The sequence below is a fragment of the Sapajus apella genome, unplaced genomic scaffold (assembly GCF_009761245.1).
Source record: "Sapajus apella isolate SASKATOON/1434 unplaced genomic scaffold, GSC_monkey_1.0 scaffold30, whole genome shotgun sequence".
Classification (NCBI taxonomy): domain Eukaryota; kingdom Metazoa; phylum Chordata; class Mammalia; order Primates; family Cebidae; genus Sapajus; species Sapajus apella.
In genome coordinates this window covers 19,238,136-19,382,314 of record NW_022436970.1, presented here as the reverse complement: position 1 = coordinate 19,382,314, position 144,179 = coordinate 19,238,136, and the positions used below count along the sequence as shown (strand labels likewise).

General features: G+C 41.9%; 2 protein-coding genes across 5 annotated transcripts; one reads left to right on the top strand and one right to left on the bottom strand.

The window, feature by feature from the left end:
• Positions 1 to 38,956: 38,956 nt before the first annotated feature.
• On the bottom strand, positions 38,957 to 48,608 carry TIMM21 (translocase of inner mitochondrial membrane 21). 4 transcript variants are annotated; one of them, XM_032293744.1, is made up of 7 exons: positions 48,446 to 48,608; positions 42,218 to 42,280; positions 42,022 to 42,119; positions 41,538 to 41,621; positions 39,723 to 39,796; positions 39,534 to 39,639; positions 38,957 to 39,434 (listed from the first exon to the last, which is right to left on the bottom strand). In XM_032293744.1, the coding sequence occupies exons 1-7, from the start codon at positions 48,591 to 48,593 to the stop codon at positions 39,330 to 39,332; spliced, it is 678 nt and encodes a 225-aa protein (XP_032149635.1). In that variant the 5' UTR covers positions 48,594 to 48,608; the 3' UTR covers positions 38,957 to 39,329. The 4 variants fall into 4 exon arrangements, with proteins under 4 accessions (XP_032149635.1, XP_032149632.1, XP_032149633.1 ...); XM_032293741.1 differs by having other exon boundaries at positions 47,911 to 48,529; XM_032293742.1 differs by having other exon boundaries at positions 38,957 to 39,639; positions 47,911 to 48,533.
• A 51-nt stretch (positions 48,609 to 48,659) lies between these two features.
• FBXO15 (F-box protein 15) lies at positions 48,660 to 124,373 on the top strand. The gene is made up of 10 exons (XM_032293740.1): positions 48,660 to 49,350; positions 56,262 to 56,372; positions 61,244 to 61,348; positions 66,135 to 66,377; positions 67,225 to 67,434; positions 70,761 to 70,887; positions 73,950 to 74,032; positions 74,964 to 75,106; positions 114,747 to 114,871; positions 124,006 to 124,373. Exons 1-10 carry the CDS (start codon positions 49,214 to 49,216, stop codon positions 124,273 to 124,275), a joined length of 1,554 nt encoding a protein of 517 aa, XP_032149631.1. The 5' UTR covers positions 48,660 to 49,213; the 3' UTR covers positions 124,276 to 124,373.
• Positions 124,374 to 144,179: the final 19,806 nt, after the last annotated feature.

Genomic DNA, 144,179 nt, shown 5'->3' with positions numbered 1-144,179 from the left:
CTGGGCGCCCCAAAGTTCTGGGGTTACAGGTGTGAGCCACGACAACCAGCCTAATTTATGAATGGCCCCCAACATATCGCTGGCACGACTCTTCCCTCTTTCCCAGGGAGAAGGTGATGACAATAACAGTCGCTAACTTTGGTGAGCTCTGTGCCAGGCACCACTCTGAGTGCTGTGTACCCGCTACCCCATTTTTATCCTTGAAAAAAGATTTTAAGGAATGGAGTGTGCGTATCCTTCTTTCACAAACGAGAAAACAGAGCTGCAAAGAGATTCAGTGAATTGTTTAAAGTCTCACAGTTAATAAGGACTCCAGGCTTTAAGCGCCCCACCTCCCCGAGGCTGCTGATGTGGCAGACTTCCCTGTTTGTCTTATCCTTATCACCCAGGTGAAATCATCACAAATGAACTTTTAGAAGGTGTCTACAGTCTTGGGGTTTCCAGTAGTTTCCAGCATGGCTTGTCAACCCGCTGGCCACCGCCCATAACCTCCCCACCCCGATCTGGGTTTTGAAAGCATTTTCTTCCTCCTTTGCCCTGTGGCCTGAGAAGGCTCCCTCCAGCAAGTCACCTGGACCATGGGTCCATCCTGTCCCCACCCCCACCTCCTTGTCAGAGCGCTGCTAAGTCCTGGGCCTGTCGCCATCTCACAGGCAGCCTGAGTACTTCACAGAGGCCCTGTCCCCTCTCAGCAGGGTCCAGGAGCCACTTCCTGCCAGGCCAGCCACGGTGGCTGAATCTGCTCTCCCCTGAGCCACCAGGGCACCTGAGCAACATCCAGACACCTGAGGCCTCGGGGCACCACAGCTGTGCTGGGTGCAGTGCGTCTGTGCCACCTCTGTTGTCTGAGCTCTGAGGGGCCCAGGGCATAGCCCATCTGTGTGGACGTGCTGCTCTCTAGGACCTAGGATTTGGATGTAAGGACCAGGACCTGGAGGTGGCTCTTGGAGCTGGCCATGTCATCCGTGTGGACCCTCCTTTGGGGACACCCTCATTCCCTGTTTCCTCTCTCTTCCTGCTCATCCTCTTCTAGCTCCGAGTCCCATAAACAGCTCCTGTTCCAACCTCATGCGCTTCTGCCTGAAGCCTGAGCAGTGGACCCAGGCCCCATCGTGGCCTGACCTGCAGGCTCTGGCATTGTCCCAGCACACTGTCAGGGAGCTCGACGTCCCACACCAGGCGAGGCCCCAGTGGCTGAGCATGGGCCTGTCCCCACTCACCACCTGATTCCTCTCCTTCCCTCTGCCTGAGCCTGGGCAGTCCAGGAAACAGGGGGACTGCACCACTGCCCCCGCTCTGGCCGAGCCTCCTCAGCCTCCTGGCTCTGACTGTTGCAGGCAAAACTAGGACGCGTGTCGTCCAGGATTTCCAGGTCATTCTCTGCCTCCCACTGACTTATGCCGCTGGCTGACAATCCCAGGAAGTTCCTGGGGGTCATGGTGCTGAGCCTAGGCCGCGGGCTCAGGAAAGCTGGGTTAATCTCCTGTGAGCTCCATGCCCAGGGCACAGGGAATTGGCACAGAGGGCAGCCTCTGGATCATTGGCCTGGCAGGGATTTCCGGGTTCATGTTCTACCCTCTGTTTAATGTCCCCTTCAGCTCCTTGTTATGCAAAACAGAGGAGCCATACCCCCCTTCACAGAAACAGGAGGTCACAGGTATGCAGCAGGCAGCTTCCCGCTGTACCAGCTTCTCCAAGCGGGAGGGGAGGAGCGTTGCCGGGACCAGGGCACACAACACGGCTCTTGGAGAAAATGCATTTAAAAAACTCTTTCTCAAATTAAAATATATCTTTCAAAGGGTTTTTTAAAAAAATTGAGTTTCTTATGGGGGAAAAACATCATGGGAATGTTTCATAGTCTGTTTTAGATTTCTAACGCACTTAGGTCTTGGAGATTTTGTGCTCACTTTGTTTTTGCTTTTTTCTCTGATAAATCCAGTGGTGAACAAAATATTTTTTTTTTGGAGAGTGTGGGAATGATTTCAAACTTCCAACATTTCAAGTAATAACCACTTTAAGAATATATCGATTGCTTCACTTTTCCTATTAAATGCATGTTACTTTACACACTGGCCATATCCCTTTTGTGTAAAATGTCACATAAGTTTAGCTGGATTCCCTCCATCTCCAAAGAGTGAACTCTCCCTTCCCCATGCTGCCTGTCCCTGTGCAAAGGTCGGCTCTGACACTCATAGTTAATTAATTGTGCTTCCCGTTCATCTATTCTTGAGTCCAAGGATTGAGTCTTTTTTCAGTTCTGTGGTCTCATTATCTAGCACAAAGGCTTATGGAATGCAAACTGTAATATTTAAATATTTATTGACTACCTGGGGGCTTTGCACAATTTTTTTTTAATTGAACTTACTAGGGGATATCGAAATGTAGATAAATACTATATAAAATAAATCTTAAAGAGACAAATGTCTTTAAAAAGATATTCTAAAGAAACAATGGTCTTAAAAGCATGCCTTTATAGTGTAAATAAGGATGAACTTGGTAAATACCCTGAATCTGAGTGGGCCAATTCGTTACGGTGGTGTCGGTGGCCCTCTAGTGGCCGTGAAGGGATAAGCGGTCGTTTAGGCTCAGAAGACCCTAAATTTCTGTTAGGGTGGCTGAGAACCAGGAAGGAGGCTTCTCACCCACCCAGCAGCGGGAACTCGTTTGGAGATAGAACAAAATGACAAAAGACGAACAGAATCAACGCAGCGATACCTGGTTCTTTCATATGTAATCCTTAATATTCTTCCTCTATTTACGAAAACAAACGAAAGAGCCAAAGCCTCAGGTGCAGGCAAATGAAGGCTAGGGCTCCCTCCTTTGATGAAACACGTTGACCTAACATTCTGAGCATGTTTGCGGCCGTTTACTGAAAAGCTAAACACATGGCAGGAAGGAATAGAGTAAGTTCTGTCTTCTTTATTTTCGTTACTCATCTTTCCTTTGGATCAATGGAAGTCGTAAAGATGTATTACGCTGTATGTTTCAGAATACCATGAACATTTTTGATACCATTCCCCATTTTTGATATTGTGGAATGACTTTGCTATTCTAAGCAGCATATAAACCTGGATTTGGGAAAGTTGTTTGTATACCTGGATTCCCTTACAGGGTACTACTCAGCAATGAGTCATTTTCTCTCAGGGCCGTGGGACTGAGGGACGCAAGAGAGGGACTCACTTTTGGCACCCAGTTTAAAGGAGGTGACAGAAACTCAGTCATCAAGATAAATTACACACACACACACGTGTATATATGTGTTTTGAGACAGTCTTGCTCTGTTGCCCAGACTGGGTGCAGTGGTGTAATCTCAGCTCACTGCAACCTGTCTCCTAGAGCTCAAGATAGTCTCCTGACTCAGCCTCCTGAGTAGCTGGAATGACAGGCATGCACCACTACACCTGGCTAATTTTTGTGTTCTTAGTAGTGACAGGGTTTCACCACGTTGGCCAGGCTAGTCTCGAACCCCTGACCTTAAGTGATCCACTTGCGTTGGCCTCCCAAAATGCTGGAATTACAGGCGTGAGCCACTGTACTTGGCCTAGATAAATAATATTTTAAAGAAATAGTTAAAAAAATCAAAATCCACGCAAAATATCCAGGATTAACAAAATGTCAATACTTCTAGTAAAGATAGGATCAGAGGTGCTGGTTTTTCCCTTTGCTCCAGTCTCCACTGTGGTCTGGCAGGACACTGTTTTCTCTGCCCAAAATGAGCTTGTTAAGAGAGCAGTGTCAGGCAGGCATGGTTGCTCACACCTGTGATCCCAGCACTTTGAGAAGCTGGGGTGAGAGGATTGCTTGAGACCAGGAGTTTAAGACCAGCCTGAGCAACAGAGTGAGACCCCACCTCTACAAAAAAAAAAAAACAAAAACCCCAAAACATAACAAAACAGAACAAAAAAACTAGCTGGGCGTGGTAGTACATACTAGTAGTCCAGCTACTTGGGAGGCTGGGAGATCGAGGCATCAGTGAGCTGAGATGGCACCACTGCACTCCAACCCAAGCGACAGAGCAAGACCCTGTCTCAAGAAAGAAAAAAAAGAGAGAGAGAGAGAGAGAGAGAGAGCGGTGCTACTGCATGGGTCAGAGCCTCCGTGGCTAGGGCACCTGGATTTCTAGCAGTGCCTCTGTGTGGGTCAGAGCCTCTGTAGCTAGGGCACCTGAATTTCTAGGAGTGCCTCTGTGTGGGTCAGGGCCCAGCCTCTGTAGCTGGGGAAGCTGGATTTCTAGCTGTACCTTTGCATGCTCTGCGTGATTCAGAGCCTAGCCTCTGTAGCTGGGGCACCTGAATTTTGGAACAGATGCTACTGTTGCTTACTCAGGAACCTGATTCTTGGAAAAGTTCATACCTTGTCTCATCATCATTGTGAATCCTTAGAAGAAGAGAGTCGTTCCTGGCTGGGTCAGGCAGATGAGATGAAAGGAGGAGGAGGGATTCTCAGTGTGAAAGACTCAACCCCCTACTATTAGCCTTGAAGATGGAGGAAGGAGACCATGAGCCCAGAAGTTGGCAGCCTATAGAAGTTGGGAATGGCTCCAGATGACAACCAGTGAGAAAGCAGCGACATCAGTCCTACAACCTCGAGGAACTGCATTCACCTGTAACCCAAATGAGCAAGGAAACAGATCCTTCCCCAGAGCCTGCAGAGGGCTTCTGGGCCCCATGGACACCTCGATTCCTTTCCTTTTTGATCTTCTCCTCTTCTCATTCTACCATCTTCCTCAGTAGTCCCAGCCACTCCCCAGGCGTTAATATTGATATGCCACTTCCAAATCTTTTTGAAAGAAAAGATTTTCCAAGTCTTTGTCTAATCTATGTATTGATCTTAATTCCAAATCTTTTTGAGAGAAAAGATTTTCCAAGTCTTTGTCCAATGTACATATTGTTCTTAATTCAACATTTCCGTCTCAATATTCCACAAGTGTCTCAATATATCCAAAGTAGAATGCATTATAGAATGAGGGCTACTGCTAAAAATCTACATCAGCACAAATATAGGATTATAATTACCCTATATGAAAAGGGTAACAAATAATTAACAACTTGAGGTGGGAGGTGGAACCCAACTCTGGAGGTGGGGCTTAGACATCTGACCAAATTAAGGACTAGCTGAAACAGAGACGGGAGAAACAGCTCTCCATAAGACACACCCACCAGTGTGCCATGTCAGTCTGACATTGCCATGCCACACCCAGAAGTTACCACCCCTTTCCACAGCAATGACCCAACAACTAGAAAGTTGTCACCCTTTTCCCAGAAATTTCTGTATAAGCTGCTCCTTAATTTGCATATAATTAAAAGTGGGTATACATGTGATTGCAGGCCCGCCCCTGACCTTCTGCTCTGGACACCTTGCCTATGGGATCACCCTGCTCTGCAGGAGCAGGACCTCTGCTGCTGCTGTGCACGCCACTTCAGTAAACATTGCTGTCTGACACCACAGGCTTGCCCTTGAATTCTTTCCCCGGTGAAGACTAGAACCCTCCTGGGGTAATCCCCAGTTTTGGGCTCGCCTACCCTGTATCAAATGACTAAACTGATAAAAGTGAAGAAAAATATTAAATAACTATATAATAAAGGAAGAGATGAAACAATTAAAATAATCATTGCAATACAAAAGTATGAATTGTCATCAAAGTAGTTTTCCTGGAAGTATGCATATTCCAGTATTTGAATTTATTCGTATACAATAGGAGAGTTGCCAGTCCAAATTTATTATTAGATTCCTGAAATAAGAACTCTGTGAACACTAGCACTGTTCTACTTTTAGTTTCTAAATTCTTGGTTTTAGTAACCTTTAATAACTCACATAGTGCTCCATAACACTGAACTCTTTAGAATATCACGTTACATACTCATAAGAAATGAGGATGAAGGTTGCATTGTTAGGTCATTGAAAGGTCTCAAAGCCGAGAGCTCTTGGCCCATAACAGATGATGGATTCCACTGTGAGGATTAATGACCTTCTATAAATAAATCTAATTGTGTATTTCCTCTGTTAACAACTTCTTGTCTCCCAGAGGGGAAATCTGAACCCCTGCCTTAACACTAAGATGTGTAAGAACGTTCGCCTTCGCCACGGTCTTCAACCCACCCCCTGCCAGGCCCGTCTGGCACTCTCTCTCTCATGCCTGACTGAATTTCAAGCCATGTCTCTGAAACTCTGGGGACTGACTGTGTTCATGAGACAAGTGTGTCCCTGAAGTAGAACTCTTATTCTAGTCACAGAGGACTCTGTCTATTTTCATTCCTAATTTGTTACAGTACAGATCCCTGTCATGTGGGACCGCGAGGCACTTCTATGAAAAATGATATTCTTGAGACCCGCCCCCTTTTTCCTCTCTTACTGCATTCTCTGTGTGTTTCTCTGTTCTTTGCGTCTCGGTCTGGTTTTGCTCCTTTGGTCTGCAGGTGTGGGAAGGGTCATGGGCTTCACTAGATCTTATCCCACAGGAAATTGCTTCCAGGTCAGACCCGCCTGATGAGCTCCCATTGTTGGGCAGAAATACAGATTCTCTGCCATGGAGACTGTGTTAGCTAGCCATCAGCTATCCCTTTAGATGCAGAAAACAAAGATGGTAGAAGAGCCAGAGGAATATCCTGTGATGTTAGTCCTACAACCTTGAGGAACTGAATTCACCAAAACCCAACTGAGCAAGGAAACAGATCCTTCCCAAGAGCCTGCAGAGGGTTTCTCAGCCCTGTGGACACCTTGATTCCATTCCTTTTTGATCTTCTCCTCTGCTCATTCTACCACCACCCTCAGTAGTCACAGCCACTCCCCAGATGTTGATATTGGTATGCCACTTCCAAATCTTTTTGAAAGAAAAGGTTTTCCAAGTCTTTGTTCATCTACAATAAGAAAATTCAGTAAGGAATGAATTTTTTACCATGTGAAGAACATTATTATTTCTTACTATAATATTTCTTTTTTTCCTCAAAATAATTCTGATTTTAGGTGAGAGGTTTTCCACTACAATGAAGAGGCAGGGGAGGACATACTGTCTTTAAAATCTCTCCAGGGATTTTCAGTGCCAAGCTGGCAGAACAGAGGGTGGTGATGCTGCCTCCTCCTCTCGAGGACTCCTCGGTCTGTGCCAAGGAGTAGGGAGTAGACAGTGGAGCAAGAGAGCCAGGGCCTGGAGGAAACACCTGCTGGTGGGTGGCATCGGGAACAGAGCCTTGGCACAGCGCGCAGCCTCGCCGTCTGCAGAGAAATCAAAGCTGAAACAACCAATACTTCGTTCAAACAGCAAAAGGCTGGCAAAGACCTCTGATAGGGACCAGGATATGTGTTTAGACAAAGCACCACGAGGCAGCTGGTGACGGGAATGGGACGGCTTCTACGGAGCAATCTCCAGTAACAATCCAAAGAAAAGAGCAAGGGGCAAGGAGGGGGTGCAGTAAAGAAGGAGAAAGGAAGCCTTCTTGCTTGCCTTTGCATAGACGCCTCCTGGAGGAGAGAAAGTGCTGATGGAAGCCATCCACGTGGAGAGGGGTGGTGGCGGGGGCAGCAGTGAGTGTGCCTTCCTCGTCTCTGCGCCTCCCGGGGCAACCTCTGCACACTGATGCTGTTGCTGTGCTCAGTCTGAGAACCCTTGTCCTAGATTCTCCTGTATTCTTTACACATCAGCCAAGGCAGTGGGAGATTTTATGTTGCTGAGAAACAGCTTTCAAAATTCTACCTTCTACATTTCTTCATATTTATTACATACTAATTTGGCATAGAATACTACACCTGATGTGAATGTAGAACATGCATTGAATGAACAGCTGTTGCTTTGCTTTTACGATCCCCATGTGTTAATGTTTTTTTCTTGTGAAAAGCTAAAGAAAATAAAGCATTTAATTTATGTGCCTGTTAAAAACCAAAATAATAGTAGTATGTATGCTTTGAAGCCTATGGTAATTGCAACCTTTCTAGTATTTCATGCAGCTCGTCAAATTGTAGCAGGCAAGGAAGTAGATGGTAGTAAATTCAACACTGTGTGTCCCTGGCGTGCTGACTACTGCATTCCAGGGACACCTAATGTAATAACCTACCCTGGGCTAGCATAACTGACTCCATTTTAGCTGTAAACTCCAACCTGGCTTCCCCCTCCTTACCACAGCCCCTTTGGGTGCATAACTGGGTCGTGCTGCACTTAGAAGCATTGAAGTGTACTGTTGTTTTTTTTTTTAATTTATTTTATTGCATTTTAGGTTTTGGGGCACATGGGAAGAACACTTGTAACCATTGTAACCTCATCCTGCTTCGCATACCTCCCCCCTGCTATTGTAAGAAAAAAGTTTCTCTTTGATCGTTGTGTAGAAGGAGCCTGATCACCCTCTTCTTGGTAATTGCATGGAAGCCACCTGTACCCACAGCCCCTTCCTCTAACCTGCTTTTCTGCTTCTGTAAAATTCCACTTCAGTTAGGCACTCCCCTCCCCTAGCTAAATCAAGGTATAAAAGATAATTAGGCCCCTTCCTCGGGGGCCGAGAGAATTTTGAGCGTTAGCTGTCTCTTGGTAGCTGGCTAATTAATAAAGGACTCTCAATTTGGAACTCAGAGCTGGCGTGTTCCTTCTGACTCGCTCGCTTACAACACTGCTGGCTTTAAATATGTTCCCTTTTTCTGACATTTTATTTATCTCCAAGAAGTTATTCAATAATACATTTTTTCCCTCATTTTCTTCTCTAACAACTTTCAGTTTTTTATTTTCTGATTCTAAGTTTTATTTTCTGACATCTGAAATGTATTTTGTCTTAGAAATAGTGACATAAAAATAGGCAAGAAGTGTCTAAATTTTAACAGCATCTAATTATCATTTTGATGAAAATTATACAATTATAAACAATTGCTACTTTTTTGCATTATTATGTAATACATCAAACTTATTTATATGCAATTCTTATATTGTGGGTTGTCATGGCAAACAAATATATTATTGCACAGTAGTAATAAACATAGTGAAAGAAATAGAAGGCTTAAATTGTCATCTCAGCAATACCATTCTGGTAATAAATACCTGTGAAGAGCACAATGGCAAACATTATCCAGTGATCTAATAGCAATAGGAGTTCCTTTTTATTTTTTATTTTTGTTTTTGAGAGACGGAGTCTTGCTCTGTTGCTCAGACTGGAGTGCAGTGGCATGATCTCAGCTCACTGCAACTTGTGCCTCCCAGGTTCAAGTGATTCTCCTGTCTCAGCTTCTGAAGTAGCTGGGATTACAGGCGTGTGCCACCACATCCAGCTAATTATTGTATTTTTTGGTAGAGATGGAGGTTTCATTATGTGTTGGCCAGGCTGGTCTGGAACTCCTGACCTCAGGTAATCCGCCCACCTCAGCCTCCCAAAGTGCTGAGATTACAGGCATGAGCCACTGTGCCCAGCCAGGGGTTCCTTTTTAAATTTTAAAATGTTTGCTGATCACTACATCAGCTAGAATAGCAGCTCTTGTTTAGAAACATAGGCTATTTTAGATTTCGTGATATCAATAAAACATTTTGATGATCATTACAATATTTTGCTCATCAAATCTTTTGATTTGCAAAAGTTCTCTTTTGTGACTTGAAGTAGAATTTCTCTCTTTTTATATATGTATATATTGTATACCAACCCTTTTAGAATAATATACTTTGTTTCCGTCATCAGAAAGTTGTCAGAATACATTAATTTTTGTTAGAAAAACACATTTTACTGCCGTCTGCCAGACAACTGTTATAAATATTTTTAAATGTCCATCTTTGGGGTTAAGAAAATTATAATACAAATATTAAAAATCATCATAATGACAAAGTGGCATGTAAGGGGAATGGTGCCTCCAGCTGTGGCACCTGAGCGCACACAGGGAGGTCACACGCCCTGCAGCCTGTGCTGCCACACTGCATGCCTGGCTCCAGCTCCCCTCCAGCAGCCTTTGAACCGGCTGCAGCTCCCACCTGAAATGTCCCCTTCCTGCCCACTCACATCACACCGGCTTGTTCTTTCAGGCGCAGCTTGGCTACCGCACCCTCTCTGTGTTTCTTCACCCTGGGGGATGTTCCACGCTCAGCGGTAACTGCCATGTGCTCCAACGTTGTCCCCGTTGTAATTCACAGTTTCCTCCATGACAGACACTGGCTCTTTCTATCCCCTGGGCTTAACTGGAAGCCTGGTGTGAAGCAGAAACTCCAAGTTTGTGGAACGAAGGAGGGAAGGAAATTTTAGTCTGCGGCATCACTAGAAAGAGCTTTGCTCCTTATTGATGAATGGCTCATTATTATTTTCACCATTTATTGAGGATGTTGGTGTTCAGCCTCTTAGGCTTCTCAAATTGTGAAGTGTTTTTCATTTTGATTGCTAGAATTGCAACTATATGTTTTTAAAAGTCACTGAAGGGAGATATTTTTGCTCTATGCCCTGTGCATGTACTCTCTTAAAAAACTGAACCATCCATCGAGTGAGGAAGAGCATGGACTGGGGGGTCAGCAAATCTGCCCTAGCAGTGAGAGCCTGAATTAGTGGAAAAGCTCTGGTTGGTATTTCTGTTGCTCCTTCTCTATTACGATGATGAGTTAAATAGTATAGAACGATGACTTTGTAATTATTTCCACATCAAGAATTCTATAATCTTGGAAATAGAAGCATTATGTTTTCCTCCCATGACCCCAGTTTTGGATGATTTTCAATTCACTCTTTGGGGTAGAGCATGTGTGTTTGTCTTAGATATTATTAGAGATGTGTGTGCGTGCATGTGTGTGTGCATGACAGAGACACAGACGGAGACAGGCATCTTTGCAGGTATGCATGCTAACATTGTTGCTGGAGCATCAGAAGAGTCCTGACAGGAGAGGTCATCCAGGGAAGGCACTTTTGAAACAGATTTGAAAGTTGGAATGATTTTTATGTTTAAAATTCGAAGGGGGTGATCAGTCTGGCTGGAGGTCTGGTGTTCTGGGGTGGAGAGAGCACTCACCTGCAGGGTGAGAGATAGCGCCTGAACGTGCTGGCTGGGTCGTGGCTGGCTCCGAGACAGAGTATTGTAGGAAACAGACAAGCACGTGGGGGAGAAGGAGTTAGAGAATGCTAGAAGCTTGAGATAAAGGGCTGTAATTTGACTTCGAGAGGAAATTGGTACCACAGCATACTTCTGAGCAGGGTAATAACGTACTCAAAAGGAAAAGAAGCAAGTTGTTTGTATTGTGGGAGCCACCGGAAAATGCTTCAATGAAGTTTATAGATTCAATTCTAACCATACTAAACACGTTCAGCTCCTTAGGCTCAACAAATAATGGCTGTTTGAACCTCAGAGTAACCCTCAAAGGTAACTCCTTTTGTGGGAAATACTTTGTTTTGTTGCATTCTCAGAAGTAGGTTGAACAGTGGAAAATAACACACTGCAGAGAAGCCAGTGGAACACGAAACAAAATGCTTGTCTTGCCAGAGGCTGCATCACAAATCAGAACTGCAACTTAATTTTTACCTAACAAGAACCAATTAGGGACTCCTCACAGACAATAAGGAGGCAAACTGTGAATTTGCAAAGGAGGCTCTTGGACAAGTAGCTGGGCTGGTAATTAGGATGCTTTGCTGTTCCTCTGAGTCACTACCCAGGGGAGTCTGCCCAGGGATTTTTAAATTTTTCCCAGACGTGCAGCAGAGGGGCAGGCAGACTGCAATTTCTTTGGTAGCTTCTGTCTGACTTCATGGTTTTAAGTGGGGAATGATGGTCTAATTTACACTTTAAAAGCATCCCTTCCAATGCTGTTTGGAGGACAGAGAGAGAGGGGAAAGAGAGGAGGCAGGACCAGGCAGGCAGGACCAGAGGTGCTCCCTCACTGCAGGCAAAGGGTGTTGGTGGTTTGGCCCAGAGGGGTCACAGTGATGTCAGAGGCATGTGGACCAGAGCAACGCCATCTTGGAGCTTGGTAAAATGACGCTGAAACCTACTGGGCTGCCCTCCCAGACAGTTAAGGCATTCTAAGTCACAGGATGAGATAGGAGGTCAGCACAAAATACAGATCATAAAGACCTTGCTGATAAAACAGGTTGCAGTAAAGGAGCCAGCCAAAACCCACTAAAACCAAGATGGCCACGGGAGTGACCTCTGGTCGTCCTCACTGCTACGCTCCCACCACAGCTGTGAGAGTTTACAAACGCCATGGCAGCATCAGGAAGTCACCCTACGTGGTCTAAAAGGGGGAGGCGTGAATAACCCACCCCTTGTTTGGCGTATCATCAAGAAATAACCATAAAAATGAGCAACCAGCAGCCCTTGGGGCTGCTCTGTCTGTGGAGTGGCCGTTCTTTCATTCCTTTACTTTCCTAATAATCTTGCTTTCACTTTGCACTGTGGACTCACCCTGAATTCTTTCCTGCGTGAGATCCAAGAACCCTCTCTTGGGTTCTGGATTGGGACCTTTTTCCTGTCACAGAGCTAATGAGAGAGGAAGAGATTTGGAAGGTACAGCTGGTAAAACTTGTTGAAATGTTAGATCTGAAGTAGGAACAGGGAGATTGGTGGTACCACTTATCAAGGTGGGAAAGCCGGAGGGGAAGCTGAAAGCTTGCACAGGTGAATGCTGGCAGCTGTGCCAATAGGAGAAGGCTACCTGGGGGCCAGGTGTGTTCAACAAGGAGGCTCCATCTTCCCTTTATCAACCATGTGTACAATAAGGAACAGACAACATGGTGCCAGCCAGGTAGAGAACTCATCTGCATAATAAAAGATTAAGGTGGGCTGGCCAGCTTCTTTGCATATTATGTAAATAGCACACCTGGTCCAGCCAATCTTTGGGCCCTATCTAAATCAGACACCACCTCTTCAAGCCAGTCTATAAACCACCACCCCTGCTGCATTTTGACGGGGATCAGAAGTCCGACTTGGGAGCCCCTCTCTCTGCAAGAGAGAGCTATTTCTCTTTTCTTTTTCTTTCGCCTATTAAACCTCTGCTGTTAAACTCATTTCTTGTGTGTCCATGTCCTTGATTCTCTTGGTGTGAAACAAGGAACTTCTGGTATTTACCCCAGACAATGACGCTGCTTCACTAGGTGCCCGAGGCCAACCCTAAAAAATTCCAGATTACTTACCTTCACTGTCCTACACAGGAAGGCATGCATTTTTCACCTTTCCCACCCCATCCTGGTTCTCATGGGCCTGAAAGGGACCCTAAACTATATCCCCCTTCAAGATCCTTAGAGAGTTTTCCAATGCATTTGGCAAAGGAGGGAGAGCAGCTGCTATTTCCACCTGGGATACCAGTCAAACCTGCATTTTCCACCGTTTGTGTTACCGGAACTTTAAAAATACCATGGCTCTGTATGATTATTAATACTGTTCTAGAATATATAAATCATAACTAAATGTAGTGAAGCGTCTTTTTTTTTGCACTTTTTTTTCCATTTATTTTATTGCATTTTAGGTTTTGGGGTACATGTGAAGAACATGCACGATTGTTGCATAGGTACACACGTGGCAGTGTGATTTGCTGCCTTCCTCCCCATCACCTACATCTGGCATCTCTCCCCTTGCTATCTCTCCCCAGCTCCCCACCCCCCACCATCCCTCCCCTATTTCCCCCCAACTGACCCCAGTGTGTAGTGCTCCCCTCCCTGTGTCCATGTGTTCTCATTGTTCAACACCCGCCTATGAGTGAAGGAAACTGGGATGAATCTTTGTGAATAGAGGGATCCTCCTGTGTTGCAAATCTTTTCTCCCTAATTGGCACATTTGTATTTCTTCAGAGAAGAATAGTGAATAAAAGAGGTAAATAAAGGAAAGTAAATTGCCCTTTTCAAGTCTGCCAGCTGTCAATACCCCACAAGAGCATTTTCCTCTTGTTCTAAGAATCCAGGCTCATAGGTATGTGCTAAAGAGTAATGAGGCAAATTAAGAAGGTCTTCCGAAATACTGCTGGTGAAATGTAGCCCATGATTGTTACTAAAGACTGACAAAAACTTAAAGCCATTTCCCCTCATTAAAATACAGGAGCAGTGTGAAATCTCCTACATTGGCTTTCTGGAAACCAAAGGAAAGGACATTGCGAGATTTCTGTAAGACAAGCAAGACCTTGTGGATTGACCTTATCAAGTCAGATGGCAGCTTTAGGGGGTGAGCCTGGAATCTTTCTCTGAAGTGGTGGTGGTGGGCAGAGTGATAAAGGGAAAAGGAAAAGTACTAGCCCCCCAAAACCTCCCTCCCCACTGCCTTGTGCCTTATAGATCACATTCTAAGTTCCTGTACTTTGGTTGAAGATCTGAACTTCCCAAATGCACACACTATGGGCTTCTTAAATGGAACTCTCAATCAACTGCAACAGAAATATGGCTAATGAGTAAGGTGGAACTTATTAAAGAGAAAGAGGCCTAATTACAGTTTGAAGACAGGTTTAAAAATTAAAGCAGATAAGTTGCAGTGGAAATAAAATAGAAATTTTAAATATTTTAATTACATTGTTTAAATTAAATTACTTAATTTCCATTTTAATTAACTTTAATTCACATAATGTGACATTATGTTTTATGCTTTAAAAGGAATGTTTTTCCCTGATTTCCTCGGGAAACATGGCCTAAGGAGAACAGCGGCCCTGCCTCCCTGGGTCCTGCGCTCCCCCTGCCTGGGTCATAATTCTCCCCAGCACCATTCTCCACCCCTCTGGACAGCGCTCTCAGAGGGAACGCATCCCATATATCGGGGCTCTTGATGGTATCACAACAAAGGGACAGGCAAAGAAATTTCTGATGGGCTCATCGCAGTAACTTGAGCTTAAAAAGGAAATGACAACTTTAGTTTAGGTAAGGTCAGTTTTTGCAGGCCTGTGAATTTGTAAGGATGCTTGGGAAAGAAAATCTAATCTCAAATGTACCGAAAAGCAGTGTGACTGTATTAGGGCATGCCTCATTTTTATTGGTGTTAAAAAGTAGAGAAACGTTAGTGTATGCATGTGTTCATTCTTTTAAGTTCATGTCCATTATGAAGCACAAATGTGCTCCTGTTTCCTCTGTGCAAGATGAGGGCAGGGAGTAGAAGGGACTGAATTGCCCAGTGGAAGGAGAATCTGTGTGTAGAACAGGAAGGGCTGCTGGGCACGTGGAGGGGAGAGGCGAGGGAGAGGAGGGGAGAGGTTGGGGAGGGGGCAGATCGGGGAGAGGAGGGGAGAGGATGGGGAGGGGGTGAGGAGTGGTGGAGGACACCTGGGGAAGATGCAGGGGAGGAGGGGGAGAGTTGGAGGGAGCTGGTGCAGGAGGGAAGGTGCAGCCCCCACGAGCTTGGGCACTCAGGATGCAGCACAGAGGCTCCAGCTGAGCCTTCTGGTTGATGGACCAGCTGATTGTCTTAAGCAGAAAGTCACCATGCAGACCGTCTCCTTGGAAAAAGTCTAAGTTACCATATTAATTGTAATGAGATGTGAATCAGGCACAGGTTGAGATGTGAGTGCAGCTGAACCAAGCTCAGGAGCAAATCTTTCCTGGAAGAAAGCTCCAGATGCATAAGCTAACCCTCATGTACAGCAGCCGCTGTCCCAGGCCCTGGGGCTGGCGGGTCCTGAAGAAACCCTGCAAGGTGCCCCCTGGAGAGCCCAGCCCGGCCCTGGGGAGGACAGCTTGGAAGCAGGTGCCAGGGCTTCTTCCCGTGGCCCCCAGCTGAGGCTCAGCAGCCCGAAGGCCTCTCCTGCTTTCCCACCCTGGGTCGCCTTCCTCTCCTTTCCTGTCTTGCTTCTCAGCTCTTCCTGGTGTTTGCTGGGATCACCTCCCTAGTGACCTAAGCGTCCACTTCTGGAGAAGCACACATGGAGGGCTGTGGTGACTGACAGGTAATATTGAAGGGCAGGAAGATGTCTGGTTCGGTCTTGAAGGGCATTGGCCAGCCCATGTGCTTGGAAGCACTGCCCGAGGTGAACCTACAAGGCCCCAAGCACAGCTGCTGTGTGCTGGTGGGGTCTGCTGAAGACTGAGCCTGTGACAATCATGGTGGCATGATTAGGTCAGATGGACCCGAAGAAAATGAAAGACAGAAGGCCTTCAAGTGAAGCAGCAGGCAGCTCCTTGCCCAGAGCCCGTGAGGAAGACGGTGATGGAGGGGCGCTCGCAAAGCTCCTCATGAGGTCAGCCCTCCTGCAGGGGACAGAGGCTGCAACAACCATGCCACCCCTGTTCAGTGGCCGCAGCGATGACAGTTTGCAGTGAGGCATTTTCCCTGGGCAAGGGTCATGCGCTGGGGACAGAAAGGAGATTTATATGAAATTAAGAAGAGGAATGGACAGAGCCCGGTGGACTGAGGCTGCCGTGTTGCTACAAGTCCTTCATCTGAAGAGCGTGAAAACGCTGGCCCCGCAGGGAACCGCCGCTCTCTGATGGGCATCGTGCTCCACTTCCCGCCTTCTCATTTTTCAGTCCTTTTATGACTTTCTGCCATCTGGTCTCAAAAGCTGAAGAACATTTGTGTACAGATGAGAATTTTCCTCAAGCGAGGCAGAACAGACAGCAGGCTGTATATATTTTATACCTTCCAGGATCATTTTCTTTCCGAATATTAAGAATTCATGCCAACATTTGATAATGGATCGCGGGAGGAATTCCGTGCTGAGTGGAATGCTTGCCATGGACTAAGATCGAGAGAAAGAGCTTGAATAAACTCAGAGCGCAGATTTCGCAGGTAAACTCAGAGCTGGGGTTTCACAGGGCTGCCACAGCCTTTCAATAAACGTGCTTGACTCACCTACCCAGTCACACACATTTTAAATGCCCCACATTGATTGCTTTTTTTTAAAAAAAAAAAAACAATGTTTTAAAAACAATCTCCAACTTAAAATTGCAAGTGCAGTATAAAAACTCTTTTTTCCTACATCACCTGGAAATAAACTGCTGATATGATGCCACGTTACTTCCACATCCGCTAGTGTGTACTTTCTACAGATGAGGACACTCCCCAACTTTATGAGCTGAATTGTGCCTCCTCTGTGAAATTTATTAGTTGAATGCTGAAGTTCTCCTCTCTAGTACCTCAGAATGTGACTGTATTTATAGATAGTACCTTAAGGAAGAAATTAAGGAAAAATGAGATCATTAGGATGCGCCTTAATCTAATCTGATGGGTATCCTTAAAGTAAAGAGCTTAGAACACAGTCATGCAGAGAGGGCTGACCACGTGAGGACACAGTAAGAAGACAGTTTTGATTTTATAACAACCAAATGTATGGTACAGTAGAAAAGTGTAAATTGATCTTTGCTCCACGGATATAACCATCTTAGCTGACAATTCTATGAGTTTTACAATTCTTAGAGCAAGTATGTGTGACTTTTTTGCTGCCTTCAAGTATAACAAGGTCTTGTTATCTTCAGGTCCTTTTCTTGGCTCTCCCAACCACTCCTGGGGTCTGTCCTGTGGTTTCTCCTGTTGGTTGCCTAACTTGCTGGAAGGTGGTCTTCTGCTGACGTGGACTTCCGCCCACCATCCCTCATGACTTTGCTCTCTCTGCTCCCTGAATGTGCCTCTTGTGGTCTCCAGGAACGCCCCCTTTGTTCTTCTCTTCCAGAAGCCCCTGAAGTAGAAGCCTCTGCTCTCTCGTTGCTGCCGGATGCCACTCGTGTTTCGGCTTCTGTGTTAGCTGACTGTGGTGGCTGTAACACTTGATCAGGAGCTGGGTGGCTTAACACAGCAGACATTTGTTCTCCCACAGCTCCGGAGGCCAGAAGTGCAAAGTCAAGGCATTGGTAGCGCTGCTTCCTTCTTCAGGCTGCAGGCTGGGGGTCCTGCCTTGGCTCTCTCTGGCTTCTGTGGCTCCAGGCGCCCTCGGTGCCCTGGCTTGTGACAGCATCGTCCAGTCTCTGCCTTCACCTTCACGTGGCTTCTTTCATCCGTGTGTCCTTTTCCATCTCCTCCTAGGACGCTCCCATCAGATTTCAGGCCCCCCAGTGCAGTGTGATGTCCTCTCTAGCCTCACCTGGTTACATCCGCAAAGACCCTATTTCCAATTAAGGTCACATTCTGAGGTTCCAGGAAAAGGCGAATTTGGAGGAGGGACACGATTTGACTCACGGCAGTGTCTACATGGAGGCTTGTCTCTCATGCCCGACATCCATGGCCAGTGCTGGATTAGGGTGTCTGTCAGACTGTCGCTCTCAAATCACTGTCAACCCTGAGTCATGTTTCAAGTACATGTCTGAAGGACACACAGTTCAGTCTCCAGTCCTGAACCGCGCAGAACCCAGGACAGTTGACTCTGGACCCACATGCCGACACGCCTGACCCTGGAATCTGGCATGTTTAATGCAAACGTGTGTTCACTCTGTCCCTCCGGCCTCACCAGCCAAGCCCACGTCCCAGCTCCTCCACTGTGTCAGAGACATCTTAACCCTTGTGACTGTCCCACCTAAGCTTCTTAGTGTCCTTTGTGATGTGGCCACTTGAGAATTTATGGCAATGAGAGAGACACAGTGTGCCCTATAATGGGCTGATTGAGAAAGGAAATTATGAGGTGACTTCCTTCTTAAGGTAGATTTCTTTTGGGTAAATTATGAAGATAGCTCAGAGTTACTAAAGAATGTGTGCTTCTAAATGATTATATTGTTCATAGCTTCAGTTAAAAATAAATTTTTGCTACTCTTCAAGTATTTAAAAACAAAGACAAATGTCTATCACTAACTAGTGGGAAGCTCATATAGAGGGTAAATAATAAGAAAGGAAGATAGGTATTTTTAGTGGTATTTAATAAAATAGAAGGGGAATGAAGGGCCTGCTTTTTCTTTAAAAGGTAGTTAAATGCTGTTTGGTGATGCTGAGATTTCCCCCAATTTCTCAGTTTTGCATTACTCTTTTGCATTTTGACATGGCATGGGTTACACGTAGGCTCTCCCTGAACAGTAACATTGAATTCTTGTGATCACACATTTCCACTGTGTAGAAAAGTGTGGCATTTAATTCTCAAAGTCCAGCCTTAGTGAATGTGAATGGACACTTTAGAGCAAGGGCTGGATGATAGCACCACAGCTCGTGTTTATTGGGCCTTGAATATTCCAGAGCTTGTGCTGGGCTGGGGACGAGTGTTTGCCTCCAACTCTGTCTCTGTATCACTGAGAGATAAACTGATCCTCAGAGAGGCTGGGCAACGTTATCCACGTCACTCAACAAAGTCAGTGGCAGAACGAGGATTTCATCCCTGGATCCATCTACCTCTATAGCGATGCCCCAACTACTCAACTCTAACAATGGAAAACATTTTCAAATCATTGTATAATACTATTGCGACTTTCAAAGTACTATTGAGATTTCTCAGAAAACTTATTTCCCTAAAGAGTGGAAATATAGATTACCTAATAATTTTTTTTTTTTTTGAGATGGAGTCTTGGTCTGCTGCCAGGCTGGAGTGCAATGGTGCCATCTCGGCTCACAGCAACCCCCGCCTCCCAGGTTCGAGAGATTCTCCTGCCTCAGCCTCCTGAGTAGCTGGGATTACAGGTTCATGCCACTACGCCTAGCTAATTTTTGTATTTTTAGTAGAGACGGGGTTTCACCATGTTGGTCAGGCTGGTCTCGAACTCCTGACCTTGTGATCCACCTGCCCCAGTCTCCCAAAGTGCTGGGATTACAGGTGTGAGCCACCACACCCAGCCTACCTAATAATTTCTATAGCATTCCTGCAACCATGCCTAGAAGAAAAGCTACATGGAGATGATGACTTCCTCCCTCTGCCTCCTGGGCAGCTCAGCCTTCATGGTCTCATGTCCAGCACCCTGGGCAACAAAGTGAGGTTGGAGCCGCCTAACCTCTGGCCCCGCTGTGGTTCAGAGACGGGGTGGCTGATGTTCTCTCACATGGGGAGCAGTCAGAGGAAAGACGGGAAAGGACTCTGATGAGAAAAATCATAATAATGAATAAAGGTCATAAAATAATGATCATAAAAGTCATATGCAGAGTACACTATATGAGAAAAGATTTCATAGCATAAAGAAACCATTTCTCCTTTCAGTGATAAATCCAGACCATAATTTTTAAAACACAGTGAAACTCTATGACAAGGGTTTAAAGCAGACATACAGATCAGCTTTACTGCTTCTCCAAATAGTTCTGCTCAATATAATTTCTAATAAGGTATTTGAATGAGATATAAAAAAAGTGTTTCAGAGCGAGGGATTCCTGTTTGCCATGGAACTTATTTTGACCAAAAGATAGAATATAATTAAGCTGAACCCTTTAAGTACACTAAACAATTCAGTCTGCTTTTTCATTCCGAAAATATGTTCAAATTTGAAGGCTGGTCTCCTATAAATTGTAACGAACTCTAACTTCCTGTGAATACTTCTTCGTGTTACAATTTTTGTAAAGAACCAACGAGTGTTCCAAAGTCCATTTCAGGCAAGTGGAAAAATCACATCTTTGGCAATGATGTCAAAAGGAGTTCATAGCAGCCTTTGTAAGGGGCATTAAGGTAAACAGAGACCCGAATTATATTTCCAATAGGAAATTCGCTGCAATTTCAACCTTGAGCAGGCGGTGACTGCAGCTGCAACAGATGGACGAACCCCTTCGGTTCCTCCTAACCGAGGCTCCTAATGTCTCATCACATATCACAGAGCACCATGCTCATGAATATCATCATCTCTGGCTTTATGGTTTTCAGGCGGAAAAAGAAATGGCTCTGGAGTGGCAAGGTTATTGGTAGAACTTTGGTAGTTACAGCCCACTCTATTTTACATCTCAGCACTTAGCTGGAAATGGCTTTTCCACGCCCAGAACGCAGCAGAGGCTGAACTGGAGGGGTGAGCCTGGAAACCTTGTCACCTTCACTAGCCCCTTTGCTCTGGCACACAGGGAGCCCAGCAGAAGCTATGTTAAGGACATCTTTCTTTGCTCTCACTGGGTAGAGTCAAATAATTTACCTCTGCAGCAGGTTAAATGTCTTCCCGAAGCGGAGCTGCCTTCTGTGTGCCCGTGTTTATTAAATTACCGCAGATGTCATGTGAACAGATGGGCGTGCCCCCTGAGAAGCGGGGCTGCAAGGGAGGGCGGCCATGCAGCAGAGCTCTGGAGAAGGAGCTGCTCACAGCCCTGTGCGGCCTCTTTCCCATCCTCACTGCTGCATGCTTACTGAATCCCTTTGAAGACCTTTGTCCCCAGAAAAATGACAGCAGAATTAGAGAGCTGGGACTGGCAGCAGGAAACCCCCTGAGAACAAAGTGGTGGCTGAAGTTGTAAGATCCCAGCGTGGAGGTGTTCTCCTGGCCAGGTGTTCTGAATCACCGTGTGACCTGAGGAATTCACTATAAATCATCCACTCTTGGGCCCCGTCATGGGTTAGAGGGTGCCCTCTCCCCATATGTCCATGTCCTAATATCTAGACCGTGTGAATGTGACCTTATTTGCAAAGGGTCTTTTGAGATGGAATTAAATGGACGATCTGGGTGGGCTCTAAATCCAATGGCAGGTGTCCTTAGAAGAGAGGCAATGGGAGACACCCAGAGAGAAGGCTCTGAGACAGAGATTGCAGGGAGGTGCCTGAAGCTGGGAGAGGCAGGAAGTGCTCTTCCCTAGAACCTGCAGAGCCGGCTCAGCCTGGCGGGCACCTTGCTGTCAGACTTCAGTGCTTCAGAGCCCCGAGCAATACACCTCTTGCTGTAAGCCAGGGCGTGGTTGGCTGTTTTGGTAGCTGCAGGAGACGAACACAGACCCTGCCCCAGCCCTCTTGAAATGCAGTTTTAGGAAGCTCTAAAGTGCGTCTGAGGATCAGATAGGCCAGGATGTACCCTCTGTGTCACTGACCAGGATAAGAGGGTTTTGATGCCTACTGCACATCAAGTTACCTGGGAAGCTTTAGACATACAGATGTCCAGGCAGCACCTGCGGAAGTCCGGACCCAGGTGACCTGGGACAGATGATTCTAATCACAGGACGTTTGAGACCCATCTAAGATGTTAACAAGCTAAGATGTGGATCTGCTTGTCCCTCAAGTGGAGGGGTTAGTTCCTGCTGACTCCACGGCTGCTGACGCTGGAGGTGGCCACTGTCCTTTGTCTCCAGGGCTCTGCCTGAATTGCACACCCTGTTTTCCTGCCCTTTCTCCACCTGCTTCCACCTTTTTGTTTAAACTGAGGCATTATTACAGAACGCCTAGATCTTAGATATACGGCCTTGAGTTGTGACAGCTGTGCGTATCTGTACAACCCCACGTGATGTCCCCACCCTGGAATGACCTCTTCCATTTAGTTCTCTCAGCCCACAGGAGCAAACGATGTTACGGCTTCTATCACTGCACATTAGTTCTGTTTGTTTCCTTAATGTGACAGTTTTTTTTCTGATGTTTTATGACTTCTTTATTTTGGCTTTCATCAATTTGCCCCTGACATGCCTAGGTGTTGTTTTCTTCATTTGCATATCTCACTGAGCTGCTTGGATTCGTGGCTTATAGCTTTTCATCAAATGTGGAATTAACTTTGGCTACAATGTCTTCAAGAATTCTTTTTTCTCCCCACTTTTAGTTGGCTTTCCCCTTCTGGGTCTCTAACTTTTTGTCTTTAAATATCAATTCTGGCTTGGCACAATGGATTACACTTGTAATCCCAGCACATTGGGACACCAAGTCAGGTGGATCGCTTGAGGCCAGGAGTTCAAGACCAGCCTGGCCAACATGATGAAACCACATCTCTATTAAAAGTACAGAAATTAGCCAGGCATGGTGGTGCATGTCTGTAGTCCCAGCTACTTGGGATGCTGAGGTGGGAGAATTGCTTGAACCCAGGAGGCAGAGGTTGCAGTGAGCCCAGATTGCGGCTCTGCACTCTAGCCTGGGCAACAGAGTGAGACTGTCTCAAAAAAAAAAGAAAGAAAGAAAGACAATAAGTAAATAAATAAAGCATCAATTCTATGCCAAAGGGCTCCGAATCTGATGTCACCATTCCTGTTCTTTCTTCTGAGTTCTCAGCTCGTTGCTGAGTGCCCGTGGTCTCTGTGTTAGAGACGTTTCAAATTCCAGAACTGAACCTGTAACTTGACTCCCCACACCCACTCCCCTTTCTGTGTTCCCAGCCTCTATCACCACTCTGATGCTATGATTCTCCTCACATGTAAAGCTGTACGTATTAAGGCAGCACTTTCCAAATGGTGTTCCTTGTGGAATTGCTTCTTGAGGTGCGAATGCATATTCTGTGTGTGTGTATATGTGTGTGTGTGTGTGTGTGTGTGTGTGTGTGTGTATCTGTGGGAGAAGGTTCTCTCTTCAAATAACTCTGAGACCATCTTCCTCCTCATTCCCCACTTAGATACTGACTGTTATAAGTTACTTTGTGAATGCACTTAGACATCCTGCAGTCAAAAGTGTTTTTAACTTAAATCTTAAAATATTATCACATATTTTTATTGCATTTTAAGTTTTGGGGTACATATGAAGAACATGCAAGATTGTTGCATAGGTACACACATGGCAGTGTAATGTGCTGCCTTCCTCCCCATCACCTATATCTGGCATTTCTCCCCATGCTATCTCTCCCCAACTCCCCACCTCCCGCTGTCCCTCCCCTATTCCCCCCCAACAGACCCCAGTGTGTGATGCTCCCCTCCCTGTGTTTGACCACAAAACTCTTTCTTAAAAATGGAAAGTCTGTTAAAATCTATGGAGCAAATTTTGGAAAATATCAGCACAGGGCCATCTTTGGCTAATTGTTCTTCCCCATGTACCTGTAGTCAGTTTGCAAAACTCCCACGTCCCACCTTCCAACATCTTCCAGATCTGCTTCTTCCTCGGATCCCCATTCACTTCCATAGCCTGACCGCTAAGCTTCCATCACCTCTCAGACCAAGGGCAACCCCTCTGAGCTAGCTTCTCTCTTTTTAACTTCTCACTTTTTAAATCCAGTTTTTGCTGGGCACAGCTGTAATCCCAGCAGTTTTGGAGGCCAAGGCTGGCAAATCACGAGGTCAGGAGTTTGAGACCAGCCTGACCAACATGATGAAACCCTGTCTCTACTAAAAATAAAAAAATTAGCTGAACGTGGTGGTGTGTGCCTGTAATCCCAGCTACTTAGGAGGCTGAGGCAGGAGAATCACTTGAACCCCGGAGGTAGAGGTTGCAGTAAGCCGAGATTGTGCCACTGCACTCCAGCCTGGGTGACAAAGTGAGACTTTGTCTCAAAAAAAAAAAAAAATCAATCAATCAATCAATCCAGTTTTCACTTGGCTGACAGAGTGGTCTGGAACACAAGTCAGTTTCTTAAAAACCTTTATTGGCTACCCATCACTCAAGGAAGGAAAGAGTCTCCTCAGCAAAGGATCAACCATTTGCTATGCTCAGTGTTTCTTCACCAACCCACCCCACACCCAAGGCTGTGGCACCCCAGTGGGAGCCTTCCATGAGGAAAAGGAAGCAGGAAGCTGGTTTCAGGCAGGGTGGAGTTACAGGCAGGGAGGCGAGCCTGGCAGTGTTACCCAGAGAAGCATCCTTGGGACCACAGGGCTGGGTGGAGAGAGACGAGAGCACCCGCGGGAGACTGAAAACCGAGCCAGCAGCTGAGAGACACAGAGCAGTGAATGCAGCTGGGAGGACTGGGTGAGGAAGAGAGGAGGGACCTGGGCAGGGGGACAGCTCTGAGAGCGTGGGGAGGGAGGCAGACTTTGCCACAAAGTAAGGAGGGCTGGCATTGATGGCTTCCCTGCAAGAGAGTGGGTTCTGACCCTCTCCTCAGGGTGCAGGAGGTGGTGACCAGGAGGGACTCCCTTCGCCCCATCCTCACTGCTTCCTTACAAGGTGCAGTGATGGCTTAAAGCCCCTTCCTGAGCCCCTGTGCGCAGAAACACCTGAAGCCTTCCTCAGTCCTGCCCTTACAGTGGATAGCTCCCTCCTCTCTCATCTCAGCAGTCACCTTATTTTTGGCATGTTGTCTTGATATTTTTGTTTCCCCCCATGGGAGCTCGCCACGGGGCCAGGTGAGACCATGGGGATTTGCTGGCAAGACCCTCCCCTTGATTGCAGCCTCTCTCCCTTCCTGAGGGTGCTGCATGTGCAGGCGCAGTGGGAAGATCCACCCTACAGAGTCAGTGCTTTTCCTGAAGAGTAGATTGCACCCTTTCCTTCACGCCAGTCTTTCTTAGAACTTTACATGCAATTGATTCTCAGAAGGAATTACAAGATCGGCGCTATCATTATCCTACTTATAGATAAGGAACTAGGCAATTTGTGGAGAAGTAAAGTAGGTGACCTCTCGCAGTGGTAGAATTGGGACTTGACACAGCTAGAGCTGTCTGGATTCTGAGCCCAAATGCTCCATCTCCAATCTGTATTGCTTAAGAGAAGAAAAGCTGATTGAGTCTCTGGACCTGTTCACTGCAAACAGGAAGGTGAAAATATGAGGAGCTGGTCTGAGAAGGAGATGGGGTCCTGGCATTAACATTAGAAAGATCGGCAGGGCGGGGAGTTCTCCGGGTGTCCTGAGCTGACCTGAGAATAGGGCACCTTTCTCACTTTGTGGGACTTTTCTCCCAATCCATGAGACTCCTCCTCACCTCAACTGACCCGGTGATGCCTAAAAGTTTCACTTTGCCTGATTTTAAACCAAGAAGGAACATAAACATCTGTCGACATGGTCCCCAAGCAGGCACTAGTCTTTATTCTAGTTTTTATTTCAGTCTGAGAGAGTATGGAGATGAGGAAACAGAGGAGGAGGGGGACAGCAGAGAGAGGAGGGATGGACGGCAGAGACAGAAGCAGGAGACAAAGGGCACAAACAAGGGTTGTAACTTGGGGACACTGAGGCTTGACAGGCTTCCAGTGAGAGTTGCCAGAGGCTGCATCCTGCTGTTTCCTGGGGACACAGCTTCTGTGTGGGGTCACCTGGATTTTGAAGCATTTGGTGTCATTTGCCTGCTGATTAGAGCTCTCCACACACTGAAACCCCGGTTCTGCAGTTGAGACTCTAGAAGTCTGCGAGTGCCCTTCGCGCAGGAGGAGTGCAAGCTGCCCAGTTGAAAAACGTCCTCAGAGTTGCAACCACAGGGGCCAAGTCAGGAACACTTCAGAGGCTGGATGCAGTCCAGCCAAGAGGTTGGCTCGTTCGCTCAGCCAGCTCTCCCCCGTGCTACCATAAGGAGAGCCTTGCAGAGCGGTGGCAGGCGGCATTGGCATGGATGGGAAACTTCTGCATGAGCCTTAGTGAATGCATTGGCATTCCTGGATAGAATACATTAAAAATGAAATAAATCCATATCAATAACAAATTATGATGTGGTCACTTTTGATAGAGATAAAAATAAACACCTTTGTAATCCCTTGACATGGAAAATCACGAGCCTATGAGGATTCAGTTGCAGTATTTGCAACTACTTGGAACATATTCTTTTTATCTCATTTCTTATATCTATAGGCTAAATACAAATTGACATCAATGATGACAAGATTTAGCTTAATAAGTTTATGACTTTTATCTGAATTATTCCTAAATAACACACAGCAGCCAGTGGCTCCCAGGAAAAGTATACGTAATTTTCATCATCTTGCCAGAGACAAGGGGTTCTGCTGGGTTCATCTAGAAATCAAGACATATTCCTTCAGAAGCTTCCCTGTGTGCATAAGCCATATGCCTTACTTGGCATTTATTTGTTGATAGCATTTACATCTCTTTGAAACAATGCTGACAACTTTGCTTAAATAAATGAACACTCCCATGTCCATTTTCAGGTGGCCGGAACAGTCAGTGGATGTGAACAATGAATTCTCATAAATGTGCCCCACGTTTAAACTAGAGAATCATGATTGACCAAAATCATTTTGTTCATTTGTTGTGCCCCCTCCTGTGATGCTGTAATACCCATCAGATAATAATCTCTGCCAGCAATAAATGCAGCCACTGACACCAGTTGTAAGAAATGAAGTCAGGATTGTCCATGCGATGAATTTGACCTTTTCAACTAAGCTTTAATTTTGCTATGCTTTTTTTTTTTTTTTTTTTGCATTTTGTAAATTACTCAGATCTCAAGGTAATAAGCATGTAAAGTAAAACCTGCTAAATATCTTATGCTGTATTCACCATTCCTTTAACTGTTTTTAAACAAATTCCATACTTCCATCACAAATTCCAGGAAAAGCAGAGAGTGTAGAAAAAGAGGAGAGAGAGAGAGATTTTATAATTTTTAGGAGAGGTCAGTATTATGATTATGAAACAGGAGAGTGCTGACTACTCTTTTCCTAGGTTGGATGAGAAATCTGGAAATAGGATATTGGTGGTAAAAGGGGAAGAGTGGCTTAGGAAGGCTCTCGGGGAAATTTGACGAGTACCTTTCTCCCAAGCTACATACAGACATTTAACTGTTGGTAGCATCATATTCCACACAATGAGAAGCAAGGTGGGGCCAACATGCCACTCTGGAAAGTCAAAAAATAAATGCAGAATATCTAATGCAAACGATTGAAAGCAAATGGTGACCCTGAGCTATATAGGAGCTTCTCACGTAAATGGCTGCACCACCTTCACTGCAGTCAGACAAATGTTTCATCATGAAAACGTTCTAAACATGAACAAAAGCTGTAGGGTCAAATCAATAGATACACAGCAAAGCATTTACTGTGGTTCTAGTAACTATTTGATCAGAATATGCTTCTTTTTTGGCATTTTGTTTTGTCATATTATAAAGTCAGTGGTCTTACAGGGTGATTGTTCCGTAAAACTTTTTTTTTTTTTTTTTTTTTTTTTGCTGCTTTATTCCACATCCTGAAGAGCAGCACAAGTGTTTTTCCTGCCAGCGCTGCTCCTCACGGTGATCCAGCCTTCTAGAGGCATTAGATTTATGTTGCTAATGCAGGACCACTTTCGTATGCAACAGGCCACAGCTGTAATTTTTGCTGCCTTCTATCTCTCATGGCCGGCACTCCAGGAATGGGTAGCTTCCTTAGTCACTTGTTGAGTAATGCGTGGCTTGGGTATGAGAACTATAGGCACCTATGAGGTTGAGATTTAACACATTTTTTTTTTCCTGAGAACCTATTAACATCCAAATACTGTAACAACTGGAGGTACAGGAGTTAAAACGATACCTTCTCTACGTACAATGTAAAAGGAAGGCAAGAAACATACTCGCAGCTGCAGGGTAACCATGCACTAGTTACCACTGAAGCCCCTTCCCTACGGCCTCATAGGGTCCTTACAAAACCCCCAAGAAGTAGGTATTGGTGTTCTCATTTAAGAGATGGGGAAATTGAAATGTACGGAGGGCAAAAAAACATGAAAGGCAACATTAGGTGATGTGTAAACGCACAGGAGTTGAAAATCAGACAGACGTGCGTTCGGATCCCTGGTTGCAGGCCATGTATGCTCAGATGACCTCGGGCCACACCCCGCTGTAGCAGATGCTTTGGGTTGCCTTCTGAGGGTGGTCTCCCACAAGGTGGGTCCACGTTTCAATCCTGGACCTGTGAATAATCTCTTCTATGGTAAAACATGTGCTTAAGTTAAGGATCTTGGGAGGATGCATTCGTCCTGGGTTACAGGGGTGAGCCCTACATTCAAGCACACGTATTTTTGTAAGACAGACACACAGAAGAGAAGACAAGTGCAGAGGAGAGTTCGACGTGATGACGGAGGCCGGCACCGGGTGACCAGCCACAAGCCTCGGAATGCCTGGAGCCATCGCATGCTTGAAGAGGCAAGAAACGGCCCTCCCTGGGAGCCTCATGAGGGAGCAGGGTCCTGCGGACACTTTGGTTTTTGGACTTGTAACTTCCAGGGCTGTGAGATAACATATTTCTGCTGTCTTGAGCCACCCAGTTTGTAGACCTGTGTTATGGTAGCCACAGGGAACAGACGCGGCCCTTTCTTAACTGTTCCCAGCTTCTTCCTGGTCACTAGGTCCTCCGTGCTGTTCAGGGAAGCTGCTATCCTCTCTAGCCCAGACGTGGCGTCTGACTATGGACGCCTGTTTTCATCACCCATGAGGAGTGAGGGCAGAGACATTTGGCAGTGTTCTTGCCCCTGACCCTAGGGGAGAGGCTGGATGACATGGCTGTCTCCTGTACAAGCTCCCTGAGGCCTTCCCAGAAGCTGAGCAGGCTTTCTGTAAAGCCTGCAGAACTGTGAGCCAATTAAACCCCTTTTTCTTATAAATTACTCAGTCTTAGGTATTTCTCTTTTTTTTTCCAACTTTCATTAAGTTCAGGGGTACACGTGCAGGTTTGCTACGCAGGTAAACTGTGTCATGGGGGTTTGTTTTACAGACTCTTTCATCACCCAGGGATTATGCTAGTACCCATTAGTTATTTCCCAATCCTCTCCCTTCTCCCACCCTCCGTGATAGGCCCCAGTGTGTGTGGTTTATAGCAACACAAGAAGAGCCGAACATAGGGGCTGACCCAGGATAATATCTCATCCGGGATCAGGGGTCGAGGGTGGGTGTTTATGCAGGGTCGACCTGATGAGCTCCAAATGGAAGCAACAACCAAGGATTTGAGCCAGAACATGTGCTCAAAGTGGACACAAATATGGAACTCTCAGCCCTCACAGTCCTGCAGTGTGGCACTGTCGTGATCCTTTTGAACAGACTCCAGTGTGGAGGGTGAGGGTGAGGTTTTACTTGCCGCACCATTTGTTATATGATAGATAATTTTTAGAAAATTCTACTATCAGGCCGGGCGCGGTGGCTCAAGCCTGTAATCCCAGCACTTTGGGAGCCCGAGGCGGGTGGATCACGAGGTCAAGAGATCGAGACCATCCTGGTCAACATGGTGACACCCCATCTCTACTAAAAATACAAAAAATCAGCTGGGCATGGTGGCACACGCCTGTAATCCCAGCTACTCAGGAGGCTGAGGCAGGAGAATTGCCTGAACCCAGGAGGCGGAGGTTGCGGTGAGTCGAGATTGCGCCATTGCACTCCAGCCTGGGTAACAAGAGTGAAACTCCGTCTCAAAAAAAGAAAAAAAAAAAAAAAAAAATTCTACTATCATTTCTGTAGACATATTGCTTCCTAAAATTTTGTATAAATTCAATGGAAAGACCATAGAAAATCCCAGAAGGGCCTTCCATGGATGTTGGTGAAAATAATAATGCTGAATATTACGTTAGTGAAGAGCTGGCATTAGCTAACGTATTTCTGAATAGAAGGGGTAGGGAGAATGGATTTCTCTCACTGAGTATCCGTATCTATTATGAAGCTACATAGTAAATCAATTAGGGCAGTATTGGTATTAGCAAAAATTAACAAATAGAATGAAAGAGAGCCCAAAAATAGACCTGTACGCATATGGGATTTCGGTGTGTGACAGACACAGATGTCAGTTCAGTAAAAAGGACTGGAATGCATGGTCATCCATATGGAAAATATAAAGTTTGGTCACTACTTCATACTCTTAAAAATAACTCCAGATGAATTAAGGACTTAGCATCAAAATAAAACTTAACCACAGCCAGGGACAGGACAATGGAGACAGCACAGCAGCTACCCCTTTGGGCCCCTGGTCTCCTCTTTCAGGGCCAATGACCTTTGTCTGGCCCTGGGCCTGTCCTCCCCTCCAGCAGGCAGATGCTGGCTGCCCCCTCTCCTCCCGCTCTGTCAGGTCTCTGGCTCTACCCCTTACCTTCACGGGCAGAAAAGGGCCTTCTGAGAAGGTTTGGAAGGGAAGACACTGCGATGCTGACACTGAACACAAAGGATCCTGTGTGCTAGACCTCAGAAGACAAGGCTTCCATCCACTCAGTTGTATGCACTGCGGTCTCAAGCCAGGTGAAATCTTTGTGCCCGATCTGATATCTGATTCCTGGGAAGAGAAGGCCACTTTCTATAGAGGGGACAAGAGGATGAAAAGGGCACTTTCCATTTTGTCTCATAAATGGAGGCGAATTTTTGTCATACATATTTAGTGTACTTAGACTAGCATTATGGCAGAGGAAGGGATGGAAATTACAGAAATTTTGAAAGAACCATCATAGGAGTCAATGATTAATTGGCAATACTTGTTTAAAAATACAGAGGGTTTAAAGAACAATCTAGGCTCTTAAGCCTGGGGTGGGAAGGAGTGGATTGCAATGGTGACTGTGTGCTACAGAAATCAGTAAGAACCTGGGGGAGCTGGAGCTGCTGTACAGGGATGGTGAGTGCCGTGCTGGGTGTATGGACCCTGAGGTGACGGCAGGACTAGTCACGTGGAGACTGGAACTGCCCAGCAGGCAGCTGGCAATGCTCAGAAAGCTCGAGGCCAGTGATGCAGATTTGGGCATTACCCCAAAAATATGGCAATGAAAACTGCGACAGCCAAGAGTCAGTCACACAAGGCAGGGTTCACCCGGATGATGGCCAGTTACGGATACGCCCCACACCGTCGTATCTGCAACCAGTATCTTTCCAAGAAACAGCACAGAAACAAACAGCAGTAAGTATTCCAAGGGCTACATTTATGATTACCAGGCCTTAGCTTTCTGAGAATGTGGAATTTATTTATTATATGGTGCCTTAGGGTTCTCCAGAGAAGCAGAACGAATAGGACACATAGAGCTGTATACAAAGGGACTGAGCATGGGAACTGGCTGACACAACTGTGGAGGCTGCACATCCCACGCTCGGCCATCTGCGAGCGGGAAAGCCAGTGGTGTGGTTTCAGTTCCACTGCGAAGCCCTGAGAAGCAGGGAGCCCAGTCTGAGTCTGACGTCCCAGGAACTTGGAGCGCTCATGTCAGGGGACAGCAGGAGATGAATGTCCCAGCTCAAGCAGAGAGTAACTTCTCCTTCCTCCACCTCTGTGCTCTATTCGAGCCCTCAAAGGACTGCACAATGCTCACCCACATGGTGAGGGTGGGTCTTCCTTACAGTCCCCTGATTCAAATGCCAATCTCTTCCGGAAACACCCTCATAGACACACCCAGAAACATTGCTTTACCAGCTCTCTGAGCACCCCTTAGCTCAGTCAGGTTAACATGTAAAATTCACCATCACCTATGGAAATAGCCTTTTGATTCATTTTTGTCTTTTTTCAGGATTAAAACCACATTGGGACTCTCCCAGAAATAAGGTATGGTCTCGCCTCCCAGCACAGCTGCTTGTTGTGTGTAAGAACCATCTTGGAAATGCGCATATATTCTCAGAAGACGTTTAGAAAGGATTTCAATAGGGATTGTTAAAGACAAAACTATTCATGACTTTAAGAAGACATTATTCAAAGGGGCTGTGGTAATAGGAACAGGGACCGTTTCAAAGGGGTCTTGCAGGTGGGGAGAGATTGGACTCAACTTCAACTCCAACAAGAAGTGAGATTTGTGGCCAAGGACAGGGTCAGTGGATGGAAAATTACTGTGAGGAGACATCATGGATAAGGGGTTTCTGGCTGAATGACTTAGGAATATTTTGGAAGGTAGGCCTGGGTAATCGGATACCAAGGGTGGGGAATTTTTGCTAAGCCGACTTAGCAGGATTCTTGCTCACAGTGGATTCTTTGGACAGAGAGGGGAGACGGGTTGGGGCTAGTCGATTGCAGGACTTAGAGAAATCCAACTAAAGTTGGTGGAAGGAGAGAGTTTTCATCAAAGTAAAGCTGAGACTGCAGTGATATGGTTATGACTTGCCATTTTATGTTTCTAAACAGGGTGGTTCTGCCTTGGAATCACCACCATAAAGGCAGTCTGTGGATTCAGCCCCTGGCGTTGACTTGGGCTGTGCTTTTCAACCTCGAAATAGCTCAGCCAAGGCAGTTCACCCACGCTGGGTTCAGTGGGAGGGAGTGCAGTTCAGACGTGGCTTTATGAGTATGCTGTGGAGGGCTTGTCATCAGCTTCTCTTACGTGGCAGGCCAAGCGTTTACCAGCTCTGTGATGGGTACTGCACACCCAGGCAGGAAGGAGAGCAAGTGTCCATTCCCTTGTAGTTCTCCTTCAGTCTGTAACTACCCCATTTCATTAGCAAATTGTACGTTCTAGCTGTGATACAAGAGGCTGGGAGGTGTGGTGTGGGCAAGCTAAAATGGGTATCAGGAGAGGCTGGTTCCAGTCCCCTGGGATGAAGCACCTAGCAAGCAGGAAGCCCTTGCTTCCAGGTCGGGTGGCACCTAAAGCAGCCAACTGAATGCACACGTGAGAACTCCTGTTTCTGGTTAGTGCTTGGGATGTTTCCAAGGACCCCTGGAGCCCCAGGCTTCCTGCAAAGCTGGGCTGCCTGGCCAGCCCCCCAGGACTATGAGGACACAGGAGATAAGGTCTGGTGAACAGGGCTTTCCCACACAGATGGCCTGGGGACCATGGGGAATGGGGCTGGCTGTCTTTTGTGCTCCTTAAACACACTGTCAATAAATATGGGTCACAGAACATGACTCAAGGACCTATTTTTTATGTGGAAGTTTATGGAATCCTGTAGAAGACTTTTGAAAATGCAACTGAGGGAGGGAGAAACCTTACCCATAAAAACGCCACTCCATAACCACTCTGGTAAGAAAGGCATGTTCAGGTTGCCCAATGTTAAACATTAAGAAAATTTCAAGTACCTGGGAATGTCTCCTAGCAAAACAGACACAACAGTCTTCAAACAACCCATCACTAGAACTTCTGAAAGTAAGGGTATAAAGGAAGGAGCCCAGGGTGGGGCCTGTCCAGAAGCTGGACCGTAGTGGGAGGACCGGCAGAACGGTGGAGCCTGACTTCCCAATCAGGCGTTTGCGAACCAGATTCAGCTTTCTCAGGACTCCCGGCAATCAATGAAGGATGTGGGGAACATCAGGGCACAATCCGCTTCCGTGCCAGGGGAGTGATTTGGGGCAGACGGTGATTTTGGAGATGACTCTAATTTCCTAGCTGACAGCTGCTGTGAGGACCAGATAAAGACAGGGCAATGGGAATGGGCATGGCAAGTGGACTAAAAATCAATTTAAGGAGATGGAGGAAAAAATATGTAGCCAAAATTTTGAGGTTAGAAACAATTTAGGATACAGAAAGAACATGAGTGAAAGAAACAAATGTAATGATACTGTAGTGGAGAAAAAGAACAGAAAGCAGGATTTCCACAGATGTATGTATTAATGCATGTAATTTGGAAAGACTTAAGAATTTCATGTAATGAAGTTAATAAAACCTAAGGCTGAGAGCAGGCTGGAGGATACACTCAGGCCTGGAACACAAGCCTGGGAGGCAAGCAGTCTCATTTTTCCATGCTAAAATTTATGAAATACTTGGTGTGTATAAGATATAACTCGTATGCAGGTGTGGATCCAAGTTTTCAGGGCTCAACGGTTAGACAGTTTTTGGAGTCTTCCATAAGAAAGGAAAAAAACTCACTTTCATCCTCCTCCCTCCTACCAGAAACAACCATTCTCCTGAAACCTGGGCTTACCTTCCGCTTGCGTTTCTTTACAAGGTTTTGATGCATATATATGTATTTCCAAAGAGTATTTAGCTCCATATTTCTGAACTCTATATAAATGATGTCAGAATACATATTTAATTCTGCAATTTGCCTTTGTCACTCGAAGTGTGTTTTAGATTCATTGGCGCTGACAAATGCAGCCGTTAGTTCCCTTTCCCTTGTGTCGAAACAAAGGCAGCTCCCGCTCTGCACGTCTGTGAAACTCATGCAAGTCAGAACTCTCGCCTCCACCTGCAGGATCCCATGGTAACCAAAATTGTGTATCACATTTTTTCCCCATCAATCTTTTGTTAAACTTACCAGTTTTTGTTCTTACATACTTATACTTGGCTCTAGGTACACGAGCAAGAGGCTTTCGGTGGTGAACACCCAGGTGAGGAAATTCTGCTTTATGGAGAATCTGCAGTTTCCACTTTTCTAAATAATGCCAAGTTGGCCAGCCAGGTGGTTCCACTGATATACATCCCACCAGCAGGAGATGAGAGTCCCTTTGCCCCATTCACTGTTTTATTGATTAAAAGTTTCTTACCAATCTGGCAGATGACAACTAGTAACCCATTGTGCATTTTCTTGATTTTAGTGAGACTTAAAGTATTTTTGGAAGTTTATTAGCTTCATGTTTTCTTCTTTACTGGAATGGTCTTTTGCCCATTAGGGCAGGTTTTTCCTACTTTTTTGGGTGGTTGTATTTTCTGAAACATGATTTTCCTCCTTTTCTGGGGGTTCCTGGTGTACTCTGAAAAGTGATGCTTTCTTGGCTATGTGTTCTTTAAAGATTTCTCATTCGTGGCTTATTTTTTTTTCTGATTAAGTTCTTGATTTTAAAATCAAACTTCTTCTTTATGGTTTCTAATTTTGTGTCTTAAGAAACTCTTTCCAAAATATCATGAGAATATTCTCCTGTCTAGTTTTGCAAAAAGTAAAGGTTTTAATTTTCCTGGAATTGATTCTTGTGTGGTATGGGGTAGAGATTTCATTTCATTTTCTCCCACATGGATATATGACAGTCTCAGCATTATTTGTTGAATACTGAACACTTTCCATTGCACTGTAATGTAACCTTTGACACATAACTAGTTTCCACAAGTGTATAAGTCTGTTCTGGGCTCTCTATTCTGTTCTGTTTATTCCACTGCCTTGTCTATTGATGCATGAATGCCTTGCTGCACTGATAACCACAGCTTTCTAGGAAGTGCAGATAGCTGTTTGGGCAAGTACCTCTACCTCAATCTATCTTTGTAAAGTGGTGCATTCTTCAAAGAAATAGGTCAGCTCAGAGTAGCCCAGCACACTTACCACCAATCAGTCCAGCGGCCTGCCTCAGCCATTCCTACACCCGCGAGCCTGGTGTGAGCGGTTGGCACAGCTGTGCAGACCTCCATCATCACCCACTTCCTGCGTTGTCTCACACTGGCCACTGCTCCCTAGTCAGTTTCCTCCCTTCTCCTTCAGGGCTTCTTCCAAGCTTTCATCTTCCCCTTCAAGTCCCAACACCACCCCGCCTTGCCACTCAGCTGACGACACATGGAGGCTGACCCACTGGGCTTGGCTGCCAATGTGTCAACTTTCCACAAACTCCTCTGCCTGAGCCATTTTCCTGCCTCCTGCCAGCTCTGCTCTGAGTTCAACCTGCCAAGACCTCACTCCACTATTTTCTTTGATCTTCCATGCGTTTCCAACGTCTCCTCCATGGCCTCCCTTCCTTGAGCACATTCCCAATTTCTTTCATCTTTAACAAAAATATAAATCAAACCAATGTACAATTCAAAACAGAAACACGAAATCCTTTCCTTAGACTCTTTTGACCATTACAGGGAATTAGGGGATTGCAAGATGCTGCTGGCCAGATGACCCCAACATGGCAAGCTTGCCTCCACCGGCCCTCGTGCTCCTCTCAGGAGGAGCTTGCTCCCTTGGCTCCAGCTACTTCCTCTCTGCAGGGCACACCTATTCTTCTCCAGTTCAAACAGCATCTTGAGTGCCAGACTTGAGAAGCCTGTTGCTTCTAGGTCTTCAGCTGGTTGACTGATGCACCTCGAGCTCAAGGTAGACCCTGCTGTTTTCTGCTCATAACCCATTCCTGTCCTGCATTTTAATGTAGTCACCCAGAGACCTGAGTTATTCTAGGCTCCTCCCTGTGTGACTTCTCACATGCACTTGGTCACAAAGTCCTGTGCTTCCTCCAGCCCCACACACTTCTCAGGTGGACCACCTCCTCTCTAGCTTCATCCTCTCGTCTCAACTATTATAGTGACCTTCACCTGGCCTCTGCCAAATGCAAGCCATCCTGCACACAGCTACCACTTCTAAATACAGACACAGCAGCTTAATCCTCACTCAGATTCCTGTGATGTTCTTCAGTGCCTACAGGTAAAACCTTAACCCTGTCACATGACACACATGGCCCCTGCACTCCACACCCCACCCCCAAGTATTTCGGTGGCACTGGCCTACTATAGTCTGACATATAGCATACCCTCAATCAATATTGCATGAAATCTAAGATGGAACACTAGTGGTACTACATAAAATAAATAGTAAGTGTAACCCTGAGTGGACATCTATGAATTAGGAATTAGGGAACTGTCTTCAGATGAGAGTAAGAGAAACAAGTAATATGGTAGTGGCTTACCAACTGGAAGGAAACAGATAAAGTATTACAGCATCAATCAACAATAGTTATGAAGGGAGCCTGCAAGGTGGTCAGGCTGGAAATCTCACTGGGCCAAAAGCAGAACTTCTGATAAACTCTTGCCATGCAAATAATTTCTTCATTAAGGACGAAGAGCAAACAGTGAGAGGAGAATCTGCTCTAGAGTTAGTTCTGAAAAAGAGTTCACTGATCAGGTGTGGGGGAGTGACAGAGGCCGTCTAAGAAAATGACCAGATCTTTTGCAAATTTACAAATATGACAGACGGGGATACCAGGCAGAGTCAGACGTGTGCCCTAGATTTCAGAGAAAAAGAGGGAGTAAACCCATGGACAGAGACACCACAATCAAAGTGGATTAAAAAGGGTTTTTAAAAGCGAGAAATGTTAACATTTAGTAGCGTACATCAGAGGGAACAAAAACAAAGATCTAAAGAGTTACACATCACATTTTCCTATGGCTATACAGAAAAATCTCTTATTGGTACAGATTTTTCCTTTTGAAAAAGTAATTTCGTTTTACTTCTAATTATAAAAGCTCAGATCTTTTTTTTTTTTGAGATGAAGTCTTGCTCCATCACCCGGCTGGAGTGCAGTGGCAGGATCTCGGCTCACTGCAACCTCTGCCTCCTGGGTTTAAGCAATTCCCCTGTCTCAGTCTCCCGAGTAGCTGAGATTACAGGTATGCGCCAACATGCCCGGCTTTTTTTTTTTTGGTATTTTTAGTAGACAGGGTTTTACCATGTTGGCCAGGTGGGTCTTGAACTCCTGATCTCAAGTGAGCCACCTGCCTTGGCCTCTCAAAGTGCTGGGATTACAGGTGTCAGCTGCTGCGTCCCACCAAAAGCTCAAATCTTAAAGGGGCATGAACATATTGTAAAATGGGATGTACATAAAAATGAATATAGAAAAAGCAAATGCTCTTAAGCCAAATGACAGGGCCATGGAGGGTGGCTAACCCCCACCTGGGCTCACATGCTGGGCTTCTTCCTCAAGCTACAGTTTGAGCAGTTCCTTTGAAGAGCAGGGCTGCTTTTTTGAGTTCAGAATAGCAAGCGGAACTTCTCAGCCTGTTATATACTGACATTTCAGTGAATACTGATGCCGAATATTCTATAGCAAAGGAAAAAACGATTAGGAGAGAAAGCCTAAGTTAAGGCTTCACCCAGTCAGTGTGTTACAGCAGGGAGACAAGAATGTCTGCTGTATCTTCTATACTCCCTAAATGTTGGAAATTTTTGTAATTAAAATTAAAAACATCTAAAGCAGTTAAAATAAGACTAAATTAAGGAGGGAGATAAACTAAACCGAAGAGACAGATTGCTTGGGGGTCCCTCTATCCTGAATATCCCCAAATTTCAAGAACATATCCTCTACAGACAGTTCTAAGGGAGAAGGAACAAACACATCAGAGGGGACGCCTCACACTGAGGCCGCCACAGATAAACATGGTTCCAGACCTCTCCCAATGCACACAGCACTTACACAGATAGGGAATCAGGATCTTGTACGTGAAGGTCACTTTTTTCCAAATCCCCAGCAAGTACTTCAGATAAAATATAATGCCCCCTGCCTTTTTTTAAAGGGGGGCCTCACACACATATTTGAATACGTCTCTTATTCTCTCCCTCGCTCTTTTGGCAGTGAGAAGTATCAGCGCAAGTTCTAAGGGGATGAGGGCACGTCACAGCTGCCTTCTATGGTCCAGGCTTGCACCTCTCATCACACTGCCATCCTAACAAACCACACAACGGGGAGGCCTGATGAGGCTGCAGCATCTGCACAGGCCCACACACCTGCCAGAAAAGGTGAGGTGCGTGCCCAGGTCTACCCAACTTGGGAGTGTGTGCTTTTCCCACTATGTACAAGGCCCTTAATTCCTGAAGGGGGAAATATGAGTCAGATTCCTAAAAATTATACAATTTTGAAGAATGTATTTACCATCTGGTTCCCTATGGTTCTCAGCCATTTTCACGTTTATCTCAAGTCAGATTACAAAGTATGTGGAGGGCAGCTGCTAAGGAAATATTTGTTAGTTTTAATTTTATTCTGGAGACATTATTCAGTTCTATAATACAAAACTAAAATCTATTTCCTTTATTTACATGATGTAAAATTCTCAATAACAAACATTTCTACTCAGGAAAGTTGGTGTTAAAGCAGAAATATTGTCATGATTGATTCAATGGGAGAACATAAAATATGCTCTATTTCATAATTTTTCCAAAAGAAAATGTCTAGTTTGTTTAAATGTAACAAATACTGTATCAGATTCACTTTAGAAACCATACACTCCTGTCTTTCTTTTGAGGAGATTCTGGAAGAGAGCTGTGAAGACTGGAGTAGTGAGTCCACGCCACCCAGCATCCATCTGTAACCTGCTTGCTTGATTCTTCTAATCATCTTGGGATCGATTATCTTCAACGATAATAGTTCTTCTAGGATAGGATTCAATTTCTACAAATATGTATCGAAAATCATATTCACCACTTTTTGGGTTCTGAAAAAAATGTAGTATTTCCAGGTATTATTTTCCTTTCTAGAACTTAAGTAACACTGCGCTTAGAACCTCTGACCCCATGACCCACGATTCCCACACCTTTTTCACTTCTGCATGCACCGTTCCTTGCTTCCCTGGCTCGGAGCCCTCGATGTAGAATTTCACACGCGTGTGTTCTAGCCCATCTTTTACATAGTCAATGAAACTGTCGAGAAAAAGAAAGATCAGTCTAAGTTCCTTTCATTGAAAAATCTCCCCAGAGCTTCCTCTGAATTCAAGCCATGGTACCTGATGTGCTGCCTGCGACCCCGCTTTGTCGCCTCCCCATAGCCTTTAATAGGCTCACCAAAGACACCAATCACCTGCAGAACAAGGACAGGGCTTTATTTTTTGTGTGTGTGGGTTAAAAGCTTCCTAAGGAAATAATTTCTAACCAAATGATTTTAGGAAAAAGAAAAATCAGTAAGCCTAGGACCTTCTCAAAAATGACCACTCAATAAGAAAACTGAAAAAAAGGGTTATTATATAAAAATCATCCCGTAAATAAATTAGACAAATATTTCATGCCCAAAGATTAAAATAGGTAGCTTTATGGTGTGACTTATAGTTTCAGAACCATGTAGGCAGAAATGACGCAGCTCCTGCTCCCCTTACAGAAAACAAACAAAACAACACAGGGTTCAGCTGTTTCTCTACTAATACCTTTTGGTTTGAAGATAAAATGTATGAACATTTTAAATGAAATTTAATTAATTAATGGTACCTAATACTAAAACTATGAGATCAAAAAATTTTCAGTCACTATACACAGTGAAGAAAAAGAAAACAGATAATAATGACATTTAAAATAAACCAGAGCCACAGGTGTGAATCTATTATTTCTAATGAGAAAATCTACATGAAGTGGAAATATAATTTTTATTGAATTCAAAATACAAATACTGTGGAACCCTCTAAAAAATACAAATTTGATACTAAACTAAAAAAATTTGACCCTCAACTCTATGAAATTTATCTTATTTTGTCTGTTTGAAGAATATCTTCAGTATCACATTTTCCAGGAGAAAAAGAAGTAACATGTAAAATGATACTTCAGAACTGTATAGCTCAAACAAGTAGAATAATCACTTTAATCTATTTAACATACAAATATCAACACCATCAGGATTTTCTATTTTTCAAGCAGACACAGTACCTGGCAAAGAGAAGGGTACCCGTTAAAAAATGTTGACAAAATTGTTAGTTTAATTATTATTTGTAAAGCTTTTTCAGGCAGCAAATTAAGTTATGACTTTAATATCTCACTGTTGTATATTCTGTGGAGGTTTTTGTTCAAAATGCTGAAAAATCTATGAGTTTGTGAATAACATAGCAACTCTTCATCTCTTTCCAGAGATGCATTCTAACATTTAATTAGGTTACCACCCATAGGTATTTCCGCAGTCTGTAAAGAATGTTTCTTGTTAGATATAGTAACTATCATAGGAGCCTTCCTTATTTCCTGCTGGTTTTCACCTCTGGAATACTTCACCCTCCCTGCCTCGGTCCAATTAAGAGAAATCAGTGGATTTAAAAAGAAAGATGCCAGTGATTGTTAGCTTCTGAGGTTTCCACCCTGACATGATTAGAAAAAGTGGTACAGTCAGAGCTGGAGCCCCAGGGAAGATCAGCCCTGGGCTCTGTTTTGAGAGCATGCTGTGGATTCAAACCTTTCTCCTTTTTAGGGACTGCAAATGCTAGGGATGACATTACTCTTTGGTCTGTGTGAAAAACAGCCTAATATTTATGATGATAATGGCAGAGAGTTATCTGCTGTTATCTTTCAAGGTGAATGAAGCTGGATTTCAATGAGTAATGTTTTCAGTGCTAAAGCTTTCCATCAGGGAGTAAGAAATATAGCGCTTCCCAGGCCACACTGGCTATGTGTGACTGGAAAGCCACATCTAAAGCCTTCCTTCTCGACAGGGTCCTTCAAAGAACCAAGGCAGCTTCCCCATGTTCACTCTTCCCTGGGAAGGGCGGAGGCAGACTGTGCTTAACAGCTTCAGATTTGGAAGCAAATCTTGGATTTGCTTGGATTCAGGTTCTGGATCTCCAACTTACCAGCTCCATGATCCTGGTGAAGTTAGTCTCTCCTTCTGCAAACTGAAGATCAAGGAGCACCGAACACAAATGGTTTTTGTGAGACTGAATAAAGATGATGCACTGGGGCCCTGTGCAGAGTGCTTGCATAGGACACATTTTCCGTAAGGAGCAGTGACACTATGACCATGAGGTCACGCATCAGGCTTTAAAAAGACTAGAAACTATCATGAGTTTGATATTTTGGTGTATTCTAAGAATTTAGTATTTACGAACAACCAGCAAAATGACTCTCTTGCACAAGTAGCATGACAACATCTGTACACTGAGTTTTGGGTTCTCTTAAAGAAAAAAGATCTAATAATGTAATGATAACTCAAGCATTATGTATTATTATGTGAGTTTCACTAGCATGAGAACTGGTTCTTGAATTCTGCCCATTTCCTCCTCCCAGACATTTTCTCCCCATCATCAGAGTTCATGTAGCTGAATCTTGAGAACTAACCTCGGGATGTGATCTGCATTTGTCTAGGGCTCTCCCATATATCTTGCTAGGACTTGAGGAAGAAAAGAGTTCTTTGAAAATTGTGTAAAACAAGCCACCTGAAATCACAGAAAATAAAGATGGAGTAAAGCCCGGGCAACATAAAAAGACCAGCTGAAAAGATATTCAAGGATTTATACTTGCTGTTTTTTGCAACCTGTAATGGTGATTCCAAAGAGCACCACTACTAAATAGGAAAAATCTCTTCCGGTTTCTTTCACTGTAAAGAGAAAACACCAATAGGTTACCCGTGGCAGCTGGGAGCAGGCCTGCTTGCTTGCTGCTTCTGCGCTTCTTGCGAGAGAAAGGCTGCCTCCAGATCAAAACAAGGGGTCTGCGTGTGTACCGGGGCAGCCGTTTTGAAAACTCCCTGTGTGTTACTGTTATTGCCTCTGCAGAACTCTCAGAGCAGGGCTTGGGAATCTATGTTTTAATTTAACGCTATAATTTTAACACTGTCTTAATTTCTAGGATGAAGAAATCCTTTTAACAAGTCATCCAGTCTACCACTGCCATAGGTCAGGCAACACTGGACCCAATCTGCCACTCCCAGATTAGGAAGAGTGCTGGCTTTTGACAACCAAACAGGTAAGGTACTGAATGGACCAACATGGGTGTCAACTCCTAACAGTCAGTAACTAGCTCGAATGCCAGTCCCACCCCACACGCTGACTGGTACATAAAAACAGAATTGGGTTTGGAGTAGAAATTTCGTTGGCCAGAAAGATTTATGAATTAAACTTAGAAAATGAAGAACATGCACAGACCAGACATTTGTTTTCCCACACTAATAAAACATGTGCATATGGATTAAACGAAAGGTCTGAGAACTAAAGAAACTCAATCAAGACAGTGTTATGGGGCAGAGTATATATGTATATATAGCTATAAATAAATGTATTTGTATTATGCCCTTATTTGTTCCTATTACCCAAATCAGGTCATTGGTCTCAATACCCTAGATTCCCCAGGGCCCCCTCAACATTTCATTCCTGCCTTGCTTAGCATATCAGGTGAGTCTTTCTGTTTATTTACTCACCAACAGCTACCATGTATCTACTATGTGTATCTTTATATATATGAAAAGAGCTATAATGTTACAATTACACTACCTTAATATTACAATTATTACTACGCTTTACACTGATGCTGAGAAACTGAGTCACCTCCCAGCATTATGTTTATAGGCTAATTTATTCACCACATTAGAAACTCAGACTTCTGAAATATAAATCTTTAAAAATTTTTTAAGAAAAAAAGTTTTAGAAAAAAATTTTAACAGAAGTTGTTATTTTCTCTTCTGTATAAAAAGCTTCTATTACTTTTATATAAAACAACATTGTTTAAAAGAAGTCTTTAGCTAATATAACACTTGTTTAAAAGTAGTCTTTAGCATAGCACGATCCTTCAAGTTTTCAGCAATATTTCCAACTTAGAAGATATTATTCAAATAACAAAAAGATCACATCTGCCAAAGTATGTGTAATTCATGGGACTGACTCAACAATTGTCACAAATCCAATTTCCCTTCCAAGGTTCAGGAGTTGGGGCCTACAACAACATCTCATTCTACTCTCAGTGTCACAAAATACATTTCAATAAATATTACCTGCCAGTTACATGTCAAGTCCCAGGTTGAGAACACGATAACAACTAATTAGTTCTAGTAAGTATCCTTATTTGTCCTTGTTATGCAAACCAGGTCACTAGCCCCAACACCCTGGATTTCTGACTGTTCCTCCCAACAATTAATTCCTGCCTTGCTTAGGGTATCTGATAGGTATTCTCCATTTATTGGATAAACAACAGCTCCTGTATATTTGTTACATATAAAGCCCTGTGCTGAATATTCTCCATATTCTACAGATTTAAAAAATTTCTGTTTGTTACTTTATAGCTGTCTCCAGTGGAAGCTGCTCACTAACTTTCTCAACCCTTTCAGATCTAATACTTTCATGCCAAAACCCTCATGCCTTTTGCTTCTGCAGTTCTCTAGGCCTCCTGTAGTAGGTGTTGTGGTGTGGGTGTTCCTAGCTGCAGTTATCAGCCGAACTCCTCTCCCGGCATTCCATCATAAGAGAGCTTCCTCACTTAGGTCATGGCACTTCCTGGGCCAGCCCATGCTCAATGCCTGGTTGATGCAGAAGTGTAAGACTCAGCCGCCATGTTAGGTAGACGGATGGTGACTGGCCAGCTCAGCCCCAGAGCTCCCCAGAACAGCAGCTGAGGCCCCAACTGCAAATACACTTTGGCTTCCCCCTCTGCCCAGTTCTTCAAGATGCATTCTGAGAGCACTCCCTGATAAACCTCCTTACACAAATCTCACTTCCCTGAGAAGCCGACCTACAACGGCTGCTGCCAGGAGCGGTAAGTAGCTCTCAGTTGGGATTTTGGAGCTGGCTAGCTGGCCACTCGCTAGCAATGAGGACTCTGACCCCGGTGGTAGAGGGGCACTGACAGCGCCTGTCATATAGCTGTAGTGCAGCTGATGCAGCTGATGGAGACCTGGGATGGAATACTGGCGGAAGGGAATACACTGGCTGGTGTGTTTTTCTGGGAATTTAGGAGGAATCAGCAATTTTAAGGACTTAAAGGGCTGTGGCTGGGGCCATGGATACTCTGGAGAGGGAGGATGAGATGATACGTATAACTAATTACCAATGAAGGTGAGTACCAAGGGCAGGGGCCTCTTCCCCAGCAGAACAAGACTCGAACTGCACCCAGAGGGCAGAAAACGCAGGGGTCAAGTCTGTGGCGTAAGGGCAGCAGGGAGTTTGGCATTTCAAGCCCATGAGACCTCTCACACCTAGGTCAGGGTCCTGATTTGGGAGGAAAGCTGTGTTGGGGGCCCTTGAGGTCAATGCTCTAAGCAGCTCATTGTCTAGTAAAGGTTGGCACTTCTTCCATCGTGGAAACTGGGTGAGGGGTGGGTGGGTGGCTTCTGCCTAGGAAGACACATGCTGCCCTCAAGAGGTCTCTCCACCTCCCCTCCTGGCCAAATTACAACACAACTGGGCATGAGAAGGGTGAGAAGGAACGATACACAGAAGGAGCTGGAGGCCCCACCAGCGGGAGCCAGGGGAACATATATACCATATCACTGCCTCTTAAGGGTGGTGTGTCAAGGGCACAGAACACAAACCCGGCTACGTGAGAATTGATCAGCATGAGGCACACTCCTGTGATGAATTTAGCAGCTGGGCAAGCACCCTGGGAACTGATATGCAGTTGGCTAGGTTTGCTCCCGTAAACTTTGAGACAGTGATGGTCCACATTAAGTAAAAGTGACAGAACAGCCATGGCAAACGGAAGGAAAGGCTTAACAGCCTTGAAGAATGGGGATGCTACCATAGATATAAGATATAAAGCCTGAAAGCCCACCATCTGACTATATTCTTAGGAGGAACTGGGGGACATTGTACACCAAAGCCACAAGGAAGCCCTGACATCTTTACAGAGCAGGATGCCCTGACAGCAAAAGAATTCTGAAACAGAGACCAGGTTGCGGTATTAGGCAGAAGCCAAGTTGGGTGCAACCATCATAACTGATGGCAAGTCGAGAGTGTCTGACCTGCACAGAGCAACAGAGTTGATGACTAGAACACGGTGTTCTCAAGGGCAAGACGGATGTGTAGTGGACAAGGCTACTTCTAAATTACACAGTCATTAGATATTAACTACAGATGACTCCTGAGGCTGAAGGTAGCCGCTCTAATGCAAAGCCTTGAACACTGCCCCAGTTTCTGGACCTGAGCAAGTTTTCAGACCTGGAGCCCCTTTACTGAAGGAAAGTGTATGTGACTGACTCCCCCAGCCCTTCACCAAAAGGACCTATAGTTATCAACTTGGACATAATCTGTGCTACAGTGATGTCCAAGGATCTGGAGAGTCATGATGACCCTCCGACCTGCCTCGGCATGTAAGAAGCTGATAGCTGGGTCCGTGGACTTATCTGGTAATCATTTCTGTGATTTCCAAATGTATAAATCAAGAGGATGTACTGAGTAATTGGCAACAATAACTCCTACTTTAGTAGTTCTTTTAGAAGTGGGTTAAGAGCTATCACATTGGGAAAAGTCAAATGGAAGCCTCCAAAACTGCCCCAGTGACCAAGATAATAAAATAAAAACAGTATCACATCTATGGGGAATGGCTGAGACAGTGCTATTCTTAGAGATCTTAGATACAGGCATGGTGGTCCCCAATGGTGGTAAAGTCCCTTGTAATTTACCAGTCTTTCTTTACAAAAAACAAATACAGGCTGGAGATGACAGTGGTTCACTGCAAACTCAACCAAGTAATAGCCAGGGTACACATGCAATACCACATATGATAACTTTACAGGGGAGTGCATTAACACAGTCTCATGGTATTGGCCATTGATTTGAAGAATGCCTTCTTCCCTATCTCGAGAAGCGGCAGCAGGAGCAGTCTGTAGTAACATGAAACAGATAATAACAGGATTATCCTGTTATTATGATCCTGCCCAGGATCTGCTAATTCTCTCACCCTCTGTCATTCTAGACCTGGGCTAATACAGTAGCCACTAATGGCTATTTCAGTTCAATTTTAAATTAATTAAAATTAATTCAGTTCTTCAGTCACATAATTTAGCAACATTTCAAGTGCTCAAAATAGCTACAAGTGGCCAGGAACTAACCAAATGTACAGCACAGATATAGGACATTTCTATGAGTGCAGGAAGTTTTATCTGAATAATCCTCTTCTGGACATTGAACAGAATATCACGTTTGTCCACTATGTTTATGCCATCACGTTTGAGCCCATAAGTAATAAGTGTCCATTGTGTTAGAAGGCTCGGTCAGACAAGTTGCAAGAGTGAGAGGTGGGTCCAACAAAGATCCAGAGGCTCACCAACACATGAGCGGGCCTCGTGGGGCTACACTGGGGAGTGCCAGGACATGCCCTCGCAAGTAAAAGACAATTGTTGCTCCCTATACCTTCTAACACAATGCTTCATAGGCCTCTTTGAATTTTGGACGCAGCATATTTCACATTTGGGAATGTTGCTCCCATCCACTCACTCAGTAACAAGGACTGTCGCCTCTGAATGGGGTGCAGTAGGGCTCTCTAAGGAGGCCTGGTGTGCAGTGCAAGCAGCAGCACTGTTGCCTGAGCCAGATGACCTGACACATCTGCCCGTTTCTATGCCTTTCACCTCTGCATATGGGTTGTTCCTTTGTGCTGAACTATTATGAATGAAAAGCTAGATTATATTTTTGGCATATGCCGCAGATTACAAAACAATTGGTGGAATATGATTCAATTTTTTGGGTTAAAATTATTAAAAAGTATGTGTATGAAAGTGCAAAATGTTAAAAAAAAGTCATCTTTGTGTGGTATAACCATGGGGGTCTAAATTGCTTTGTCTTTTATTTTTTTTCCTACAAATTACATGTGAAATGAAGAAATTAAAAAACAAATCTTAAAATACCTGTGAACACATCTCTGACTTTCCCTGACAAATCACATTCCATCCTCCCTATATGTTTTTCTATTATCGCAGGTAACATCTGAAAGTTTTCCCTACTGGTTATGCGTCTCTTTTTATCCTATCCAGTTACTCTTTATTATATGTAACAGAGCCAATAAAACTTGACAAAAATTTCCCAGACATAATGCAAAAAAGTTATATTAAAGATCAACTTTCAAATCTAAGTTTCAATCTGTAAAGAAAACTGTAAGTCTATATGTTCTAGTTCTAAATTATAAACAGTTTTTAAAAACTCATGTGAATTGCTTTTTCACCTTTGGCAGTGAACTTGGTGTAAAAGGGTATGGGGAGTTCGTCTTGATGAAAGACCAATCGTTAAAGTATTCCTTTTTTACCTTTTTGTGCTGTTGAGACGGCGGTTCCACCTCTCTGACTCCTGTGCACAGACACTTGTTTGCTACTATCCTCCTTTGCTTTTCGGGAGCTCGGCCCCTGAGTCCAGATGGCTTTCTGGGTGACTCCAGGGATACATCTAGGTCGCACTGTTTTCTTCTGATATTGAAGCCCCCATCTCAAACTGGGCTCAGTCTTCAAGCACGCTTTGTTAAGCACAACGTGTGGCAAAAGCAATCTCTTTGCCGAGGACTTGTGCAGCTTCTCCGTATATTGTATGGCACGTAGAAAAGTACAAATCATGTTCACAAAAAATCGTTCCGCTTAGGGACGATGCTAACTACAATTAGGAAAGCTTTAGGGTTCACCTCACATCCGGCCGGGCTCCTACTCAAGCCTATACGTTTACTTAAATGGGGTGTTAGGCAAAAACGTTAGCTTCAGCAGCGTAAATAAAAACGAAAAGTCTCCACAGTGAACCTGATGTCCACCTTCCCTTCTGTCTTCATTCTATTTGAATTAAAATACTCTGATTACCTTCTGGGCTGACATTCACAGGATCCCTGCCATGCCTTCGCAAAGTCACCTGGGAAACTCCCCCGTCTTTCTGGGAATAGTAGTTTAAAGACCCTGCTCTTAACTGGGATGGGACAGTGGGGCTCGCAAAAGAGACTACATCTCCCATAATTCAACGCTGCCGCAGCACGGCTCCCGCCCTCACACGCCCCCGCGCCTGGCGCCTGCTTAGACGCTGTATGTCCTTGGAGCGGCGGGAAAGTGGGGCGTTTGTGGCACAATCGGTACTTCAGACCCTGAGGGGTTCAAGCGGGAGTTGCAAAAGCCAAGTTAGTTGAAAACTACGTGTTCTTCTGATCCTTCTAGAGAGGACTCCACATACTGGGAAATGCTCCCTTTGACTGTGGCCTTGCTATTCCGCGTGCGCAAATGATTTAGTTTTTGCGTTTCACTGTTCTCAGAAAAACCGGACAGTAAAGAGCCAGCAAGCAGAGCTGAAGGGAGACCACTGCAAATCAGGCAGCGGTTTCCTAAACGATAAGCCGCGGACTTGCTTGGCGCCCCTGGTGGCAGAATGTTAAGGGTGGGTAAAGAAGCCAAGCCCGGAAATTTCTAGAAGTCCGCTCTGTGAGCCGAGTCTGGCGCGGTGCTGTCTGCGCACGCGCTAGGCCAGCTGTACATTTCCCCAGTCGCGCATGCGCGGAGGGGTGTGGCGATGTGGGGCTTGTCTGCGAGCAAGCGCTCCTCGTTTCCGCCCCCGCGCAGTCCTGTGGTGAACGCCTGGTCTCCATGGCGACTGGACGCGGTCGGATGTTGCAGCAGCGCTGGCTGGGCCTCCAGACGCTGCGCGAGCCCAGCAAGGGCGGTGGCGCGGCCCAGGGGCGTGCGAGGCAGGTCCCGGGGCGCTCCAGGGTCTTTGGGTTCAGGTGACTGTAGGGCCTGCGGGTGGAGTCAGCCGGCGGGAAGCCCCTCATTGCGCGTCCCTGGTCTTTTCACTGTATCTTATTCGTCAGGTTCTGGGCACAAGGCCCGAGGCTCCCTTCAACGAGAGAAGGGTTTGGAAGAACGACCAGAGGAAATCCTTTCTACCCTAAATTATGACACGAGTACAGTAGCCTCTCAGGGAAATATTTTTTTCTCGCGGCGCCTGCGCGGGGAGGCGCTCACCTGCCAGGACAGGTGCAGGTGCCAAGAGGTCGCTTCTCCAGGACGCCTGCCCTAAATTCACGGTGCTCCACCCCTGCCTTCGTATTTTTGCTCTTCTGTAACCAAGAATCTCCCTTCGTCTTTCTTGTGGCCGTACAACTTAGAGAAGTAGAATCCGCTCAGGAAAACCTTACCAGTGTACCCCCTCATCCCCCAAGCAGTTACTTCTGGCAGGCAGTTTGGTCTGGGGGGTGGGGGGACAGCACTTTCTGCACCTCCGACGTCAAGGCCAAGTTGCCGTCTCCATCGCCAGGTCTTGCTCAGCTCCTAGTCCCATTCTGCCTGTCTTCGGTCTAAATGCAGCAGCCTGTGGTGTTCTCGTTCTGCTACCTAGAGGCTCGTCTCTCCGACGAGAGCTTCTGTTGGGGCTCCCTGGAACTGAAGCGTGGTCCTCTCCTATAGGGAGAGAGAACGCAATTTTGAGGACTTAAATAGAAAAGGAGCAGGAGGCTGCCTCTGCTTTCCAGAAGCATCTTCAGCGTGAAGAAGTAAAATGATCCAGTGCGTCAGAAATATCAGCATGCATAATGGTATCTTATGCAATCCCTCTCCTTGTTTCGTGAGCTGTTCCCTACCTATGTACCCATCACTGCTGTTCGTTTACCAGATGGAGGGATAATGCTAAGAATGGTTTACATTCTTGAGGATTATCTTTGTGCTTGTAAGCCTCTTCGATTTATAAATGTGGAAAGTCATGCACATTTTGCCTTACAATCAACCAACAGTCCATGTTTAAGCATACAGAGGGAGTCTATTACATACTAATTGAACTACTTGTTTTATCCCCCTGCATCTGCAGAACTATGTCCTGTGTCCTCCCTAGGGCTCCATTACTTCCACTTACACAGCCCCGTTGCTTAGTGCTATGATAATAGTTCTTGATTGAAAACCTGTAATGCTAGACAAACCACAAGCCTTGTCACAGATAGAATGGTGACAGTGCCTGCAAAAATTCTTTTATGTAGGAGAGAAAGGAATTTAAATAGGGAACTTGAACTTTTAATCAATTTGCTGCTATTACTAAAATTAGTCTTTACATAGTGCTCTATTAGGGGGAAGCAGAAAGATTTTTATATGATTAATCTTTTATCATTTGTAAATTGAGTGAACTTCCTGGTGGATTGATATAATTAGAGGGCCTGTCATTATGCCTGGCATGAGAATCTGCATTTCAAGCTGATTTGGAAATGTATGCATTATCTTTGGTAAAGAAAAGTCTGCTGCCAAAAATAGAATGATTTACTATGGTCAAGGCAGGTGGTTATTTTAATGTCTTGCTGTGGAAAATTAGACGTTAAGGAATCAGCGTTCCCTTTTTAACACAAAATGTGAATATGTATATCACAAATTGTAAGAAGTGTAGTGAAGCATATTAAGTTGGGTTTATTTATACCTGGTGTAATTTATTTGATTTGCCATATATTGAAAATGAAGCACAGTCACTAGGTTTTTAAAATATTGGACTTACTGAAAACTATCAGACAAAAGCCTGTCACTTGACGTGTTTTCAAACTACATTTATCTTACTAAATATATCAGTGTGTGTCTATACTTAACCTTGTAGACATATAGATCTGCATAAAAACATAAATGGAACTTGCTGATTTGTTAATTATATGGCCCTTAAAAATGTGCAGTTGGTTTATTTTATGGAGGAATAGAGATGTGTTTTCAATAGTGTTAACAGGTACATACATGAGTTGTATGATTTTATACAAAGTATGGTAAAGAGAGCTCTGATTTAGGACCTTAAGGAGATGGGGGTCTTAGAGACTGTCTTTGCTTCTAGCTTGGGACCTTAAGTCCCTTTAGTTGCCTTGTTAGAGCCTTAGTCTTCTAAACTGAAATGAAGGACTCTATGAGATCCATTTCAATTGTGAAAAAGCAAAACAGCAAGAAATAAGCTTTGAAGTTTAAAAAGTGTGAAAACATGTTTGTAATAGAATAGTCTTCATATTCCATTAAAACACTTACATATTACCTTGTACAGAGTATATGATTAAGAAGTATTTGTAGAATTGAACTAAGCCCTGTTAAATATTTTAGTCAAAGATAGAGTCATATCCATTTGTTACTGAATTAGGGATTCAGATTAGGGAAAAGCATTTGGTACTTAAAAATAGTAACTAGTACCAAACAGGATTTACTTGCTTAATCATTATTTAAAACTATCTTTGAGTGGGGAGAGTTACAGTACCACTTTGAGGAACTTACTAAGATTATTTTATTTACATATATTTTACATATATATTTACAAAACAGGTGACTTTATTGACATTTTCACAGTAATCTTTCATAAATTTGGGACATACAAGTTAAGTTTTTCAGTAAGAACTTGTTGGCAGATTGAGCCAGTATGTATTCTTGAAACATCTAAGCACTGTGCTTCTCAAACTTGTAGTTGTAGTGGGCAGGGCATACACAGAGCATCTTCCTTGTCTGCAAAATCAACACAAAAGCTTTGGGGAAAAGGTTAAATAATTTAACTGGTAAGTAATATACATTTTTATGATAAGACAAAGACAAATTAGTAGAATGCAATATTTGCTTTAATTTTTAAGTTCAATTGAGAGACTTCTAAGAAGTTTTGAGTTTGCTGCAGACTGTACTTCCAGATTTCGGGAAACCTGGTTTCAGTTTCTTTGCAGGGGTACTGTTACTAGGAATGCCTTTGAGAGTCACTGCTCCAGTCTCAAGGGTTGTGCTTTCAAACTGTGATTCCCTGGCCTTCTTGTACTTGTGACTCAGTTTTGAAATTAAAACAACAGCCCCCCCCCAAACTTATTACAGATTCAATATGCTAGGAAAAATTATAAAATACGTGGAGTTTTGCCCCTTAAATCCTCCCCATTTAAAAAAAACCTTCACTGGCAAATTTTGTAATCCTATGAATCAGATCTATTAACTGTTAAACCTTGGTTTCTCATTCTAGACCTCTTGTCTTTATATGCATGTATTTACTTTTCCTCTTAGAGAAATAGAAAAATAAGTTTACGTAGTGGGCAAAAACTGCAATTACTTTTGCACCAACCTAATAGTATATACTGATACAACTTGCTTTCTCAGTTATACTGTTAGTGATTCAGGAGATATTTATTGAATGTTGCTCATATGCCAGGCATATTGTGGGTGCTGAATAATCAGCAGTGAACAAACCCATGCAGTATACTTGCCCATGTCGTTCCAGCGATAGTAAGCAAGACAGGAAAAATGTATACATAGTGTTGGTTGGTGATGTGTGCTAAGGAGAGAAACAGAGAAAGGACACAAAGTGTTTGTGTGCGTGGCAGGGGTTAGGTTGGGGACTGGTTTGCAGTTTAAATAGAATAGCCAAGGAAGGTCTTAGTCAGATGGTGACATTGTAAATGGCTGAAGAAAGTGAGGGAGCAAGCCATATATACATCTGGAGGACATCAGGGATCTATTTCTAATTCAAGCACTTCACTTTGGTTGAAAATGTAAATTTTAATTGACTAAGGATTGTTAACTCTATGGAGACCTTGCAATTTAACCAATCACTATACTGTTTTTAGTGTTTTTTTCCCCAGTGCAGACAACTCTGAGATGGACATTCTTGAGTGAACTATCTGCACATTTCTAGAAGTGGAATTTCTGGCTTAAAAGAGCATATGTGCTTTTTAAGGATCCTGGTTTCTAATATCAGATTTGGCTTTCCATGATGTTTTTGTTGTACCACTGTATCTTGTCCTACTGGCAGTAAATGAGGATGCCTGTTTCTTTGTAACATAGCCAGCATGAATCATTATCATTTATTTGGTCTTTGCCAATTGCTAGATTAAAATTGATCCATCAGATTAATTTACTTTTCTTTGGTTTTCTTGGAAAGGCATAGGGTAACAGTTTTTATCTTTCTGGCATCTTATTGAGGAAATATATAATGACTAAAAGCTATTACTGATTCAGTAAGGTATTTAATATCTTAAATACATTTATATTTGATTAATATTTATGTTTATATATATATATATAATTATTCATATAATGCTTAGGGTATGTATAGACTCAGACTTCTAGGCACAACCAACTCTTCATACTCTCATGGGCTTAAGGGTTACAGATTTGGAGCTCCTGATAGGAATTATTATTTGACTGAGGAATAATAGAAATTCCCTTTACTTGAAGCTTAAGTGTTAGAAACCTTTGTCAATTATAGACATTTTATCTTTGAATATGTACCATAAGTCAATATAGACTTTAAAATAATAACCATTTAAAAATAAGTCACGCTTTTAAATAATTTTAGAATGTATTACAAATTTTGTTTACTGTGTTGACTAATGATAGTAAGCAAAGTTTATAATACCTTCTAAAGTTATTTATGTCCACCTGGAACCTCAGGATGTAACTTTATTTGGATATAGGGTCTCTGCAGTTATAATTAGTTGAGATGAGCTTATACTGGATGAGGTTGGGTCCTAAATGTAATATGAATGATATCCTTATAAGAAGAGGCACAGAGACCGATATGCCCAGAGGGAAGGTTGCTCTGGGAAGATGGAAGCAGAGATTAGTTATGCTGATACAAAAAACTAAGAGACATCAAAGATTTCTGGCAACTACCAGAAGGAGGAATGATTCTCCCTAGAGCCTTCAGAGGGAGCATAGCCCTGTTGACAACTTGAGTTTGGACATCTGGCTTCTAAGACTTGAAACAATAAATTTCTGTTCTGAGTCACCCAGTTTGTGAAGGCAGTCCTAGAAATGAATGCAATTAGGAAATTATATTTTACTTCCAATTACTATATTAGAACCACATCAATGGAGTCTAAGCTTTTCTCCTGTGGAAATCTGTTTAAACAAAATTTCCAACAGAAATACAAAATATATTACACAGGTGGAATTATCTGATTAAAGGAGGAGAGGCTAAAATTTCTAAATTAGCATTTCTACCTGTCCTTTCTCCATGTCTTCCTGCCCTGCAGAGCACAGATTGAAAACCATTGGCTAGAAAGTTATGTAAGACCAAAAGTACATTGAGCACCTTTCACTGAGGCTGGGATAGAAAGGCATGTGGAGGCAGCATTTTTTTCCTTAGTGCTTTTTCTTCCTTAGCATTTTTTCCCCTATTTTTTCCTTTTTACTCTCCAGGATCTGGAAAGTTTACCTTATGCAACTTCTTCTTTGTTGAGATGCCAGTGAGGCAGATGATCACTAATATTTATGGAGGTCCTACCCTGTTCCAGCTACTGTGCTTTTTTCTAAAGAGAAAAATCTACCAAGATTTCGTCTGTGGCTTCTCAGAAGCATGTGGGGAACTGTGCCTGTTGAACAGGGCAGGCAGGTGCCAGTGAGTGATTTGAGTGCCTACTGACATATGCATATCTTGATGACATCTTGAGGTAGGCTCCAGGCTACGCTGTCACCTGGCCAGCTGTGGCCCAGGGGAAGGGCTCCTTTTCACTGCTTGTGGCATCTAATAGGTTGTGCTCGGAGTTGAGGGCCATGCTCTGTTAAGACTGGTTGTGCGGAGTTCATACTCCAGCTTTCTGGGGGTTGGTTAATTACCCTTCCTTCCAAGTTCTTAGGACACCTGTTTTTTGCTCCCAGTTGTTGCCTTCATGTATGAGTGTTCTTTCAAATATATCTGGGGAATTGGCTTGGTATGAAAAACTGAGGGTGGTTAAACTATCAGTGTACAAAATACACATTCGATGCAATGGTGTTGGTGAACTTAGTGTATAGATAATGTAGTCTCTAGGTTTTAGCCACTTCTTAAATAGCATACCAGGGAGGAGGTGGGTCAGTAACCAATACCTGTGTGTTGTATGTTGCTTAAAGCAGAAGCTTCCAAACGTTTCCTAGAGAAACAGTATAACCACTCATGGCTTTCTGGGTGGGCTGCTGCCTAGACATGGAGGCTGTGAGCTGTGTTATTTCTGGTGTTTTGGTTCCCTTAAGGGGCTGTTGAGTACTCCTGATTTTGAGGACTGATTTTAACAAAGTTTATTGTAGAAACCTCTGAAAAAGACTCACTGCATTAAAATGTTTTATGCGATTTCATTGAATCTAAAAAACCATTGATTCTAAAATGCACTCCTATTTTCTGTAACACTAAAATAAAAAGATGGCCAATGAAAATATATTGCATTGAATGGGAGAAGTTAAAATGTAAAAAAGTTTGTGGATGAGTATTTGGTAGTTTGCCTATGACTGCAAAAGCTAGAGTTTGAACGCTTAACGATCAGGAAAGTTGTAGATTATGTTGACAGTTCAAGTTCACTAATTTTAAGTTTTTAAAAATAATCTTTAATGGTTTCTGTTATATCCAAACTGGCCAATCAATACATTAAATTTATCATTTTTGTTCCATTAAATGTATTTGATATCACCTCTTTGACATATTGAAACCTTTAATGAGAGTGTATATTTCTAAACCTTAGGGTGAAAGCACATCAGAGTAAGTACAGTCTTCAGGTTTCCTTACCAGGACACTAAAGTTTTCATTGTCTCTTCCTTCTCCCTCCCTTTCTTCCTTCCTTTTCATCTTTCCTAAAGTTTTTCAGTGTATAATCTTTGGAGCTTATGAATCCTTTAGAATTTTGTAGAAGGGAATAGATAATTCATGTCATTTGATAATTATATAATTTGAATTTCCCATATTTACTTTCAGAAAGGGGCCAGGGGTCAAGTTTTCTGCAGGCTCTGCTGCCCTGAGGTGCCATGGCAGAGATGGGCAGCACTGGGAGAGCTCTTTCTCTTGCTATTCTGGGCTCCTGGATAGGTAAGTAGCAGAAGCAGACTGTCATTTTTGGGGGCCTCTAGGCATGGGGTTATTAGAGAAAGTTATGATGCTGTATATACCAAGTTGCTATTTTGAGCTTGCTAAGAATAGGATTGTGTAGGAAGGCAGTACAGGATGGAGTGTTTGATGAGTCATGGGCCTGTCACCACTATCCTTATGAAATGAGCTTTATGAAACGAAACTTCAAAAAGTGACAAGTAAATTGAATTTTCCTTTTATTAAAATGTTCTTCAAAATTATTCACTTTTGAGTTGATAAAGACCCTTGACAAAGGACAAAGAAGATTAAAGTGTGTTTTCCTGAAAGCTCAAGAGCTCTGTTCATTTCTCAGCCTTCGATATCTGGGAGCCCATTTGCCATGGCAAGATTCTGTACTGTGCTTCTCAGCACGAAGATCCATGGAAGCTTTAAAAAAATTTTTATGTGTAATTGATGCTTAGAAGTCCATAGATTTGTTCTGTAGTAATGTTTATGGAACACCAGTTATATGCTAAGCCTTGTGGGGAGCCTGAAAGCTTGAGATGATCACAGAGAGACATTTTACACTGTAGGAAGCTAGGCCCACGTAGTCTGCATATTGCAGAACTGTGTGATTCAGACATAAGTTGCTTGATTTCAAGTTCTGGGCTTTTAATAATGTATTATAGCTAGCTCAGCTAACAGTGTACATATTTATATATACGTTTCCATGTATTTTAAAAAAGAAAAGCCAAAAAAGATATTTAATTAAGGACATTAATTTCAGCTTAAAACCCAATGCTCTGGGAATAGGCTGTCTTACAGTCATATGATATGAGAAACAGAGCAAATATTCATTTTGTTTGTCCATCCATTAAATATTTGAGGATCTACTCTGTAGCAGATACTGTACTTGGTGCTGGGACACAAATGGTGAGCCACTTACATGTTCTCATGAAGCTGATGATCTAGTCGAGGAGGCAGATTTAAAATACAGCAAATCATAATAAGTTGGGTTATCTGTTGTCAAGAAAACAAGTGGATCCTCAAATCCAGAATAATGGGGTGGCATGGTAAGAAAGACTTACCTAAGGAGGGACATTTAAGATGAGAACTGAACACTGAGATTCAAGAGCTTTGAGAAGAGCTTGCCAGTGAGTGGACACCAGAGTTATGGAGGTGGGGGATCCAGATGCTGCAGGAACAGGGTGGTGGTGGGGGAGCACATCAGCTGGGGCCACCAGGCTCTGGGAAGTAGTGTGGATGTCATGTAATTTCTTAGATTATCTTGTTTACTTGTTTACCTGTCTCTCTTCTCTAGAAGTAGGGAAGACGGAGAGACATAGGCAAGTGGGAGGTATGTTTGGAGACGTAACCAACATGATTTGTTTATGAATTAGATGTAGGTGTGAGGGGGAAACAGACAAGTAGGAATCTGAAGCTGTTGACTGAAGCAGTAGTACAGGTTGAGGTGCTGTAGACTGAAATGGAAGGGAGGTGGGTCCGGGCAGAAGAGAGGGCCACAGTGGTGACTTTAGACTCGTTACAGCTGAGGATCTGGCGTGTGTGCAAAGGAGGATGCCAGATGGATGATGGATGTGTCAGTCTGGCTCAGGATGAGACCTGGTGGGGTAGGCGGTCATGGAGCTGGGTAAGGTGGCTTAGGGAGAGGGTGGGGAAAAGAAAGCAAAGACAACTCAGGAGCTAGCTTGGAGGACCTGGGGCAGTGAGAACCAACCAAGCAGGCAGGGAAGAGCCCTGAGGTCCAAGAAATTGAGGCGAGGGTGTTATGTGAAGCAGAAGAGGAGAGAGTGTGAGACACAAGAGCAGTCAGTGACCTGCGGCCTGGGGAGTCGAGGGGAGGAGGCAGCAGGGTGTGGTGGACCCTCGGAGTATTGCAGGTGAATACAAAGGAAGGGGCTGACCACTTATTTTCATATTTGCATGTGTTCTATTCCACACTGAAATGTAAGAAGCAAAAAAGTAGGGGAAGGGAGTTGGAGGCAGCAGGTGTAGACAAGTATTTGCTTTCTTTTGTTCTTTCCCAGAGCTTGGCAATGTGAGGGAACCTAGAAGTCAGGTGGTGGCTCCAGAGAGATTGGGTTGGGGAGAAACAAAGGAAGAGTATGGTTTCAGGATGAGAGATTTGGGGTGATTCAGAGGCTGATATTGTTGTACTGGCCTGAGCATAGAAAGCTAACACCAAGACAAAAGTATGCCAAATTGCAGGGTTTTTATTGCCGGTGGCCATGGAGGACTCGCGTCTCTCCAACCCTTGGCCCTGAAAGGAGGGTGTCAAGACCTTTTATACCTGTAAAAACCACCTCGGGAGTGAGGGTGAGGGGCAGGGGTGGGAGTGAGGGGCTTCAGACGTTCTGAGGGCTAGTGGATTCTGAAAATCACCTCCTGGGCAGAGATGAGGGTGAGGGGCCCAGGACATTCCAATGGATTCTTGGGTGAAGATGAGGGTGAGGAGCTCCAGACATCCGAGGGCCAGGGGATTTTGGACATTCTGATTGTTACTTAAGTGGTTCACAAAAGTCAAGATTAGCATTTGTTTATACATTGTCTGGGTAGGGTGGAAATTATAGTCCTTAATTACTTATTACAAGTTGCAGGGGCCAAGATGGCATGGGTTTGGACTGCTTGCCTGTCACATTTGGGTTACAGAGAGCAGTTTCAATAGAAAGCTGAGGTATGGTTAAGGTATGCAGTTTTATGGGGCTTTTACCATGTCACAATATGAACAGTGTGGAAGAAGGAGGCAGGAACTGGAGGCTGAGGTTTTTGTGCAGAATCTGTGGGTACCTAGAGCACAGGTGCTTTGATAGGAGGAAGTGAGCATTCTCCATTAGAACAGGGGGAAGAAAGTGAGAAAAGCAGGAATATTGGAATAGATTCACAATATGAGGCAGGGACAATGACATGTTTACATTTGAATTCCCACGATACTGAAAATGAATGTATACAAGTTAACATTCTTAGGGATGCTCATTGGTTTAAAGCATTTTCTTTGTTAAACATTTTAAACTTCTTTAATGGTCTGCCTCTCACCTCCCTCTTTCCCTTCTGTGCCTGTCGTCCTGTCTCCTTACCCCACACAACCTGAAATAACTGGAATCCAACAGAAAGTAATCCAACGTGGGTATAAACATTGATTGTACTTGGTTAGAAGAAATTGTGTGAACAATGATTAAGAACGTAGTCAGTCCCCACTGTCTTAACTATAAAGTAGAGATTTTCTCCTTTTGCTAGAAGGACACAGTGAGAACCCCTTTTTCATTAAGTATGTCCAGCGGGGAGGAAGGTAAAAACCTGCTGAATGTCTGTCTTGAATGGGATTTTATTCCAGTTAAATAATTCTGGTGGTTTCGTGATACTTTTCTCAAATGTCTTTAAGCCCAGCTCCTTTTTTTTAAATTGTACTGATTTAAAAAATTATGGATATGAAGTTTTGTGAAATAGTTAAATGAAAACATAAAAATTATATGTAACGAATAATCCAAATGGTCACAAAAGTATGTTTTCTTGCAACTTTGGTGTCTCTACCATTAGAGACTTTTTCTCATTGAAAGTATCTAATTTATTGGCTCTGAATGGGAGGGGTTTTATTTGGGGGATTGATTTAATTAATGCTTAAACAAAGCTTTTGTTTAAACTCTCAGAAAGTCTCTGGCTAACTATAGCTAGAGCTTTAAGTGGTGGGGACACTTACATGGTGATACATATCCAATAGGCATGGCGTTAACTGTCTTTTTCCTGAGGATCTACTTTATTTCTTCTCAGTACTATCAAAATTTTTGGACTGATTATTTTCCTATAAAACACACAGTAACCTGATTCTCTTGAAAAATAAACAAATTTAAAATCATAACAATCATGAGTAGAGAGGATGGGCAAGCCCTTTTAAATTGGAGGGGGGACTTCTCTTGTTACTTGGTAACAAGTAACTTGGTAGCTCTCTTGTTACTTATCCTTTTGCTGAAGATTTATATAGGCCCACTCCTGACTTCTTGACACTAGTGATACTTCCTAGTCACTTTCAGATTCTTACTGTGTTTTGTAGAATTCTGAGATCATAGAAATAGGTGGAATATTGAGACCACGTCTCAATATCATATTTAGACATATAAATGAAACAGACACTTCAGAAAAATTTATGGCCCTTAGTGTCTCATTGAAGCCGCAGAGGAAGCAGTCAAAAGCCTGAGGGTGTTCAGAAGGTGGTACCTGGATTTGGTGTGGGTGAGATGCGAATTAGCTGATATTTCCCATTTTACTTACTTTTTTAGGGAAAGGGATTCTGTGTTTTTCTTATTAATAGCTAAGAATATGTTCTCTGATTGTCTTTTTATCTCAATAAAGAAACGTGTAGTTTAGGCCAGGTTTGGCGGGCAACATGGTGAAACACCACAAAAAATGAGCCAAGCGGGCGTGCGCCTGTAGTCCCAGCTGCTGTGGAGGCTGAGGCGGGAGAATGGCTTGAACCTAGGAGTTCTAGGCTACAGTGAGCCCTGATCATGCCACTTCATTCTAGCCTGAGTAACAAAGGAAGACTCTTTCTGTGCAAAAATAATAATAATAAATACGTAGTTTCATGGGGCACACTGAAATCCTGCCTGTTGATTCACAGTGTGTGAACATGTTTAAAATGCTGAGGAAGTTAGCTCTTCCACCCCTTGGCTCTATCTATGGTTTATGTCATGAGAATTAGAATAACCAGAAAATTTCAATAAAGAAAATAATTGAAGATGAGGGTACAGTTTGCCTCTTGTACAGGAGTGGTCTGTTTATGGCCTTTTTGCAGATGAGCAGCCAGTTATTTTCTGGGTGATCTGTAGATTAAGCCCTGGTCCACTCTGGTGATTTATTTATTTTTTCCCTTTTTGCAGAATGCCTTCAGAAATCTTGCTGAAGATATTTTCCTACTTGGATGCTGTGAGCCTGCTGTGTACTGGATGTGTGAGCAGGCGCTTTTATCATCTAGCCAATGACAAGTAAGCAGAAATCCAGGTCTCTGTTATGTTTTGATGACAGTTTGATGGAAGTCAGGAAAACTAATAGGAACTTTTTAACCATTTTAAAAAATTTAAGAGAATTCAAGCGTATTTTTACACACAAGTGAAAATATTGAATGCTTTACTATGAAATTTTCAAATATTTGCATTTATATGCTTAAAGGGATGTACTCTGCATGGACCAAAAAGATCAAACTTGTCATTGCTGTGGCTGTTGGAGAATGTGGCTTCAGGCCTGTTGCCAGGAGGACTTGGCTGTGTTCCCCCCAGGATTAGCTCTAATCACAGAGTCTCAAGCAGCACGTGCAGGGACCTGCTGGCTTTGACCCTGGCCCTCTGTTTGCAGAGTAGAATGAGTGCCCTCTGCTGATGGCCAAGTAGATCCTAAAGAAAGAAAAGGAAGAGGCTAAGTTAGGTGTATTTAGCTCCTCCTCCCAAACATGCTAATCAGGTTAACTTACTTTGTGGGGAAAGTGAAATGGACAGAGAGAAGCCAAGACTGTCCTCTCCTGGAGGCTGTATCCTTGGAAGCAGGGAGCCAGAAGAGAGGGTTTCACCTGTGCTCACCTGGGCTTGCAGGGGTGTCTAGGAACAAAGGGGAACAAACCCCTCCTTCTGTTTGTCACTATAATTGTAGTCTGCATCTCATAATTATATCTTGGAGGGAGAGATGGTGGAATCCTCCTGATTTTCAGTGAGGATTTTGTGGCCTATAACAGAACATCTTGGCTTTTTAGGCCCCTCTCTCATTTAGCTTCAAAAGATCAGACAAGTATCATTCCCACATAGAACCTACATGTCAGCTGGGAAAATCAGCAAGATCAGAGGGAATGCAGATTTTAGCTGGTGGGTTTGTTTACTAGGTAAGGAGATGGAGAATGGCCGAAGGAGGGCTGTTGTATTAGTTAACCCTGGAACATAGTGGGCAAGAATGTCATTTGGTGCAGTGGTTCTCAAATGCCATCCTAAGAAGACTACATATGAACCACCTGGGAAAGTTTAAAAAATTTACATCCCTAGTTGGTATTTTTAGAGGTTATAATTTAGTGCTCTGAAATCTGCATTTTAAAGATTCTCCAGGTCATGCTAGCAAATAGTCAAGTTCTGAAATGACTCATCTCGTCTGTCTTTAATGTTAGGTGTATGCCTCTTAAGTGAGGAACTCAGAATAAGCCCTCAGATCTTATTAAAACTGTCCTCAACCATTCTCATGCTCTCAAGAGGACATATACTATTCCCTGGTTGGAAAGGGTGATTTTTCTTTTAATTTAAGGAGATGTTTCCCGTATGGAAGAATACGTGTCTGTCTGTGTCAATACATGCACACACACACACACACACACATATCAATGAGTGAAATAATCATTTTCTTGACAGTATAAAATGAATTAGAGCAATTTTTATGTTTCTCTTTCTCAGTGATTGCTGTATTTACATAGTTGGGATTTGTTTCCCCAAGCCTTATGTTGAAATTTGATCCCCAGTGTTGGAAGTGGGGTCTCTGGGAGGTCTTTGGGTCACCAGAGCAGATCTCTCCTGAATGACTTAGTGCCTTCCTTGTAGTTGTTGCTTTAGAGCTGGTTGTTTTAAAAGAGTATGGCAGGCCTCCCTCCCTTCTCCTGCTTGCTCTCTTCTCTTTCTCTCTCTCTCTGCCTTGTGATCTCTGCACAGTTGGCTTTCCTTGGTCTTCTGCCATAGTTGGAAGCTTCCTGAGGCTTCGCCAGAAGCAGATGCTGGTGTAGTGCTCCTTGTACAGCCTGCAGAACTATGAGCCAAATAAACTTTTCCTTTACAGATTACCCAGCCTCAAGTATTTCTTTGCAGCAACACAAACAGACTCAAACAATGATCTAAAAAGAGATGAAGGTGGTCACTAAAAGAAAGCACAGCAAGGCATTTTTCAAGGAAGGAATCAACTGAATGTCTAAAACTGTAGCATTCTGGAGGGTTCTTACTTTATTTATGGATAGAACTCAGACTTCAGATAAGCTGATAAATTATATGTTTCTTAGTTTCTTTACTGTCTCGCCTCTCCGTTTCACCTGCATGGTGAAGAAACTGGGCCCTTAATTGGATGTGGAGCATGGTTCTAGTGCTGCTTTTCGCATCCCTAGATTACTTATGTGCCCTCCTCACTTTCTTGGAAGTTGTCATTGGGAAACAGGAGTTTCTGATGAAATTGCACTCACATTTCTTTTGTTTTTTGAAGGACATATCTAAATTGTGCTAAGTTGAATTCTACTTTTTAGTTCTAGCTAAAGCACCTAAAGAGTCATAGTCTGACTCTTAAAGCCAAAGTCTGATCATGAAGTCAAACTACATAAAAGGATGTGTGATAATTGAATGATTAATTGATATGTGTTTTTGAAAAGTTGACAGTAGATTCTAAGTGTTGCTTCTGAGGAGAGGGCAGGCACACATAGTGTAGTGAGTTACACTGATGACTTACTGGAAGACAGGCTTGAAGGGCAGGGGGCTCCCCAGTGCTCCATCCCAGCAATGGGGGGCTGCTCCCTTCTGTATGAGCACTGGCCTCTGCGTGGAAATAACCAGATGCGGTGGCATCTGGTTTATCGCAAGGGGGTTTTATTTGCCATGTACTCTGGGAAACACTATTTATCTAAGCATTACATTGGCCCCATTTTCTGAACAACTTGTTGGAAGTTTCCCTGAGCCCCTGATTGGTAGTCATATTAGATAAATATGCCCTTGTCTTCAAACCTGCCTAGGCCTTCTAACAGGATGGAGCATTTGGGGATCAAGAGGTAAATGTGTTTGGGTTTTGGAGACTGTGAAAAGCATCTGAACCTTAACATTTGTGCATAATAAAAAATCAGGGGCATCATCTGCAATATAAAATGTTTTTACTTAGGTTTACTTATGGTTAATAATATATGATCTTGTGTATGAGCATAGTTCATCATACGAATATTTAGGTGTGGTTATTGTTACTAAATACATGTGGAATTTATGCTATGATTCCTCTCTCTGTGGCAGTGTTTGTTTTTGTAGGTTGTAAGTGCTAGCACATGTAAAAATAGTATCAATGGTGGTTTAGGTAGTGCTGATGTGAGGAATTCGAGGCTCCATAAAGGTCCTGCTAAAGGACACTTACCATAGAGTGAGTTGCTGAGTAAAATAAATTTGAAGAAAACACAAGCAAGCTTTTATGCAAAGAGAGTTTTAAAAATGTCTATTTAAAGGATTTTGGTGAAAGAGCTTTAACTTTACTTAGGGGTACTCAACTAATTATTGTATTGCATCTATCCACTTGCATAGGAAAGTCCAGAAATTTCTGAATTGAAAACAGAAACACTTTAATATAAAAGCTGAGCATGAAGTGATTTTACGGGGTGAGAAATGACTTAAGAAACTCACACTAGAAAGACATGTCAACCAGGGTCTGACTATATGTGAGCTTGTGTTTGGTGGGAAGTTCATGTAATGTCTGAGTCAAGGAGGTAGCATTCTGAAGTCATGTGTTTGAGAAATGGTCCTTTTCTGCTATGGTTAAGGAAATAGCTCTGCCTCCCCAGAGCACCCAGGCTTATCCCCAGGGGTCCTGCTGCAGTTCAGGACCACTGCTCTGTGGAGGAATCGCTTTCTCCCTGCAGCCTCCAGGCCATTGACTGCTTCATTCCATGCTGCTCTGAGTACTAATGTGGAGACATAAATGGGCAAATCATTAATTTTTAAAATGCAAAATTTGCCTTTCAGATAAGGAATTGATTTTAACCCCTGCCTCAGTTTTTCCTGTGTCTTCCTTCTCTTCCCTGGTGGAGAGTACTGGCTGAGAGGGAAGAGTCCTTGGGCCAGCTCACTGCCACTGCTCGTGGGGCTTCTCCCAGCCTCTTAGCAGAGATGAGTGGAAGGAACAGACTTTGAGTCGGAGCTGAGTTTGAATTCCCACATTGAGGCTTATTATATGGCTGTCTGAATTTGGGGAGCTTATTCAGTTTCTTTGATCCATTTCTTTGTGATTGAAGAGGCAGTGAAACTCATGTGATAAGAGTGTGAGCTCTGGTTCAGATCCCAGCTTCAATATAAACTTGAGTGCACAGACCTCGGCCAGCCTGCTTTTCATGTGAGCCTCAGTTACAACATCTGTGCATTGGCGACAGGAATAGCAGTGCCTCCTGGTTTCTTTATGAGGAATAAATGAGTAATGTATAATACGTAAATTGCTTAAACAATGCTTAACACATAGTAAGTGCTCAAAAAACTTATATTGACTATTGTTTAGTTGTTACCATTAATAACCTTCACTTTTTTGCTCCTTCTGAAAGCATATTCCTTGTTGAAATTAAAAAGCAAAAAAATGTACAGTTCTGTTGTTCACTGTTGAAATTTTTTGGTGTGCGTACATATATCATTTCTGATCTTTTTAAAAGCATGTATATATTTAAAAACAAGAATCATACTACATATACTTTGTTACTTTTAAAATAATAGATTTCCTATTCCATTACTGATGTAAGAGGGCAGTGGTTTGGATGATCCTAAATGACATGAGAATTATTTACTTGAGACCCGACCCTGGGAAATGGGCTTTTCCTTTTTTTAAAATGTGTTTTTGGTGGTGTTGAATTTAAAACACTAAATCTCAAACTGCAATTCACTTCAACAGATGAAAAACTGTAAATACTCAGCTTGACCTATTCATGGAATTGGATTATTTGAAAATATTATGCATCTCTAATTTGAGATATAACTATAGGTAGGTGACAATGTCTCTTATTTAACACATTTCCTCTTTTCCCTCCAGTTTTATTTGGATCAGAATCTACTCAACTGCTTTTTCATCTACAAGATCGAATTGGAAAGTTAATTCAGTAGAGAAGATAGCTATATCTATGAGCTTTCTGTCAGTTCAGGATAAAGAAGCTGGTTATTGGAAGAAAGAATATATCACAAAACAAATAGCATCTGTAAAAGCTGCACTAGCCGACATTCTCAAACCTGTTAACCCTTACACAGGCCTTCCAGTTAAGACCAAAGAGGCCCTCAGGTATGCAGTGTGTTCTTGAACACCGGACACAGTGGTTACTTGACAGTACTCTAAAATGTTTGTTTATAACCAAAAGAGAATGATGGTATCAGCTGAAAGTATTGTGTACATAGGACATATGTACAATTTAGATTGTGTGGGACTGTCTCTAGTATTTTTGTGTCTCTATAAAGTATGTAGCATTTTCCTGTTCCACATAGCCTTCTGCATCTGCTGATTCAACCAACTGCAGATCAGAAGTCTTCGGGGGGGGGGGAGGAGGAACCTGAAATAATAACAATATAAAAAAGAATACAAATAAAAACCAATACATTATACATAATAACAGTTTGCACAACATTTATGTTGTATCAGGTATTACAGGTAATCTCGAGATGATTTAAAGAATACAGGAGGAGGTGTATAGGTTATATGCAGATACTATGCCATTTATATAAGGGACTTGAACATCCACAGATTTTGGTATCATGGGGGTCCTAGAACCAATTTCCTGCAGACACAGAGGGATAACTAGTAAATAGCCTAAAGTTTTAATGAAAAGCAGAAGTAACGTACTTATCTGCTCTAGCACAGTAAGAGTGTTCAAGGTGTCTTCTGGGCAGAACTTTTGTCTTATTTATATATTGCCAGTACCTGGAAGATCATAGATGTTCAGGAGGTGTTAGGTGAGGAGAAAAAGTCTAAAGAGAGTACCGTTGTTGAAATGAACATTGTAATGGGCATGTTCTGAGAAGTTTGACTTTGGCTTTTAAGGATCTAGATGCTTTGGAGAAGATATGTGAAATTGCCTTTAGCATTTTTTTTTTTCAATGAGGCAGATATTGCTATCTTTCTTTTCTCTCTCCAGAATATTTGGTTTAGGCTGGGCAATTATACTGAAAGAAAAAAGTGGAAAAGAATATATCATGGAGCATGTTGATCTTTCCATAAACGACACCTCAGTTACTGTTACATGGTATGGCAAAAATTGGCCGTGCCTAGCATCATTGTCAACCTTAGATTTATGTGGTGTGACACCAGTTTTTATGGACTGGTATAAAACTCCCACCAAACATAGGTAAGTACCAATCAGCAGAACTGTTGAGTGAGAGCATCTTATATATAAATATTACTTGGCATTACTTTTGTAATTAAAAAATACCAGCAACACTTTTTAATTTTATCACATATTAAATGTACATTCTGCATCACTGTAGAAGAGGAAAAGAATACATTTTATCACATTTCTGATTAGGTCTAAATTTAAGTTCCTCATATCTTGGTTGTCTTTAATGGTAGGGAATGATATTCTAGTTAACAAAATTTTCTGTATGATTGATGGCTAACCTTTGAGGTTTTTCATTTTAACTATCTTAGAAAAATATATGATGTCTTCCTTCTTTAGTAAATGGTATACTAATCATAGTCTAAATATGAGGAAACCAAGTGATAATTAATAGTTATTTTGTCTGCCTTCTGTTGAACTTACTAGATACGTGATCCTGTGCAAGTAACTTACTCTTTCTGTGTCTTCTTTCTCTCCTCTGTGAAATGAGATGATCATTATACTGGCATACTATTTAGCATATATGACTGCAGTGAACAAGATCTATCAAAAGATATCACTGTAATATGCATAGAACAGCTAAGTGTGCAGCACATGGGTAATGCTTAGTGAGCCCTTTACTATTCTGTTGTCAGGTGGCTTTGCACTGAGTTCATATTCACTAGGAGGCTGGCATCTGCCTTTCTGAGCAGATCTCTCAGGTTCTCTTTTTCATCACTGATTGCTTCCTCCTAAAAGCTGGATTATGGCATGCATGCATAGCATCCTCATCTCTGGAGCAAGCTAACATAGCTTTATATAAGATATATTGAAAATGTAAAGGTAATACCTGCCTTCTTCCATGTTGGTTTCTTGCCCTCCTGTCTCCTTCACTGTCTCAGTGTTCTTTGACTTTTCAGGAATATTTACTGTGGTGTTTTCTTACCATCTTTGCATGCTGCAGTTCCACCCATTGGTTTCTCTCCCGTTTGTCCTCACTACGGAGGATACTGTGATATCTGACATTAGTGTCTGCCATCTCCATGGAGGGACAGGGTTCTTTCATGGTTTCCCTGGATACGGACACTTTTTTTCTTTCTTTCTTTTTTTTTTTTTTTTTTTTTTTTTTTTGCAGCTCTGTAACTGGAGACTTTGTTTTGGCTCCTCTCCATGGTTCCTGCTCTTTGAGTATTGTTTTAGTGATTACTGAGCTCCCTTTCCATGTTCTGAATGTAAGAGTATTCAGACCCCTTAGTGCTGGCAAATCCAGGTTTTATTGTAATCTAAAAAATATTCTTAATGTTATGATGAAAAGTGAATTATTTTTCCTGAATATGTTACTGAAGATACTTTGGAAACAGTTACCTTTTTAAAAAATGGTACTTTTATTTGGATAGATCTTTGAAATTTCATATGATATCATAAAGGAAACCAGCTTTTTCTAATGTTGTAGTTAGGGTTTATTCATTTCAAAATTATGTTTGGAGAATAAGTCCACAAACTGTGCTAGTTTTGCTAAACAGTATATGTTACTTGGCATATCATGAAATGTTATTTACAGATATTAGGACAAAATGGTTAACATTAATTCAAATGATCCTGAAGAATCAGTTAAAAGGATAATGTTGAATTGTAAAGCCCAGTTAAAGACAGTATGTCCCTGAAATTTTCATGAAGGTCAGAAGTAATAGATACTACATAGTGTCAAATGCTAGAATTCATTGGGAAAAGTCATTTGATGTAATTTATTTCTGTGAAATTTCAATGGACTTCAGCCAGCCTTTGATATACTGTGATACAGAAAAACCCCAAAAAACTAAAAGTGTTTTTTAGGAATTTGTTTTGATCGGCACTTTTATTGCAAGTTTGTAAGTGAATGCTTTCATTATTCAGGAATAGAACTCCTTGTATGCATCTGTGTGACAGCCAAGAAGAGACTTTGTGATTTTTATTTGGGTCTTTTTTGTTTCCTCTATGAGAAGTTTCTCAACAACAGCGAAAGCTTTATCGATGTAATTTGGATTTCCCTGTAATTTATACCTTTCTAGTCAGACTCTAAATTTTCATCCTTGCCAGCATTTTCTATTGTGCAGCTGGTGCTGTCCCACTCTAAATTTGTGAGAACTGTTGAGGAAACGTCAGCCTTAGTTTCTGTGTCTGTGGCTGTAAGGCCAAGCACATGAGGACTCAGCACTTTCTGAGTCTATTTAATAAACACCTCTACAGCCAGATTTTGAGAGAAGAGGGTTTCTCACATGCCTACCCAGCCTCCTGTATTCACATTAGTGATGATACCAGCAGGGACTGCTATTTATTGAGCACCTGCCCTGTGTCCTGTGCTCTTGTGCCTGCTGAGCAGGCTAGTGATCTCACACACAAAGAACCAGCTGTGATAGTCATGAAGTCACTGTAGATTAAAGCTAAGGTTTTAGCTCAGGTTTCCCTGACTCCATAGTGAGGTTCAGGACCCTGCATTTATCCTCCTCCAGTGTATTCTGCATATGCTGGGTTTATTTTTAATATATCATCACACATACTCACCAACCATCTCTCCTTATCCAGTTGTGATTCTCTGCACAAGAAGTTCTTTTGAAAAGTTGAACATGGGACTAGGGTCATGTCGTAGCTACTGATTTGGTTTTGATGCATCACAGTACCTTCCACTTTGAAACAGGACTGCAGCTTGTCTCCTTTTTAATTCGCTTGTTTAATGTACCTGTTGCCTGCTGGCTTGTGCCTGAGGTGCTGGGCACCAACTTTTGAATGAGATGTGGCCCCAGCTCCTTAGGGATTTCAGTTTAATGCTGCGTAGTGTCTCCTTTGTGAAAACACTGGTGATTTAGTTTATTTCTAATGTGTCAGCTTTCACTGTCTCTGAGTTATCCTTGATAATAACTTTTAAAGGCCCAGCTGCTTTGTGACCACCTCCTGAAACTACCTGTTCTTATGTCACTTGAAATAATATATCTTTGCTTTTGTGTTGTTTCAATCAGTTGACTAGGAATACACATTGAGAGTCTACTTTAGATTGTAGTATTGTGCTGGGTTTGGAAGGAATAGAACAGGAGACAGTTCTGCCACTTCATCACTTTCGTGATCCTTCAACTTCCTTCTGGCTAGGTTGAGTCGACAGCAAGAGCAAGATGGAAGGGAAGAAAAACCTAGCTGGGTTGGAAATTTGAATGTATCAATTTTGCCATTTATTCATTTGTGTCCCCACCCTACCAACGTGCCGCTTAGTTTGAGCACATCATTAACATGCTCTTCAAACACATTTGTGATACACTAAAGAGAACTGACAGCACTGTAGACAGGAAAGCTCACTTCTCTCTCTCCTTCCCTTGGCATAATATTCAAAGACTCCGATGGCATTCTTTAATTGCAAAGTACAATCTGAGTCATTTGACTGAATCTACCATGATTGGCTGTGACAGACTTATTCGGATCTTCTGCCTGCACCCTGGCCTCCTGGTTGGACTCTGGAAGGTAAGACTTGAGTCCCTTATGTACTGTGTCATTTCCCCATCACAATACCACGTTTACTTATCATTATGTATGACATGAAATGTAAAATCCTTTAAGGCTTTTCAGTAACTGCAATCCATTTACCATCTCACCAACTTCATTTTTTCAAGCTAACATGGCCCTTTCTGTTCCACTGAGGCTGCTCTGCTGTTCTGCTATCATAAACAACAAACCACTTCCTGCCTTCATGTTTTTCTTCATGTTATTCCTTTAACGTCATGTGATGTTCCCCCTTCCAATTAGTCCACATTCCTTCTTCTCTTCCTTTCATGCTCTTTCTCTGACGTTTCCCTTTCTTTTTTTTTTCTTTGCAAGATACCTAGACCCTATATTTTGTCTCTACATTTTCATTTTTTTTCTTTTTCTTTTTTTATTGTACTATAGGTTCTGGGGTACATGTGCAGATCTTGCAGGATTGTTGTATAGGTACATAAATGGCAAGGTGGTTTGCTACCTCCATCTCCCCCATCACCTATATCTGGCATTTCTCCCCATGTTATCCTTTCCCCTTCCCCAAACTCCTCACCCCCTGCTGTCCCTCCCTTAGCACCCCCTGCAACAGACCCCAGTGTGTGATGTTCCCCTCCCTGTGCTCATGTGTCCTCTTTGTTCAACACCTGCCTATGAGCAAGAACATGTGGTATTTGGTCTTCTGTTCCTGTGTCAGTTTGCTGAGAATGATGGTTTTCAGATTCTGATGGTTTTCAGATTCATCCATATCCCTTCAAAGAACATGAACTCATCTATTTTTATGGCTGTGTAGTATTCCATGGAGTATATGTGCCACATTTTCTGTCTAGTCTATTGTCAATGGGCATTTGGGTTGGTTCTAGGTCTTTGCTATTGTAAATAGTGCCGCAGTGAACCTATATGTGCATGTGTCTTTATAATAGAATGATTTATAATCCTTTGGCTATATACCTAGTAATGGGATTGCTGGGTCAAATGGAATTTCTATTTCTAGATCCTTGAGGAATCGCCACACTGTCTTCCACAATGGTTGAACTAATTTACACTCCCACCAACAGTATAAAAGTGTTCCTATTTCTCCACATCCTCTCCAGCATCTGTTGTCTCTTGATTTTTTAATGATTGCCATTCTAACTGACATGAGATGGTATCTCAATGTGGCTTTGATTGCATTTCTCTGATGACCAGTGATGCTGAACATTTTTTCATATGTTTGTTGTCCTCATAAATGTCTTCTTTTGAAAATTGTCTGGTCATATCTTTCACCTACTTTTGAATAGGTTTGTTTGTTTTTTTCTTGTACATTTGTCTTAGTTCTTTGTAGTTTCTGGATATTAGGCCTTTGTTAGATGGGTAGATTGCAAAACCTTTTTCCCATTCTGTTGGTTGCCGGTTCACTCTAATGATTGTTTCTTTTGCTGTGCAGAAACTCTTAAGTTTAATTAGATCCCATTTGTCTATTTTGGCTTTTGTTGCCATTGCTTTTGGTGTTTCAGTCATGAAGTCCTTGCCTGTGCCTGTGTCCTGAATGGTTTTGCCTATGTTTTCTTCTAGGATTTTTACAGTGTTAGGTTTTATGTTTAAATCTTTATTCCATCTGGAGTTAATTTTAGTGTAGGGTGTAAGGAAGAGGTTCAGTTTCTGCTTTCTGAAAATGGCTAGCCAGTTTTCCCAACACCATTTATTAAACAGGGAATCCTTTCCCCATTGTTTTTGTCAGGTTTGTCGAAGATCAGATGGTTGTAGATGTGTGATGTTTCTTCCAAGGCCTCTGTTCTGTTCCATTGGTCTATATCTCTGTTTTGGTACCAATACCATGCCGTTTTGATTACAGTAGTCTTGTAGTATATTTTGAAGTCAGGTAGTATGTGATGCCTCCAGCTTTGTTCTTTTTCCTTAGGATTTTCTTGGCTATGTGGACTCTCTCTTGGTTCCATATGAAGTTTAAAGTGGTTTTTTTCCAGTTCTGTGAAGAAGGTCAATGGTAGCTTGATGAGGGTAGTGGTTAACGTCACCCTTTCTGTGTGTTCAGCCTGGTCGTCTCCCAAGCACATTCTGATCCTGTAGATGTGGCATTGAGTGAAATCTGCTCTTCAGGGTGAGGTGTCTAAGATGTTATCTTTTCTCTCTGCATAAGGTTTCTTGTTTTACCAGGTCAGGCTGATATTTTAAGATAGCCGTTGACAAATCTGATTCTGAGATGGTAATATGCATGAATGTACAATGACTAGATAAAATTAAGACCCCAGCTTCAGACAACACCATCCTCTTGTCCCTTTTCCTTTCCTCAGCTGACTGTGGGCATCAGTTTTTCTTTCCCTCCTCTACTTTCTGTGTGAAGGTGGCTTGTGGGTGAGGCCACAGTTGCCTGCTCTGTCTTTCGTGACTCACATGCATCCAGCTGTGTTGGGTGCAGAGTTGTGAACACTCTGGTGGCTTCAGTTGTCCTCTGCCTACCTACTGGAGGATGACACCTTCAGATTTGCCATTTGGGGTTACCTATGCCCATCAGTGTCAACTGTGAATTTGGGGAGAAATGGAGGTCAGTTCCCAAACAGTCACATTTTCTGCTATTCGACCTGATGGACAAGTGAAGAATTTGAATCTAATCATTCCTACCACATTTGTCAAATCAAGCAATTACTTGCAAGAGGAACATTGTGTCAGTAAGGTTCAGTATTTGTGGAATTAATCTGGTATCTGTGAAGGTCTTTGAAAAGAGTTTGAAACAGCCTGGAACTAACAATGCATATTTTCACAACCATTATATATATATCTTTTGATATTTTGCAAGCTCTAGGTTGTGAGTTCTTTTGGTCCTGTGTGCTCTGCATGTTGGGGTGAATTGTGGTCCTACTGTCAATATGAAGTATAAGTCTTATTAGATAGTAATAATGTATTAACAGTAATAATGCATTAGCACTGTGGTGATCTTATGGTTGTAAGAAACTGCATCTATCTGCAAGATGAATGTGCTGTGATCTTCACAACGACCTTGTGAAAAATTAAAACATTTTGGTTGAAATATGTATTCTTCTCAATTAATTTTTCAGAAGGAGGAAGAACTGGCTTTTGTTATGGCAAATCTTCATTTCCATCACCTTGTGGAGAGGAGCACATTAGGCTCAGCCACTATGTATGTATTTATATGTGGGTGTGTTGAATTTTTATGCAGTAAAGTATTAGAAGTTGATGCTGTCTTACTATCCTGAGAATAGCTGCAGAGATACTCTGTTTTTAATCAGTAAATGCAGACCAACAGGCATAATTACTTAGCTGTAGCTAAAATAGGTGGATTATTCACAAGTTCATATTTGCTTCATCTATTTTGGTTTAAGGAATTTATACCTGGTAGGATGTTATTTCATTGCTTCAAGATGCCACTACTGTCCTTCAAGTTTTGCTGTTATGTGAATTTTTACATCTTGCAAGGCATGTAGACTCATGGCCCCTGGGCTAACTCTGGCCTGCGGATGATTCTTTCTGGTCTGGACAGTATTTCTTAATGAATTTGAGTGTCTTTAGGTAGGGCACAGGCTTCCCATTTCACTATTTTCCTGTGGACTTAGACTCTTCCTGACTCATTTTTTTTTTTTTATTACCTGAAAAGTTCCTGAGTATTTTTGAGTTTGTCACTTTATGTAGTCATTTTTTCTTGTTGAATAAAGCCTTGCTTGTCTTGGCTTTGGGTCTGCCTGGGTGTCTGCCCTGCAGATCGGTGTTCAGTGCCTTTTCCTGCTGAGCACTTCTGTGCCCTGGACACGGAGGGGCAGAGTGGCCTTTGTAGTGCAGCCGCCCTGGGGTCAGCTGCAGAACCACGTACACCCGTACTGGGCTGTGGCTGCCTATGGAACTCACATCATTGCCTGTTTTTACGGAAGTTGGTAAAAGAACATTAAGCAGTCTTTTAAGTTTACGGTATTGAAGATTATAGGGAATCCTATGGCATTTCATTTGTAGGAGGTAGTGCTTTGATATGGATGCTAATTTTTTAAAAAGTATTTTCAAACCAGGAATTTTATCCCTGGTGTTGACAAGTTTGTATGCTTCTTTTGTTTTCTTTTCAGCCCCTATGAACTGCCTCCACATAGCCCCTTTTTGGATGACAGCCCTGAGTATGGACTGCACGGCTACCAACTCCATGTAGATCTGCACAGCGGTGGGGTTTTCTACTTGTGTGGCACATTTCGCAATCTCTTCACCAAAAAAGGTGAAATTAATTGACTTTTTATTTCATTAAGAAATTAAAGGTTGAGATAAGGAAACTAATTTTTATGTCTGAGTTAGGAATTGTCCTCCCTGGTCACTTTATAATCTTTTGGCACCAGTATCCTACCAGACCCCTGTGTCATCCTGGGGCTTGTGAAAGTCCTCATTGGATTGAGGCTCTTCAGCTCTGGCTCTGTCTCTTCAGCTCTGGCTCTGTCTCCTTCATCACCGTCACTCTCAGTGCCACCACTGGGATCTCTACTGATGCTTCCTTATTATTTTTCCAAGCACGCTCCTTTCCTGAGACTTCTCTTCTTTCTCAAAGGAATGTGATAAATTTGCCAGCAGTGCCCATGCCACTCCTATCCAGGATGAGAGTAAAGAGAAACCAGGCTTTCTCCTCTATGTACTGCATCAGTGTTTGCCATGCCTACCAAAGCCAGGACAGAGGCTGGGGCTGACAGTGGAAGGGAGGGGTCTTAGGCCAAGCAGGAAAAAAGAGGGAGTGTAGAATTCCCCATTCTGACTTATCTGATTATTTCTTTTGGGTTTCAGGTTTCATTCTTTTGTAGCATGTAAACTTGGAGTTTTATGTAAGGACTTGCTTAGAGTCAAAGTTAACATTTCTGTTAAAAATATTTTAAAAGGTAAGTTATGTACTTCATTTTGCACTATATTGAGAAGTATGTAGTATCAGGTTGTCCTACTATTAGTAATGCCAAGTTTATCATCTGGTTAAGATAGTGACCACTGGATAGCTTCATTATTAAAAGTGTTATTTTCCAAATATCCTGGTCCTCCAAAGTCTTTAACCTAGTGGACTTGACATCTATTAATGATCTTTGCCTAAATCAAATATTTTGTTTAAAATTGTTGATTTTCTAATTATGTCACTATTTCTATATTTATTAAGTAAGCTTTTGTAAAGAACTTCCTCTTATCAGCTGGGTGAACTTCTATAAAGGCAGAGACAATGCTTAATTCTTTCCTTTTAACTGCCAATTTTCAGATGAAGAAATTGATGTTACAGAGCAAAAGGGGCTTGCTGCCTGATGTGCTAGAAACCAATACTGTGACACCAGGTTTTTGAGAAAAGAAAAGCTTTGTATGGCCAGTCCACTGACAAGGAGTTGGGAGTGCAGCTCAAATCTGTTTCCTCATGGTGGCCTTAAGGCAGTAATTTTATTAGAAAAGGTTTAGGGAGTGGATTCTGGGATTGGTAGGTGATTGGTGGAAGGAAAGGGAGATCTGAAAAGTCCTCAAGCGTGGTTCAGTTATCTCTTTATGCCCTCATGAGTCACTTGCAGATTCAGGAGGAGTTAGTATGAAACGTGGTGGGAATTCAGGCTCTGATGTCAGCAAGCTCCATCTATGAAAACTCCAGTTGGCCGTATTGATTTCGACTAATTTCAGCCAGTTTTATCTTACAAGTGGAGGGAGTTTTAGTATTTCAGTAAGTCACTTATTTTCTTATCTGCCATCCTGCAAACTCAAGTATTACTGTTAGTCATTAGTTTCTTTCAGTCTGGAGCACAGTTTCATTGATGCAGTAGTCATCTCCTGTGGTGGAAAAAATTTGAGCTCTTCTTCTTTCCTCCCAGTGCCCTCCACCCTCCCTTTTTAAGTGTCACTTTGGACTCTTGGATACTTATTGAATAATTTATAATCAGTTAGAGACATTATTATTTTTGAAGTTAAAATTGTCCCCAGCTTGGTTGGTGGGATCTACTTCAGGCTGCTTCTGTGTCCTGTAGATATCCCATTCATCTTTGAGTTTTCCTTGCTTTTTGGCTTAGGAAGATTGCTAGGATTTCTTGTGTTTGTTGTCATTTTTAATAGAATTATTCAATTCCATATATTAATATGAGGTATGTTAACATCTTTGTTGTTGAATTGTTCCAACCAAGAATGTGGAATGTCTTTTAGTTTGTTTAAAATATATATATATACGTATATGTATATATGTGGTACTTTAGGTTCTGGGGTACATGTGCAGCTCATGCAGGATTGTTGCATAGGTACACACATGGCAATGTGGTTTGCTGCCTCCATCCCAGCATCACCTACATTTGGCATTTCTCCCCATATTATCCCTCCCTGACCTCCCCATCCCCTGGCTGTCCCTCCCTTGGCCCCCCCCAGTAGACCCCAGTGTGTGACACTCCCTTCTCTGTGTCTATGTGTTCTCACTGTTCAACACCCGCCTATGAGTGAGAACATGTGGTGTTTGATTTTCTGTTCTTGTGTCAACTTGCTGAGAATGATGGTTTCCAGATTCATCCATGTCCCTACAAAGGACACAAACTCATCGTTTTTTATGGCTACATAGTATTCCATGGTGTATATGTGCCACATTTTCCTTGTCCAGTCTACCATCAATGGACATTTGGGTTGGCTCAAGGTCTTTTCTATTGTAAACAGTGCTGCTATGAACGTATGTGTGCATGTGTCTTTATAATAGACTTATTTACAATCCTCTGGGTATATACCCAGTAAGGGGATTGCTGGGTCAAATGGAATTTCTTTTTTTCTTTTTTTTTGAGACGGAGTTTCGCTCTTGTTACCCAGGCCGGAGTGCAATGGTGCGATCTCGGGTCACTGCAACCTCCGCCTCCTGCGTTCAATCAATTCTCCTGCCTCAGCCTCCTGAGTAGCTGGGACTACAGGCGTGCGCCACCATGCCCAGCTAATTTTTGTATTTTTAGTAGAGACAGGGTTTCACCATGTTGACCAGGATGGTCTCGATCTCTTGACCTTGTGATCCACCCGCCTTGGCCTCCCAAAGTGCTGGGATTATAGGCATGAGCCACTGCTCCCGGCCTAATTTCTATTTCTAGGTCCTCGAGGAAGTGCCACACTGTCTTCCACAATGGTTGAACTAGTTTACACTCCCACCAACAGTGTAAAAGTGTTCCTCTTTCTCCACATCTTCTCCAGCATCTGTTGTCTCCAGATTTTTTAATGATCGCCATTCTAACTGGTGTGAGGTGGTATCTCAATGTAGTTTTGATTTGCATTTTTCTAATAATCAGTGATAATGAGCAGTTTTTCATGTTTTTTAGCCTCATATATGTCTTCTTTTGAAAAGTATCTGTTCATATACTACTTCTACTTTTGGATGGGTTTGTTTGTTTCTTGTAAATCAGTTTTAGTTCTTTGTAGATTCTGGATATTAGCCCTTTGTCAGATAGGTAGATTGCAAAATTTTTTTTCCCATTCTGTTGGTTGCCAGTTCACTCTAATGATTGTTTCTTTTGCTGTACAGAAGCTCTGGAGTTTAATTAGGTCCCATTTGTCTATTTTGGCTTTTGTTGCCAATGCTTTTGGTGTTTTAGTCATGAAGTCCTTGCCTCTGCCTATGTCCTGAATGGTTTTGCCTAGGTTTTCTTCTAGGATTTTTATGGTGTTAGGTCTTATGTTTAAGTCTTTAATCCATCTGGAGTTAATTTTAGTGTAAAGTGTCAGGAAGGGGTCCAGTTTCTGCTCTCTGAAAATGGCTAGCCAGCTTTCCCAACACGATTTATTAAACAGGGAATCCTTTCTCCATTGCTTGTTTTTGTCAGGTTTGTCAAAGATCAAATGGTTGTAGATGTGTGGCATTGCCTCCAAGGCCTCTGTTCTGTTCCATTAGTCTGTATCTGTTTTGGTACCAGTACCGTGCTGTTTTGATTACTGTAGCTTTATGGTATAGTTTGAAATCAGGTAGCATAATGCCTCCGGCTTTGTTGTTTTTGCTTAGGATTGTCTAGGCTTTGTGGGCTCTCTTATGGTTCCATATGAAGTTTAAGGCGGTTTTTTCCAGTTTTGTGAAGAATTTCATTGGTAGCTTGATGGGGATAGTGTTGAATCTATAAATTACTTTGGGCAGCATGACCATTTTCACAATATTGATTCTTCCTAACCGTAAGCATGGAATATTTCTCCATTTGTTTGTGTCCTCTCTTATTTCCTTGAGCAGTGGTTTGTAGTTCTCCTTGAAGAGGTCCTTTACATCCTTTGTTAGTTGTATTTGTAGGTATTTTATTCTCTTTGTAGGAATTGTGAATGGGAGTTTGCTCATGATTTGGCTCTCTGTTAGTTTCTTATTGGTGTATAGAAATGTTTGTGATTTCTGCACATTGATTTTGTATCCTGAGACATTGCTGAAGTTGCTTATCAGTTTAAGGAGATTTTGGGCTGAGATGATAGGGTCTTCTAAATATATAATCATGTTGCCTGCAGGTGGAGACAATTTGACTTCCTCTTTTCCTAATTGAATACAGTTTATTTTTTTTTCTTACCTGATTGCTCTGGCTGGAACCTCCAGTACTATATTGAATAGGAGTGGTGACAGAGGGCATCCTTGTCTAGCGCTTTATTTCAAAGGGAATGCTTCCAATTTTTGCCCATTCAGTATGATATTGGCTGTGTGTTTGTCGTAAATAGCTTTTATTATTTTGAGATATATTCCTTCGATACCTAGTTTATTGAGAGTTTTTAGCATAAAGGGCTGTTGAATTTTGTTGAAGGCCTTCTCTGCATCTATTGAGATAATCATGTGGTTTTTGTCTTTGGTTCTGTTTATGTGGTAGATTACATTTATAGACTTGTGTATGTTGAACCAGCCTTGCATCCCCAGAATGAAGCCTGCTTGATCATGATGGATAAGCTTTTTGATATGCTGTTGCAGTTGGTTTGCCAGTATTTTATTGAAGATTTTTGCATCTATGTTCATCGTGGATATTGGCCTCAATTTTTTTTTCTTGTTTAGTCTCTGCAGGGTTTTGGTATCAGGATGATGTTGGTCTCATAAAGTGATTTAGGAAGGATTCCCTCTTTTTGTATTGTTTGGAATAGTTTCAGAAAGAATGGTATGAGCTCTTCTTTTTATATCTGGTAGAATTCAGCTGTGAACCGTCTGGACCTGGACTGTTTTTGGTTGGTAGGCTATTAATTGCTGCCTCAACTTCAGCCTTTGTTACTGGTCTGTTCAAGGTTTCGCCTTCTTGGTTTAGTCTTGGGAGGGTGCAAGTGTCCAGGAATTTATCTATTTCTTCCAGGTTTACTGGTTTATGTACATAGAATTGTTTCTAGTAATCTCTGATTGTAATTTGTATTTCTGTGGAGTCAGTGGTGATAACCCCTTTATCATTTTTTATTGCATCTATTTGATTGTTCTCCCTTTTCTTTTTTATTTTTCTGGCTACTGGTCTGTCTATTTTGTTGATCTTTTCAAAAAACCAGCTCCTGGATTTATTGATTTTTTTGAAGGATTTTTTTTTTGTGTCTCTATCTTCCTCAGTTCTGCTGTAATCTTAGTTATTTCTTGTCTTCTGCTAGATTTTGAGTTTTTTTGATCTTGCTCCTCTAGCTCTTTCAATTTTGACGATAGGGTGTTGATTTTTGATCTTTCCTCCCTTCTCTGGTGGGCAATTATTGCTATAAATTTCCCTGTAGACACTGCTTTAAATGTGTCCCAGAGATTCTGGTACGTTGTCTTCGTTCTCGTTCGTTTCAAAGAACATCTTTATTTCTGCCTTCATTTCATTGTTTTTCCAGTTGATATTCAGGAGCCAGTTGTTCAGTTGCCATGAAGTTGTGCGGTTCTGAGTTACTTTCTTAATTGTGAGTTCTAATTTGATTGCACTGTGGTCTGAGAGACTGTTTGTTATGGTTTTCCATTCTTTTGCATTTGCTGAGGAGTGATTTACTTCAAATTATGTGGTCAATTTTAGAGTAGGTGAAATGTGGTTCTGAGAAGGATGTGTATTCTGTGGATTTGGCGTGGAGATTTTTGTAGATGTCTATTAGGTTTGCTTGGTCCAGATCTGAGTTCACGTCCTGGATATCCTTGCTAATTTTCTGTCTCGTTGATCTGTCTTAATATTGATAGTGGAGTGTTAAAGTCTCCCACTATTATTGTGTGGGAGTCTAAGTCTCTTTGTAGGTCGTTAAGAACTTGATGTACCTGGGTGCTCCTGTATTGGGTGTGTATGTATTTAGGATCATTAATTCTTCTTGATGCATTGATCCTTTTTACCGTTACGTAATGCATTTCTGTGTCTCTTTTGATCTTTGTTGACTTAAAGTCCATTTTATCAGAGGCTAGGATTGGAACTCCTGCTTTTTTATGCTCTCCATTTGCTTGATAAATCTTCCTCCATCCCTTTATTTTTAGCCTATGTGTGTCCTTGCATGTGAGATGGGTTTCCTGAATACAGCACACCAATGGGTCTTGACTTTTTATCCAATTTGCCAGACTGTGTCTTTTGATTGGGACATTTAGCTAGAGGAGCATTCCAGACCCCACTCACCTGGGGATTGCCCGTGGGGGCTGCACAATAGCAAGTGTTGCTGCTGGTTTATTCCTCTGCTATCCTTGTCCCAGAAGGGTACCCACCAGATGTCGGCCTGAGCTCTCCTTTGTGAGGTGTCTCTTTGGGTATATGGGGGTCAGGGAGTTGCTTGAGGAGACAGTCTGTCCCTTATAGGAGCTCAAGTGCTATGCTGGGAGCTCTGTGTTCTCAGGTCCCTTTAAGTCTGCTGCAGCTGACCTTATAACCGCCTCTTTTCCCAGGTGCTCTGTTCTAGGAAGGTCAGCTTTATTTATAAGTTCCTGTTGTGTTGCTACCTTTTTTCATAGATACCCTGCCCCGCATGGAGTAGTCTAGTCACAGTTGACCAGCAGAGGTGTTGCTGAGCTGCCACAGGCTCTGTCCAGCTGCTGTGTGAAGTGCCTATGTATTGGTGGACTACCCCAGTAGTGGGGGATGCCCTTCCCCACTGAGCTGGATGGTCCTGGGTCCAGCTGTGTTTGCTTTGAAACTCAATCCAGAGCATTTCAGATTGCTTGTTTTGTAGGGGTGGTACCTGCTGAGCCTGATCGCCTGGCTCCCTGTCCTAGCCCCCACCCTTTCAGTTGAATGGACGGCTGTGTCTCTCAGGCATTGCAGGTGCCAGTTGAAATGACTGCCAAGACTTGTGTGAGTTTCTGTGTGCCGACACGGCACGGGTTGAAAACCACCATGCTGAAAACTCAAAAGTTGTGCTTTTCGGCCTGGAAATCTCCTGATCTGTGGGCAGTGGAAACTTGTTTGGAAATGTGGTGAGCACTCACCCTCTGCGCTGTTCTCGCTGGAAACTGCACTCTGGAGCTGTTCCTATTTGGCCATCTTGTATCTCCATCCTGTTTAAAAATATTTTTATGTCTCTTAGGAGTGTTTCAGAATTTTCTTGATACTAGTTTTGCACATTTCTTGTTAAGATATTTATGATGTATTTAATTCTTGTTACTTCTCTTTCGTTTTATCTTCTAGTTGTTTTGTAATTTCTTTGTGAGGTTTTGGTCCCATGAAATGAGTTTGGAAGTATTTTTTCCTGTTGGATTTTTGGAGGATTTTGCATAGAATTGGTAGTATTTCTTCTTTGTTTGGTAGAATTCATCTATGAAGTCATCAAAGCCAGGACCTTTCTTTATGCGAAGACTTAGCTACAGCTTCATTTTCTTTCAGAGATAGAGCTCGTTAGTTTGTTTATGTCTTCTTGAATGAGCTTTGGTATTTTTCATCTTTTAAGGAATTTGTTCGTTTTATCTAAGTTGCTGAATATATTGGCATAAAGTTCTTTATAATAGAACTTTAGCCCCTTATTATCTTTTTCATGACTTTAGAATCTGTAGTGATACAACCTGATTCCTGATATTGCTAATTTGTGATTCTTTCCTTTTTTTTTTTTCCTGATCAGTGTGGCTGAAAGTTTATCAGTTTTATTGATCTTCTCAAAGACCGAACTTTTGGTTTTATTGACATTTTTCCTGTATTGTTCTGTTTTGTATTTCATTGATTTTCATGTTGATTTTTATTCTTTCTACTTTTTTTCTGCTTATGTTGTAACTTGCTCTTTTTCTAGTTTCTTAAGGGAGAATTTGAAATGATTGATTTGAGAACTTTCATATTATCCTATTGAGACATTTGGTGCTATGAACTTCCACCTAAGTACTGATTTAGTGGCACTCCACAAATTCTGATATGTTTTATTTTCATTTTTATTCACTTTAAAATACTTTCTAATTTCCTTTTTATTTCTTCTTCGATCTATGGGTTAAATAGAAGTGTGTAATCTAGTTTCCAAATATTTGGGGATTTTCTGGAGATCTTTCTGTTACTGAGTTCTAATATAATTTGATTGTGGTCAGGAAATATGCTTTGTATGACTTGAGTTTTCAAAAAGTTATTGAAATTTGTTATATGTTCCAGAATATGATCTATCTTCGTATATGTTTCATGTGTACTTGAGAAGAATGTGTTCTGCTATTGTTGAGTAGAGTGTTCTAAAATATTAATTAGATAATATTGATTGAGAGAGTTGATTTTTTTTTTTGGCCTACTTGTTTTATCAGTTACTGAGAGACAGGTATTGAAATGTCCAACTCCGTCAATTTGTGTAATTTTTTTGTTGTTGTTTTACCAGTTTTTGCTATGTGTATTTTGAAGCTTTGTTATATTCATGAACATTGGAGACTATGATATCCCTTTGACTAAGTATACACTTTGTACACTGTAGAGGGTGCCCCCAGTATGCTGTAATGCATACCCAAGGTACGCTGTGTCTTCTATGCCAGTATTAGCACAGAAGTGAGTCTCTGCTCTCTATGGCTGCAGTTTCCTCATGGAGTGTTGAATTGGGCATCTGGTCTGACCTGGTGCCACCACTGTGAGCAGCTGGCCTGGGAAATGGGGGAACAAGATGTGATTTCCACAGTGACGAGCTGAGATGGCTAGCTGGTCCCAGCCACAGCTGCTCCTCAGAGCTCTCCTTCCCCTTTAAACCTCGTAAACCATTGCAGAGCCCTATGAGTTCCTACTCTGCCTCCCCCACCTCAGCCCACACTGCTGTTATCCCCTCTCTGGCCTTATCCCCGTTTGTCTTCCCCCCTCTAGCTCTGCTGCAGCTTTAGTGAGTTCCTCTTTGTTTCTTGACACTATCAGGCCTGCTGTGGCCTCAGATCCTTGGTGTGCCCCTCCTGCCTGCAGCGTTACTGCCCCAGATCTCTACATGGGTTCTGGGCATCATGCCTTGGATGTCATGTCTCTCTGGGCCTGATTCACTGACAGCTTCTCAGTGCGGCTTAACCCACTTTGCTACACCTAGAAGCCCTTACTCTCCCCATCTCCTACCTGCCCAGCTCAGTATTTTTCCAAAGCACTATCTATCATACTGAGTTTACTTATTTAGGTAGTTTATATGTTTAAGAAAAGTAATTTCCACACGGCAGTATTTTGGTTTATTTTGTTCAGCACTGTCATGGCACATAGTAGGCATGCACATAAATATCACAAAGAGAATGAGTGGCTCCCAAAGGCCACATAGCTGAAGGGCTCTTAGATAGACTTTTCTGGGACTGTTACATTAAAGCTCTTTCTGTTTCTTTAGCTAAAGGATTCTCAGCCGCATTGGCCACAATCTTTTTGGTCAAAACCCTTGCAGTTTTCTGTTGCCTCTAGAGGGAAAGATGCAGCTTCAGAATGCTGCAGAGAAGAGCTGCAGGCTGGGCCTCTGAGGGCCTGAGCCTCTCCACAGGAGAGTGAAGACCTGCCCTCATCCTTCCTTTCAGGGTCCGGGGAGGCCCCAGGAGGCTGGTCAGGCCTGGTTCTTAGGCCACTGTGTTGTTCCAGAGCTGCCACTGCTGGTCTTTCCCCACTGCCTTGATTCCTTTTCTCTTACAATCCAGAGGAAGGGCATCAGAGTTCCCTTTCCAATGTATGCTACTGTGTACCTCTCTGGAAATAAAAAGCCTCACAAATTCAATGTCTGGCAGAGTACTTTCTACCTTTGTGCCTATGGTAGGGTACTTTGCTACACAAATAAAAATGAAATTTGTGTACAGGTATTAAGTGTCCATCTCATCCTCTCATTAAAAGGCAAACATCAGGAACTTGTGCTGTTTGTATCTGAGATAGTTTATAAGACATAATTTTTGCAGAACATCAACTATTGTGTAAAAATTGCTTCTAAGACACTATATTACTTTACAGTTTTTAAAATGTTTATTTTGAAATAATTTTACAATGTACAAATACAGAGAACACTTGTACAGTCTTTATACAGAATTTATCAATTTATAACATTATTTGACATTTAGAAATCATTTTTTCTTTCTCTTTTCTCTCTCTCTGTGTGTATATAATGTTAATAGACTCCTTGATGATTTTATCATATGTGTGTGTGTATGTATGTATGTATGTTTGTGTCTGTGTATATATATATGTATGCCTATACATATGACCTGTGTGTATATATATGTGTTATATTATACATGTATATATTATATGACCTGTGTGTGTGTATATACGTGTATATACACACACACAGGTCATATAATCAATCAAGGGGAATATTAACATTAGGGATCTCAAAGTGCTGGGATTACAAGCATGAGCCACCACACTCTGGCCTACCTTCATGTGGTATGGTGTGGTTTGGTGGCTCATGCTTGTAATCCTAGCACTTTGAGAGGCCAAGGCAGGCAGATCACTTGAGCCCAGAATTTCCAGACCAGCCTGGGCATCATGGTGAAGCCCTGTCTCTACAAAGAAATACAAAAATTATCCAGGTATGATTATATGCACCTGTAATTGCAGCTACTTGGGAGACTGAGGGTGGGAGGATCGATTGAGCTTGAGAGTTTCAGGGTGCAGTGAGACATGATTGTGCCCCTGCACTCCAGCCTGGGCTACAGAGCCAGACTGTCTCAAAAAAAAAATATAAATGCCCATCGATGATAGACTGGACAGGGAAAATGTGGCACATATATACCATGGAATATTATGCAGCCTTCAAAAACGATGAGTTTGTGTCCTTTGTAGGGACATGGATGAACCTGGAAAGCATCATTCTCAGCAAACTGACACAAGAGCAGAAGATCAAACACTGCATGTTCTCATTCATAGGCGGGTGTTGAACAATGAGAACACATGGACACAGGGAGGGGAGCACTACACACTTGGGTCTGTTGGGGGGAAATAGGGGAGGGTCAGTGGGGGGTGGGGAGATGGGGAGAGATAGCATGGGGAGAAATGCCAGATATAGGTGATGGGGAGGAAGGCAGCAAATCACACTGCCACGTGTGTACCTATGCAACAGTCTTGCATGTTCTTCACATGTACCCCCAAACCTAAAATACAATAAAATAAATTAAAAAATACATAGAATTATGTATGTTAGAATCCATATACATGTAGAATTATCCTGTCACTCTATTCTTGAGGAGTTAGGCTTGTTAGGCACTAGGTCTGCCTCAAGGGAAAATATAGAACTTCAGAGAAGAGGACCTACTGTTCATTATTCTAAACAAATATAGCATAATGTTGATTAATTTTTATATCGCATTCCTCATACCCAAAATGTGCCCTTAATAATGATGAATATGATAGTAATAGGGCACATAATGATGAAGATGATAGTAATGAGCACCCATTATAGGTTCCTGCTAAATGTTTTGTGTTAAGTGTTTCACTTCTTCTTCATAGCAAGCCTGAATGGTGGGTACTCTCACCCTCCCCATGTTATTGATGAGGAGTCAGAAGCTGGTAGTGAGTCAGATCTCTGTTTTGTAAAGCTAGCAGGTAGCACAGTGTGCACTCAGGTCTGTGCAACTCCAGTGTGAGCTATGTCTGCTTCCTGTAGTATACTTCCTGTATAATTTTACCTTCTAAATGATGTGCTTTTAGAGTATATCTTCTTGTGTATGTGACTGTCAGTGCATTTCCAAAGTTTTGGTATTGTAAGTGTGGTCAGGGTAGGCTGCTGACTTGCTGGAGTAACATTTAAGCCAATTCCGTGTTAATGTTAATAAACCCCTTGATGGTTATATGATTGTTATAACACATAAGAGGTTTAGTTAAATGAAGGAGAATGGGAAACTGCGATAAGAATAATTCACCTTTTATGATTTTCCCCTCAATAAAAAGATGACAAAGTAGGATTTCCAAGGTGGATTCAACTATATTTCCACTTCCCATGGTTACACTACTAGGAGTCAGCAGAGGGCACTGTTGCCATCAGAGTGTCTTTCTAACAATTTAAGAAGTATACAAATAGAATGTCCTCTGTAGTTTTTGAGAAACTCTCTTGTGGTACCATGCAGTATATTTAGTAAATTTTAGCTATGTCATTGCATTTGGGGATAAAGCACTTTGCCCCCATTAAAAAAAAAAAACAACTTTCTCCTTATCGAGGATAAAATGTTCTATCATCACGTCTCTGGAATTTAGGTGGCTCTCTGCTCCGTTCATCCTCCGTAAGACCTGAGAAGCCTGGCCTGACACTAACCAGGCAAGCTGTAGGGAGCGGCAGGAAGTAAAGGGATGAGGCCAGGTCGTTTGGGGTTCATCCATTAACAAACAGTTACTGAATGCAGGAGATGGGCCAGGCACAGAAGGAAGCCCCACCTCCATGTGATCCCTGCCTGATAGGATTAGGGACAGAGACAGGATTGGGTATCCAGGACAGGCATGGGTGGGGATGGGTGGCATGAGTTATTCCTGAAGGGTTCTGAGGAAGGGCACACCAGGAGGAGCTGGGGTGGGGATGAAGTGACTAATTGCAGTGTCCAGACAGGTTACTGGGGAGGGCTCCAGGCCAGGTGGTAGTGTTGTGTAGTAGAGGAAAGGATAAAGCTTTATGACATAATTTCTTAATAAAACCAGAATTTGGTCATTCTGTATGGACATTTACAGGATTCAATTTTTGAATAAGTGATTTTATGGATGTTCCAATTTACTCCAAGTCACTGTAATCCTATTAAAAAACTCCAATGGAGGCCGGATACGGTGGCTAACGCTTGTAATCTCAGCACTTTGGGAGGCTGAGGTGGGCAGATCACCTGAGGCTGGGAGTTCAAGACCAGCCTGACCAACATGGAGAAACCCCATCTCTACTAAAAATACAAAATTAGCCGGGCATGGTAGCCCTTGCCTGTAATCTTAGCTACTTGGAGACTGAGGCAGGAGAATCACTTGAATCTGGGAGGTGAAGGTTCTGGTGAGCCGAGATCATACCATTGCACTATAGCCTAGGCAACAAGAGTGAAACTCTATCTCAAAAAAAAAAAAAAAAAAAAGGAAATTTATCAAACTTCCAGAGTATCAAACTTGCAGAGTAGAGTCTATAATCTGTTTGGAATGCACATATACATATGAAATGGCTGAGAAATTTTGTTTTAAATATTTAATTATGAGAAGGTATAATCTTTTATATTTGTACAAGCTACAGAAAAACAGTACAATGAAAAATCATGTAGCAACCACAGTTTAGAAATAGGCTCGTACCACAAACTTTGAAGCCACCTGCATGTCCCCAGTCTGCTCTCATCTGCTGCTTTTCCTGCCAGACAGGACCACCATTCTATGTTGTGTTAATTGTTCCCTTGCTTTTTCTTTCTTTTTAATGTTTGTAATTAACCATCTTTGTGTTGTGAAATGACACATACCAAAGTGCATAAGACAGATTATTGTAAAGAAAACAATCTGTGTGATCACCATCCAGGTCTCGATTATGTTTTGAAAATGAATTGAGAGGAGGCTGGCTTAGCAGATGTTAACCACTCTGAAACTATATTAACCAAGAAAGTACAGTATCATTAAAGAACTTGATACCCAGGGGAGTGGAGCAAAACACCTTTCACATCTTTCACAGTTCCATATTTTTCTGTCAAGTTATTTTTGTGTACATAAATCTTTTATTCATATTTTAATATAAACTCATAGAAGAAGCAATGAATAGCTATTTTGATTAGCTACATTATGATGTATCTGCATATAAGTGTATATCTTCGTCCTTTAAAAGATACATATGTATTTCTTTAGAAAGTTCGTATAGAATGCATTGTGTAAAATAATTTGCCTTATACTGGCTAAAATGATTTCTATAATTGAATATGCAGGGACTGCAAATAATCAAATGATTTATGTTTGTTTTTAGATAGAACAGTGCCAATGAAGTATTCAGAGTGAGTTCTGGCAATTTAATGTTGTCTACCACTTGATCACAGTATTTTCTCTGAACAAAATATACGTTTGTTCTGTTTTCTTAACTGTGTTTCATGAACTTTGATACAAGGTCCTCTGATTTTCTTTTCAATGTCTCTTACTAAAAACAAACCGAAGAACCCAGTTAACTCCTAATACCTGGGATTAGATTCTTGAGTCACAGAGTGGGAAGAGTATTTCCAAACTGTTTCTGTGGTAAGTACTCAGAAATAAGTGTTATCTCATTGGCTGACCAGCAATGTCTCCTAGCTCAGCTAGTGCTGTAGTCATCCATTTTGAGGCAAGAGCTCGTTCCTCTTAGCTTTGAGTTCTGACATGTCTCCGGCAGGCTCAGCTCTCAGGCCAGTGGACACTAAGTCCTCCTTTACTTTTCTTCCTCCATTGTCCTTTCAGATCCAAGCATGTTCTATTTTGGCATGGTCAGGAGGACCCTAGGTCCTCTAATTCCATAAAATATTGCTCATGCTTCTAGACGTTTTTCTCCCTCAGTAAGAAGCTGTGTCTAGGGAAAGGCTTTTTGACCTCTTAGCACCTGATAGTGAATAAAAAGGATCTGTGTCCTTTCTTTTTTCCTTATGGGTTTATCTGACTGCTTCTCCTTTGGAACTTTGTCATACTCCTTCCCCAAGGAACTGGAAAGTGTCCTTTCTTTGTATTTTCATGTGTTCTGCCACTTTGTCAAGTTATGGCTATATTGATAATTTTTAAAAAGGATCCATCTAATTTCTTTTCAAAGAAAAATTTATGATCCCTGAGCTTGCACATATTGTTACCTGCTTCTTTGTGTATTTTCACTAAAATTAAAAAGAAGTTTAGATGAAGAAATATTTTGCTACCTGAATTGGATTTATGAGGGGAAGGAGGGAGTATGGGTAAATAGTGAAGGAAATACTGAGAGTAATTTGTAAATGAAAACTTGAGGTGAGCTTATAACAGTGCTTGTGGGTTTTTCCATATACATTTTGTTTTCTATTCTTTTGGAAATGTAAATAGATGACATTGGGTCCCTAATTTCAGTCATTCACTAGGAGGACTCCCAGGACTCAGGATATAGTTGTATTGTTGGCTAAGATGTGTGACAGTGAAAGGATACAGAGCAAAGTCAGCAAACAGAAAAAGGGCATGGGGTGAAGTCTGCAGGAAACCACTGCAAGCTAAGAGTTCTGTCCCATGGAGTCAACAGAGAGTGCACTTAATTCCTCTAAGAATGAGTTGTGACCGGACATGTGAAATGTCTACCATTAGGCAGCTCTAATGAGAGCTCATTAGAGACTGAGCACCCAGGGTTTTTACGGGGGGCTTGTCACATAGGCAGTCTCTGCCTGGCACTAGCAGAATTCCAGACTCGCAGAAGCAAAGAGGATGTTGCATTAATCACATCGTACAAATTGTTTAGGTGCAGGGACCACCCTTACTGGTTAAGGAATGATGGGTGAGAACACTCCTGAAATCCAAATGCCTGGACCACATTCAAGGGTCAGGCTTGCAGGCAGATCTTCCTAGGAATTGACAGTGTGAAGCCTGCTGTATGAACTCTTTTCAGCATAGCTGTCCACCAGCACTTTAATGAGGTGATGGTGCTGCCCTGTGAAAGAGAAGACAGGAAATAGTCCAGTTGTGTCTTTGAAGTATAAATAGAGCTTGCCAAAGGGCCTGATCAGCAATGCAGAGTATGAAGAAATATATATTTATTTGATCTTGTATCAGGCTAATTATTACCAATTTTCAGAAGCTGAAGGAAAAAGACTTCGCATGATGCAGTATGTTGCAGTATTTTTATCAGTATTGAGAGGAAGAAGAATACTAAAGAAGCAAAGGGAGATAAATCTTAAATAACAACTGCCTCTGTCATTTGAGTTTTTCTAAAAATAAACTTTACTTTTTAGAGCCATTTTAGGTTCACAGCAAAACTGGGAGGAAGGTATGGAGATTTCCCATATAGCTTCTGTTCCACAAAATCATAATATCTCCCATTATTAATATCCTGCACTAGAGTGGACAGTGTTGACCGTATCATAATCACCCAAGGTCCTACCATAGTTTATGGTATGGTTTACTCTTGGTGGTATATATTTAATGAGTTTGGACAAATATTAATGGTCCATAAACACTATTATAGTAGTATACAGGGTAGTTTCACTACCCTAAAATTCCTCTGAGCTTCACCTATTGATCCTTCCCTTCACCTTAACTCCTGGCAACCGCCAGTATTTTTATTGTCTCCATACTTTTTCCATTTTTAGAATATCATATGGTTGGAATCATACAGTATTAGCCTCTTCAGACCAACTGCTTTCAGTTAGTAATACACATTTAAGTTTTCTCCATGTCTTTTCATGGCTTGATAGTTCATTTCTTTTTAGTGCTGAATAATATCACATTGTCTGGACATTCCACAGTTTATTCATCTACTGAAGGACATCTTGGTTGCTTTCAAGTTTTAGCAATTATGACTAAAGCTGCTATAAGCATCCATGTGCAGGTTTTTACGGCCACAAGTTTTTAACTCCTTTGGGTAAATACCAAGGGTTGTGATTGCTGGATCATATGGTTTGAGTATGTTTAATTTTGTAAGAAATGGCCAAACTGTCTTTCAAAGTGACTGCTACCAGCCATAAATGAAAGTTACTATTGCCCCACATTCCTACCAGCATTTGGTGTTGTCAGTGTCCTGGATTTTGTCCATTCTTTTAGATTCTTTTGGATTTTCTACCTAGACAATCATGTCATTTGAGAACAGAGTTTTATTTCTTCCTTCCCAATCAGGATACCTTCTATTTCCTTTTCTTGTCTTATTGCATTAGCTAGGACTTCAGTATGATGTGAAAAGCACTGATGAGAAGAGCCATCCTTGCTCTGTTCCTGATCTTAATGAGAAAGCTTCAAGTTTCTCACCATAAAGCACAATGTTAACTATAGGGTTTATGTAGGTATTCTTTATTAAGTTGAGAAAGTTCACTTATGTTGCTAGTTTTTCCTGGATTTTGTGGGATGCTGTTTCTGTATGTATTGTTAAGGTCATGTGATTTTTCTTCTTAAGCTTGTCAATGTATTGGATTACATTAATTGATTTTCTAATGTTGAACCAGCTGGAATTACCTTGGATAAATTCTACTTGCTCATAATATATAATTATTTTTCTACAATGTTGAATTTGACTTGCCAATATTTTGTTGAGGATTGTTGCATCTTTATTCATGAGAGATACTTGTCTGTAGCTTTCTTTTCTTGCAATGTTTTTGATTTTGGAATTAGAGCAAAACTGGCCTTATGGAATGAGTTAGCAAGTATTCCCTTTGCTTCTATCTTTTGAAAGAGATTTTAGAGAATTGATATAATTTCTTCCTTAAATATTTGGTAGAATTTACCAGTGAAGCCATTTGGGCTTGATGCTTTCTTTTTTACAAGGTTAATAATTATTGATTCAATTTCTTTAATAGCTATATCCTGTTCAGATGATTTCTTCTTGTGTGAATTTTGGCAGATTGTGTCTTTCAAGGAATTGGTCCACTTCATCTAGATTATCAAATGTGTGGACATTGCCTTGTTCATAGTATTCTCCTATTATCTTTATTATCTTTTTAATATCCATGAGATCTACACTGATGGTCCCTTTTTTCATTTCTGATATTAGCAATTTGTGTTCCTTTTTTCTTAGTTTACCTTGTTAGATGCTTATTGCTTTTATTTTTATTTTCAAAAAATCAGATTTTGGTTTTGTAGATTTTTCTGCATTGATATTTTCTGGGTTTAATTTTACTGATTCTTGCTCTAATTTTTCTTCTTTTTTTTCTGCTTAGTTTGGATTTAATTTACTCATCTTTTTCTAGTTTTTTTTTTTTAAGGTGTGAAAGCTTAGATTGTTGATTTCAGATCTTTCTTCTTTTCTAATGTGTGAATTTAATGCTATAAATTTCCATTTAAGCACTGCTTTTATTGCCTCTCACAAAATTTCGTAAGTTGTGTTTTCATTTTCATTTACTTCAAAACATTTTAAATTTTTTCCTGGGATTTCTTTTTTGACCCATGTGTTATTTAAAAACCTGTTGTTCAGCCTCCAAGTACTTTGGAATTTTGCAGATCACTTTCTGTTATTGATTTCTAGTTTAATTATATTTCACAGTTTGATAGCAGACATTGTATGATTTCCAGTCTTGTAAATTTGTTAAGGTATGTTTTATGTTTTTTTTTTCTTTCTTTTCCCTCGGAGACAGAGCCTCAGGTGATTCGCCTACCTTGGCCTTCCAAGTGCTGGCATTACAGGTGTGAGCCACCACACCTGGCCAAGGTGTGTTTTATGGTTTTATGGCCCATAATGTGGTTTGTCTTTGTAAATGTCCCATGTGAGCTTGAGAAGAATGTACATTCTGCTCTTGGTGTATGATGTAGTCTGTAAATGTTCGTTATACCCAGTTGATTTATGACGTTGAGTTCACCTATGTCCTTACTGATTTTCCGCCTACTGGATCTGTCAATTTCTGATAGAGAGGTGTTGATGTCTCCAACTATAATAGTGGATTGTTTTTCTTTGCAGTTCTTTCAGTTTTTGCCTCAGATATTTTGATGTTCTCTTGTTAATCACATACATATTAAGAATTGTTACGGAATTTTGGAAAATTGATCTCTTTATCAGTATCTGATGGCCCCTCTTTATCCCTGGTAAGTTTCCTTGCTCTGAAGTATGCTCTGCCTGACATATAACTGCTTATACTTTCTTTTGATTGGTGTTAGCATGGTATATTTTTTCCTTTCACTTAATTTGTGTATCTTTAAAGTGAGTTTCTTGTAGGAAGTACCTAATTAGGTCTTGTTATTTTTTCTACCAGCTCTGAGAATCTCTGTCTCCTAATTGGTATATTTAGAGCATTGGTATTTAAAGTTATTATTGTTACAGTTGGAGAGATACCTACCATATGGTTATTGTTTTCTATTTGTTATTTTGTTATTTATTCCTATTTATGTATTCTATGCTTTTTCTGCATTTTGTGGTTTTAATTGAGCATTTTATATGATTCCATTTTGTCTTCTTTCTTAGTATATCACTTATAATTCTTTTTAAACTTTTACAATCGTTGCCCTAGAATTTACCACATTTACTATAATTGAAGTTCACTTTCAAGTAATACTCTGCCACTTCATGGGTAGTGCAAATACCTTATAATAACAAAATAAACCAAATTCCTCCCTCCCAACCTTTGTAGCATTGCTGTTTCTCATTTCACTTATACATAAACATATACATCTGCACATATGTATATGTATTTGAATACATTATTACTATTATAGTTTTGAGGAAACTTATCTGTTAGGTCAATTATGAATAAGGAAGTAAAAGTTTTTATTTTTTCACTATTCCTTCAGTGCTCTTTATTTCTTTATGTAGATCCAAGTTTCTGACCTATATCATTTTCCCTTTCTTTGAAGAACTTCTTTTACAAGGCAGGTCTAGTGGTAACAAATTTCTTCAATATTTGTTTTTCTAAGAAAGTTTTTATTTCCCTTTCACTTTTAATAGATAATTTTGCAGGGTAGAGAATTCTACAGTGGTGGATTTTTTTTCTCTTAACACTTAATATTTAACTCTATTCTTTTCATGTTTGCCTGGTTTCTGAGGAAAAGTAAGATATAATTCTTATCTTTGCTTCTCTATAGGTAATATATTCTTTTCCTCTGGTTTCTTTCAGTATCTTACACTTTTTGATTTTCTGTAGTTTGAAGATTATACACCTAGTTGTAGTTTTGGGGAGCTTTTATAGTGCTTGGTGTTCTCTGAGCTTCCTGTATCTATGGTTTGATGTCTGACCTTAATTTGGGGACATCTTCAGTCATTATTGTTTCAAGTATTTTTTCTGTTTTCTTATCTTTCTTCTCATTATGGATTTCCATTGCATGTAAATTACACCTTTTGTGGTTTTCTCATAGTTATTAGATATACTGTTTTGGGTATTTTTTCAGTCATTTTTTTTTCTTTGCTTTTCAGTTTTCGAGGTTTATATTGACATATCCTTAAGTTCAGAAATTATACACTCAGCTCTATCTAGGCTACTAATAAGCCTGACAAAGGTATTTTTCATCTCTATTACAGAGTTTTTAATCTTTGGCATTTATTTTGGTTCTCTTAGAGTTTCCATCTTTCTGTTTATATTGCTTATCTATTCTTGCATGCTGTCTTTTTTTTTAATCCCTTACAGTCCTTAGTGTGTTAATCATAGTTGTTTGATCCCTGATAAGTCTGATAATTCCAACATCCCTGCCACAGCAGAGTCTGTTTCTGATGCTTGCTCTATCTCTTCATTCTATGTGTTTTGCTTTTTAGTATGCCTTGTAATTTTTTCTTGGTAGCTGTACATGATGTCCTGGGTAAGAGGAACCACAAAAAGTAGTAATGGGTTTGGTAAGGTGTGTGTGTGAGGTAAGCATTCTCTAATCCTTTGATTAGATCTCAGTCTTTTAGTAAGCCTGTGACCCCAGATTGTGAACTTCACAGGCACTTCTCAGTCCCCCACTTTACAATCTCCAGAATGGCTGGAGGGAGGGGACTAGGGTTGAGTGTTTCTCTTCCTTCAGGTAGGTTAGGCTCTGATAAACTCCCTAGCAGGCTAGGCTCTAGTTAGTTTCTTTTGAGGACAAACCTTGTTAAGCAGCACAGAATACTCTGGTATATTTCAATGTTTCCTTTCTCCTCTATTTTCCAGGGGAATGAGGGAATATTTTTCTGATACTCACTGTGAGAACCAGATGAAACTTCTAGAGGTAAAACTCACATAAATGTGCCCACACCCCTTGACTGGGTCCCATCCCCTTGAGGTTTTTAACTCTCAAACTTGCCCACACTGAGTCTCTAGCAGCTTATCAACTACAGCTCAGGTTTCACCTTTTTTGGTACTGGTTCCTATGGAGGTTTTAGCTTAATAGAGCTGCGATTCTCTATATTCCCCTGTCTCTCTCTTCAATTTTGGGGCAGTGATTTGTCCTGTGGCTTCACTTTTCTTATCGATCTAACAAGACTTGATTTTTTACTTGTTAGGATGGAGTGGTGACTTCCAACGTTTTAAAAAATGGACTGGAAATCAGTCACATTTTACTTTTTATTTGAGTTGCTATTAAATTACTTTAAAAAACAAACATCTTCTTTAACTTCAGTTTTTTAAAATTCCACATGTAAGTGGGATCATACAGTATTCGTTTCTCTGTTCTTCACTTATTTCACTTAACGTATTGTCTTCTAGATTCATCCATATTATTACAAATGACAGAATTTTCAGTTTTTTTTTAATGGGATATCACTCTGTACCACTTAAATATATCTAATTATTGTCAATTAAAAGTGACATAAAACAAAAAACAGTTTATTTTTGATTATGAGATTTGAAAATTCAGAATATATAGAAGTTTATAAAGAAGCAAATGAAAATCACTCAAGGACAACTATTGTTTATATTTTGGTCCATTTTCATATATATGTCTCTCTCTATATCCTTAGACAACATTATGTGAACCATATTACATTCTTTTTCCTTTTAAATTACATCGTATTTTCCAAATGTCACTAAACAGTTCTTGAAAATATGATTTTGAAAAGTTGCATAACGTTCCATTGTTTGGCTTTTCTATGATTTATTGACCCATTCTCCTAATTTTGGACATTTGGTATCCATTTTTCATGATTATAGCACTATTATCATGACCATTATTTTGAAAAATATCTATTGATTTGAGAGGTGAAAAGGACATCTAATTGTTTTAAATTTACATATGTCTGAATATTAGGTTGGTTATTTTAAACATTGACTATCACATAGGTTTATGTTTTTTTTTAGCAACCATATTGCAGGCCATTGAAGGTGCATCTTCTTACGATCTGACATCAGTACCACCTCTTACTATGTGTGTGACCTTGATCAATTACCACAGTGTCCTTGCTCACAGAATAAGGAAAATATTAGTACCTACCTTATGAGGCACTAAGGAATGTTTCAAACATGTTTGGTGCTATTATCATTTTTCATTATCATATTTTTCTTCTAACTGAATATTCAATGTTCATATTCTATTGCTTCCATTGTTTCAAATGTTTCTAAGATTTATGTGCATTAAATTTGTTGAAAGTATTTTTCCTATTTTGTCTTTTGCCTTTTTATATATATTGTTTTCAATCTTAGAGGTTTTTAATTGTATGTCAATAATTATTTTATGTTGCATCTTTCAAATTTTTGTAAATATGGTAAGCTCTCTTGAATAAAAGGCAAATACTCAACTGTATTTTCTTTAGATTGATTATTTCTCTTTTTTTCAACCTGTACTTCCTTTTGATTAACATAAAATTATATATAGCCTACAGATTCCCATGCCTTTACCTCTTAGGATTATTCCTGCTAAGAATAAGCGTACTTTTTTTTTTTTTTTAAATCTCTACTAGGCAAGAAGATACTTCAAGTTTCCTTGTTCATTTTGTCATGAAAATATGTTCCCTATCCCAATGTAAAATTTCTTACTAATGAACTATATCAAAGATTTCTTGATTATTTTTATCCATTTATGCTTTTAGATGTTTTTAATATTCACTTGGCTAGATTTTAAAATATCTTCTTTCGATTTTGAGCAGATTCATACTACATCTGTACATTCATTTGTAATAGATTGATATATTTTTATTTAGAATTTTCGTCTATCCCTCCAGTTACAGACATACCTTTCTTTATTGCATTTTACTTTATTATGCTTCACACATATTGCATTTAAAAAATATTTTGGGAAATAATTTTTTTAAATTGATGCATAATGTACATATTTTTAGGATGCATGTGATAATTTAATACATTTATGTAACTTGGCAGATCAAATAATATGCTTGTGATGTTCATAATTTTAAGTGTTTTTATGTTAGAAACATTTTAATTATTCTAACGATTTTGAAATATATAATAGACAATCATAAACTATAGTCACTCTACTGGTCTATCTACTGGTCTATCTACTGGTCTTATCTCTTCTGTCAAACCTTATAATTGTACCCATTAATCAACTTCTTATCTCTGTCCTTTCTTGCCTCTAGTCATGACTAATCTACTCTCTGTCTTCATGAGATGCACATTTTTAGCTCCTACATAGAAGTGAGAACCTGTAGTATTTGTTTTCTGTTCTTAGATTATTTCACTTAATATAATTATCTCCAGTTTCATCCACATTGCTACAGATGACAGGATTTTATTCTTTTTAATCGGTGAATAATATTCCATTTTGTATATATTTCACATTTTCTTTATTCGTTCATCCATCAATTTACACTTAGATTATTCCATATTTTGGCTGTTGTGAATAGTGGTGCAATAGACATGAGATGGTGCAGAAATGTTAAAGCACCCTACTATTATATTGCATCCTATCTCTTCCCTTAGATCTATTAATATTTGATTTATATAACTGAGAGCTCCGGTGTTGGGTGCAGATATTTATAATTGTTATATCCTTTTGCCAAATTGACCTCCACCCCTTTATTATTATTTAGTGACCCTCTTTCTCCATTATTACAGTCTATTTTATCTTGATTTATATTTTCTGGTAGAAGTATAGCTACTCCTTTTCTTTTTTGGTTTCCAATTGTATGGAATATCTTTTTTTAATCCCTTCATTTCAGTAGATGTGTGTCTTCATAGGTGAAGTGGGTTTCTTGTAGGCACGTATAGTTAGGTTCTGTTTCTTTATCCATCTAGCTACTCTGTGCCTTTTAATTGTAGAATTGACTTCATTTACATTCACTGTTATTATTAATAAGGAAACATTACTACCAAAATTTTGTTGCCTATTTTCTGGTTGTTTTGTAACCCATCTGTCCCTTTCTTTCCTTCCTTGTTGTTATTTTATCTGATAGAATATTTTAATTTGTTGCTTTTTATTTTTAGTTAATCTGTTAATAGGCTTTTTCATTCTTGTACCATGTGGCTTATAAAAACATCTTATAGATATAACAAGTTATTTTAAACAGATGAAAACTTAGGACACAAAGAAAAGAATAGATATAAATAAATGAGAAAAAAATTACATACTTTAATTACCACTTCCCACCCCATGTTTTCGCCTTTAGTTGTCTCAGTTTACATATTTTTATATTACCTATCTCTTAACATGTTGCTGTAGCTATTATAGCTGATAGATTTGTCTTTTGGGCTTCATAGTAGAGTTATGAATGGGTTGCACACCACAATTACAGTATTAGAATATTCTGAGTTCATGTGCTTAATTTTACCAATTGTTTTTCTGTCTTCCAATGTTTTCTTTTTGCGTATTAGTATTTATTTTTTCCAGACTGAAGAACTCCTTTTAGAATTTCATGTAAGATAAGCCTGGTGTTGGTGAATTTTCTAGCTTTTGTTTGTGTGGAAGATACTTTATCTCTCCTTCATATTTGAAAGATTTTCCAAATAAAATATTCTTGGATGGCAGTTTATTTTTTTCTTTCAGCACTTTGAAAATGTCACATCACTCCTTTCTAGCCTGTATGGTGTCCATATAGGAATCTATTGCCAGATGAATTTGTGCTCTTTATGTTATTTGCTTCTTTTCTCTTGCTGCTTTTAGGATCCTCTTATTGTACTTGACCTTTGAGTATTTCATTATTGTATGTCCTGGAGCAGTCTTAATTGAGTCAAATCTGTTTGGAGTTTTCTAATATTCTTGTACCTGGATATTTATCTTTCTCAGGTTTTGGAAAGTTTTCTGTTATTATTTATTTGAATAAGCTTTCTACTCCTTGTTCTTGCTTAACTTTCACTTGAACACCAGAATGATTAGATTTGGCCTTTTGAGGTAATTATCTATATCTTGTAGGCAGTCTTCATTTCTTTTTATTTTATTTAATTTTTTTTCTCTCACTAGATGTTTTCAAATAACCTGCTTTCTACCCCACTGATACGTTCCTTTGCTTGATCCATTCTGTTTTTGAGAGCCCCCTATGAATTTTTCAGATCAGCAAATGTGTTTATTAGTTCCAATATTTCTGTCTGACATTTTACAATTATTTCAATCTCTTTGCTAAATTTCTCTGATAAATTTCTGAATTGCTTTTCTTTTCTTTTCTTTTTTTTTTTTAAATTATTTCCACAGGTTTTGGAGGTAACAGATGGTATTTGGTTAAATGAGTAAGTTATTTAGTGGCAATTTTGTGATATTTTGGTGCACTCATCTTCTGAGCAGTATACACTGAACCCAATTTGTAGTCTTTTATTCCGCACCCCCTTCTCACCCTTTCCCCTTGAGTCCCTGAACTCCATTGTGTGATTATCCCTTTGCATCCTCATAGTGTAGCTCCCACTTACAAGTGAGAACATATGATGTTTGATTTTCCATTCCTGAGTTACTTCACTTAGAATAATAGTCTCCAGTCCCATCCAGGTTGCTGCAAATGGCATTAATTTATTGCTTTTCATGGCCGAGTAGTATTCCATTGTATATATATACACCACAGTTCCTTATCTACTTGTTGATTGATGGACTTTTGGGTGGGTTCTACATTTTTGCAATTGTGAATTGTGCTGCTGTAAAAATGCATGAGCAAGTATCTTTTTTGTGTAATAACTTACTTTCCTCTGGGTAGAAACCCAGTAGTCGAATTGTTGGATCAAATGGTAGTTCTAATTTTAGTTCTTTAAGGAATCTCCACACTGTTTTCCATAGTGGTTATACTAGTTTACATTCCCTTTGGCAGTATAGGAGTGTTGCCTTTGCACCACATTCATGCTAGCATCTCTTATGTTTTGATTTTTTGCTTATGGCCATTTTTGCGGGAGTAAGGTGGTATCACATTGTCATTTCGATTTGTATTTCCGTGATCATTAGTGACACTGAGCACTTTTTCATGTTAATTGGTCATTTGTGTATCTTCTTCTGAGAATTGTCTATTTATGTCCTTAACCCACTTTTTGGTGGGATTTTTTTTTTCTTGCTAATTTGTTTGAATTTGTTGTAGATTCTGGATAATAGTCTTGTCAGATGTATAGATTGTGAAGATTTTCTCCCACTTTGTAGGATGTCTGTTTACTCTACTGACTGTTGCTTTTTCTGTGAAAAAGCTCCTTAGTTTAATTAAGTCCCAGCGATTTATCTTTGTTTTTATTGCATTTGCTTTTGGGTTGTTGATCAAAATCCTTGCCTAAGCCAATGTCTAGAAGGGTTTTGCCAATGTCATCTTCTAGAATTTTGATAGTTTCAGGTCTTAGGTTTAAGTCTTTGATTTATCTTGAGTTGATTTTTTTTTTTTTTTTTTTTTTTTGGAGACGGAGTTTCGTTCTTGTTACCCAGGCTGGAGTGCAATGGCGCGATCTCGGCTCACCACAACCTCCGCCTCCTGGGTTCAGGCAATTCTCCTGCCTCAGCCTCCCGAGTAACTGGGACTACAGGCACGCACCACCATGCCCCGCTGATTTTTTGTATTTTTAGTAGAGACGGGGTTTCACCATGTTGACCAGGATGGTCTCAATCTCTTGACCTCGTGATCCACCCGCCTCGGCCTCCCACAGTGCTGGGATTACAGGCTTGAGCCACCGCGCCCGGCCCTTGGGTTGATTTTTATATAAGGCAGGAGATAAGGATCCAGTTTCATTCTCCTACATGTGACTTGACAATTATCCCAGCACTATTTATTGAATAGGGTGTTTTTCCCCACTGTATGTCTTTGTTTGCTTTGTCAAAGATCAATTGGCTGTAAGTATTTGGGTTTGTTTCTGGATTCTCTATTCTGTTCTGTTGGTCTACGTGCCTATTTTAATACCAGTACTGTGCTGTTTTGGTGAATACGGCCTTACAGTATAGTTTGAAACCAAGTAATGTGATGCCTCCAGATTTGTTCTTTTTGCTTAGTCTTGCTTTGGCTATGCGGGCTCTTTTTTGGTTCCATATGAATTTTAGGATTGCTTTTTCTAGTTATGTGAAGAATTATGGTGGTATTTTGATGAGAATTGTATTGAATTTGTAGATTCCTTTGGCAGTATAGTCATTTTCACAATATTGATTCTACTCATTCATGAGCATGGGATGTGTTTTCATTTGTTGGTATCATCTATGATTTCTTTCAGCAGTGTTTTGTAGTTTTTCTTATAGAGGTCTTTCAACTCCTTGGTTGCATATATTCCTAAATATTTTTTTTTTCAGCTATGGTAAAAGGAGTTGAGTTTTTGATTTGATTCTTAGCTTGGTCACTGTTGATGTATAGGAGAGCTACTGATTTGTGTACATTAATTTTGTATCATTAAACCTTGCTGAATTCTTTTATCAGTTCTAGGAGCTTTTTGCAAGAGTCTTTAGGGTTTTCTAGGTATATGGTCATATTGTCAGCAAACAGTGACAGTTTGACTTCCTCTTTACTGATTTAGATGCCCATTATTTCTTTCTCTTGTCTGATTGGTCTGGCTAGGACTTCCTGTACTATGTTGAATAGGAGAGGTGAATGGCATCCTTCTCTTGTTTTGATTTTCAGAGGGAATGCTTTCAACTTTTCCCCATTCAATATTATGTTCGTTGTGGGTTTGTCATAAATTGCTTTTATTACATTGAGGTATGTCCCTTGTATACCAATTTTGCTATGAGTTTTAATCATAAAGTGATGCTGGATTTTGTCAAATGCTTTTACTGCATCTATTGAGATGATCATGTGATTTTTGTTTATAATTCTGTTTATGTGGTGTATCACATTTATTGACTTGCATTTGTAAGACCATCCCTGCATCCCGGGTATGAAACCACTTGATCATTTCATGGTGGATTAATTTTTGATATGTTGTTGGATTCCGTTTAGTATTTTGTTAAGTATTTTTTCATCTATATTCATCAGGGATATTGGTCTTTAGTTTTCTTTTTTGGTTATATCCTATCCTGGGTTTGGTATGAGGGTGATACTGGCTTCATAGAGTGATTGAGGAGGATTCTTTCTTTCTCTATCTTGTGGAATAGTGTCACTAGGATTCATACCAGTTTTTCATTGAACATCTGGTAGAATTCAGCTGTGAGTCCATCTGGTCCTGGACTTTTTTTGTTGTTGGTAATTTTTTTTTTTTTTTAACCATTTCAGTCTCACTGCTTGTTATTGGTCTGTTCAGGGTATCTAATTCTTCCTGAGTTAAACTAGGAGGGTTGTATCTTTCTAGGAATTTATCCATCTCCCCTAGGTTTTCTAGTTTATGTGTATGAAGGTGTTCATAGCAGCCTCAAATGATCTTTTGTATTTCTGTGGTGTCAGTTGTAGTATCTCCCATTTTATTTCTAATTGAGCTTATTTGGATTTTCTCCCTTCTTTTCTTGGTTAATCTTGCTAATGGTGTGTCAATTTTATTTACTTTGCCGAATAACCAGCTTTTTGTTTTATATATCTTTTTTTTTGTTGTTGTTTCAATTTTATTTAGTTCTGCTGTGATTTTGGTTATTTCTTTCTTCTGCTGGATTTGGGTTTGGTTTATTCTTGTTTCTTTAGTTCCTCAAGGTATGACCTTAAATTGTCTATTTGTGCTTTTTTAGACTTTTTGTTATAGGGATTTAGGGCTATGAACTTTCCTCTTAGCACTGCCTTTGCTCTACCTTAGAGGTTTTGATAGTCTGTCTCATTTTGTTGTTCATTTCAAATAATTTTAAAATTTTCATCTAGATTTCATTGTTGACTCAGTCCTCAATCAGGAGCAGCTTATTTAAGTTCCATGTATTTGTGTGGTTTTGAAGGTTCCTTTTGGAATTGATTTCCAGTATTACTCCACTGTAGTCTGAGAGAATACTTGTTATAATTTCAGTTTTCTTAAATTTATTGAGACTTGTTTTGTGGTCTACCATATGGTCTAGCTTGAAGAAAGTTCCATGCACTGATGAATAGAATGTGTGTTTTGTGGTTGTTGGGTAGAATGTTCTGTAAATATCTGTTAGATCTGTTTGTTCCAGGGTATAGTTTAAATCCATTGTTTCTTTATTGACTTTCTGTCTTGATGACCTGTCTAGAGCTGTCAGTGGCTTATTGAAGTTTCCTGCTGCTATTGTGTTGCTATCTAATTTCTTAGGTCTAGTAGTAATTGTTTTATAAATTTGGGAGCTTCAGTGTTAGGTGCATATGTATTTCTGACTGATATTTTCCTGTTAGACAAAGCCTTCTATCATTATATAATGTCCCTCTTTGTCTTTTAAAACTGCTACTGCTTTAAAATTTGTTTTGTATAAGAATAGCTACTCCTGCTTGCTGTTGTCTATTTGCATGGAATGTCTTTTCTCACCCCTTTACCTTAAGTTTATATGAGTCCTTATGTGTTAGGTGAGTCTATTGAAGGCAACAAATAGTTGCTAGGTGAATTATCCATTCTTCCATTCTGTATCTTTTAAATGGAGCATTTAGGTCACATTCAATGTTAATATTGCGATGTAGGGTAGTACTCCATTAACTGTGTTATTTGTTGCCTGTATACCTTTTCTTTTAAATTGTATTTTTGTTTTATAGGTCCTGTGAGATTTATGCTTTAACAGGTTTTGTTTTGTTGTGTTTCCAGGAGTTGGTTCAATATTTAGCACTCCTCTTAGCAGTTCTTGTAGTGCTGGCTCCATAGTGGCAAATTCTCTGAGCATTTGTTTATCTGAAGAAGATGGTGTCTTTGTTTCATTTATGAAGCTTAGTTTTGCTGGATACAAAATTCTTGGCTGATAATTGTTTTGTTTAAGGAGGCTTAAGATAGGGCCTCAATCCCTTCTAGCTTGTAGGGTTTCTGCTGAGAAATCTGCTGTTAATCTGATAGGTTTTCCTTTAGAGGTTAGCTCGTGCTTTTGCCTCACAGTTCTTAAGATTCTTTCCTTTGTCTTAACTTTTTTTTTTTTTTTTTTTTTTGAGATGGAGTCTCACTCTGTTGCCCATAATGGAGTGCAGTGGCACAATCTTGGCTCAGTGCAATCTTTACCTCCTGATTTCAATTGATTCTCCTGCCTCAGCCTCCTGAGTAGCTGGGACTACAGGCATGTGCCACCAAACCCAGCTAATTTTTGTATTTTTAGTGTAGACAGGGTTTCACTATGTTAGCCAAGCTAATCTTGAACTCCTGGCCTCAAGTGATCCTCCTGCCTTGGCCCCGCAAAGTGCTTGGATTACAGGTATGGGCCACAATGCCTGGCCTACTTTGTGTTACCTTTAGATAACCTGATGACAGTGTGCCTAGGTGGTAATCTTTTTGTGATGAATTTCCCAGGTGTTCTTTGAGCTTCTTGTTTTGGATGTCTAGGTCTCTACCAAGGCCGGTGAAGTTTCCCTGATTATTCCCCCAAATGTGTTTTCCAACATATACATGGCTTCAAAGGACAGGCTGATTCTCTTGTTAGTGGCTAATGCAGCTGTTGATTTTAAGCTCAAGCCAATCTTCTTTTACCTTTCTGAAATCCTAGGGATCTTAAGAAGGCTGCTAAACCTACTCTGTCTCTGCTATATAAGTGGGACGACACAGCCTGGATGACAGTATATCTGTTTATAGCATGGATTACTGAATAAGTCCACTATTGAGACCCACTACTCAGGAAACATGATTCCTGTATTAGTTTGTTCTCATGTTGCTATAAAGAAATTCTCAGGTTTGGGTAATTTATAAAGAAAAGATATTTTACAGGCTTGCAGTTCTGCAGGGTGTATAGGATATATAATGGAATCCACTTTTGAGGAGGCTTCAGGAAGCTTACAGTCATGGTGGAAAATGAAGGGGGGAGCAGGCAAGACACATCATATGGCAAAAGCTGGAGCGAGAGAAAGGAGGGGAGAGGCCACATACTTTTAAACAACCAGATTTTGCAAGAATTCACTGACTGTCATGAGAACAGTACCAAGAGGATGGTACTAAAGTATTCATGAGAAATCTGCCCTCCTGATACAGTCAGCTCCCACCAGGCTCTACCTCCAACATTGGAGATTACATTCCAACATGAGATTTGGACAGAGATGCATATCTAGACTATATCAATTTCTTTCAAGGTATTACTATTCATTGAGAGTACATCTAGTCACACAAGAGCTCTGATGGAGAGGTACAAACAGATTAATGTTCTTTTCATGCCTGCTAATGCCACATCCATTCTGTAATCCATAGATCAAGGGTAGTTTCATCCATTAAGTCTTATTTAAGAAATAAATTTTATAAGTCTATAGTTTCCATAGATAGTGATTCATCTGATGGATCTGGGTAAAGTCAATTGAAAATCTTTCAGAAAGGATTCACCATTCTAGATGTCATTAAGAGTTATACTTATGATTCAAGGGAGGAGGTCAGAATATCAACATTAACAGGAGTTTGGAAGAAGTTGATTCTAACCCTCATAGATGACTTTGAGAGGTTCAAGACTTCACTTGAGGAAGAAACTGCAGATGTGGTGGAAATAGCAAGAGAAATACAGTTAGAAGTGGGGCCTGAAGCTGTGACTAAACTGCTTCAATTTCATAATAAAACTTGAACTGATGAGGATTTGCATCTTACAGATGATCAGAGAAAGTGGTTTCTTGAGATGGAATCTACTCCTGGTGACGATGCTGTGAACATTGTTGAAATGACAATAAAATATTTAGAATATTCCATAAACTTAGTTGATAAAGCAATGTCAGGGTTTCAGAGGCTTGATTCTAATTTTGAAAGAAGTTCTACTATGGGTAAAATGCTATAAAACAGCTTCACATACTAAAGAGAAATGTTTCATGAAAGGAAGTCAGTTGATACTGCAAACCTTATTGTTGTCTTAAGAAATTGCTGCAGCTGGGCTGACTAAATGTAGACAGGAGGAACATCTGCCATGAAGGGACTGGGCTACGGGGAAGACTGATGTATTCTGAGCAGCTCTTTGGAAGGAAGGCATTGAGAGTGGATGGAGGGAGGATACACATGCTGGGCTGAAGGAGAAGGGAGCTGCGGACGCTTCATGGGGCTACTGCAAACCATGACACATTATTCCGGGCCCCAACAACTCCTGGGGAAGGGGTGAGTTAGGCAGACGAGGAGTGACCTGCTCTCTCTGTGCACCTCTGGAATCCTGGCAGCAGGAAACCCCATGTCTCCTACAGACACTTGACCTAGCAGGGATAGCTGCTTAGAGGGGTGATAGGGGCTAGACTCCAGCCTGTGTGGAGCTGAGAAGGTTTGGTATGAGAATATCTACAGGGGAGCATGGCTAGGGACACCTACTCCCCAAGGCTTCCCATGCTTCCCTAGGAGACTCTAGTCTGAGGGAAACTGTTGGACCTGAACAGAACAGGGTGATCTTGCCCATGAGATGAGGCCAGTCTCACCTGAGCGCCCTTCCGTTTGCTGGCTTCTTCCAGGGCCCCAGCTTGCTGTGCCTGCTTGTAGTGCTGCTTTGGAAGCCCAGCTAGGGCCCGGACCTACATCATAGCTTCTGCACTGGCAGACCACACGTGATCATCAGAGAGCTCCAGTGGAACGGTCCTTGCTGACATGCACCAGCCCACATGCATTCATTCCTCATTGCAGCCTACCCTTTGCTAGCACACACTTGCCCATGGCCATCCCCTCATTGCTTTGCTGGCACACATGTGTGTGAGTGAACCTTGCCTTACCTTTCTTTCCAGCATGTGGGTGTACATGCACCACCATGCTATTACTGCTGGTATGAGTACACCCACAACCCCTCTGTTGATGTTGTCCATGGGCATTGCTGGCACAGACATGTTCATGGACAATAGCAGGCCTGCCCCCACCCTGTGTCGCCACTTCTGCTGGCGTGAATACATACTGGCATAACACATGGCAGAGGTTGCCAGCTCTGTCCCTACCAGCACCCTGCCCCAGTGCCAACACAGCTGTGGGTGTAAATGTGTGTATGGACCCCAGCAACCTGTGCCTTATCTGCCCCACCCCCTTCTCTGGGCTAACCAGGGTCCTGTCTCAGCTGATAAGCATGCATTCTGCTGTGCTGCTGCTGCCGCTGGCCTGTACAAACAAGCATGTATCCTGCTGCTACCACATGATGCTTTGGCACTACCCATCAGAGTGTTATGGCCAGCATTCTGGGAACACTTTGGCTCAGGGGGTCAAAGGAAAAAGCTGGGGGCCTGATATCAGTTTTCCAGAGATAAAACCTGTAGCCCAGGAGTGCTGAGCTGAACGTTGGCCCTCCTAAAATCTACCAGAAATGAAGCCAGTCAACTCAATCTACCTTATATCACAAACCTCCAAGGACATCAAAGATAAAAACAAAAGCGTACACCTACCAAAGGACAGCAGCATCAAAGATTGAAGGAATATCAGTCCACACAAATGAGAAAGAACTAGGGCAAGAACTCTGGCAACTCAGAAAGCTAGAGTGTCTTATTTCCACACGACCACATCAGATCCCCCACAATGGTTCTTAACCAGACTCAAATGACTAAAATGACAGAAATAGTATTCAGAATATGGATAAGAACAAAATTCATCAACATTCAGAAGAATGTCAAACACAATCCAAGGAATCTAAGGACTGATACAGAAGGTGGAAAGGACCGTTTTAAGAAAGAAACAAACTGAGCTGTTGTAGCTGAAAAACTCACTTCAAGAATTTCAGAATACAATTGGAAGCATTAACAGCAGAATCAACCAAGCTTGAGGAAAGAATCTTAGCTTAAGGACCAAGCTCTACAAGAGAACTCAGTCAGACAAAAATAAAGAAAAATCAATGAGGAAGAATAAAAAAAAAAACTCTAAGAAATATGGGATTATGTAAAGAGACCAAATCTATGATGCATCAGCATCCCTGAAAGACATGGAGAGAAAGCAAACAAATTGAACATCGTATTTTGTGATAAGGTCTGAAAATTCCCCCAAACTCTCTAGAGAAACCAACATTCAAATTCAGGGAAGTTCAGAGAACTCTTGTGAAACACTGCACAATAAGACCATCCACAAGACACATAGTCATCAGATTCTCTAAGGTCAAAATGAAAGAAAAAACTTTAAAGGCAGCTAGGGGGAAGGGGCAGGTTACCTACAAAGGGAACTTCATCAAGTGAACAGTGGACCTTTCAGTAGAAACCCTACAAGCCAGAAGAGAATGGGGGCCTATAGTCAGCATTCTTAAAGAAAATAATTTGCAACTAAGAATTTAATATCCAGCCAAATGAAGCTTCATAAGTGAAAAAGAAATAAGATCCTTTTCAGACAAGCAAATGCTAAGAGATTTTGACACCACCAGACCTGCATTACAAGATGTCCTCAAGGTATTAGTAAACATGAAAGAGTATTACTGACCACTACAAAAACACACTAAGTATGTAGACCAGTGACACCATAAAGCAACCACACAAATCTCTGTAGTAACCGCTAACAACATGATGACAGCAACAAATCTAGACATATCAATACTAATCTTGAATATAAGCAGGCTAAATGCCCCAATTAAAAGGCACACAGTGGCAAGTGGATATAAAGAAGCAAGTCCCAGTGGTTTTCTATCTTCAAGACAACCATCTCACAGCAGTGACACTCATAGGCTCAAGGGATGTTGAATGAGAAAAATCTATCAAGCAAACAGAAAAGAGAAAAAAGCAGGGGTTACTATTCCAATTTCAGACAAAACAGACTTTAAACCAACAAAAAATAGAGAAAGAAGGGCATTATATAGTGATAAAGGGCTCAATTCAACCAGAAGACCTAACTGTCCTGAACAGGAGCACCCAGATTCATACAGCAAGGTCTTAGAGACCTATGAAGAGACTTAGATAACCAAACAATAATAGTAGGATACTTCAGCACCCCACTAACAGTATTAGATCATCAAGGCAGAAAACTAACAAAGATATTCAGGACCTGAACTTTACACTTGACCAAATGGACGTAACAGCCATCTACAGAACACTCCACCACAAAACAGCAGAATATACATTCTTCTCATCTGTGCATGGCACGTACTCCAAAATCCACCACACAACCAGACATAAAACAATCCTCAGCAAATTAAAAAAAAGAAATCCAAAATCATACCAACAATGCTCTTGGACCACAGCACAATAAAAATAGAAATTACCACTAAGAAAATAACTCAAAACCATATAATTACATGGAAATTAAAAAACTTGCTCCTGAACATCTTTTTGGGAAATGATTGAGGCAGAAATAAAGAAATTCTTTGAAACTAATGAGAACAAAGACATGACATACCAAAATCTCTGTGACAAAGCTAAGGCAGTGTTATGAAGGAAGTTTTTAGCACTAAATACCCACATCAAAAAGTTAGAAAGATCTCAGATTAACATAACATTATTAACTAGAGGAACTAGAAAACCAAGAACAAACCAACCTTAAAGCTAGCAGAAGACAAGAAATAGCCCAAATCAGAGCTGAGCTAAAGGAAATTGAAATGTTAAAAATCACAAAATAGTAATGAATTCAGAAATTGTTTTTTGAAAAAAATTAGACTGCTAGCTAGAGTAATAAAATAGAGAATAAAAAAATAAACACAATCAGAAATGACAAAGGGGCATTACCACTGACCCCAGAGGAATACAAAAACCCTGAGACTATTATGAACACCTCTATGCACGTAAGCTAGAAAACATAGAAGAAATGGATAAATTCCTGGACACATATACCCTCCCAAGACTGAACCAGGAAGAAATTGACTCCCTGAATAGACCAGTAATGAGTTCAAAAGTTGAATTAGTAATAAAAGCCTGCTAACCAAAAGAAAGCCCTGAACCAGAAGGACTCACAGCCAAATTCTACCAGATGTATAAAGAAGAGCTTGTACTATTTCTAGGGAAACTATTCCAAAAAATTAAGGTGGGGAGACTTCTCTCTAGGTCATCCTGTGAGGCCAGCATCATCCTAATACCAAAACCTGGCAGAGAGACAATTAAAAAGAACAGGCCAATATCCTTGGTGAAGATAGATGCAAAAATCCTCAACAAAATACTAGCAAACTGAATATAGCAGCACATCAAAAAGCTAATCCACCATGATCAAGTAGGTTTTATCCCCAGGAGGCAAGATTGGTTCAACGTATGCAAATCAATAAATGTGACTCATAAATAAAATTAAAAACAAAAACCACACGATTATCTCAGTAGTTGCAGAAAAAGCTTTTGATAAAATTCAACATCACTTCATGATAAAAAACCTTCAACAAACTAGGCATTGAAGGAACGTACTTCAAAATAATAAGAGCCATCTGTTTCAAAGCCAGTATTATACTGAATGGGCAAAAACTAGAAGCATTCCCCTTGAAAACTGGAACAAGACAAGGATGCCTTCTCTGACCACTCCAACATAGTACTGGAAGTCCTGGCTAGAGCAATCAGGCAAGACAAAGAAGTAAAAGGCATCCAAGTAGGAAGTCAAATGATCCCTGTTTGTGGACGAAATGATTATATGCCTAAAAATTCCCAGTCTCTGCTCAAAAGCTCCTTGATCTGATAAACGTGAGCAAAGTTTCAGAATATCAAACCGATGTACAAAAATCAGTAGCATTTCTGTACACCAACAACATCTGTGCTGACAACCAAATCAAGAACACATTCCCATTCACAACTGCCACCAAAAGAATAAAACATCTAGGGGAACAACATGCACTGGAGCCTGTCGGGAGGTGTGTGGAAAGGGAGAGAATAGGATAAATAGCTATTGCATGTGGGGCTTAATACCTAAGTGATGGGTTGATAGGTGCAGCAAACCACCGTGACACTCATTTACCTATGTAACAAACCTGCATGTCCTGCACATGTATCCCAGAATTTAAAATTAAGCTAGATTAAAAGAAAAAGAATAAAATAATTAGGAATAGGAATACAGCTGACCAGGGAGGTGAAAGATCTCTACGAGTTCTATTTTGTAATTCTACGAGAATTACAAAACACTTCTCAGTGAAATCAAAGATGACATAAATGGAAAAGCCTTCCAGGCTCATGGATAGGAAGTATCAATATCGTTACAGAGGTAGTAAATGGCTAAGCAGGGTTTGGAATGAGATCTTTGAGTCTAAAGGCCATACTTACAGTTACAGTGTCACTGGAAGCCAAGGATGGTGAGCCTCAAATTGTATTTTGCTGAATTTTGCAGATGGTCTCGTGTATTGTTAAGATTAGAGTCTCCAAGAACAGAATTTATTCTGAATGACTTAAGGAGCACAGAAATTTAATAAAGGCTTTACTTGCTCATAGTCTCTGTAGGAGAGCCAGACTCTGTGTTTATAGATGCAAAGCCATGCTCTGTGGCTTCTCTTGTGAAACCATCACCAGTATAGTAACCACTAGTGGCCTCTGGAGCTCTGCCCCTGCTAGCCCGAGGAGCAGGCCCCTGCCACTCCCTCTACCAGCAGATGGCTCTTTCCGTTCTGTCCCTCCTCTCACTGCTCGCTTTTGACTCCAGGTTTGTAGGAACACATGTGTCTCATTGAAGGAACCTGCATCACCAGTGACCAGCTTATAAGGAAGGCTGGGAGTGGGAGACTGAGTGTGGGACTCACAGACTGAGACATTGCCCCAAGTATTGGGAAGCTGTAGTGATTCCCCAGTGCATCCTGCTTGCTAATTTATAAATAGGCCTTTCTCTTGGGAGTGATATGAAAACAAAGCTTCATAAGAATCTGAATCTGCATTGCAAATTCTTGGCTAGTAGATAACTAATTGGTGATATGTTTTGTATATTTCTTAATCTATTGTAACATAGACTGTGGACACAGAACAGGGTTTGGATTGTGTTTCTGCCACTGACCAGGGGTCTGACTTTGGGCAAGTTACTGTTAACCTCTGTGCATCAGGTTTATCACTTATGCATTCAGAAAATTATACCCAATTATGTTATTATGTAAGGTATTATTTTAAAGTAATCTTTTAAGCTGTTAAATGCCTAACTCAGTGGTTGGTGTATAATAAGTACTCAAAAATACACCTATTTTATATACATATGCTTTCACACATCCATTCCATGTGCAGATTGTTTAAACGTAGGAAGAGCTTAACCTTTCTCTGTCTTGTAAGTGGTTACAGAGGGTTGGCGGAAAGAGCTCTGACCTTTTGAGACACCACAGTGTTAATATTGTTCTGAAGTGGGAGAATACCTAGTAATAACAAAATAACAGTCTCTGCTTCCTACAGGAATTTGATGTTTATTAGCTCAGATAGTTGCCATTGAGACGTTATTGGCTACCAGGGTACTTTGGAGTACATTTTCTGCCATGTCCTGGGGACAAACTGCGTGGAAGATGAGCTCCTGGTTTTCTGTAGGCGACGCTGGCTGCCTGCCTTTGCTGCGCCAGTCAGAAGCCTCCCTTAGTTTTGCACATGGCCGCAGTAGTACAGGGCAGAGCAGAGTCATATCTGGCCCATTCAGAATGTCATCACTGTGCCTCCACTGAGGCCTCACTTTTCATACACTTACTCCCTTCTTCTCTCAAGCCCTGCCAAGGTGATGAGGTGACAGCAGAGCTGTTGCCTCGGAAGGGTCTGTGTCATTTGGCATTTGTCCCCAGGCCTGGGGAGAATGGAAGGGAAGCTATACAGTTCTTGCTAGATACTCAGCAGTAGAGAGGAAAATGTGGGCTGCCTCTGTCCTTGGAACAGAAGTAAGACGTGGAGAAACCAGCAGCATGGTGTCTGGGCGAGGGGCTCCCCTTTGCAGGGCTGAAAACCCTGCCTCTGCGTTGTCTCTCACTTAAAGCACATTACTGGGTCACAAAAGAGACCCCTGGCAAAGGGTGGGCATTAACCTTCTGGTGACACTGAAGTTGGAGAACACTGTATAACATTTCTACAACAGGGATTTGGCTCCCAAAGCTTGGCTTTGGTTTTATTTTGTCTTGTGAAATAACTGGGCCAGGGCTGGAGAACACTTGTTCTTTTCCATAATGTTTCTGTCTGCTTTGCCCTGTGACTTGCACCTTCCCTCTGTCCAGACTTCTGTCTCTGAAGAACTCTCTGGTATGAGTTGTGTTGCTGTGCCTCATGGTCGCGTCTCAGGGTGTGTTCAGACAGAATCGGGAAGCTCATGTCTGTGTGAAGCCAGGTGGTGCTGCAGGCTCTCCCTGACACGTATGGCCTAGGGCAGCAGGGCTAGTGTGCTGGGTGGGTGCAGGGTCTCCTCTGTGTGGCCAGGCTGCTGGTAACTGGCTTGGAGCTGGCAGTGGAGGGCCAGGGTTTGGCTTCCAACTTGGGTTGGCATGTGCACGGACTCACTCAATTATAAGCATGTGCGGAGGTATGAGTTTCTTCTACTCCTCTTCATGTTTTCCTGCTCTCCAATCCTTTGTTTCTCTGCCATTTCTTCATCTGCTTTCTTGAGTTCTGTAATTCTGGATATTGGTTGCCATCACTGTTGGCTTACCCACATCAGAAGAACCCTTTCTTCTTGAGCCTTTCCATCAGTGACAGGTGGCTATCCAGGCTCACCTCAGCCGGCTTCTCCCAACTCACCGTTGACATCACCTTTCTGGGCACATGTTAATGCTTCTGTCTCTGGGACACAGATGTGTTGCTCTGGCTGCACGCTGGAGGCCAGGATTGCTGTGCCCATGTTGTCCCCATCAGTGAGGCCAGGGCTTACCTAGGTGAGGTGTCCTCATGAAGCCGCCAACTGAACGTGCTTGGCTTGTTCAGTTACTGTATCAGAAGACAGTGATTGAAACAATCTTATGTCTTTTCAGGAAATATTGAAAATGGACATGTGAAGCTCATTGTTATAAATTTTAAAAATAACAGAGAACACCTACCTCTTATTGGAAAAGTTGGCCTCTCATGGAAAACTGATATTTTTGATGGCTGTATAAAGGTAAAAAACAGAAGCATTTTCTTTTATTTAAGTAACTTGGTTTCTATATAATAAAAAAGTCTCTGTGTTTGTGTGTGTGTGTGTGTGTGTGTGTGTGTGTGTGTGTGTGGATATACATATAAAATCGTATAATCATATATATGTGTAATGTTTCTTTTAAAGTTTTGGATTTATTGTTCTGGTGTCTGAAGATTTGTGCACATTCTGTTAGCCATTGGCAACCAGTGTATTCACTCATGATATGCTTATTGAGTATCTTTCATGTGTCAGTGAGTGTGGTGGAGTTAGAGGGGCAGGCAGTCTGCAGCAGCGTTTCTGAACACTGTCGATCACAGCCCGCTACTCCTGCAAAGCCTCTCTGTTTTGTGGAAAGAGAGTGGAACTGAAGATTGGACCAGGCAGGTAGCATCTACTCAAAACATCTTGATCACTCATACACCAATTTAAAACTTATTGCAATTATACATTCTTATTCCAGGATATAGGGATTTCCTCGAACTGTTAAATGAAAGATTAGCCACATGGGTGGGAGAGTTAATTTAGTGGTTGGGAAGCAGCAGGAAAGGAGGGAGGAGGAGGAAGAGGAGAAGATGTTCTCTTTCTTTGTGATCCTCGTGCCTGTGGCTGCTCCCAGTGCTTGGTACTCTCCATCTTTATTTTGTGAGATGAGCAAGATTTTCATAGTCCCAGGGACCAGTGGGATCAATCTCCTGTGACTTTGGGGGCCTCCTGTAACATGGCTTTATTCTGCGTTATGTGTGGGCATCTTGTTAGAACCATTAATGATAACACCTAGGACCAAGAGCAGTGTTATGGAGCACTGTCACTTGAGCCACTTGATATTTGATACAATGAGATATTTTACAAATCCTTTTATTCATAGCAAATGTTTAAATTTTGGTAAAAATTATGTTTCTCACACACCATGTTGTTTCATGCCTTTAAGAGAACAGACCTACCTTCTCTCTTTTTCTTCAGATTTTGATAGAGCTTATAATAAAAATAAGTACTAACATAAAATATTCACATTAAAATAGGCCTTGAGGATCAAGAAAGGCTGAGTGTGAATGTGACAGACTTTCAAAGGGTCAGCAAATTTTTTGTTCTGTGTTTTCTGGTAGTCCAGAGCAAGATGAGAGCAGTCATTTAGTTCTCATTGGGGGAAAAAAGGGAAGTGTAGTAATTATACAAAGAAAGCTTTATCCCAGTTCTGATCATTAAAAACCAAATCTCTAATGGTACTTTATGTAGGGCAGATTAAGCTACATAATGGGCCAACCCTAAATAGCATCTTAGCAGTAGACACACTCACAGATTTCTCATAGAAATTCTCAGAGAAGCTGAAGATATAGCTTCAAAATTGGACCTTTACATGAGCTCCAAGCAGTGATTCTGTAGGTTGCTAAGCCAATGTGACTCAGGTGCACAGGTTTCTAGAAGAACAGCTTGATCTAAAAGCAGGATTTTGAGTTTTTAAAGTAGGAATGGATTGCATGTCCCTGGACAGTTTTCCCCATAAATTCCTTCTCTCAGCTGGGCTTCAGGAAAAGATAGTGGATAGCTCAAAAAGCTTGTACCTTCTCCCTTGGGCCTGGGAGGTAGATGTAGTTGATTTGTAGTTTGCCTTTTATGCTCTTGGGTTCAGTATTAAGACTAAGCTGTCCTCAGAATTCCCAAAAGAATAAAAAGTCAGATCAATGATGTCGTATTTCTTGTGTTTGCTGTGCAAGGTCAGGTATTTCTCTTCAGGAATCTCATCACTGTAAGAATAGTGAAATGATAACATGTATTTTAAGAAATTGTTTAGAAGGAGTTAAAAACTTTTATAAAAGTGTGGACATAAGCTTAAAAAGTTTCTTAGGTACATATGACTTTTAAAAAATGTAAAATAAAAACCCTGCTCCTTCTGGAAATTGTAGACACAGCCTCTGGTGAGGAGCTTCTAATACATAGCTTACGATGCCTGGCAGAGCAAAGGCAACTGAGAAAGTACATAACCCAAATACAATGCTGGTGGAAGGACAAAGAAGTAAGAAAATATTAACAATAATAATGGAGGATGCTTCCTGGTTTCATTGCGTTGGTTGAAGTGATGTGTGGTCATGAAAGGACATCTGATATCCTCAGAGCCTGCTGTTCCCGTGAGAATCTCCTCCTTCCTCTGAGCTCAGAGTCGAGTGACCTCCACACTTACTGGTATGGAGGTAATTCAAGTCGAAAGTTATCTTTAGCCTGAGTTCTTGGAGTAAAAACTCAACAGATCATAAGTTTATATGGTGAATTATTAAACTTTAAAATTTAAAAAAATCACATTATAAGTAGGTCAATTTTTTATTCCTTTTTTTTTAAAGTCAAGCTATGATATCAAATATACTTTAAAGATGCTTTCAATGGCCACATGTTAGTACTGATCCACACAGGACAGTTGCTCTGTAAGTGGTTACCATGCTATTTTACAAAGTCATGTTGAATGGCTAGGCTACCCTCTCAAGGTAACCTTGCCACAGGCTTTAGTATAAGTCAGGTATTCAAATGAAATACTCTCCTCCTCTGTCTCCTCTCAATTCCTATCAGAATTTCAGATGGTTGGATTTTCTTTTGATGAAGACTTTCCTGTATGTGTTTCTTTTATGTTTTTCTTTCACTCCTTGGCATTTTTGATGTTATTTTAATGTTACTTCTAAATCTGTATGGAGATTGGCATCAGTGTTCATTTGGACTAGATATTTCAATGTGGTTCTGCGGTTCTGCTTTATGTAAGAACCGTTGAGCTTAGTAGAGTCTGCTGTGGGCACATTGTGAGTCAGCATGTTGCGGGTGGCTGTGACCCATGAGAAAGGTACCATGGCCACTTTGCTGACGAGCATTGCAGCTGCATGGATGATTAAGGCTACTGGTGCTGATACAACCGAACATCTCAGGAAGAACAGGATGATCCTACATGTGCGAGTGCTGCACTCTTCCCAGATGCAGAGTTTTGAGCCTGGCATAGTTCACTGGTCCATGGGGGTGCAGGTGAGGAGAGCAGACTTCCTTCTGCAGGGAGGGTGAGGTCTGCGAACTTCTCAGATGTGTGCCTTCTGGGCGTTCAGGGTGAGAGGGGCTGATTTAGGAGAGGATGATTGAAAACAAGCTCTCTGAGGAGAAAGAGTTGAAAGGGCCAGTGGGAAGAAGGCTCGTGGGAGGTTCTGACATTCATCCCCTTCCAGAAGGATGGAAGTATTTTATTCTGGAGAAGGCACCCAGTGGAGAAAGAGATGCCTCCAACAGGATGGGGAATAAGGAGTGAGGTTCTATAGGTGAGGGGCAGCTGGCCTGGAGAGGGGCTTGAGACCCATTGTGCCTCTGCGGCTGGTGCTGAGGTGGGCTCCTTCCTGGCCTGTTGTGCTGCCTGGGGTGGTCTAGCGCCCAGGGACAGGGAGGGAGAGTGATTGGGGGGCACTGGAAAGGCTGCTGGGGCAGGTCAGGAGGAGCCTTGAAACCCTCAGGAAAGAATTTGGATTTTGGTGGTGGAAGAACAATGTGGATGTTGTTAAAGGGTTCGATGTTCCTATCGTGTGCTAGGCCATGTTTTACATTAGGAGGGAATTGGAGAATGCTGGACTTTGAGAAGTAGGAGGTCTTTAGGAGAGAGTCAGCTCCCAGCTCTTGATCTGGCAGCAGAGGGATTGGGAGAGCAGAAAGATTGAGACACCCATTGACAGCTTAGGGCTGTGAGTGGTGATCTCATCAAGAGCCATTGTGCCTCACTGGCCACTCCTTCCTGATTTCGGCCAGGGTTTCTCTTCCTCAACCTCTTGCAGGTGATGGGACCCAGGACTCCACCTCCTTCCTCTAATGGGGTCTAACCACCATCTCTATGCTGGTAGGTTTGGTGAGGTTATAAGTAACACAATCAAATGACTGCTAGCCCAGAGGCTAAGGTCGTGCAGGGTGGTGGAGTGTGGAAGATGGGTGCACCATGCAGTCCCACCTGCTGTGTTATCTCAGAGATGCTTAGGCCTCGGAGCCTCCACTCTAAAACCACCACAGTGATAACTTCCATTTCAGGAGGGCTATGGCGGCCTGCCAAGGACAGAGCCATCTGCTGGTCCTCAGTATTGGCTTCGACTCTCCAGTTCTCAGCCTCAGTGAGGCTTCAGTGCAGGGTGTTTCTTCTCCTTCCCCACCTGCTCCCCACCCTGGTGTCCTCCTTGCAGCCCAGGCTGTGTGTATGGTGGTTCCTGTCATGTAGGAAGCACTGGGGGCTGTGGAGCAGGCTGTGTGGGGCTGGTCATTGCTGTTCTAGGACCACTGCAGCCGATCACCTGGGAAAGGCATCAGGGAGCAAGGTCAGGTGTCTGAGGGGTTCCTGGGTGGTCTCACTGTGTAGCTCATCTGATGTGTGGGGCCTTAGACTCTGGCATGCACCCTGCCATCAGGGATTAGGGTGTTTCACGCTGGCTGCTTCTTCATTTAGGTCTTCTGCAGAGATAGCGACCAGTTCATACCAGTCACTTATTAAACCATCTCATTTTTTCAATGTTTGGAATGTCTTTGTTCCTTAAATTTCTCTAAGATACACATTTATTGAGTCAAGACCCTTTGACTTGATCATACTCAGGTCCAAATAGTCAGCATTTTTGGCCACATCTAATTAGTTAGAACTTCTGAAATCAGTGGCACATAGTTGCTTAGTTTATGCTGATGTCTAAGAGTAGCATTTAAATTCCAATTAATAAAACACGAATATAGGGCAGAAGTTATGGCAAATAATGAGGCATCCTGAAAAGATAAGTGTTAGAAGATGTTATCCTTGACATTCTTAGCTTCCTCAAAATTAAATAAAATAGTAAATGAAACTACTATTTGTCTAGTACATAGAACATGTTAAAAACATGGCTCACACCACGTACCCTCGTTCATAGAGGCATTTATCACAACAGCCAAAAGGTAGAAGAAAACCAAGTGTCCATCCACAGATAAATGGATAAAGTAGTCTATACATGCGATAAAGTATAATTTAGTCTTAAGAAGGAAGGAAATTCTGATACATGCTACAGTATGAAAGAACTTTGAAGACATTATGCTAAGGGAAATAAGCCAGTTACAAAAGGACAAATACCATATGACTCCATTTATATGAGGTTCTCAAATTTGTAGAGACAGAAGGTAGAATGGTAGGTGCCAGAGGCTGGAGGAGGGGGTGGTGGGAGTTAGGGCTTAATGGGAACAGAGATTTCTACAAAATAAAGAGTTCTGGAGATTAGATAGTAGTGATGGTTATACAACAGTGAGAAGGTGTGTAAACCACTGAAATACAGAATTCAAGTGGTGAAGGTAGTAAATTTTATGTTTATTTTACTGCAATTAAAATATAGCTCATTCATAATATTATAATAATTATCAGTATCTCTGGCTGTGCTGGAGATACCCTCATTCATAGAGGCATTAATCCGGAGCGTGGATGACAAGAGGTGGCATTGGGTACAATTAGGTGGATGGGCAGGCGAGGCCAGGCCAGGCCAGGCCTTAGTGGCAACTGGAAGGAATGTACTTCTTTCTTGAGAGCCATGGAAAGTTGTTGCAGGATTTCTAGCTGTGGGTGACATGCTCAGACTCATGTTTTGTAAAGGTTTGTCTTCTGAATAAGGAGAATGAGTGGAGAGATCAGTTTGATGGCTGCCTCCTTAAAGGAAGAGCAGTCACTTGGTTCCCTAGTCTGTTTGGGCTGCTATCACAAATCAACATCAGCTGTTGGCTTTTAAGCAATATAAACTTATTTCCTACAGTCCTGGTGGCTGGAAGTGCCAAGGTCAAAGCACCAACAGATGGGTGTCTGGTGAGGGCCCTCTTCCTAGTTTCTAGAGGGCATCTTCTAGCAGTGTCCTCACCTGGTGGAAGGAGCAAGACAGCTCTGTGAGCCTCTTTCATAAGGACCCCAGTCCTATTCATGAGAGCACTGCCCCCATGACCTAAACACCTCCCAGAGGCCCCACTTCCTAAACAGTCACGTTGGTCATCAGATTTTAAGACACGGGTTTTAGAGGGGCACAAACATTCAGACCATAGCACTTGGACTAGGGCAGTGGCAGTGGAGATGGACAAAAGTAAAGCAATTGGGGCCAGGCATGGTGGCTCATGCCTGTAATCCCAGCACTTTGGGAGGCCGAGGCAGGTGGATCACAAGGTCAGGAGATTGAGACCATCCTGGTCAACATGGTGAAACCCCATCTCTACTAAAAAAATACAAAAATCAGCTGGGCATGGTGGCACATGCCTGTAGTCCCAGCTACTGGGGAGGCTGAGGCAGGAGAATTGCTTGAACCCGGGAGGTGGAGGTTGTGGTGAGCCAAGATTGCACCATTGCACTCCAGCCTGAGCAACTAGAGTGAAACTTGGGCTCAAAAAAAAAGCAAAGCAATTGGAAAGAGAGGTAAGAACTGACGGGATTGGGTAATGGTTGGCTTGTCAGGGCTAGGAGGGAGGTCCCTAGAATGATGCCCACATTTCAAGCATGCACAGCCAGATGACTGATGATGGTTCCACTAATCCCTGGGATGAGGAGCACCAGGAGAGCTTTGCTGGGATAGTCTTGAGTTTGGGTATAGTCCTGCTGGACTTGAGGGACCCTTCAAAGATCTAGAAGTTGAGTAGGCACTTGAATATATAGGTCTTGAACTTAGAAAAGAGGTTTGGCCTGGAAATAAACTTTTGGGAATCACAGGCATGTTGGTGATAACTTAGGGTGTGGATGTGCATGAGTTCCATTTAAGGGGAGAGATTATATAGAGTGAAAATAGGGCTTAGGACCAAGCTGTAGAACCCTAGCAATGGGAGCACATTGATAGCTGCAGAGCTTGTGGGTTCTGAATGCACTTGGGTAGGTAGAACTAGCCTTCACTGTTTTCTTGAAAAACGAAACACTGCTGAGATGCAGACTGGCAGATGGTCACTAGATTTAGTGGATTTATCAAAGATGTTTGGTCAGATGATGGTGAAAGGATACCAGGCCAAGAGTGGGTTGAGGAGTGAATGGGTGTTAATGGACAAATCTAGTGGAGACAGCTCTTTGGAGAGGGTTGACTGGGAAGGCAGGAAAGAGCAGGGGACCTGCGGGGCCCAGGGAGGCTGTTTTCTGTCTCTGCCTTTCTATGGTGGGAGTTACGTGAGTGTGTTGAAAGTTAAAAGCTAATGAGAGGACAGAAGTAGTCACTAGAGAGGGACGTGGTGCCTTTACGGGATGGGCTGTGCTGCAGCACAAGGTTACTGGGCCACACGCAGGAGGAGCAGATGAGAAACACATGTGAGGAGATGGGCTCAGAGGAGCTGCGCTGTGGATCCGTGGTGGGAAGTTGAGGAAAACATCCTTCTACCTTCTCTGTGAAGAGCGAGGTCCTCTGCAGAGAGTACCCTCCTAGTAGGATGCAGAGGGCTGAGGGAGAGGATGAGGCATTGTTCCATGAGGCAGAGAGGGAGCCATCCAGAGAGTCAGGGTGGGACCCCCAGGCCACGCTGAGGATGATGTGGCTGCATGGGCACCCAGCAGCTCTGTGTGCAGCCCTCCCGCCATGCTTGGTGCTCAGGTCCAGACAGATAGAAAATAACTGGGCTCCTCCAGGTCTGGGATTTTGCTAGACCTGGACCTAAGGTGTGATGCAAGGTGAGCGAGGGAGGTATGTGCATTGGCAAGAGTGTTACTGCAGCAAAGGCCAGTGAAATCTAAAGTGGAGAAGAAGAGGCAGGAGAAGGAAGAGCTGGCTGGCCGATGGGCTAGGTCCATGAGCAGTGCTCTTCAGACCTTTCTACACGTCCACTGCAGTATGCACACATATGTGTGCAATTAAAACAGCGTTCATGAAATGACATTTATGCCTACTATGTGCAATGCTTGCTGTGTTCTCTTTCATTTTGTTTCGTTTTATTTTGACAAACAGTTGTGCCCTACTAAATGTAATTCAGGATGCACTAATAGGTCATGGCTTACAGGATGAAAACACTGGGTGAATCAGAAGTACAGTTGTAGTGGAAGTCATTCAGTGAGTCAGCTGGAAGATGAAGGGTGGCAGTTAGAAGACAGGGTGCCTGAGGCATTGAGAGTGGAAGTGGACCACTTCCAGGAAGTGATGCATCATGAGAGTGAATAACTGAGGTCAAGTCAAGGAGGAGATCATGGAGTTGAACAGCTCAGGAGCTAAGAGTCCTGGAAGCTCCACTGAGGTCCCCATGGATGTTGGGATCACTTGGGGTGATGGTGAGTCTTGGAAGACTTGGGAGGGAGTGAGGGGGAGAGGCAGACAGCAGGGCTGGTGCCAGAGTCCCGGAAATGAGAGCAGGCAGACAGGAGGCTGGCACATGCCGGAGACGGGCATGGAGCAAGGGTGCAGAGCTGAAGTTTGGAGCTTCAGAGAAGCAGGAGGTTTCTCAGAAGAGGGGAGGGAGGGCCTGGCGGTGGCAGTGAAGACCCAGGAGCACACCTATACTGCTCTTCAGGGCAATGCGGCACCTCATGCTTGGAAGCACTGACTGGTCATTGGTGTGGTTTGTGTCACCTCTGTAGCCTCTGGACTTTAAGTCCATGAAGATAGGGTCAATATTTATGACACATTCTCTGAGGTCCCAGTGCTAAGTCCTAAACTGATAACTGTGGGTGCTCCTTTGTATATCTGGGAATGAATATTAAGTGATGAAACACACAAGTATAGTCTAGGATATAAAGTAGGCCATGAAAAACCAATGTAGTATTCTGGATTTTGATGCCACATGCAACATTTTTAGTCAGTTTTACAGAGTCACGATATAAATCAGGCCTTTTTTTTTTTTTTTTTTTTGAGACAGAGTCTTGCTCTGTCGCCAGGCTGGAGTGCAGTGACGCAATCTCGGCTCACTGCAACCTCCGCCTCCTGGGTTCAAGCAATTTTTCTGCCTGAGCCTCCCGAGTAGCTGGGACCACAGGAGTGTGCCACCATGCCCAGCTAATTTTTTTGTATTTTTAGTAGAGACAGGGTTTCACCGTGTTGGCCAGGATGGTCTTGATACCTTGACCTCATGATCTGCCCGCCTTGGCCTCCCAAAGTGCGGGGATTACAGGCGTGAGCCACTACACCCGGCCGGCCTTTTTTTTTAATCCTTGTCAATCTGTGTTTATTTTGCAGAGTTGTTCTATGATGGACGTAACTCTTTTGGATGAACATGGGAAACCCTTTTGGTGTTTCAGTTCCCCAGTGTGCATGAGATTGCCTGCCACACCCTCTGACGGCCCTAGCTTCTTGGGACAGATGTACAGCATGGACTATGTCGATGCAGAGGGAAGAGTGCACGTGGAGCTGGTGTGGATCAGAGAGACGGAAGAATACTTTATTGTCAACCTGGTCCTTTACCTTAGTGTTGCAAAAATCAACCACTGGTTTGGGACTGAATATTAGCAGCAGGTGACAAGTTATTGTTATTTAGTTGTTTATTTTTTGACTAACTGGCTTTGTTCTTAGTGTTGAAAGTTAAAATAAAGCAAATCTGCAGAGTGCTGTGTGATGCCTTTCATCTCACATTAGAAATTATTTGTGGGTCATTTTTAAGTTAATGTTTGAAGGAGTCAGTTAAATTTTAAGAAGAAAACTAACAAAGAAACTTTATATAAAAAGAAAAAAAGGTATTTACTTCTCTTCTGCCCTTGGTTAAAAGTTTAAGAACTTCTACTTAAGTAAATGATCATGTGATCACTGTGTGTGTGTGTGTGTGTGTGTGTGTGTGTGTGTGTGTCTGCGTCTGCACGTGTCACACGTGCAGGGTGGGGTGTGTGCTTACACATAAGGGTTTTTCTTTTTTTTTCTTTATTGGTAAGAAGCCCAAGTGAAAAAATGTACTTAAATATTAATATAAGCTTTACTGTATTCGTTAGAATTAGAAAGTGCTATATTCATGACATTCAGCAGCCATGTTAGTATTTAATAAAGTTAAATAGACCAATGGCACAAGGAAAGATATATCTGAGATCATCATAAGGAAGTTATAACTTAAAAGAGCAAGGCACGTTACAGGTCCAGTGGGGACACCAGCTCTGTGTGAGTGGGGATAGAGATGGATGAGTTATCGATACTTCCTCTGCGGAAATATTTTAAGAAAATTGACAGATGCTCAGGGTTCAAATAGGGGTGATATTTATATAAGCCTATGTTATTTTAAGGCATTTGGTTCTACATTGTTTTAGATTGTATAGGTTGTTTTGATTATATTTTTATTGCCTACTTTAAAGTTTCGATGTCCTGCGGTGTTCCTCCTCCTTAGGCATGCATGAGCACACGCCCCTCTCTGTGTTTTATTCTTCTCCTGTTTAGTGACCTGGCCACTTTCTCTTTGGAGGTGTATGTATGATGTGAGCGTGTGAGAGTGCAGAATAAACAGCCTGAAGACAGCAATCAAGTGAAGATAGGGAACAGATATTACATTCTTACCCAAAAAAACTATGAGAGTAAAAAGGATTTTTGCTGCTGACACTGTCCTCCACCTTCCTGCCCTCCACGACCTTGGGCCAAAGTCCTTAGGAAGAGAGGAGTTTGAAATGCTGTCAGATGTTGTGAGCACTGGACTGTGTTATTTCATGGTGTCACCAAAGAGGGAAGGTGGAGTGCCTGCCCCAGCTGAGTGAGCATCAGGTGAAGACCAGGAGGAGTGAGAGCCCAGATGAGGACCAGGAGTCAGGAGATGCCAAGTGCCACTTACAGAGTTGCATTGGAATATAACCACGGGAAAATATGTGGAGACTCCCTGAAACCCCTTTGTGAGGGACTAGGTGTCCTGACAATACTGGAAACATAGTAGAGCCGGGGAAGGAGCCCTATTCTCTACCTCCTGTTTAATGATGTTTGGATGGAGGAGGGAAGCAAGGACCTCAGGGATGGCACAGTGGAGCCCTGTGGACGCGAATGTCTGCCTTACCTGCCAGACTGCTAGTCCTGTGAGCAGGGACAATGATGACTTCTGGTTCACTGCTGCATCTCCAGCACCTAGGAGCATGCCAGGTGCTCCATAGTCGATACTCAGTAACTATTTATTGAACCAATGGAAACTGTTATAGGGATATACCAGCAGCTATGGGATCTCAAAGGAAGCTGGGACCAATTCTTGACTCAGATGATTCTGGGAGTCCCTTACATCTGAGTTCACCTTGGAAGGGAGGTTTACTGGGCAGCAGTGGGAAAGGGTGAGGTGGAGGCAGTGCTCATAAAGCCTTGGTGCTTTTACGAGTCTCATCAAAACAGGTGTGCATGCCACACACACATTCTGCTAGCACCGAATGATGCTAGCTGACACCCCTGCCCCAACATACCTTTCACATGTCTGACATGTTAATATTCAGCTTTTTAAAGCTGTCTCATATTTGCCTCCGTATTTCTAAATACATTTAAACATATCAGATTATGAATTCTACTTTTTGTTCCTTCCAGGATGCTTCAGCCCTGGAGTTCCATCTCAACTGCTTGCTCTCTAGCCTTGCTGGGAAGCTGTCATTCTGGGGTTCCCTGCATGCATCCTCCATTTTATGGAATCCTGTCTTCCTCTCTCCTGGTTCATATCCTTTCTTTCAGTGGTACACGTTCTCCTGTGTCTTTCTAAGAAAGATGATATGGGAGATACATTTTGAATCTATGATTTTCTGAAAAATGTCTGATGGATAGTTTAATTGGGTACCAAACTGTAGGAAGAAAAATGTTTTCACTGGAAACTTTGAAGACAGTTGCTATCATTGTTGCTGTATCTAATACTACTTTGCCTTTTCTTCTTCTGTATGTGGTATTCTCTCTTTCTTTGCTCACTGGAAGCTTTTAGGATTTACTCTTCTCTCTTGGTGTCTTAAAATTTCAAGATGATATGCCTTGAAATAGGTCTTTGTGTTCATTGTGGGTCATTTTAATTTATGAACTTGTGTACTTAAGTCCTGGACTTTTAAAAAATCTGACAGTACTTTCTCTGCTGTCTTTAACTTTTGTTAATGAACTGTGATTCTTTCTGGATTGATTCTTTCAAGTGCCTTACCTTTTCCATCTTATCTTATGTCTTTTAGTCTTTCGTTTTGTTTTATGGAATATTTTTGTTTTTTAATCCATGTATTGAATTTTTTATTTTGATGATCAGGTTTTTATTTTATAAGAACTCTTTGTTTTCTAGTTCCTTCTAAAGCATTGGGTCTGTTTTATAAATGTAATATTTTCTCTAAAGAAGGTGTTGGCAAACTTTTTCTGCAAAGGGCCAGATAATAATTGAGGCTTTGTGGGCCATATGGTGTCTGCTGCAACTCCTCAACTGTGCCATTGTGGTGTGAAGTCAGCTATAGATGGTACACAAATGGGCATGGTTGTGTTCCAAAAAGACTTTATTTATAAAAACAGCAGCTGAATTTGACTTTCAGGCTGCAGTTTGCCAAGTCCTGCACAAATCTCTAGGTTATTGATTTGTTTTCAATAAAGTTTTTATCGTAATCATTTGGCAACACCATAGTAGTAGTAATAGTCTTAGGCAGGAATCTTCAGTAGCCCTAAAATATGTGGGTAAAAGTATGATGAAAAAGAATACTGACATTGTGTCAAAGTTTTATGCCACAAAATAATGTTAGTTACAAAGGAAAGAACAGGTAGTTCACAGTGAAGGAGCCTAGGACAGTACCTTAACCAGTGCTGAGCAGCACAGTAATGGGCAGATGATTGCCTCCTGATCATGCCATGAGAAAGACATCGCATCACTTTTGTGGCATTTTATCAAAAAAGTATAACAGGGTTGATACATGGGGAAACTTCAGTCAAATACAGGTTGAAGGGAACTCTGCACTTACATTTGTACTTGTAGTCTACATTCCCCTTTAAAAGTGCCAGGGTCATAAAAGGCAATGTCTCCTAGACTGGAGAGGCAGATGAAAGCAACACATGATCTCAGTTGGGATCCTGGATCAGAAGATGGCACTAATGGAACCACAGGTGAAATGTGAAGAGGGGCTGTAGATTATAGCATGTCAGTGTTCATTTCCTGACTTTAATATCAAAATGTGACATCAACATTTGGCAAGTCTGAATGAAGGGTATATGGAAAATCTTTGTCATATGTTTGCATCTGTTTTGTAAACCTGAATTTTTTTCAGAATAAAACGTTAACATAAAAAAATAAAGGTTTTCACGTCTTCCCATGCTCTTTTCTTGTTAAATTCACGCTTTGTCAGTCTGTTTGCCTTGCTCTCAGGCTTGCCTGTTGGAGCTTCTGCTGTCTGCTCATATTTAAGACTAAGGCCTTCAGAAGCTCAGCAGGAGCTCTGCTGAGGGGACCCACTTGTCAACTGTTGGCTACACTGGAGTAATTGGGCCCTGCGCTGTGTTTGGTACTGGGACCTCCAAATATGAGTATTAGGAAGTCTGTTATTTAGGACTGCCAGTTTCTTTACATGAGAATTCTCCCATCTCACAAGAGCCTGGGGTTGTGCAAGAGCCCCCTGTGTGAAGGACATGGAGAGGGACTTGCTGTGGTTACAGCCCGGGGAAGGTAGACTTGCCACAGCTTGGGCCATGCTGAGAAGGGACCAGCATGTCCAGATAGAGTTGGACTTGATTCTTTACATGATCGGCAACTCTTAAATGCTTTTTTTTTTTGTTTTCATATACAAAAGTAATACATTCAAGTAATAGGACTATATAAATCAGAATATAAATGAAAATTTTGTTTCTTAACTACTCCACCTCCATTTGGCCAAAGCGACCTGACATTGTTGAGACATGTGGTTTCCACATAGATGGGAAAGGATGAATTGGTGCAGGAGGATGTGAAGGCAGGGAGAACAGGTGGAAGATTGTGGTGGGAATCCGAGCAGAAGTAACATTTGTATGCTCTTGGCGTCCTATGAGTAAGGGTGTGAGAAAGGGAACTGGACCAGGACATGGAGCAAAGGATCTTAGGGGAAAATAATTTAGTAGTGTTCAGGTGACCAGAGCTTTCCAAACATCAGCAGTTTGAAAACAACTGGTAAATCTACTTTGGGATGCACTTAAAAATGTCTTTTTCTGGCCGGGCATGGTGGTTCATGCCTATAATCCGAGCACTTTGGGAGGCCGAGACAGGTGGATCACCTGAGGTCGGGAGTTCAAGACCAGTCTGACCAACATGGTGAAACCCTGTCTCTACTAAAACTACAAAATTAGCAGGGTGTGGTGTCACATTCCTGTAATCCCAGCTACTCGGGAGGTTGAGGCAGGAGAATTGCTTGAACCTGGGAGGAATAGGTTGCAGTGAGCTGAGATCATGCCATTGCACTCCAGCCTGGGCAACAAGAGTGAAACTGTCTCAAAAAAAAAAAATCTTTCTCCAGGTTCCTAAATAACAAGACAATTTTTTAATTTAAGTCAAGAGGTTCAGTTTGACATTTATTTTTAGTTTTTTCTTTTGAAGCACTCTCAAACTTACAGAACTGTTACAATTGTAGTTCAAATAACTTTTATTTAAATGATTGAATCATTTGAAAGTAAGTTGCTAACAGTTTGCCCCATCACCTCTCAATACTTTAATGTAGATTTCCTGCAAACAAGGATAGTCTAATAACATAATCATAGCCACCACAATCAGGAAATCAACACAACTGATAACGATGATCTCATGCTTAGACACCCCATTGACCTTCCCCCAGCTGTCCCAACAATGACCTCATAGCACAAGGTCCAGTTCAGGATCAGGTGTTGTGTTTGAGTGGTCTGTGGCTCTCCTTCCCTTCACTCTGGAATGGCTCACCAGGCTTCTTGACTCTTAACGACCTTGATACTTTTGAATGTCACAGGCCAGTTATTTAATAGAATGTCCCTCACTATGAGCTTGTCTGATGTTATGCATTTGATATTGATTGGCTGTGTCCCCACCCAAATCTCATATTGAATTGTAGTTTCCATAATCCCCACATGTTGTGGGAGGGACCTGGTGGGAGGTAACTGAATCACGGGGACAGTTACCTCCATGCTGTTCTCATGATAGTGAGTTCTCATGAGATCTAATGGTTTTATGAGGGGCTTTTTCCCCACTTCGTTCTGCCCTTCTCCTTGTTGCTGCCATGTGAAGGACATGTTTGCTTCCCCTTCCACCCTGATGGTAAGTTTCCTGAGGCCTCCCAAGACATGCAGAACTGTGAGTCAATTAAACCTCTTTCCTTTATAAAATGCCCAATCTCAGGTATTTCTTCATAGCACAGTCTAATACAGCATCTTTGTAAGAAATAGTGCAGAAGTGGTGCTGTGTTCTCACTGTGTCCTATCAGGGGCCATAGGATTTCAATTTGTCCCCTTACCAAATTGTTCCCTGAAGCCCTTGGATGACAATGGTGTCTGAAGTTACTTTTCCCACCTTTGAGATGATTATTTTGTGGGAGGTACTTTGAAACTAGGTAACTGTCCTATTCATCAACAAACTTTTAACATATTTATTTGTTTCTATCAGTATAGAATCATGTTTTTTTTTCTCTCATTGGTTTCTAATCAGATATCATTATTATTTATTTCTGTGCTCAAATTTTCTCAGATCTCACTGGCAGAAACCCTGGGGAGCTGGCTTCTGTGTTCTGTGTTCTCTGATGTGTCCTCATCATTCTCTGGATACTTCCTTTCCTTTGGAATAATGTGGTGCAGACTCATCCTGTACTTTGCCTGCCACTGCCCTGGAATCAGCCTTTCCTCAAAGAGGGTGTCTTCTTGCTGGTGGAGAGTATTTATAAACAAAGATGTGTGTGCCAGGCATGCTCATTCCTATCCTGAGGTATCACTGCTTCGGTTTCTCTCCAAGGACAGCATCAGGAATGTAAGTATTCACCTCATACATATGTCACACATTCAGTTATATCCTTTCTATTATATTAGGTTGGTGCAAAAGTAATTGCGGTTTTTGCCATTAAAAGTAATGGCAATTATTTTTAATGAAAAAATTAAAAACCTGCAATTTAATTTAAATTAAAAAACCACAATTACTTTTGCACCAACTTAATATATCCGTAGATATTGAAAAGCGTGAATTCACCCCAATATCTTCAGTTTCAACATAGCACCACAAGTTTGTTCTTGTTTCCTCCTCTGCATGCTTGGAGCTCCCGTGCCCACCTGACTCCCATCATCCTGAATCTCTTTCCTCCTCAAAAAGGAGGAAAGGATCTACGTGGGAGGCTGAGGCACGAGAATCGCTTGAACCCAGAAGGGGAGAGGTTGCAGTGAGCTGAGATCACGCCACTGCACTCCAGCCTGGGCAACAGAGCAAAACTTGTTCTCAAAAAAAAAAAAAAAAAGGGGGGGGGGCAAAATTCCTGAGACTGGTACATGCAATTTTGCACTCACAAAAATGGAAGAAAAAAGCCAAGAATCATGTATGCTGTCTTCCAAATCAACATGCTCTGTTTTAATGGTAAGAAAAGAGGGGATGTTTCCATATGCCCCAGACCAGACCTCCCCACTTCCATCTCCCATCACCCATCTCCTGCAAATGCCTTGCTTCCTCTCTTTGGTTCTGTTAGGTTGTGATGAGACGCTCAGCCACAAGGAGACCCTCCACACACCACCAGGACCCCCCTCATGCCTCAAGGTGCTCACTCCTGTTTGTGCAGCCTTCACACCCACTCAGGCTCAGAAACATCACACTCAATCACTGGCCTATAGAGTTAAAGATTCTTTTCATGTCCACAACACCCTGGCACTCAGCTGGATGATGGGCAGGACTCTTGGTTACTTACAGCTCCAAATGAAAGAAGGCTGCCAGATAGAGCCACTTGGGCATTGCCCCTGGGGACAGGGTAACAGCAAGCTGGCATTGCAGGGGCAGCCTATGCATGGTAAGCTGGGTGGGGAGGGAGGCTAGCTAGGTCTCGCAGCCTCCCTGTGGATTGGCTAGCTTGAATAATTATGTGGGCATATCCTAGTTGTCTGGTACCTGGCCCAGGAGCCATGAAGGCTGGCGTATAGTGGACACTGACGATGAGAGCCTGATAAGGGAACTGGTTGGGGTGTGGACTTAATTAGCTACTCAGGAAGGGAACTGACCAGCCACCAACCTCAAAATCAGGTCAAGCATTAAATGGGTACAACATTAAAAAAAGAAAACAACTGATACTGGTTTGGATTTGTGTTCCCATCCAAATCTCATTTCAAATTGTAATCCCCGTATGTTGGGGAAAGGGTCTAATGGGAGGTGATTGGATTATAGGTCCAGTTTCCCCCATGCTGTTCTCGTGATAGTGAGTGAGTTTTCACGAGATTTGATGTTTAAAAGTGTGTGGTACTTAACCCCCTCACTTTATTTCTCCTGCCACAGTGTGAAGAAGGTCCTTGCCTCTCCTTCATCTTGTGGGAGGCCTCCCAGTCATGCTTCCTGTTGAGTCTTCAGAACTGTGAGTCAATTACACCTCTTTTCTTCATTGCCCAGTCTCAGGAAATTCTTCACGGCAATGTGAAAACGTACTAATACAATAACAAACCACCTTCCAGCCACTCCTTCTAATCTCTGCCTCCTCTACGAGGCACCCCAGTCACTCCACCTGGGCCTTAAGTATCACTTACTTCACCAGCTGCAGGTGCTGCCTTGCTCTGCTCCTTTTAATGACTTTAGGAATCAACAGTGGGTGAAGGGAAGATATTTCTCAAGGCTTAAATATGCTAACATTATGTAGGTTCTGTGTGTCATCAGTGTTCACAGATTATGCACAGTAGAAATACTAGCTTTTTGTGGGGGCTGACCATCTTAATATTGTGTGTGTTGAAATGCAGTTGTCAGATACATGAAAAGAAAGCATTTACTAATCATACTTCATTGTCAGAGTGAAAGCTTTTTGTTTGCAAAGCAAGAAGAATTATTGTTCTGGGGTATTTTGACTACAAAGAAAAAATCTCGAGGCAGGGCTCATTGAGCTGAATCAATTCAAGAAAAGTAACAGGTGCAAACTCTTAACCATGCAGTTGGCAAAGAAAACAAGTTTGCGTTACAGGAAAGCATACCTACCAGTAGTGTAGTAAAAAAGGAATGTGTTTTTTATTTCAAGTAAATTTCAGATGCAAAATCTGGTCTGATTTAAAATTAGGTCAAAGCTCTGACCAGCCTTTGGAAAGTTGACTTTCATATGTAACTTCATAGTTGTCTCTTATTTTCATTAACATCCACCTAAGTCTAATGATCATGACTTCTTCAGAAACAAAATGTTCTCATGGGAAAATCTATGGAAACCGTTTTCCCAATGCTTGTCATGGAAAGAGGTTGCGCCTTTAACACATTGGATGTAAAAGCATTGATTTCAGGCACCTGTGAACCTTTTGTGTGTGGAATGTCATGGCATTTACCTGCAGCCTAGGGAGTTTTCTGTGGTCTCTTGTGGCTGCAAGGGATAACTGCAGGTTCCTATGAGCTATGGGGAATATGAGCCAGGTCACTGCCAGGCACCTCTTGAGCTGCAGAAGCCCCTGGGGCCACGAGGTCGGATCACTGAGCATGATCAATGGGGGGAGCATAGGACACCCAAAGAAATGAGGGCTGCTATGGGGAAATGAAATGCATGTTCGAGAGCAGCTGAATGGCAGCCCTCCTTGGCCCACTGCAGCCGAGGGGGTTCACCAGGCTCCTGTGGAAGAGCTTAGAAGAAAAGGCTGGGCTGGGCTGGGGGCAAAGCAGGTTAAAGGCATAGCCACAAACCACGTCAGGTCCCCTGCCACCAGCACAACACACAAGCTCTGGTAGGGATGCAGGATGCATGTTCACACATCCATCGCTGCAGCTGCACAGGACATTGTGGGTGTCAGTTTGTTCCTGAAAATGATGTGCAGAGATGAGCTCATGCCCTGAGAAATGTGTAAACACTGGGGATTTGTCAGGTTTTAGTCACATGGGATGGGACATGCAGGTCTTCAGCCTCTTTTTCCTGCCTCAACCTGGACAGCTGGCCTGTGCTAACCCTCTCACTTTACCTTCTGGCCTCCTGCAATGATAAAAATGAACTCTGAGAGGTGCTCTGAAGGAAAATGTATGTTTACTGCTTGACATACAGTCACATGATTGAGTCAGTGAAATGGCCATAAAAATGCATTAATCTTTAGGTGTTTGGTTCAGAAAAGTTCCCAGAGATGCAAGATAAAACACCTGTGATTTCTCACTGGCTTAATCTTGGGTAGGGAGACAGTGAAAAATTCACCATGAAATAATAATAGTAGCTTTCCTTTTTAAAAATTGGAACCTTATTGTGTGCCAGGCGTTATGCAACAAGCTTCACCTGTATTTTTTAAAATCCTGCCATAACACTATGGGCAGTTGGTATGAAAATGGAATTTATAATGAGGAGTTGAGCAGAGAGGTTAAATGCCCAGAGGAGCACATCTAGTGCTAGACAAAGCTAGGATTGGCCTGCTTCTAAAGCTCACGGCCTGTTGTTCCATATCTCCACCTGTGTACCCATGGTTCTGGGCAGTGGATGGTGCATTATGAACATTTGACACACAAGAAAAGGTCATTATAGAGGTATTTAGCAGAGCATAAATAAACACATGTAATGAAGCTCATTCTGCCTAACAGAGATAAGGCTGTTTGAAAAAACTGTGTCTTAAATCAATGAAACTGGTATATACTAACACAAAGAACTGAGGTGACATAAGGTGACAGGCCTTGCTCTACCACATGGGAAGTCTTTCTGTAATGCTACAGGAGATAAGAGTGCCCTTTGGTGCAAGGAAAGAGTAAATAGACAAATGGAGCAGAACAGAAATCAGACACAGACGGACACAGAAGGACAGTTGTTTTATGGCAAAGGTGGCATCTCAGAGCAGTGGGGGAAGAATGGACATTTTCATAATGATGCTGGGACAGTTTTCTAGCCATCTGGAAGAAAGAAAAGTGGACCTACTTATTCCATGCCCTAAATGTGGAAAGCAAAGCAAGGAAGTTTCAGGGAGACAATATGGGCAGTATTTTCATGTTCCGTCATCTCTGACGGGCACTCAAGTTGGGAACCATTCTTTTACTTTTTTAGAAATAGGACTGTCACTTTTCTTAGGAAACATACTCTCTCCTTTGATAACTCTTGCTGGAATATTCCTCTCCAAGTTATATCAACATAGAAGGGACACCTGCCTATAATTAACTTTCAGAAACATATGACTCACTGGTTTTATTTCCCCCCCACTGGGGGGTTCATAGAGTAAGTCTAACCCTGCCTTGCCCCACCTCAGTTGTTTTTAAAAGGGAAGAGGAGATGGGCCTCAAAGCATCAACTGAAAACCTGGAGGAACAATGTATGTTGCATCTAAGCAGCCAATGCTCGATCTTCTCAGTTAGGGCCGTAAGGGGCATCTTAGTCATCTACAATCAACCCTATGAAAAACAGAAGGGACGTCTTATTATATAATGTATATATAAAGACAGCAGGTATTTGACTCTGCCATTTTAGCCACAATGATGTTTGTTGTGTGCATTATTAGGAAAAATTAGAGTTGGTAGAAATCATAAATCTAAAATAAAAGTGAGAGTAGTTAAAACTTCACATAAGAACATGAGCCTGGGAAGAAATAACGGTCACTTCAGAAAATGCTCAGGGGCAGACATGGTGATTGGTAAAATTTTATAGGGATCAAAAAAAAAAAATCAGTGAATCAAATTTATGTTGAAAAATTTACATGGACAAGAACAATGAAAAGGAAACACTGAAAACAATTCACTTATGCAGTCTTGGTAGTTAATCAAATGATCATGTTTCTTTAATGGCATTTAATCTTGCTATAATTCTCAGAAAAATATTTTCATTGATAGACCCTAAACATCCTCAGGGTTAAAATAGTAAGGTTAAAACATTCTAAACATTCTGTATTGATTTAAAATATCAAATACCTCTTAACTGCAGCGTTCTTTAAGCAAAAGTTAGATGTTTTATCAGAGACTAGAAGTAATAATGGACAAATAAATGAAATTTGATTTGTTGAAGTCATGAGATTCTGAGTACATTTTATTTGTAATTTTATTAATGTTGCTATAATACAATAAAATATTGAAAAATGAGAAATTTAGTTCATGGTTACATTAATTCTACTATTACATTCTGATGTAACTAGACTTTGGAGCCAGCAATAAAAATGATTCAGTCTTTTATTTACATACAACCTACACCCCAACAGTCTTCTGTTGCCCCCAATTCTTGTATTTGTGCAATACACACTGATCTTTGCAGTTTTAGGGCAAGAATTGCTGTTGTCTTGGAATAAGATACTAAGTGGCTGTCTGCTTGCTTACAGATTTATAGACCCCATCTACCTGTTTTCCCAGAACAAGAAACTTTGATTTTGTAATAAGATTCTGTTGGCCACCGTTTTGCAGCTAAATTGCAAATTTGCCCTATTATTGGTTTTGCTTAAATGGAATGAATGGCCATGCCAGAGAGATGTGTATCTGTGGCAGCCTGTAAAATGACTATGCCGATGTATCTATTTAGTAAGGGCTCCATGGACTGCTGAAATAGACCTGCATGACGCCTGACCTGAAACTGTAGGCGTTTGCTCTTCTCTTTCACAAGGAGATAATTATGGTACATCTATAACTGTTTTAAAAAGGGATTCTCAAAGCTATATTGTGTAAAAAGTCCCCAGTCCCCAGATGGTAAAACTTTGTTTCATGGAGGGGCAAAAATGGAAAACCTGCCACACTGGCATTAGGAAAATGTTGAAAGTTTTATTCTGGAGGCAGATGATGCATTATAGTCTCATGGTTTATGTTTCCATCATGTTTATTCCTCAAGGGCGTTATTAAATTAAGAAGTATAACTATGCATTTTAATCACTATGATTTATGAAAAGCCTAATAGCAACAGAGAATATTATTTCTGTGTGGAGAATATCCCTACCCCCATCTGTGGATGTGAGAAAATCATTCCCTTAACTGTGAATATGGGTTTGAAACTTGTTCCTGTATCAGGAGTTAAATATGGCTTTTCAGACAGAATACTTAGGATTGCCTTCAATTATTTTAAATACATTAGTCTCCCCATGAAAATGGTGAGAGGATCATGTGAATGTAAACCCTTTGTTTCAGATTTCAGTATGAGCTCTGGTTTTTAGATGTATACATTCTCTGTGAGCTTCAGCTGATACTTGACACTTAAGTAGCAGGCTCTTGCTCATACTTCATGCTACTCTTTCTAAACACAGGCAAGAAAACTGTTCTTCCCTTAACAATAGCCAGGGACCCTGAGAAGGAAAGCCAACAGGCATTTATTGAGTGCTTTTTCAGCACAAGGCAACACCCTGACTGCTATGGATTCCAAGAGGAAAAGACATGGACAACCAGAGAAGCAGACCATGACGTGTGCTGTGCCCCAGTTCTGTGCTTTGTGCAGGGAAGAAGGGGGGTGAGGTCTGAAGAGGGAATGAAAAGGTCACTATGGGCCTTTGGTGCAGGACAGGTGAGCCCCAACTTGGGGCTTAGCCTGGAGGGTTCTTGGCTTCAGCTAAGAAAGAATTCAAGGGTGAGCCGGTGGTAGAACAAAACAGCTTTATCGAGGTGGCAGTTACAGCTCCGTGACTGCTCCTGCAGAGCAGGACTACCCACAGGAAATGTGCTGAGAGTAGCTGCTCAAAGGCCCTTCTGCAGCCTTATTTATACCCACTTTAAATTATATGCAGACTAAGGGGCAGATTATGTAGACATTTCTAGAAAAAGGGTGGTAACTTCTGGGTCACCAGGTTGTTGTCATGGAAAGGGTCAGTGGCTTCTGCATGCTGCTATGGCAGTGGTAAACTGACATCCACACTGGTGGGTGTGTCTTAGGAGAGCTGCATTTGCCTCTTCTCTGTTTCAGCTGGTCCTCACTCTGGTCTGGTGTCCAAACTTCACCTCTGGAGTCAAGTTGTGCCTCCTACCTCACCTTGAAATATGGGTTGATTTTTGTCTCGTAAAACCGAGGCTATCCAGGTAGGGAGAAAAGCATAATCAAAAAGAGAGGGGAAAAAAGGGAAGAATGTCTGGGGAAAATGCAGCTTCCTTTTCAATATTCAGTAGAGCCAATTTTTTAACTCAGTGTTGAGCATAACAGTTGATCTCAAAGCACAAGTCCTCAACAAATGTGTGGAAAGGAGAAAGTAGGAGATAAATCAAAGGGCCAGGAGAGAGGTGGGCAGAGTGAGACCCAAGTAGGAGGAGAACTGAAGAAAAAGAAAGAGCTGGGGTTGGGCTTTGGGTGGAGGCCAGAAAGACTCCAGGCAAGGTGGCCTAGAGCTGAGTAGAGCCCAGGGGAAAGTGGAGCGGGCAGACTGCTCTCTCCCAAGGCTCAGTGTTTTCCTCTTCTTTGCCTAAATAATTCAAATATTTTAATATTCTTGTTACAAAGTCTTTCACTTGTAGATATTTTTGATATGGGTATAACATTTTAATTTTGTTGTTAGTAATCGCAGTAATTGCAGTAATGATTTTGTAGTTTTTCAATCCATGCATGCTGCTTACATAGTCTATACATTATCTACTGACAGTCTTTCTTTTGAGACAGAATCTTGCTCTGTTGCAGCGTGGTGGTTCAATTATGGCTCGCTGCAGCCTTGACCTCCCCAGCTCAAGTGGTCTTCCCACCTCAGCTTCCTGAGTAGCTGGGACTACAGCTGGATGTCACCACATTCAGCTAATTTTTCTATATTTTGTAGAGATGGGGGTCTCCCTATATTGCCCACAGTGGTTTTGAACTCCTGGGCTCAAGCGATGCTCCTGCTTTGGTCTTCCACAGTGCTGGTATTGTAGGCATGAGCTACCACACCTGGCTACTGGCACTCTTTAATTAGGACATTTTCATAGTTGCCATAAATACTTGGTGTATGTTGCCAGAGGCAATGACGCATTTCTGAGTCCTATACAACAGGCAGAAAGGTTCATGCCCACCATTTCAGGAGCACAATTTTGGGAAAATATATTCAAATACTTTATGTTGTATATAGTTTGCTATAATTTCTTTTTCTAAATAAATACATGACCACATCCAGTTTAATTGATTTCACACATGAAACACCTCAAATCTTCAGGTTTTTCCTTTTTAAATGACCTCAAATATATACCCTTCATGCTATATAGGCCACACAGCAGCCTCTGTAAAAATAGGGTGGAAACATGTTATTGTGCAAAATTCAAATGCTCCATCTTCTCTGTTAGGGCTGCAAGGGTCGTTCCTGGTCTGGGAGACATTCATGGTCTGGGAGGCTTCCTGTCTCATGCCCTGGCTTAGAGGTCAAGGCTACCACCTACTGCCTTTCTTTGGCTCCGTGACCTTGGATGGGTTCCTTCACTTTGTGTCCCAGTTTATTTGTAAGTGAAGTTAGCATGGCAGATGAACCTCATAGGGTATGTAATGGGGTCAAGCACCTATACCAGTAACTGACTCTCATGTCCACCTGGGAGTCCAGCTGGCCAGATGTCACCACATTCAGCTAATTTTTCTATATTTTATAGAGATGGGGGCCTCCCTATGTTGCCCACAGTGGTTTTGAACTCCTGGGCTCAAGCGATGCTCCTGAGGTGAGGGCAGGAAACCACTGCCTTTGCAGTACTGAGCACCGGTCAGCTGAGGTTGTTGGTCCTGGAGTGCTCAGCATAGTTCCCTGTACCTTGAAGGATGTCCGTGAAAGCGCCCCTTGGGAGAGATATGGTGGGAGAAGCAGAGGAAGAATGTTCCCTGATCTGCAGAGCAAGAGCAGCACCATGCCTTGCCACAGGTCAGTGGCAGAAACTCTCACCTGGGATCTTGGGTCTTTTCACATAGTCCCATATTTCTTGGAGACTTTGTTTGTTACTTTTCATTCTTTTTTCTCTAACCTTCTCTTCATGCTGAACTTCAGTAAGTTGATCTCTGATATCCTTTCTTCCATTTGTTTTATTTGGCCATTGACACTTGTGTATGCTTCACGAAGTTCTTGTGCTGTGTTTTTCCGCTCCATCAGGTCATTTATGTTCTTCCCTAAACTGCTTATTCTAGTTAGAGTTCCTGTAACCTTTTATCAAGGTTCTTAGCTTCCTTGCGTTGGGTTAGAATATGCTCCTTTAGCTCAGACGAGTTTATTACCCACCTTCTGAAGCCTACTTCTGGCAATTTGTCAAACTCATTCTCTGTCCAGTTTTGTTCCCTTGCTGGCAAAGAGCTGTGATCCTTTGGAGAAGAGGCATTCTGGTTTTTTGAATTTTCAACCTTTTTGTGCTGAAAATTCCAAATCTTCATGTATTTTCCTCATCTTCATGGATTTTATCTACCTTTGGTCTTCGATGTTGGTGACCTTCGAATGGAGTTTTTGCATGGTGATTGTTTTGTTGATATTGATGCTATTGCTTTCTGTTTCCTTCTAACCGTCAGGCCCCTCTTCTGCAGGTCTGATGGAGTTTGCTGGAGGTCCACTCCAGACCCTGTTTGCCTGGGTATCACCAGTGGAGGCTGCAAAACAGCAAAGATTGCTGCCTGCTTCTTCTTCTGAAAGCTTCATCCCAGAAGGGCACCTGCTAGATGCCATCTGGAGCTCTCCTGTATGAGGTGTCTGTTGACCCCTGCTGGGAGGTGTCTCCTCATCAGGAGGCATAGGGGTCAGGGACCCATTTGAGGAGGCAGTCCCTTAGCAGAGCTCGAGTGCTGTGCTGGGAGATCTGCTCTCTTCAGAGCCAGCAGGCGGAAACGTTTAAGTCTGCTGAAGCAGCACCCACAGCCGCCCCTCCCACAAGGTGCTCTCTCATGGGGAGATGGGAGTTTTATCTATAAGCCACTGACTTGGGCTGCTGCCTTTCTTTCAGAGATGCCCTGCCCAGAGAGGAGGAATCAGAGAGCCAGTCTGGCTACAGCGGCTTTGCTGTGCTGCGGTGGGCTCCACGCAGTCCAAACTTCCCAGTGGCTTTGTTTACACTGTGAGGGGAAAATCACCTACTTCAGCCTCAGTAATGGAGGATGCTTGTTCCCCTACCAAACATGAGTGTCCCAAGTTGACTTTAGACTACTGTGCTAGCAGCGAGAATTTCAAACCAGTGAATCTTAGCTTGTTGGGCTCCGTGGGGGTGGGATCTACTGAGCAAGACCACTTGGCTCCCTAACTTCAGCCCCCTTTCCAAGGGAGTGAACCGTTCTGTCTCACTGGCATTCCAGGAGCCACTGGGGTATGAAACAAAACCTCCTGCAGCTAGCTCAACGTCTGCCCAAATGACCGCCCAGTTTTGTGCTTGAAACCCAGGGCACTGGTGGTATAGGCACCTGATGGAATTTCGTGGTCTGCAGGTTGCGAAGACCATGGGAAAACCATAGTATCTGGGCTGACTAGCACCATCCTCATGGGACAGTCCATGGCTTCCCTTGGCTAAGGGAGGGAGTTCCCCAGCCACTTGTGTTTCCCGGGTGAGGCAACACCGCACCCTGCTTCTGCTTGCCCTTTGTGGGCTGCACCTACTGTATAACCACTCCCAATGAGATGAATTGGGTACCTTGGAAATGCAGAAATCACCCACCTTCTGCATTGGTCTTGCTGGGAGCTGAAGAGCTGAGCTGTTCCTATTCAGTCATCTTGCCAGGGAATCAGAATCTGAATTTGTAACAGGTCCCTGGATGGTGCCGCTGGCCCTTGAGCCTGGTGCTGAGAACCCTGGAGTCTCCCATCAGCCTCTCACAGCTCAAGAGTCACCAGATAATCCAGAACCAAAGCAAAGGAAAGATCAAGAGGATGTCCTCACTTTAGGAAATAACTCTTCATCCACATATAGGGTAAGAGGAGTGGGGTAGGGCACAGTCAGAACCAAAGCAGAGGAAAGGTCAAGAGGATGTCCTCACTTTAGGAAATAACTCTTCATCCCCATATAGGGTGAGAGGAGTGGGGTAGGGCACAGTCAGGAGGATGGGGATGGGGGGGAGTGTTAGGGAGCCCAGCAAGAAATGGCCCTGAGAGAGCCTAAACCAGGAGGGCAGGGGCTTGGGGAAGAGGGTTCATAGCCTGGGGTAGGGTGGGTGAGTGTGTGTTCACTATTGTGTCCCCAAAACTTGTTCCTTTGCTCATAAATAAGACTTACTCAGAAAGTGCTTATTGAATAAATAGATAATATCCCCCTTCGAAAGTCATGAGTAGATGACAGACTCCAGAGTAGTGATAGATATTTGGTCAGGGTGGGAAGACTTTCCCTGTTTGTATTTGCCCTGAATCAACTAAGCAGTGATTGTCCATCTCCTTGAGAAACTGAAGCTAGCAGAAGCAGCTACAAAACAGAAAATGTGTCTAAGAGGCCTACATTCATGAATTCATTCACCCATGTACCAAATTCCCATTAAGATCCTAGGGTATGAAAGGCATTGTTCTGTACACATGGGGTACATCCCAGATCCTCTCTACCTTAAGACTCACACAAGCTAACCCAGGGACTGTGATCTCAGTGTGAGTAGAGGCAGCACTCTGGCTGAGCTAAGGAGTCTATTGCTCTCTTAGCAGTCCGACAGAGCAGCACTGACTGCAGAACAGGGACCATCCTGCTTTGGACTTGGGAATATGCAGCCTGTTTGGGGAACATTTCAGGTGCTCAATACCAAGAGGTTACTGTTTATCCTGTAACCTCTTGGTGTTGAGCATTTTCAGGCATTTCCATACTGAACAATGATACTACTCTCTGAGCAAGCAACTCTACACTTCTTAATATGATGACAGTCCTTATGTCCCACAACCCCAAATGGAGTTCTGCAAAGAAATAAGTGAGAGATGAAAGTAACAGTTTCTGATGTGGTACAAGTAGAATGCAACTCAGCAGCACTTGCCCCTGTATAAAAACTTGCAGGGCAATAGATGAAAGTGTGGATTTAGTAGCTTGCACTGACAAACACACAGTAACACTCTTAATGCACAAAGACATATGATGTCTGCATACTCCCTCACTCCTCTCTTTCCTCCAGAAACATTAACAGAGCTAATTTCCTGGGAAAATATTCCATAAGAGTTCTGAATCGTAAATCAAAGGCCATCAGGACTTCACCCTGAGGTAGATAATTGTGTGCTTATTCTCCCATTGGTGCGGTGTACAGAATGACAAATCATATAGTAATGAGAGGAGAATCCCTTGTGGGGCTAATTCACGTCCTTAGAAAGTCTGGTAGAGGACAGGGTTCAAAACTGAAAAATGCAGGAGAAACCACAGCTAGGAGCAAGCTAAAAGAACTGCTTTTATTCATACTCCTTCCTAAGTTATTACATTCAATGCAACAAATATTTACTGAGTACATTGCAGGTATAAATTATTACCTGTCTCCCTACAATATTCACTCTACCATGCTGTATAATAAGATCTGTCTGTGATTCAATATTATTGTCAACCATCAGTGTCTATTTAACGTGATAATGCCCAAATTTTTAGAGCCCAAATTAAAGTTTCCGGGCAACTTGCAGTGAGGAAATTGACACTTTCTATGAATTTAAAATGGGTTCATGACTCTGTTTTTTCACTCGCCGTGTTGGAGACATGGCTCTACATGAAAGGCAGTCGGGTATGCCCATCATGGAATCGGAAATCTGATGTATATATAACAAGCAGCTGCAGATGGTGCTGGATACCACAGCGTTGTTCTCTCCCTCCTCCTCAGCAACTCCTCTGGCATGTGTCTAAAGGAAGACGGTGGATGTGTGGATGAGGAAGGCGGGATACAGCTAAAAACATTCAATTTTAGAAAGTTACAAGCATTGTGACTGCATGGAGGTTGTGTTTATTGTAACCATCTGGGCACTGGAGAGGGAGTTGACGATGTTATATGTCCTCCTTCTAACTTTGAGGTTCACTTTCAGAAAGACCTTTAGGATGTCATTTAGAAGAGAATCTTGCTGACCAAGTTGGCATGCTAAATAAAGCCCACAAAGAGAACACGTTGAATTGATGAAGCTTCATACTTCATTAAAGTTGCCTAGGGAGAGAAATTGCAGTGATGAACTGATGTCATCCTTCACATAGTAAGACAGTCAACAAATGTTGAATCCAAGTGAGTTTGTGGAAGTGAACACAATTACACATCTTCTCCTGACTTGAATCAAGTAATTAAACCACTAATATCCATTGAAAAGCAGTATATTGTGTAATTAGGAAGTTATTTTTAGAGACAAATGAATACTAGAAATTGTGCCCAAGTCTCTGTCTATAGGACATTTTATAGCTGCATGTGTCCAGAGAAGTTAATAGCTTAGGTTTGGAGATGTAGCTTTAGTGTAATTCCTCAGCCAGAGCTGAGATCTCTGAAAGACCTATATAATTGGGATGGAATCCACCTAGAGAAACAGTGGGATAAGCCTCCTTTTATTAATCTGTGAATCTTAGATATGATGTTGCCACTTTTGTCATT

What these genes read in the sequence shown, in the direction of transcription:
- TIMM21 (XM_032293741.1), bottom strand. Translation starts at nt 48,211, where the DNA reads ATGATTTGTACTTTTCTACGTGCCATACAATATACGGAGAAGCTGCAC. An exon ending in CGTCTCAACAGCACAAAAAG is followed by an intron (nt 42,281 to 47,910) that starts GTAAAAAAGGAA and finishes TTCTCTTTACAG; the next exon opens with TGAAAGAAACCGGAAGAGAT. An exon ending in TGCATGCAGAAGTGAAAAAG is followed by an intron (nt 39,435 to 39,533) that starts GTGTGGGAATCG and finishes CATTTTTTTCAG; the next exon opens with AACCCAAAAAGTGGTGAATA.
- FBXO15 (XM_032293740.1), top strand. Translation starts at nt 49,214, where the DNA reads ATGGCGACTGGACGCGGTCGGATGTTGCAGCAGCGCTGGCTGGGCCTC. An exon ending in TCCAGGGTCTTTGGGTTCAG is followed by an intron (nt 49,351 to 56,261) that starts GTGACTGTAGGG and finishes ATTTACTTTCAG; the next exon opens with AAAGGGGCCAGGGGTCAAGT. An exon ending in CAATCTCTTCACCAAAAAAG is followed by an intron (nt 75,107 to 114,746) that starts GTGAAATTAATT and finishes ATGTCTTTTCAG; the next exon opens with GAAATATTGAAAATGGACAT.